The sequence below is a fragment of the Cynocephalus volans genome, chromosome 4 (genome assembly GCF_027409185.1).
Source record: "Cynocephalus volans isolate mCynVol1 chromosome 4, mCynVol1.pri, whole genome shotgun sequence".
In the NCBI taxonomy this organism is placed as follows: domain Eukaryota; kingdom Metazoa; phylum Chordata; class Mammalia; order Dermoptera; family Cynocephalidae; genus Cynocephalus; species Cynocephalus volans.
Genome location: NC_084463.1, coordinates 133826593 through 133958095, shown reverse-complemented (window position 1 = coordinate 133958095; position 131503 = coordinate 133826593). Strand labels below are relative to the sequence as shown.

At 42.1% G+C, this 131503-nt stretch overlaps 1 protein-coding gene across 2 annotated transcripts; it reads left to right on the top strand.

Annotated features, from left to right (window-relative positions):
* The first annotated feature begins 60819 nt into the window (after positions 1-60819).
* SLC1A2 (solute carrier family 1 member 2) lies at positions 60820-131053 on the top strand. 2 transcript variants are annotated; one of them, XM_063093258.1, is made up of 12 exons: positions 60820-60873; positions 82001-82022; positions 83300-83439; positions 85283-85435; positions 87245-87495; positions 92073-92241; positions 96607-96733; positions 104293-104526; positions 109375-109569; positions 115194-115328; positions 127595-127826; positions 130982-131053. In XM_063093258.1, exons 3-12 carry the CDS (start codon positions 83310-83312, stop codon positions 131051-131053), a joined length of 1698 nt encoding a protein of 565 aa, XP_062949328.1. In that variant the 5' UTR covers positions 60820-60873; positions 82001-82022; positions 83300-83309. The 2 variants fall into 2 exon arrangements, with proteins under 2 accessions (XP_062949328.1, XP_062949327.1); XM_063093257.1 differs by lacking the exons at positions 60820-60873; positions 82001-82022 and adding an exon at positions 82361-82377.
* The last annotated feature ends 450 nt before the right edge of the window (positions 131054-131503 follow it).

Here is a 131503-nt window from a genome sequence, read left to right as displayed (position 1 = left end):
GAATATAACTATCAGCCAAATAAAGAGGTATGAAGGATTTACTATCCACTGTCAAAGAAATGATTTTTCACAAAAATTTTAACTTTTTGTCTTCTGGACTAGTGGTTCTATTCCCATAACAAAAAACATGTCATTTCAGGTTGAGTGTCCCCTAACCGGAATGCTTGGGACCAGAGTGTTTTGGATTTCAGATTTTGAAATATTTGAAGAATACTTACAAGTTGAGGATTCATACTCCAAAGATCTGAAAACTGAGATGCTCCAATGAACATTTCCTTTGAGCGTCATGTTGTCGCTCAAAAAATTTTGGATTTTGGAGTGTTTTGGATTTTGGATGCTCAACCTGTATTAACAACAAAAACTGAAACCTCAAATATTACAGAATGGCATAAAGTAAAGTAAAGAAGTAAAGGACTGTCTCCCACCCCAATTTTGTTCCCCAGAAATATTCATTTCTTTTGTCTACCCTTTGAGACATTTTTCTATGTACATGTAAACATCCTATTCTTAATATGCAAGTTGGATTGTCCTTTATAGACTATTGTACAGCTTGCTTTTCACTAATTACTTCTAGATAAGTAAGCATGTATATATTTATATATATAACATATACACACACATATATAACACACATATATACACACATGCACACACATTATTTATGCAAAAAATATATACCATATAAAAATATATATTTTAATATCTGATAATTGTTCACCATATGATTATATAATAATTGATATAACCAGTCATTGATTGACAGACACTTATCTGGTTATCTTCAAGTCTCTGTTATTATAACAATGCTAGGTGGAATATGAATTGAAGGAGAGGATGAGGCAGGAGTACTGGGACCAGTTAGGAGATGGCAGCACTAATGTAGGTGGGAGATAATGGCCTGAATCAGGGCGTAGGGTTGAATCTGAGTCACCAGATTCCAAGGATATGCAGAAGGATGCGGTGACCAAGTGCATGTCGGGTGAGCAGGAGTGGCAAGAGGCGGGTGGGAATAGGAAAGCAGATACGGGGGGAGCAGGATTGCATTTTGGTTTATTTGTCTTAGTTTTGGGATGGGTGTGATATGCTAAGGGAAAGTCTTGATCAGTGAAGGTGAGGTCTAGAATACTCTTTGTGGAATATGCGGACGAAGGAAAGAATTGGAACCAGAGGGTGCTTTGTTGCTTGCTTTGGAGGTTCCTGCAGGGGAGGGCAGGGCAGCTCTGTGAGTTGCCAAAGCTTCCTGCAGTCTTCCTATTTGACTGATCCCACAGTGAAGAAAAGGACAGCTCAGAATGGAGAGGGAGGAAAAGTTCAGCTGCACAGATTGCCAGATTCGTGCAGTTCACCTTGGCGATCCACAGAGTGGCAGATGGGGCAGCTGGCTCATCCTGACTTCTACAGCCTCATTAGTCAGCAAGATAGAGTTGGATACATTTCGGTAGTGGTTGCTATTATTATTATTATTATTATTATTATTATTATTATTATTATTAAGATTCACCTTCCACAGCCTTTCTAAGTCTCCCGAGCTGGAATTCTTCTCTTTCTTCCCCTTAACCCATCATTTGTGCTCTTGTGTATCTTGTGAAACTTCCTCAGACTCAGTCTTACTCCCAATCTCCTACTGAGCTCTGCATTCTCTGTGGATCACTTCCTGGGCATTTACGCACCAAGGGTATCCTGATAACTACCAAATGTATATTTTTATCTCACACCTTTTTTCCAAGATCCATATTAATACATTCTACCACCTAATTGACATCTTCATTTTTGCAAGGCATAGATGTCTGGAAATTACCATGGTACAGTGGAACGCTTGATATTTTTTTCCTGCACACTTGTATTAGTCTGTTTCTATTGCTTATAACAAAATAGCTGGAACTAGATATTTTGTAGGAAAATGAAATTTATTGCTTACAGTTTCAGAAGCTGGGAAGTCCAAAATCCAGGGAATACATCTGATAAGGGTCTTCTTGGTGGTGGCCTTACAGCAATGCAGGAGTCTCACATGGCAGAAAGTGGTGGAGCAGAGAGAGACTCTCATGTGCTTTCCTTTTAAAGTCCTCAGAACCACGCCCCTGACCACCATTTTTAATTCATTCACTATGGCATCATCCTACAGTCTAATCACCTCTTCAAGGCCCCACCTTTCAATTACCATAATAGGATTTCCCACCCTGAACAGTTACAGTGGGGATTAAGTTTCTAATATACGGATTTTGGGGGACACAATTCAATCAATGCACAGCAACACTCATGCTTACTCCCTCCCAAGCTTCTGCCATCTCAGTAAATGGCGCTACCATTCATCTAGATATTCAAAGTCAGAAATGTAGGTATCATTCCCAGCCTTTTCTCTTCCATCAGCCTCAACCTATATGCTTGCTCAGTTCTAAGTAAAAAAAGTATCTTAAGCAAGCCACAGCCATGACATTAGCCCAGATGACAACTGCCTTAGCTCTTCTGGAAGCTGCATGGCTTCTTAACTTTTAGTTCCTCAAATACCCCCATGGTCTTGCCCACCTTAGGTCTCATTTCCTTTTCCTGGACCACTTTCTACCCTCCACCTACTGCCATTCCTCAGATGCCTGGTGCCCTCTTATCCTAGAGCATCCTTTCATTTTCAGCTTAAATGCCATTTCCTAGAGAGGACTTCTCTCCTTGCTCTACCTAAAATAGATCCCTTTCTTAGTCCTACCTCATTCCCCTTGTTTGCTTCCTTCATCTGTCCATTACAACTTTTAAATATTTTGTTTATTTATCCTCGTGTTTGTATCTCCCCCTCTCACTGGAATGTAATTACTTTGAGGATTAGTCCATCATTGTATCCTCCTAGATCCTAATATCGTGCATTCAGTAGGCATTCATTGAGAGGTTACTCATGCATGTCAGCTTGGGGAAGCAGGGAAGGCTTATCAAAAGAGGTGATATTTGCACAGGGCCTCTTCCAGGGAATCTGTCCCCATTACATGTTGTTCAGACCTCTCTTATGGCACTTCATTACAGTAGAGTGTGCTAAGTGTTTTCTTGTCTGTCTGCTCACTTTCCTGGTATCTCTCTGAGGATCAGGACTACACTGATTTCTTTCTGCTCCAACTTATTACCACAATGAATGTTAGTGTAATTGAATTGTCTCCTTGGAAGAGAGACATGCAAGGGCATAGAGAGGACAGATGGGGACAGGTGTAGGGGAGCAGCAGGGCCACAGCTGAGAAAATACGTCATTTTGCTTGTTGGGACATGGTCATCTTTGGAGGGTTCTGGTGGTCAGTTGAAAATCCTTACCCACCGGTCAATAGCCAGCCTTTTGATTGCTATGGGTTAATACGGTTCAAGTAGGTTAGAAAGATAATTAGTTGGTCAGCAGCTCATCTTGTGAAGCCAAAAACATATTTGTCATAGTTAATCATGTCCTCATTCTGCTGTCCGGGAAAGATTACAAACTCCTCAATCTGCAGTTCTTTTAAAATGCAGTCAAGTTCAATTAAATGAGTGTATTTGAACCCACACCCCATCTTTCCCAAGACCACCTGCCTCCTCTCAGAATCATGTCTATCTGTTCCTTTTCCTTGCTTGTTGCATATAACAAAAAATGAATTTGATATTCTGATACAAAGAAGGGATTTCTTAAGTCAGAGATGATTTTTGAATATCTTTTTTTTTTTTTTTTTTTTTTTTTTGGCGACTGGCCGGTATGGGGATCTGAACCCGTGACCTTGATGTTACGAGGCCAGAGATGATTTTTAAATTAAATCAGTGATAAAAGCCAGGGCATGACAGTTGAATTGCTCATAAAGCTGACTTAGAAAAAAGAATACCAGAAGCTGACAACATAGTTGTTAAATTGATGCTTTTAACTATTAAAGAGACTCTAAAAGTATTTAATAATTCCCAATCGACTTCCCTTACTCTCGCTTTCTGTGGGTCTAGAAATAATGTCTTTAATTGATATGTGTATTTTCTGGTAACTTAAATAAAAATGTTAGGTACTTGTATATTTCCTAAAGTGGAGTTTTCTGGGGATCAGACATTCTTCTTGTGTCATGGTGGGATAAGGTAATAAACACTACTTCTGGCATCTTCTTTCTTGACTCTCTCAGCCCACAGGTCAAGTCCTGTGACTGAAGGAAGGGCTGGTTTATGAAAACCCCTTCCTGAGCCTTAGGGGAAAGTCTTCAGTTGAAACCACTTTCATCATCCTATGGCAAATGCTGGATTCCTCCTAGATTCAGAGCCTGGACAATCAAACTGTCACGTTTGAAGCAGAAGTAGAATCAAAGCAGGGATGCTATGTCTTCTAGTCACCTTGATATAGAAGTCATTGCTAGTTGCAAGAACCAAGGATTTACAGATTTTTAAAAAACTTTGCTTTCTCTCACCCTCTGAAGACTCAGTGGGTTTCAAGGCGTTGAAACTCCAGATCTCAACACAATTCACACATGATTGTTCAGCAATTAGAAAGTCCAAACCAGTTTTTCCAGAAGGGGGCATGGTGGAGTCATATGTTGGCCAGCTGCTGGGCAATGGTGATTTTCCTGCTGCTCTGAACCAAGAGCCAGAGGGCAAATTACCCCTTTCCCAGGCCAGTACCAGCTGTTGCCTTGGTTTTTAAGAAAGGAAGCCTTGCCACCTTGATTATTTACATTCCAAGTGACCTGGAGTTGTTAAATCAACCAGGGGACCAGAGCTCTCTGGAGGCCAAGGCTACACCTGGGATTCCTGGGCCAAGGTTGAGAGAGAGTTGACGGCAATCGCCATTTACCACCCTGGTCCTGGGTCAGCTTCCTCGACCTCGTCCTCCTGGCTTCTCCTGGGAGGCATCAGCAGGGTTTGAACAAGATTTGCTGGTTCCAGAGTGCAGGTATGTCCAACCTGGTTTTGTTGGGGCTATTGACAGACTTTGCAAAATGAAGGGGGCAACCATGGGATAGAAGGGAGGCCTTTAAAGCAGGAGAGAAAGACACTTGAGGGATTGAAAAGAACATTCTGAAGGGGTTGGAAAGGCCCCAGAATAAACAATGCAAGAATGGAAATATGAAAACAGATATTCCTTCTTTCAAAATGACTAGCCAGCCACCCTAGAAGTCTAGCTGGTATATCAACCCAATTGGCAACAGAATTAAAAAAGGCATGAAAATGCTGTGTTTTTGTTAAAGGACACACTCTTTTAGGAGGTGGCCAAAGAGGACTCAGGGACTGAACCATGTGTCCATATGTTTGTCTAAGGAGGATTTTCTCTTCACCTTTGAGCTAAGTTGCTGAGGAAAGCCAGCAGGCTGAAGATGTTTTCATGTTTTCAGGGAAAGGGAAAATCATGATTCTGTCCAGCTATGACTTTAGTATCTAGTTAGAGAGCATTTTAAATTAACCTTTGAACCTTTCGTGTCAGGATCATGGAACATTTGTTGAATAAATAAATGAAACCAGTCAAGGAGATTGCTGGATGAGTTCCTTACCAAGAGAACTTCTGATTTCTACTTCAAGACTTAGATTATATTTGGGCATAAACGTAGCAACACAAGGAAGCATGTGCTGGCCTGTATGAAATATTGTTAATGGTGACAGTGAACACGACAAAGATGATGGATGACGTTGAGAATATCTACCTTCTTGCAGCACAGTAAAACTTTCCCATGATGAGATACTTTACATAGAACAGCTTCTGGGGGCCAATGTTGCACAGCAATTAAAAAGATGTGTTTTATATTACGAAATAACCAAGGGAAAATTCCTGTTCCATCATTCACTAGCTGTGTGACTTCAGCGAATTTAGTTAACCTCTCTGAGACTCAGTTTCTTTATGTGTTTAATAGGGACAGTATCACTCACCTAATAGGGTTCTGGGGAGGATTAAGGTAGGATGTGTGAAACACTCAGCATAGTGCCTGGGACATGGAAGATACCCCATAATGGTGACGGTCATTGTTATTCTTGGAATAGCATTACTACGTAACTTTTAGCCTGCTGAACTTAGGTGATTCATCAGTCTCTAACTTTGTAAACTAGGTTCTAATAGTTGCTGCACAGCCGCAGGTATGTTTGCTAAATTCTTTCCCATGGAGCCACAGGTGATAAGATTAGAAAGTAGATCCTGGACTTCTTTGATCATGTGAGTGGTATATGAGCATTAGTGAAGGTTTGTTTGATGATTTTTTTTCTTATGTGCTTTTAACCCTTGAATTGTTTTTACTTCTGACTCCAAATGCATGGTGTCTTTTCTGACACCAGCTGGGTGTCCTATAAGTCAATTCAATCCTGACACGATCTACCTGGAGTTAGCATCAGATCCCACAGGTGAGTGGCTCAGTTCCACAAGACTCAGCCCACTTCAGATGCCAGTCACAAGCCTTAGGTTGTCACTGGTACTTCTGACTGATGGGTTTTAAATTCAGGAGGTTCCCACAACCCCCTCCTCATGTATGATGATTCTCTAGAACAGCCCACAGAACTCAGGGAAACACTTTACTTGTGTTTACAACTCAGGAATGGCCAAGTGGAAGAGATGCACAGGGCAAGGTATGGAGGAAGGGAGGGAAGTGTGCCACACTGCCAGCACCTCAGGGTGTTCCCCAAGCTGGAAGCTCCTCAAACCCCATCATTTAGGGGTTTTTATTGTTTGTTTTGTTTTTTTTAATGGAGATTTCATTATGTAGGCATGATTCATTAAATCATTGGCCATGAATGATCAACTCAATCTTTAGCTCCTCTCCCCTCCCTGGAGGTTGTGGGATGAGGCTTAAAGTTCCAGCACTTGGTCTTTCTGGTGACCGACCACCATCCTGAAGCTATCTAAGAGCCCCCTGCCACCAGTCATCTCATTAGCATACCAAAGACACTCTTATCACTGTTGGCAGAGATTCCAAGGGTTTTAGGAGCTGTGTGCCAGGAACCAGTGACAAAGATCAAATATTTGTTTTTTATTATATCACAGCTCTATAATATCAGGGTCGCTCCAAGCAAAGAGTGCCCTACTCCTCATTCATTCATTCATTCATTCATTCAGAAACTGTGTAAAAATGGGACTGATTGTTTCAGGAGATGTTGGGTACAGTGAAGGGAGTAGAAGTATTCAAGTCTAGGTCAGGTGGCCTCTAGCCAGGGGCACCACAAACCTTGGAAGGAGGTGGTGGGCTGGATGACTTTTGTTTCCTTTAACACTGAGTGTCTATGATTTCCTCCTGTCAAGTTACCCCCATCAACCCCAGCAATTGGTGGGTTCAAGATTTCCAACGCCTTAAAGCATCTCAAGGTGCATGTGATTAGTAATCCCGTTGCAGATGGCCAACATGAGTTTGAGTAATTGAGAAACATGTGACAGAATGTTTCAATTACCAGGTGAGCAGGTATATGGATAAAAGGAACCTATGTGTGGTTGGAAAAAGAAGGCTTGTATGACCCAAATAGAACATAAAAATTAGTATGCAGCTAGCCACTAAAAGATTTCTACATGATTATTTTTCAGGGAAATCAAGTAGTTAGAAAGACTTCTGTTTGCTGTTGTTTTTAGTATTATCTTTCTGCCAAATTTTCATGGGGTTCTGATTTTTCAGGGATGTACCTATATAACATGTGGCAGGAATAAGCCTTACTAAGGCAACATTCTGTAGGGGTGGAGAGTTTACCCATAAAAAATTTATTAATTATACATGAAATCCATACTAACTAGACACAAACAAGATAAAAAAAAAAACTAAAACATAACACTTATTATCTCACTAACCAGCAATAAATATCTTTAACATTGGTATATTTTACTTCAGATGAAAATTTGCATTGTAAATTTTGAGCATAACTCACCTAATTTTTTGACTTGGCAATGTGTTATAAACATATGTTAACAAGTGAATCTATAAACTTGTTTAATGGCTATGTTTAGTGTCCGTTTTTGTGGATGGACCATGACCTTTAAAGCCAATGTTCTGTTGTGGGATAGTTAGCTTGTTTCTAATTTTTCACTATTATAAGCATCTTTTATATCTATCTATCTATCTATCTATCTATCTATCTATCTATCTATCTATCTATCTATCTATCTATCTATCTATCTATCTATATAAAAGCTGGAAGCTTATATTTATCATTTTGATACATACTGCCCAATTATGCAGTGTCTGAGTGGGCAGGAGATTCTCAAATACAGTTGCCTTTGAAGTTCCCCTCACTGCAGTGGCTATGAACTGTTGTTGTAATAGAACGGCTCTGGATTTACCTTTGAATTCCTCATCACGTAGCAAAAACTTGAGCCGGGCTTAGGCTAAGCAATGTCTTTCTCTGGTACTTGGCAAATTGTTTTTTCCTATGCTGGATCTTCATATTTCACATGTCCTCCCTGACGTCCCCATCAGTCTGTACTGAAATGGTCACATCCCTTTGTATCGGGACTTTACAAGTTGTCGAACATTCCCTGATTTCTTTATCTGTAACTGCTCAGAGTTCACACTATTTCTAAAGGTTTGCTCTTCTCTACTGGGTGCTTTCTGTAAAAAAGTGACTACTCAGGGCTGGTTTCTTCCTTTTGGCCCTGTTTTTTCGCTGCAGATGGAGAGAGCTGAATATCCCCTCTATGCTGAGTGGGAGTAGATTATCTAACAAGCCACGTGCCGCTGGGAAAGGCATCCTCTGCAGCGCAGGCACCATCCCTGCTGGGTTTGCTTCTCCCATTAGAAATCCTACGTCTGATCTCAAGACCCAGTCCTGCCCTCTGTTCCCTCCGAAGCCACCTGTCTACCTCCTGTTGTGGTCATCTAGATTTTATGCCTCAATTCTATGGTGGTGACATCTACTTAACAAAGTGAGACGGAGAATTCAGGAAATCTTCTGGATAAAACGGGGAAAATCATCCAGTTTGGCTTAATTATCTGGGTAGGTCAAACTCAAAGTTTGGGACCAAGTTATTAAAAGTACTCACTTTAGTTTCCCATGTAACTTAGGAGGTGTTTGCAGGGGGCCATGTTAAAGACCAACACTTGACTTCCTTAGGGATAAAGGGGGACTAAACTGGGAGGATGGCAAGATGGGGAACAAGGGGCAGAGGAGCAGTAAGGACGTTCTAAAGGCGAACATGGGTGGGGCTGCTCTTTCCAGCTGGGGGAGCAGATTGCAAGCCAGACATTTTTATTTTGGAAGTAACGTGTAGGCTGATGCAAATAAACTCCCTCAGATGAAGTGTCTCCTGGAATCGGATCATCACCATACGGCAGGCAGGTTATGCGGTGTCTTTCCTTCGCGTCCAGGAGGCTGCTGAATGGACTCTCTTCTGAAATCCCGCTTATTCTCAGTGTGCTTCACAGAGCCAGAGAGCTGAGCAAATAAAGTGGAGGCTAAGCCTTCTGCTGCTTAGGGCAAGACGCTGCCTTTTTAGTGCTCTTAAGATTAGGTAACTCACATCACCTCTCCGACACAGTCAGGCAGTGGCAGTGCTCTCTATTTCCAGATAAACTGTGGACCCGAAGTATCTATGAGTAGCCTTTACTGAGAACAATGCAGTGTTGCTGTAAGCTTAATATCCCTTGAAATGGACCACGGCCTGTGGGTAGCACTTCAAGTGTGGGCTGTGTTCCTGGGTCAAACTCAGACCGCATTTTTGTTCTATCCCCTTCAACCACGAGAGTGGCCAGTACGTGTGAAAGTTGCAAGTGAATGCTAAGCAAGTTTATATGTCGTGTTAGGGATAATGTGGTTTTCTACTTGTCATCAGGGACTCAAAATTTTCCAGAACATTTGGCCCAGCCCCCTCATTATTTTCAGGCTCCCCGTCAAAGTTGAATTGAGAGGACTGGGTTTTAGCCTTACTTTTGCCGTTGCCTGCTGGACTGGAAATCCTTCCTTATTATCTCACAATATGCTCTGTGAGTTTTAAAGACTGGGAGAAAGAAAGAAAATGAGATTTCCACGTGTTTTAGACATTTGGGCTGCTGTCACAAAATTCCATAAACCGGGTGGCTTATAATAACAGACATTTATTTCTCATGGTTCTTGAGGCTGGGAAGTCTAAGATCAAGGTGCAGGCAGATGTGGCGTCTGGTGAGGGCCCACTTTCTCAAAGACGGTGCCTTCTTGCTGTGTCCTCACATGGTGGAAGGGGCCCACGAGCAGCCTTAGGCATCTTTTGTAAGCACAGTAATCCCATTTATGAGGGCTCTACCTTCATGACCTAATCACCTCCCAAAGACCCACCTCCTAATCCCATCCCACTGGGGGTTAGAATTTCAACATATGAATTTGGGAGAGGGGGGACAGAAACATTTAGACCATAGCCCCCCATCTAAGGCCAAAAACTCTGGCTCAGACATATTCTGAGCTTTTCTCTTCCTGCTCAGTATATAAGCTTTGTTTAATAAAACAAATTTTATTGTATAAATTATTAAGGGTTATATAATAAAAATTCCATTTTAAGGTTTTCGTTTTCTTTTTAACATGTGAAACGATTAGGTCTGTAAACTTTTTTATGTGAATGCAGGCTACTTTTTTGAAAAAAAAATGTATAAAAGTTTTAAAGAAAAATAATGACACAGTCTTACAGAAAAATTTAAAATCCTGTTGGAGAAACAAGGCACAAACATATGCAAATGAAATTTCAGCACGTGAGTCCCAGATAATGTTTTCTACCCACCCAGTGTGTAAGCTTTAGGCGACAGACATGCTGCCTGCTTTACCTGCATTCTTGCTTGACCTTGACGTCCCCTTCCCAGATGCTGGCTGTACTGGGGTCTCTGGGACCGTTGTTTCCCTGCTCCCTCTGGCAGTCTTGGTGGAGGGGTGAGGTGGGGAGAGCCTACTTGCCCTTTGCTCTCCTGTCCTTTAACTCCCCAGAGCCTCACACATACAAGGAGGTTGTCGATGGACAGACTTTATTGAAGATTAAAAAAAAAAAAAGACAACCATAAAAATTGCTATTCTCAGAGTTTAAGAGAAAAAAATTCCAAACTTTTGACAAAAGGTCTCCTGAGAGATTCACTAGTTCTTGGTGGCAGGCTTGAGGTCTGTCCTCCTCAGAGAAGGTTCTCTTTGTTCAGTCCTCCTCAGGGGACACCCCCATTCCTGCCAGAGGGGACCGATGTTACCCTTGGATCCCTTCCCGCTCCCTGCTTGGTGTTGGGGTTGTGGGACAGCACATGATTGCTCACTGTGGGCTGTTCTTGAGGTCAGAGCTGATCACTATGGACAGGACAGTGGGAGCACCAGTGGGGAGGAAGGACTGTCTCTCTGGCCCCTGTGAGAGCTCACTTCTTTGGTCTCTGGGATCCTTTGAGTAACTATTGGACACGATCCATGCTTACCACGCAGGGCACACAGACTCCTGAGGACAGCCAGTGGTCATCAGGGCAGGGCACCCTCCATCCCTATAAGGAGAGGAATGCTTTAAACCTGTAGCTATAGCCTTTCCGTCTGCCAAAGAGAGAAAATTTGGCTTTGTTGTGCATAACCTTTTGCTCATCTTCCAGCTTCCCTATCGTGCCCGGTGGCTTCACTGTGCAGCACTGAGACTCAGTACTGTGCTGGTCCAAGCCCTGGGGCCATCTGGCCCTGACCACTCATACTAACTAGGTCAGATCTACAGATCTGAGTTTACCTGGAGTTCCATCCCATGCTTGGCTGGTGGGAGAGTGGCCTCGCAGCAGATAAGGAGGAACTGAAAGCGGGGCAGTGAGAGAACTCTCCAGGAAAAAAGAGAAGGGATCAGCCCACCTAGCCTGTTCTGGCTTTTTCTGCTGGGTCACCCTGTCATTTTCTAAAGGCCAAAGTTTATACTCCTTTGATTGAAGTTAGGGATTTTTTTCCATTAGGAGGTTAAATTAGCTATTTGCACTTTCATGTAGTTGAAGAACTTTCACTCCAGCAGGCTTGGGCTGCTGAATCTGCACATCCACTATATGGACAGCAACACCATGGACGCCCAGAGCAATGGGGCAGTTCCTGTGATGCCCGAGCAGCAGCCTGAGACCCTCCACAGCAGCAGCCTCTGGAGACCCTCCACACCTGGCTGAAGGCACGTTGGGGGACAGAGTCTGGATCTCAGGACTTCGCTCCAACATCATGAGCAAACCAAGACCCCATGGCTGCCTGTAGCTGGGGGGTGGGAAGGAGGAGTTATTGGAAAAAGTTAGACCCTGGGGTTAGGGTTGGGGTTTGTTCAGGGGCTCAGGCAGGAGGTGATAGAAAGGGAGTGAGCTTGAAAATTGCTGAGAGAGGAAGCGCTCAACTGAACAAAGCAGGCGTCTTCATTTAGGAATGGTCTGGAGAATGAAGAGTCGCAGGGCCGTGGCACCTCTCCATTCCCATGAGAAAAAAGAAGAGGGAATGTGTGAAGGAAACACATCATGATAAAAGGGAGTCTCTATTTTCTCCCACCCTTTAAAACCAGAACATGTTAGGTGAACAACCCTATATAATGTCTTTTTGATATTCATGCCCTGTTTTAAGATGCTTGTTTTATTCATATTTATTACTATTTTCATCATTTTTTTTCCCCCCTGGGGAGACACAGATCACAAAGGGAATGTTTCAAGCTGGGAGGAAGAGTAGTTGGTGATGTTCTTTCACATTTGTGAAATGTCCTTTCACATTTTTTTCTGAATACCTCTTGCTGGTTGCCAAATCCTAATTTGATTAAAGCCCTAGCAATAACAGCATTTTTGGAATTATTTTACCATCTCCGCATAGGATAATATGGCAGCAGAAAGAACTGAAGGGTGGACTGTCAGAGCCATTTAATGGGGGATGCGGATGCTGTTGTTGGTCATTTGCAACCACCTGGCTTTGAAGTGACCAGGGAAGGGACTCCTTTATTAGCTTTTGGGGGAGATCAGGGGCTAGCTGGCCTCTGTCTTCCACATGTCCTTTCAGCTTTAGAAATCAGGGAAGTCTCTCGGAATATCACACCAACCAGCTCAAGTTGTGATAAGATGCCATTCATTTAACAGATGCATACAGAGTGGCTTGCCCTCTGCTAGGTGTTAGGAACAGCTCTTTGGGAAAACAGACAGAGCCACATGGAGCCTGGAAGCCTGGTGCCCAAGGTGATAATGCATTTTGGTCTTCTGCTAACTGCTATCCTCATGCTTTGACCAAAACCTTAGTACAGGACAGCTGGCACTAAGAAGGAGCACGGAGATGTTTGAATCTAGGGCCAGCTACTTACTGGATGAGATATTTGGCTTCTTGGAGTTTCAGGTTTTTCATCTATCCCTACGGTCAAGTAGGGATAATAGCATCTACCTTTCAGGGTTGTAATGATGGTCATCTGTCATTAGACCAATGCTGGAACACGTAGGTGCTCGAAAAAAGGTGGCTGTTTTAAAACATCTTGCCACTCAAGCACAGTTGGGCTTAGATCCCTCTGGAACACCTAAAATTGAGCCTTCAAGAAGTATGAAACATTCAAAATGTATTAAAGCTACATCTATTCATCTCTCTTCCAAGCACACACATATACCTTTACGCTGCTGAATCTTCCAGAAAGGGAGGTCCTAGGGATGCCAAGACTGGATGGGAGCTGTGAGAGACTTGGGGCATTCCCGCCAGCTGGCTTTCCCAAGACCTCCACTGCCACTGAGAAAAAGAGTGTGGGAACCCTGGGAGCCTCTATTTAGCAGCCAAAGGGTAGGCCTTGGGAGCTCCAGTTCTCTCAGATGTCTGGTCTGGCAAGAAGAAGTATGAATAAGAAACTCAATAAGCACTTAACTGCTGTTTGGCCCTGGGAATTCCTAATAGTCTGTGTGGGGATTGCCCAACAGGGCTCCTTTCCCTAAGTGGCAAAGAGAAGGGATTCCTCCGCCTACTCCTGGTGACTTCCATTGCCCTCCTGGTGACACCGGGGGGCGCTGCAACCCCAGTTTTGCTCAAAGACAGCTGGATGCCCTCCCAGTCTAACTGAGCTCTAAAAAATCCCAGTTTTCCTTTGTGTTTGCATGATTTCACATTTCTCTAGGTCTTCCTATGTGGAAATCAGTGGAAGGTTGGCAATGCACTTAAAAAACAAAACAGAGAATGTTCATGGCTTCTTCAACAAGGAAATAAAAATTATGCAAGCAATACATTTTTCATTGTACAAAAATTTAAAAGTAGGTATAAGCAAAAAAAATTCTATATATCCTGTGAGAATAGTGTTCAATACACACACACACACACACACACACACACACACACATTTGGAATAAGCCATTTAGGAGTGATTTTTATTTATTTACCAAGATAAGGTATCACTCTGCGAACTATTTTGTTATTTGCTTTTTCACTTAAAAATAGACTTAGTAAACATTTTCAGTCTTTCCCATGCTTATTATTGTTTTTTTTTTTTTCCAATTTGACTTTGATTTCCAGGACTATAAAATCTGGGGTTTGAAACCCTAAAATATAAGTGTTGAAAATGAATGACAAGGCATTTACATTAGAAAAATTCCTAACTGAAGTGAGGGGAGACTTAAAGTGCTCACATTCCAGTCACTTCAAGAGCAGACCTGAGCATTATTTATTTGCACAGCAGGTAAAAGGCAAGTAACTTTTCCTAAAACTAAAAGAGCAGTAAAAACCTGTCACTTCTGGGAGGAGAGGACTTTTCCCCAAACCTGTCCCCATTTCCTTCTGGGCTATTGACAGTCAGGTGGATTGGTTGGTCCAGGAACAAAGGTAGAATTTAGCTATATCTACATAGGTAGGGTTTTTTGGGGGTAGAAATGATAGCACAGATTTTGTTGTCAGGCTGGCAAGTGTTCAAGTCCCAGTTCTGTTACTCACAGCCCAGCTGGGTGATCTCAGGCAAATTACTTAATCTCTCAGAACCTCATTTGTAAAATGTGGTGATAAAATGAACAATAATTTATTTGTATGTTCTCAAATGGCTACAAGAGAGGAGCTCAAGTGCTCTCATCACAAAGAAATGATAAAGTTTTGTAGGGATGAATATGCTAATTACGTTGATTTGATCATCACACATTGTCTACATGTATTGAAATATAACTCTGTACCTCATAAGTATGTGCAATCAATATATCAATTAAAAATAAATTAAAAACATCTCCGTTTGCAGGACTGTCATCAGTATCAATTCAGTAACACATAGATATGACTTAGTACAATGACTGACAGGTAATAAGCACCCAGTGCTCTATTAGGGATCAGCAAGCTTTTTCTACAAAGAGCCTGATAGTGAATATGTGGGCCCTACAGTCTCTGTCGCAACTATTCAGCTCTGCCATTGCAGCAGGAAGGCAGCCCTAGACAATACATAAGTGATAAGCATGGCAGTGTTGCAGTATAGTTTTAATTGCAAAAACAGAGGGCAGGCTATATTTGACCCTTCCTTGACTCGTAGTTGGCTGACCCTGCTCTAGATTAGCATGTTCCGGTAGAAATATCACAGGAGCCACATTTAATTTTCTTATAGCCACATTAACAAAGAAAGAGAAACAGTTAAAATGAGTTTTAAGCATAGATTTTATTTGCCTTGATATATCCAAACTATTATTGCATCAACATGTAATCAATATATGAAAGATCATTAATGAGACATAATGAGACATTTTGGAAATAGAGGTAGTGATTACATAGCATTGTGAATGTAATTTCACCTTATTTTGGGATATTATTTTCAAAATCTGCTGTGTATTTTAAGCTACAGCACATCTCATTTTGCACTAGACATTTCGAGAGCTCAGCAACTAAGGGATAGCACAGCTTTACATAGTGCTTCTCACACTGCAGGTCATACCATTTAGTGGGTCAAGAAGTCAATGTTGCTAGAAAAAAAATCGAATTTTAAAACTGTAGTGGAGGAGAATAGACACTATCAGAGTACATTGCATGAAGAAAGGATATGGGTTGTTTCCTGCAGTTTTGTGGGTGCATGCATGTGTATGTGCATGTGTGTGTGTGGGCTTGCATGTGTGTGTGCTTGTACACATATTGGTTGCAGTCAAACATGTCTGAAGTTCACTGTTTTGTGTACTAAAGTCAAGTGGGTTTTGTTTGTTTTGTTTTTTAAATCAGGCTGACTGAGGTGTTCAGCTTCCTACTCATGCAGGTGGTGCAGGTGCAGGTGCCAAAGCGCTCTGTCAACACAATGAATGTCTGAAACCAGCCAAACCAGTTACTAAATGTCATTCTGACCAATACATATAAAAATTCCAAACTTTAAACTTCATTATCTCTATATTTAGTTTTAAGAATCCTGATTTTATAAATAGCAAAATGAAAACTGGAGAGGTAAAATGCTTAATCAAAACCCCAAAAACCTCAGAAGCAGTTTGGGGGTGACAATGAGGAACTCCACGAACTCAGTCTTGAGAACAGCTGCTTCTCCACCTGCTGGGACTCTATCTGTGCATGTGACTGGGGGATTGGGTCAATGCACCCAGTGATTTACATGTCACGAGTCATTTTTGCTTGGAAGATCTGAACGTACGAAACAAAAGTTGAAGAGGTATCGCTTCAAAGCATTTTATTCTCTTACTGATTCTTTCATTGATTCTCTCACAAATATTTCTGAGCATCCAAAATTGTATCATGTGTTGGGGAAAAAAGGTGAAGAAGGTACAGGTTTTATGCTCAAACAGTTCACAATCCAGGGGTGGAGTTATCTTTCTGTAAAAACATGTCTGAGATAATTCAGAGTGAAGTAGAGAAGAGCTTGTTGTGTCTGGCTTTAGTTTCATAAAAGATGAAAATGTAAAATTGATACCCCCCTCCCCTTTAGCAATGTGATGAAAGACATTTTAAATAAATTTATGGCTCTTTTCTTTTTCAGCACAAATTATTTAAGACTAATTTTCTTGAAGTAAATTCTGGGTAAACTCCACCCCCCTAATTGGATTCCATTTTCTTCCTTTTCCACAAGGTTGATATAGAGAGAGAACGCAGTGTTTGGTTATGTTCAGGATGACAAAGAAATTTTGGAAATTAGAGGTAGTGATTACATAGCATTGTGAATGTAATTAATTCTACACAATTGCATGTTTAAAATGATTAAAATGGAAATTCTTAGGTATGTTTTATCACAATAAAAAAATTTTTTTAACTAAATAATTAATTAAAAAAAAGAACACAGTGTTTGGATTCAGGCAGACTTGGGAATAGCTCCTGCCTCCCTCACCTCAGGACGGTGAGGCTCAGGCCATGTTCCCCAAGACTCAGCTCTCTCATCTATAAAATGGGGGTGATAATGCTGACCTCATAAGATTGTAGCAAAGATTAGTTGGGAGAACACATGTTAAGAAAGAAAAGTTCAAATGGGGAAAATGTTTTTATATATGAATTTTTGATATGAATAAGTTTTCATAATTTTTCATAACAACGTGCCTAATTGAGTCTAGAAATGATGTATGTTTTTCATTTCCTCCTCCTTCCAGAAGGGTGCAGTCTGAAGCCGAGCAAGACATTTTGTTTCCCCGATTTTCATGTCCTGATGTTTAATGACTTACAGACTGCATTTTTAAGACATCTTTTCTCCACCCACTCGCATCTCTCTCTCACACATGTATGGTTTCTGTCAGGAATTCAACATTCACAAAAATGGCCCAGGCACATTTTTTTTTTTTAAAGCACAAATAGGCCTTTCAGTTGCTACCATGGCAGCCAAACATTCTCCTGTCAATTATCCAGAAGTGAATTACTAATGAGCTTTGTCCAGGACACAGTCAGTAAACACCCTCATTGTTCTCAAGGGGAAGGTAACCGTGGCTTTTCTAGCAAGAGAGGCCACAGTGCGGGGAAGCGGGGGACGTTCTTATCCCTTCATCCAGTGTGGGAAAGCCCTGATTGTGCCAGCCATTCACACTGGATGCTGCTCCGTGGCCAGGGACCCTGTTTTCCTGGCATTTTGGAGTTGGGTAAAAGGCTGGGACCTTAGCTGAGTCACTTTTCCAGAAGCAAAGATGTTTAACCTGACATTTTCTTTTTTTCGCAGAAAGATTTGACCCATTCCTGTTTAGATAATCTCTCACAAATTAAGGCAGCTGTCTCCAGCGATTGGTTGGCAAGGAACAAATTCATATGCTAATTCCACAAGAGAATGGGGGAAGTAACCTGAAAATGAGAAAGTCAGAAGGGATATTTTTGCAACTTACTGAGATATTAATTCCTGCCTTGCATTTTTATTTAAAAATAAAAAGCACTGCAGGTTAGTCATGGATAAGCTTCTCAGACAACCTAATTTTAAGGCAATTTATTAACCTTTCTCAGCCTCAGTTTCCACGTATATAAAATGGGTTTAGTAACAGTACCATTTGTTAGGGGTGATTGTGCGGTTAAATGCATAGAAAGCATATGGCAAAGTGCCTGCACATGGTAAGCCCCGCAGTAAGTTAGCTATTGCTATTAGAATGATTTATCCCTAGACCATTTATCAATATTTCTCTAACATCAAATCTCCTGAAATCTGTTATGATATTCAAAATATGACCTTTTAAAGCTGATTTTTTTTCATTTTCAAATATAGAAATGCTTTCTTTCAAAAGAAAATGCTTAAAATTGCCATCAAGCAGTAACATATTGATGTCTTTTCTTCAACACTTTTCTTAGTGTCGCGTTTTGGTTTATGCTGGCATCCTGCAGCAGGGTCTGAAGGTGTCAATGTCTGAAGGTATCTGGAAATTATATGTGTTTTAAAAGACACAGTAAAATAGTGAGGGATGACAGAAGAGAAGATGAGCTTAGGAATCTAGGGATTCTATTGAAAAGACAAACCTGCTGGTATGAAAGAAATATAGCAGGGAACATGGTTAAGGCACAGAGAAAACGTGTGTCATTATTTATAAAGCCTCGTTATGCTCCTTGCTTTCTGTGTCCTCTGTCTAAATTCTTCTACCTCTGATGAAACAAATTCCACCCAGAACTCCAACCAGAGAAACTGTAGGCTCAAGGAAAAAAAAAATCAGTGTATAAGATTGGTTAGAAGATGCTAAGGAGATAGGGTGACAGTAGCTAAAAATTTTGTATTGTATATCTCAAGATAGCCAGAAAAGAGGATCTTGAATGTTATAACCACAAAGAAATAATCAATGTTTAGGTGATAGATATGCTGACTATTCTGATTAGATCGTTGTACAATATATGCACGTGTATAATGATATTTATAATATATGATATTTACAATGTATACATTATACAATGTATACATTTGTATAATGACATTTGAAACAACAAATTGTACCCATAAACATGTACAAAGCAAAAAATAAAGTTAAAAAATAAAGAAGATGCTAAAGAGCATCTGGGGAACCACAGAGAAATAAAACCAGGCTCTGTGTCTTTGAAGGAACACACCTTGGGCAAAGATCAAGTCAGGAGAGCAGATTCCTGGCCTGGCTCATTGTGGAACTGGTTTTCTGAGATAACTTACAGGTTCCAAACAGTGTATCTGTAAGGTGTTCTGAAAAGACCATTTTACTGTCACCTATGCCCCTCTGTGGGGCTTTCTGCCTGGGGAAAATGGGAAGCAAAGTACTGCAAAACCTGTAGTCTTTAGAAACAGACAGACTAGCTGTGTGATCTTGGAGAAATTGCTTAACCTCGCTGAGCCTCACTCTGCTCATCTGAAAAAAGGGAGATAATGTTTTCCTTGCAAGGTTGTGATGAGGACGAAATGAGAAACCATCTGAGATGTGCTTGTCATAGATTCTCCACACCTGTTATCTCCCTTGTGTATACTGAAAAAACTGTCTGTTGCTCTAATTCATAAAGAGGAGGGGAGAGCAGGGATGGTTTGAGCTGAGCAATTTGCTGACATTTTCCCCACCCAGATGTTTATTGTTCTTGCTGTCTCCACTTCAAGCTCCTGTTCAGTTTTTGCTGGCTTTTCTAAGTTGCAATGTACAAAGGAGTGAGGGGAGAGCTCTCATTTTTGGATATTTCCATCAAACTCTCTCGCTGATTCATTCTGGGGCCTCTAGAAATTATATTCCCCAGATATAGTATGATCTTGTCAGTCATTCAGCATGTGGATACATTTTCATCATCATACATCTTTTGTTTATTTTTGTATAAACCATGTATTTCTGGGAAATTTAACCAAGTGCCTCTCTACAAGTGGTGCCATATTTAGGCAGATGGTTACCTGCTGAGTATTCATATGTACATATTGGGTAAACCATACTGCACTAAAACTCTGAGACCGTGGGCTTCCCAGCCTTTGCACCTCACTCTAAACTTTCTAGGCTTCAGAGAGATTGATGATTTGGTTTCTAAAATCCTTTTAAATTCTGCAAATTCTATGACTCAGAGTTTCTATGTAATTGTCCACTAGAACAAGCATATAAGTGGCTAAACTTCTATTATGATACCTTCCCCTAAAGCCGGTGAACCTTATGAAAATTTGGAAATGTGGACACTGATGAATATGCCACAAAGGATAGGCAACTTCAGCAAATGTGTAGCCTTCAGTAATGAATCAGTATTTTCTAATCCACTGGGCCTCAAGCTGAAACTGCCTGAGATTCACTTAGGATTCTTGGATCTAACATGTACTTCTCATTTTGAATTATGGGCATGTGCTGTACAGATGGTCTCTGAGTTGGTCCTCCTTATTGATAAAGAGGAAGGTCATATTCATTTTCCTGTATATTACTTTTCTAAGACTCATGGGATTCAAAGGATGAGATCAGATCTCAGACAATCCAGAAGCAGCCCACATGGATAACAGTCATCTCTATATTCCACCTGGAATCTGAGGTCATCCAAAGTTTGGCAAATGAATGTTTTTTATACATTTTCAGTTAAAATATTTATAGTATGCTATCATTAAAAAAATTATTTGCAGCTCTGACTTTGTTGGTTAATCACCCAACCACAAGTCCAAACTGCATTTGACAGGAGAGCTGCTATTATCGTTTCTTGTTTTTGGATTCTATGAGCTATCTGCGCTTAGCAATACTATATTCTCCTCTTTAATTTGCACTAGTGTGAGTGTGTTTCTCTTTCAAGCAACCAAAAAAGTCCTGACTGGAACAGAGGAAATGGCAAGCCACTGCTAAACTTCGTTGAGTTGTGGCAATACAGTTTCTCAGCTGTCTCCCATATCCTGTTAACCATCAGGGTTCTAATGCCATTAGAACAACTTCAGAAGTGTCTGAAGAATGATCTAAATCATTCACCTTCTACCTTCGGCACTAGGAAGCCCAATAGACAGGGTCTGGAGGGAGATGTAATGCAATGTATGTACTGAATGAGATGGTACCCTGCTAGCCACTCCTCAAAACACCAGCATTGCCCTCCAGAATCCACCAGGTACCATTTGACAGATATTGATCAAGCACCTACTGAAAGTCAGGCCCTTTGATAGGTGCTGGATGTATAGAGATGAGTAAGATAGGGTACTAGCTCTTGCATGGTTTGTGCCATAATGGTAGCAACAACTCATACAGAACTTATTCTATGCCAAGCATTGTTTTAAATGCTTTACATGTTAGTTCATGAGATCTTCAGAAGAACTCCTTGAGGTAGGTTCTATTATTATCATACCTGACAGGGAAACCAAGACTCAGAGAAGCTGGGTAACTTGCCCAGTTACATAGCTAGTGAGTAGCAGAGATAGAATCCAAACCCAGGCAGCTGACTCCAGAGTCTGGGCTCCTATCTCGGCATATTGTGCTTGTTCTTTCTTTTTCTCTGATAACCCTAGTAACATCTTCATTTCCTTAAGTCTTAGAGCATTCTCTTGGGCTTATTTATTTCATAACAACCATTGTAAAAATAATGCTGCTCAAAGCAAAACAAATGACAAAAAAAATTTCAACCAAAAAAAGGCACAAGGCAACAAAATAAAACAAAACAAAATTCCCATAACCCCACTACTAGTATCATTTTGGTTTATGTCCTTTTAAATCTGTGTGTTTGTTGTTTGTGTTAAAACCATAACATCATGTTTTGAAGCCTGCTTTTTTCACTTAGATTTATGTTAGATTTCTTTCCACTATATTCTTCCTTGACATAACTTTTAATGACTCAATCAGTTTGCACGTTTTTAAATCACAGTTACACCAAACAATTGACTTAACTAATCCCTTATTGTTGGACTTCTAATTTAGGTTACTTCTAATGTTTAATTATTGTAAACAATGCTATCATGAACATCTTCGTATATACAGTTTTTCCATGTATATCTGATAATTTCCTTAGGTGGTTGTAGGCTTTTAACTTTCATGGCATCCAGGTGGGAAAGGAGAATAAGATTTCAGAATCAGGTTCGATAAGAACCATTTAAGTTCCTTTCACTCCCGGGGAGCTAGAAACAGTAATACCTGAAGTGTCTGAAGAATGATCTAAATCGTTCACCTTCTACCTATAGGAAGAATGTTAAAACTTATGATTTGTCCTTTTGGAAATATTGGCTGTCTTCTTCCTGAGAAATGGATGCATGACATCCCATCAAGGGCTAGCTAAACCAAGATTGAACTGGTCTGGTTGCTTCTTCTGACCCATCTTGAAGAATCACCCTATGGAATGATGGAGAATCAAACCCGAAAGGGTCAGAAAGACACAAAGTAGGTCTGTGTCTCCAGGAACTCTGTGGTGGTGAAAATATTGAGAAATTGACAAGGGCAAAAGGGAGAGCCAAGTGTGAAATAAATGGCAAGCCAAGTCCGTGAAGCCGTGGGTGATTCAGTGGAGGGAGAGCACGCCTGATGGTTGAACACAGACTTTGTAGGTACATGGGGCTGAGTTTGAAGCCCGACTCTGCTTCTTAGTTGCTGTGTTATCTTATGCAAATGGTTCATTCTTCCTGAGCCTCAGAATCTTCATCTGTAGAATGGGCATGTTATAATACCCACTTTGTAAGGTGGTTGTGAGAAATTTAACTAAATCGTGTAGGTAAAAATATAATTTGTTGGCTGCATTGTGCGGGGCATTATATTATTATAATTTCATCAGCATTTTCTTTGTCATCATCTTCTTCACTCAGTGGAAGGGAGAGATTATTACTCATACACAAATGCAGAGCATGAAAATCATCAGGGAAGTTTTGCTTCTCTGGGAAACACAACAAATTAAAAGATGCAATAAGACATCCATGAGAAAGAAATGATACACTTCATTTTCCTGAGGTACAAAGTACTATCGGCTTGCAATTCTCCCCCTGCTTTCTGAGACAGTTTGAGGGGCTGGTATCCTTTGAAACAGCAGGGTGGGACAGGCTTATGGCTTGTACTTTAATGCCCCTCTGGTATTTTTAAAACTTGACATTTTTTTTTTTTTCTCGTGGTCGGCACTCAGCCAGTGAGTGAACCTGCCAGTCCTATATAGGATGCGAACCCGCGGCGGGAGCGTCGCTGCGCTCTCAGCGCCGCACTCTCCGAGTGCGCCACGGGCTCGGCCCAAAACGTGACATTTAGAGATAGCTCTTGCCATGGTCAGAATGTTTGTCTCTTCCAAAGCTCATGTGGAAGCTCGGTTCCCAATGTGGCAGTCTTGAAAGGTAAGGCCTTTAAGAGGTGATTGGATTGTGCGGACTGTGACCTCATGAATTGATTAATCCATTCATGGAGTAACGGATTAAAGGTTTAATGGGTTACCATGGATGTGGACTGGTGGCTTTCTAAGGAGAACAAATAAGCAGTTTAAGAGCACTCTTGCTCAGCCCTTGTTATGGGATACCCTGCCATGGGACTATATGGGGTCCCCACCAGATGTGCCCTCTAGACCTTGGACTTCCCAGCCTCCAAAACTGTGAGAAATAAGCCTCTTTTCTTTTACATTATCCAGTTTAGCTATTCTCTTAGTGACAGAGAATGGACAAATACACTCTGTATCAAGATTTTTGGGGTGTCCTTGGTGGAACCTCAACTCAAAGGGAAAGAAGGGGGAACTTTATTGGCTAAGGAAACCGGGATGTCTAGGGATTTGGCGGGCTTCACATACAGCAGGACTGAGGGCTGAAATGCTGTCACTGAGACTCTGCTTCTCTCCCCATGTCTTGGCTGGGCTTTCTTCTGGGTTGTGTTCATTTCAGGCAGTGATGGCTTCTGGCAGCTCAAGCCTCACACCATGCTCTTAGTTAGTGATCCCAGCAGTAAAAAGTGCTTCTTTTCTGATGCTTTCAGAAAGAGGCCAGGGAAGAGTCTTACTGGCTGGGCCTTAGTCACAAGCATTTTTGGTCAGACCACTGTAGGAAAGTGTTGCTCCAGCTCGCCAGATCTAGATCATTGTATTTACTTCTATGGAGCAGATGGAAAAAGTGGTTCCCCAAAGAGATGCTAGGAAGACAAAAAGACAAGGAAAGAAGGAAAGAAGGAAGAAAGGGAGGAAAATATAGATGGTTGCTACAAGCTCCTAAAACTTACACCTGAGCTCTGTAATACTTCATTCCAATTTAGTTTGCCAAGGTTTTTTTTATTCTCTTTTTTCTACCTCCACTACCATGCATGTGTGATTTTTAAGTCAAGTGGTGTTTTCTATCACCTGAAGCTGCAGCAGTTGCTGTGAATCCTGCTTCTTTAAGCTCAGGGTGTCATTAGTAGCATCACAGTCACCATGTGCAGCTTAACTTCTCCCTACAGATTCTAAAAATACCCAGAGGCACTCAAAACAAACAACGAGACTCTGCGTGTGTGGGTGCTGGCACCCCCGCCTCTCAATTGCCTTAGCGCTATCACTGTAGAGAGAGCCATCAACGCACACAGCTCTTCAACTTATTTATTTTACTTTTATTTTTGGCTCACCTATACCTCTGTTTATTCAAAAGAGAAGGGGGTTATGGGTGCAACAGAATTGTCTGGAAGTAAGGGAAAGAGGGAAACAGTAAACTTGCTCGCACGGTCTTTTTGCGGCTCACTATAGACCTGAACTAAGATGTATCAAGAGATCAGACCAGTCCAGGGAGCAGCACAGATTAGCTGGGATTTAAAATAAAACTCTTTAACAAGAGATCACCTAGAATAACTTTCATGTATGTATCCATGAAGAGGCCCAAGGACCACATTCGGAGAAGGTTAGTGCTCTCAATGACCAGGACTACTACCTGGATTGTTTTTCAAAGGCAAAGCAAAAACCAAGCCCTTTTCCGTGGAATCCTTAGGTGGAATTGATCTATCCAGGGAATCAGGGTCTTCTTATTTCAAAGCGTTGTTCCATCTTATGGGACTGAGGAGCTGAGGGTATTGGTACCACATTCTCTGTATTTACAGTTTGGGAACCTGCTTTGTGTTGGTTGTATTATCAAGCCAGTGAGCTCTTGGGGTTTTCGAAAGCTGTCCAAGGGATTAAATGATAAAATCAGACAGGTAATGAAAATATGTGAGTCATAACACATCTGATCTTTCATAGATTGCCTGAAGAATCAGATGTCTGCTTAACACTATAACGAACCTGACCCAGAGTAAGCATGCAAGTCCCATCGTTAGCTGTTGGTGGTTAAATGGGATCTATTAGGTGTTGCTAGTAATGACCATAGAAAGGAGAGAAAAAGAAAAAAAAAGGCCATAGCTTCTTACCAGCTCGGTGGATGTCTGGACTACATGGAACATTTATTTTAGCTGCTGGGAATTGCCACATGCTTAATAGATTGTCCAGAAGTTGTTCTCAGAGCAACCTTTCAGTTGGCTGGTTTCTGCCAGTATGCTGGGATTTACATTAAAAAGTTAAGCCTTGAAGGATAAGCACGAGTGAGTTCTTGGGACAGAATGTACTTAGCATTGTTTCCATCCATACGTGAGTGGAGGAAGTGCGTGTACCCTGGACATATGATTCTCATTGGAAAATGCGATCAAATGTCTCTCTCTCTGGACTGGTTCTCATGGAAAGTCCTTGGCATGTTCTCAAGCCTCAAGAAAAGGCTTCTAAGCTCCCAGATTGTTAGGTGGTCTCTCCCAGGGAACATGTCAGAGACAGGGGCGTCTTGCTCTTCGTGGGTGGGAGTTTGTTCATCCAGATTTCATGTCTGCCTCTTTCTTTTTTTTTAATCTGCATTGCTTATTGAAATTGTATTGCCTGAATGTGGCAAAGGATTTGGAATAGTTCTGTGAATCAAGGCAACCTAATATTAATATTAGTAATAACAACAGCAGCAGCAGCAACAAGATCTAGCATTTGCGTAGCACTTCCTATGTGCCTGTTACCATGTGTCACAAATTTTAATGCGTATAATCCATGGACACTTGGGTTTCAGATTTACCCATCCATCTTCCCTTCCCCTTCCATGAGCTAAAATTAGTCAGATTGGCTATGCACCTGTTCCAAGATGCCCAGGTAATTGCCAACTTGAACTGCATTCTTGTAGACTTGACTTTTAATAGAGTTTTATTGAAGAGAACCATATATTTGTTTGGAGACACCCTTGTCTTTCACGAAAGAGTGTCTTTCACTCTTGTTGATTTTGTGAGGAGCAAGTTCGAAGCACAAGACTCATCAATCTAATGGAGAGATTCAGTTACAGGCCAAGACCCATTTTGTACCCCTGCCCTTCCTGCTTCTAACACATTAAAAGGTTTTTGAAAATTTTATTTATTTATTTTTATTTAAAATATTTTAACATTTTCTTGTACATATTTGTGGGGTGTAGTATGTTGTTTCAGTACATGCATATACTGCACAGTGATTCACTTAGGGTAGACCGCATAGTTTAATTTTATGCTAGGTAATTGTTAGTTTTCATGAAAAAGAAGGGCAATGGACTTTTAGGGCTGCTCAAAAGACACATATTGCTGTTGTGAATGGAAAAGGTGAGGTGTTTCAGAGATGAAGATTTTAACAAATCAACCAAGGTTTGTGACAGGTTTAAACTGCTACAGGTCAGCCAGAATCAATGTTCATTTTTGGACTTTCCTCTGCCTTTGGTGAAAGATGTATAACATGCAGTCGTGAACTGCTCTGATACTGCTCTCTTCCTAGGAGGCAGGGTCCCCAGTGTCTTGTGTATCATCGTCCAAAGAATGTTTCAGAATAATCAGTCCCTAAAGTAATATTTTGCAAAGGCATCAGACCACTTTGACTTGAGTCTGGGTTTTAGGACGTGGAGGTTCTGCCTTTTCCTAAATTTGCATATTGCTTTTCCTTTTCAGAATTTGAAACTCTAAACTGCAGAAGGTCTTCTGGGATGGGAGGCAGTAATGTCGCTGATTATATTTCCAAGTATAAAAACCCACCAACTGGACTTGGATTTATGGGAGCTTGTCTGGCTATGTGAGGCTTGATTCTTCTGGCTGAAACTACCTAAGGGACCTTCCAAGTTCCTTTACAATTCTGGTTCCATTTACCCTGTGCAAGTATTTTTAATTTAGCAATAACCATTTACGGAAATGTATTGTGAATATGTATTTCTTAAAGAAAAGCTCACACATTGGAATGAAGGAAAGGGGTGTTTGCAATTTCTAGACATTAGAATGTATAGGTATCTAAAATAAGTGATTTAGGCCAAAAGCAAAACAAAACAATCAAAACAAAGAAAAACAGATGAACAAACAAATGAAAATTATTATGTTTGTTTAGAATCTGAGTTATATGGAACTGATGAACACAACAGGCAAAATAACCTGGACAGTGGCCAAATCAGCATGAACACACCTATTCAGGCATGTCTTTGAGGGTTATTTTTCAGGGGTTGTTGAGAGGTTTGTTTATTGATTCCTGCCTGATGATTTTTTTTTCACCTTGTAAATCTTTCTTAGAGAGAGAATGAATGGAGATGTCACAGGCATTAGCCATCAGGAACACGTGGACTTAAATTCTGGCAGGGCCACTTAGCTACCTGGTGTTAGACAAATTACTTAACCTTTCTGAGCCTCAGTTACCTCATTTGAAAGTGGGCTTGATCCTTATTCCCCTTCTGTAACCAGTCAATGGAATGATGGAGGTAGAGCGTTTGCTGCATAGTGTGTGCCCTGTGACGTTCATCTGGGTCACTCTGCATTCCACTCTCTGAGTTCAGGACAAACCAGGTGATGATTTGACACAGATGGCCAGTCCAAAATTGGTTGAAATGAGTTGAAAAAAAAAAAAAAGATGCCTACAGTCTCGCGAGACACATGGTTTCCATGCTATATCCCAGCTCTACTGCTGACTAGCTGTGTGACCTTGGGAAGTTGCTTAATCCCTCTGATCTTCAATTTGTTAATCTGTGAAATGGGAATAATAATAATGGCTCCTTCCTCCTAAGGCTGCATGAATATTAAATGAGCTAATGCAAACAGAGGAGTGTTTCACTTCAGTGCCTGGCACATAGAAAGTGGACTGATGCCTTTGTTTTTCCTTTATCCCTCTGGCTACCAGCCGTCTTGACACCCCTGAAGACACTTGGGTCTCCCTGGCTTGTTCATTCCTCATTGTATGTAGCACCTGCTGCACTTCTGGAAGCTCGCTTCTGCCTGTAAAGTGATCCTCCAACCTCTAAATAATCCAGGCCTTTCCTAGCAGCAGCCATCAATGTGTAGAGGCCGAGTAGATTTGTTGGATAGTGACCTTGAGGATGTGAGTCAAAGAGAGGGAGAGATGACAGGGTCACATCTGGAAGCATGTGGAAGTCATATGTTCTTCCGAAGCAGATCCAGGTTTCTAAGCATAAGCACTGCCAGCTTTTTAAAAAATTACTATTCTCGTTTTATAACTAATTTAGTGTTAAATCATGATGGGCACTTATTCACATACATAGGTGCAAATGATGTAATTTGATTAAGGGTACAAGATAAATATATTCGTTTATCAACTGAGAATGACAGTGACTTTGACCCTTTTGTTATTTGAACCGTCATGTGTCACTTAATGACAGGGTTACCTTCTGAGAAATGTGTTGTTAGGCGATTTTACTGTTGTGTGGACATCACAGAGTGCACTTACACAAACCTAGATGGTGTCACTGACTACACACCCAGGCTGTACGGAATAGCCATTATAATCTTATAGGACCACTGTCATCTGTAGTCCTTCTTTGACCAAAACGTCATTATGCGGTGCACAACTGTATTTTTTGCTTTTATAACGCTTTTAAAAAATAAATTTTAACATAATTTTAGACTTACAGAAGAATTGTAAAAACAATACAGAGAGTACCCATATTCTCCTAATCCAGCTTCCTAGGGTAACATCATACATAACTATAGACCATTGATGAAAACTAAGATAATTAACTGCTACTAATTCTACTAACTTGGAACTTATTTGGATTTCACCAGTTTTTCCACTACTGTCCTCTCTCTGTATGAGGATCCAATTCAGGGCCCTACATTGCATTTAGTGGTCATATCTCCATAGTCTCCTCCAGTCTGTCATAGTTCCTCAGTCTTTCCAGGATCTTTTCTTGACCTTGACACTTTCAAAGATGAATGATCAGTTATTTTGTGGAATGCCCCTTAGTTTGGGGTTATCTGATATTTCCTCCCTTTCTAGCTTTTTAGTTGACTGCACTACATACACTTTACTGCTCAGACCAAGATTCTACTGAAAATGGAAGTTACTAGGTCTAATAAATTATCCACATATTTCTGAGACTAACCTGGCTGGACATTATAGGTACTGGAAATTAGGGGTAGGTACTCTGGAACCAGATAGCCTGGGTTTCATTCCTGGCTCTGTGACTTACCTGCTGTGTGTCCTTGACCTCTCTGTGCCTTAATGTCTTGGCCTACAAAATGGGGATAATAATAGAATCAACTTCTCAGGGTTGTGGTGAAGATTAAGTGAGAGTATGAAGCACATAGAACAGTGCCTCACATGCAGTCATCACCCAGTACGTCTTAGCTGTCACCGGGGCTGCAACCTCCTCCCCAGGCCCCCCCTACCAGTCCAGGCCCAGTGATATGCTTGAAGCCACTTCTCAGGTCTGCAGGTATGGGTGTGGTTCTGACCAGAGTGATGACTTTGCAGCAAAGCCCTGAGATTTTTGGGCATGGTTCTCATGCCCCAACTGGAATAGCTGCTTCAAGTGGGAGCCCAAACCTTGGATACTGGTATCACACAGATGTCTGTCCCCAGGGCCTCTGTGTTGTGCTCAGCTCACTAGCCACCCCATCCTGCAACCTGCACCAGCAGCCCTGGGATCTGCTCAGAAATCATTCCAGCTCCCCCTTTTCTACTCTGCTTCTCCATCCCCCTTGGTCTACCTTTTGGGGGGCTCTTACCTGGGTCGCCTCACCTTGTTTCTCCAAATTGATATGAAGCAGTGAAATATACACATATATATCCAGCTTCTCCAGAAAGACTGACTCTGTTTGCTTCCTAGCCCTATCATTTAAAAATTACTAAAATCTCTGTGCTTCAGTTCATTTGTATCTAAAAGAGGCTAACAATAGTAATACTTACTATAGTTAAATTTATTAAGGCTTTATTCTCTACAAGGCACCACTTTAAATGTTACCACTAATATTTTATTTAATTCTCATTACAACTGTATGACATAACTACTAACATGATCCTGTTTTACAGACGAGGAAACTGAGAAACAGAGAGTGTAAGTAACTTGCCCAAGATCACACAGCTAAGACATGGAGAAGTCAGGATTCATATTCCACCTGGCTTTGGAGCCCGTGTTCTTATGTGCCACGTGTAAGTGTGAAATAAGATAATCTATATAGAGCACTTAGCAAAGTACCTGGCTCAGAGTTAATACCTTAAACCTCAGCTAGTACTGATCCCATGATCTGATTTCTGTTTCTTCTGGCTCCTGGTTTATATGACTGGGATGCTGTTTCTAGTGTTTGTTGATCATTGAGCCGGTGCTCTGTGCCATGCAAGTTCCCAGACAAGTATATCCCCTGCCCGCACTGCACCAGTCCTACAACAACACCCCCTCCTCCTGGATACCCAGCATGTCACCTTGATCCAGCTCAGCCTGCAGTCCTCTACCTGTTTCAGATCTGCTCTGTTCCAGAGGTCCTCACCGTTTCTACTCAGTTTCACCTTGCACCTTGACCTCGGGCTCTGCTTCTCTAGCCCTTGTCTCTGTTCTGTTCCCCTCACCCACAGGCTGGCTGCACCTTCTCCCTGGGCCAGCTGCTTCCCAGCCCCTTACTTAGTCCCTGGGACCAGCTCTGTGTAGTTCCTCGTGACTGGTGTCCCTGCTGGGTTTGCCCAACTCATGAGGGGGCCCAGCCCTGTTATGAAACAGCAGCACTTGGCTGTGGGCCTTGAGCACTGAAAGAAGGTACTCAAAGGAAAAGGGAGTATGAAAGGACAGCTGCAGGAGGGACAGTGAGCAGGAGGCAGTCAACATCTCAGACACAACATTTTGTTCGCTGGTCCCAGGATGCCCTTTCCTCTTTCTGTGGCTGGAGGCCACCATGTTCTGCCAGACTCTGTCAAGTCGCTGTCTTTGAGAGGAGGCTTTCTCAATGCCCCAGACATGGCCCAGGCCCTGTTTTAGTGGGTCTTAGTGCTTCTGGAATTTGGACCCCTGGGTTGTAAAGAGGTGTGAATCTCTGACTATACTGGTTTAGTGGGCAGAGTCGAGATGCTCCAGCCACACTGCCTGGGCTCCCAACCCAAACTACCATACACTAAATATGCTCAGGCAAGTTACTGAAATCCTCTGTGTCTTGGTTTCTTCATCTGTTAAATGGAGATCCTGAAGGGTATCAACCTAACAAAGTTTTTTTAAGGATTAAGTGAGTTAATACAAGTGAAGGGCTTAGAATGGCACCTAGCACACTGAGAACTCCAGAAAGGTTATTGATTACAATTATTACTATAACCGAGAATTTCTTGAGGCCACCTACATACAGTCTCATATACTCATATTTAGGGCTGCTTCTGGGCAAGGTACTTCCTGGTTATTGAGATTAAGTTTGCAATAAGAACCTGAGAATTTGAGAATAAATATCTTGAATAAATTGTATGGACTGTGCACTTGGGAGATACTAAAAGTAGAAAAGTTAGTAATCTATCTCAGGGAGTTTTAATGTGGGCTCCACGTTAGATCCCAGAGCCACTGCAGCAGGAGAGAGGGGACTAATACACATGGCGAAACCCTAAGAGAACAGGGAAGAAGGAGGTTATTAGTGAGGTGTATGAGGTACTGATGAAAGCTCTGTAAAAAACGAGGAGAATCTGGATCTAGCTGAAAATGAGTGGAAGATGCATCCTATCCTAAAAGAGAGCAGAGAGCAGGAATGTCTGCTATTTACAGCAAGTGATACTGGGTTTTGATTGATAGGAGTATGTACAACTTCCTCTTAGAATCGATTTATTGAAGTACAAAGGATCGGTCAGCATTAAACATTGTTAAGGAAATAATAGTAGGAGTGGTATTCAGATATGGCAAAAATAGCAAAGGCCGGATGTGCATGACTCAAGCATGAGAAATGTGTGAAAGTCTGTAAGTAGTTTTCAGCACGTGGTTCAGACTCAGCAAATGTCAAGGACAGAGGGAAGCGAGCGTGCAATCTCTCTTCTGACCTGCTAATGGGAGAAAAGAAGTGAGCTGTTTATAAACTGGATGAAACAGTCGTTCTCCTGAAATTTGTGGTATGAACTTAGCTTGTTCTGAAGGCTGGTGAATAAAGCTGGTGTTTGAGAAAATGAAGTTCACTTTGATCTTCATTGAACCATAGAAGCTGAGGGTTGGTGATGGAACTTAGACCTCAGAGTCAGATCCTGGGGCTCCAGAGGGGGAAGGGATTTCCCCAAGGTCACCTAGGCTGAGGGCAACTACAGTGTGACTAATGCTTTCATCTATTTTGGGGCCACACTTCTCATCTTCAGTCTCTTTTCCCCAATAGCCACCAGGCCTGAAATGGCCTGTAGTAAAAACTCAGGCAGCTCAGGGTCAGATCTACCAGTCTGTAGGTGCTCACCAATTCCCCAGCACTGCACACGGCACCAGGAGTTAAAGGGAAGTTCCACAAAGGGAAGAAAGTAAATAATCATCTCCAAACTCAAGAATTTGCCAGGATTATGCTGTTTGATTTTGCCCTCAGATGAATATCATTTGAGAGGTAGGTAGCCCAGGCCGTCTATAACAGAGTCAGTTAGGAAGGGCCTGCTAAGAATGAGAAGCTCTGTATTAGTCAGCTTTCACCAGGTTATGCCTGAGTAACAACCATGCCCAAATTTCAGTGGCTTCCAACAACATAAGTTTATTTCTTGTATCTGTTACATGTTGGTTATAGGCCAACAGCTGATATTCCCTATATCTCCTTCATCTGGACCCAGGCTGAAGAAGCAACCCCCACCTGGGTCATGCCTCTCTTCTAGCAGAGGGAGAAAGAGCAATGACAGAACCATGAGAAGGTTCTTCATGCACTTGCTTGGAAGTGATGTAGGTTATTTCTATTCCATGTTGGTCTGGGTTCCAAGGCACAGATTCTAGAACAAGCATTTCTGCTCACATAGTTTATTTGAGAGGCACAGGAAACACCAGTAGGGAAGTGGAGAAGAGAGCCAGGAAATGGAAGACAGCCTGTAAAGGGTGGTTTATCAGCTAGCTACCACTAACTCCATGGGGAAGTTCTGCAAAACAGGGCAAGTCTCATGCCTGGGAGTTATCCTTTTGAGGAATAAGGGGGATGGTATACACAACCAAACCTGCCAGTCATTGGTAGAAGGCTACCCCTGAGGGATTTTAATTCTCTAGCACTTCCGGCCTGTGTGGACTCAGACAAAGTAGACATCTATCTCTGAGAAAGCCCTCAGCCAAAGAGACAGATGCTAGTAGTTGCATGGGGCTGGAGTGTGGTTAGCCTGGTGAGAAGGTGGGATGTGGGCAGGTCTTCTGAGACATGCTCATGTTTCATTGGCCAAGGAAGTCACGTGGCAAAACATGTCTTCAGGAATGGAGAGTGTTATCCTCCCACAGAAGAGCAAGAAATATTCAAGAACCAAAACACAATTTGGAACAGGTCATGAGCCCTGATGCACCAAGTGCAGTAAACTCTTTAGTCAACAAGCTAGGTGATGCTTAACTGAGAGCTACCATATAGACCAGGGTGTCTTGACCTTGGCAGTATTGACATTTTGGGATGGGTAACTCTTTGCCATGGAGGGGCTGTCCTGTGCATTGCAGGATGTTTAGCAGCATCCCTGGCCTCCACCCACTAGATGCCTATAGCTTCCCTCCTCCCCACTTCCTAGTTGTGAGAACCAAAAATGTCTCCAGACATTGCCAAGTGACAAAATCGCCCCTGCAGAGAACCACTAATATAGACCATAAATGCATTGCTAATTCCCAAGAAATTGAAATAAATTGTAGGTGCCTGGATAGAGGAGGTCACAGCCTAATGGGAGAGACACACAGACATGTAAACTATAGTGGCAAGTTGCCCTGGGTTGCAATGAGTTGGAATGTGTAAAGGAAACAGAAATAGTTCAGGAGCAGGAAGCATCAGTTCTGCCAAGGGCTGGAGATAGTCAGGGAAGGCTTTACGGAGGCAAAGACAGCTGAGCAAGGTTTTGAAGGATGAAGAGGAGTTTTCCAGGTGAGTGATACCACACATAGAAGTTAAATATAATCTTTGATGATTGTGGAGACTTGGGAATGCTGTACTAACCGATGTTGAAAATGTGGACCTCAGAGCCCTTTCAGATCCAGAAAGGCTGATTGCAGGGCTGTAACTAAACCAGCTTTACCACGTGACCGAGCATGTGTAAGGACAAATGCCAAGGGCTTTGGGGGGTCTTAGAGGAGTTGCCCAGATAGCACAGATATAGCCCAGCTTCAGTGGGACCAGAAATGCCCTTGCTCTATTATTTTAGCCAAAGGATAAGGCCAGTTTATGCTGTGGCCGCCTTGGTATCATTTTCTGACCCATCTCCTTTTTTATCTGTCCCATGGTGTTGTGCAAAGAAAACTGAATGTGGTTTCACCATTGAGTATTTCTTTGACTAAGTTTCTTTACCTGTTAAACAGAGACCATGAAGTTCTCTCTCTTGCCAGCTTCACAGTCTTGCTCTAACCAGACAGTGAGATTATTTAGCATTGGCTGTGCATTCAGATGGACCTGGTTCCAGCCCTGTTCTGCCATCTACCAGGGGTGGACTTCTCTGATTCTTCATTTTCTCATCTGTAAAATGGGTATAATACCCATCTCATGGGGTTATCTTAAGGACTGAATTGTGCAAAGTCTATAAGCCCTCAGCCCTATACCTGGCACACACAGTAAGAGAGGAATAAATGATAGTTAATTGTTACCATAAAAATTATGGAATAGGTTGAGTGTGCATAATGACAGCTAACTTGTACTGAGTATATGTGATGTTCCAGGCCCTGCCATAGAGGACTGTATGTATTTTCCGAAGACTACAATAGGTATTATGATTATCTCCATTTTACATGTGAAGAAACAGAAGGCACAAACAATCTGATTGCTCACCTATGGCTTCTGAGTGGTACTCGAACTCCAGCAGACTATCCAAGCAAGTAATCACTTTGCTGGATTGTTTAGTTCAAAGGTAATTTTACCAAATTATTAGAGCAAGGGTAGCTACTAAGAAGCAAATGACTGAAGCCCTTAATATAGTTACAGAATATTAGTAAGAAGATGGGTGAGCAGAGATGTATTTTTAACCACAGTATCTGAACTGGCTTCTCAGGGTGAGTCTACTTGGGTAAAGGATGAATCACCCGAAACTGACCCCTTCCAGCAATGTCCGTGAGGGACAGGGGAACTTTCAGTCGCTTAGCTCTTCCCCAGCCCCTACCCCTGGGCTCTTGCATTTGCTTGCCAGCCTCCTGGACACTACCTCCAGAACAGCAGGGCGTTTCCTCCCCCCTTGTGGTGGGGAGCACATATGGTGTTTTAAGTGTCAGAAGGAGCAGATTCTGTTCCAAGACCTGCCTTTACATCCAGCCTCTGTACACAGAGTGGTGGCGATGGAAAACAGAGTGGGTTCCCCATGTTTGAGGGCTGCCCTCCTTTTGCTCATGACTCTGCCACTTGCTAAGCTGTCATCTTTGATGGCCTCTTCTTGCTAGGAACAGAAAACACAACTCAGGGTGGGTGTGGGCCTGGCCTGCCTTGTGCACTTCTGTGTCCCTGGCCCATCATAGGGGCTTGAATGAGAACAAACCAGTGGATGAAAGGTATGAATGCCCCTCCTGTTCCAGCACCCCCTACTGAGTACCAAGCACTACATCTGGATATGATTTTCCCCTTCTTGGGCTCAGGTCCTGGCTGCAGTCCTTGTCAGCCACATCACCAGGTGGAAGTTACTTTCTATGCCTCAGCAGTAAGGTGGAGGTGATAACACAGTAGTTCCGTGCAGAGGGCTGCTGGAAAAATTCAGCATAAAGCACCCGGCAGAGAGAAGATGCTCTAAGTGTTAGTCCTTCTTCTGTTGGCCATTCTGAGATAGTCAGCTCTGTTGGAGATGTCCCAGGGAGAACTTGCATCCTAGAATTCCACAGCTTGGAGGGATCCTGAAGCATTCTCTGGTTCAGCATCCCAAATGACGTTTGCAACCCTCTGCTGAGCTCCCTATTTTACAGGTTACAAAAACCTTTGGCACCCCAGAAGAGGAGACATCTGTGGTGGCTTTGCTGTTACCAGCTATGTCCCCTGCTCCAGGCTGTGCCCCCTTCCTTGCTCACAGCTGGGAGCAGCCTGCTGTCTGCCTCCTACTCAGACATCCACAGTCTGGAGCAACACCAGAACTGTCTTCTGGGATGGAATATTAATGCTGCTCAGTCTGTGCCTGACGAATTGATTAACTGGTTGTTTTCTCTGCATGACACTCCAAAGATGGTTTTACTTTCCATGTCTCACCCGCACCCGCCCCTTGCCTTCTCCACTTTCCAGCCTTTCTCACATATTCATGCCTCATGCCTCCCCTTCTCTAGAGAGACAGTAAACTCTCCAATGAGAGGCAGGGTGTGCAATGGTAATGCGCACAGGCTCAGGAGTCCTACTTTGAGGGTTGGCCATTGATCTGCTGTGTGAACTTGGGCAAGTTACTCAGTCTCTCTGTGCCTTCTCCTTGTCTACAAATGGGAATAATATTAATTAGTGCTTACCTCATAAGGTTGTTGAAGCAAGTCAAATACATGTGAAGCACTTAGACTGTGCCTGGCACATAGTCAGTCTTCAGTGAAAGTTAGCTAGTATCATACCACACCATGATAAATGTCAATCAAAGAGGAGGTAGCAGCTGCAACTAGAACTTGAAGGTAGTCAAGCTGCCAAGGTATGAGACCTGGAAATGCAGTTTGCTGTGGATTTGCCATGGATTTCAGTGGCAGTTCTCAATAGCAAATTGTTCAGAGGACTTTAAGGGCTCATAAAGGAAATGGTTATTGTGCCTAAGAAGCATTTATGGAATGAATAAATAAATGATAATGATAATCATAACCGTTTTTATGTGTTGCATGCTGTGTTCTAGGCACTTTCACATATATTGGCTGACTTAATTTTTACAACAATCCTATGACTCATTATTATTATTATCACATCTCTTTTTATAAAGGAGGTATTTGAGGTTCAGAGTTGTTAGGTCATTTGCCCAAGGTCACGCAGATCATGAGTGGTAGAAGTAGGATTGAAATCTCAGGTGGAGCTCCAAAATATGTCCACTGCATGCTACAGTACCCCTCATTTTGTCATATTTGTCTATGGATGCAATTAAGAACCAACTAAGATACAGTCCTTTCCCAGATGCAATATCTCCTGTGAAAGTTCAGATTGGGATTGAAATGACCCACCATGGGGACAGAGACAGCTTGTGAAAGAGCTACTTACGTCTAGTGTATCAAGACCTCAGGCTGTGGAGATTGTGCAAAGGCCCCATTGTGGGAGAGCTCTACATCAGGTTACCTGCAAAACGTCTTGGACACCTGCTGTCTGGCATGGGTGATATTCAGATCTGCCCTGACCTCTCTCTCCCCACCATCACCTATCCTGGTTGAGAACTGAGGCTCCATTCTCTATGCTACACTTCGATCTGATTAATAATTCTACAAGGCAGCCTGAGTCCTACCAATCTTCTGACAAAACCCTTTAATTATTTTTCCCTGACACAAGAATAAATCCAGCTGTGTAGCATAGGCTCAGGGCCCTCCATGTTTTCACCCTAACCACCCCTCTCTTCTAAAGGATTGCCACAATTTGGGGTTTTTGATGCCTGACAAGAGCTAGGGGAAGCAGAGAGGAGGGAAGAGTGATAAGAGGAAGCTGGAGAGGCTGGCCAGCCTGGACTTAGAGGCCCTCGTATGCCATGTGAAGGAGCCTAGTCTTGATATATAGAGATCATTGCTTCAGAGGATGTTCCTTGAATCACTAAATCTATAATAAGTATATAGTTCTTATGTAAGAAAAATAAAACAAACAAAAAGTAAAACATGTTCTGGGTTCCAGCACCCTTGGGTATGGCTTGCTTAAATACAGTTGAATATGTTTCTTTACTGCAGAACTTCTCAGAGACTTTGATACACTGGTGTGCACTAAGAGCCTGTAAGCGTAAACAACTCTTTTCAATTTTATCTGACCCCTGAGCACTTGGGGGAATTTGTGTTCAGAGGACACCTCAGAAGTGGTGCTGTTATCCATATGTGCCATTGAAGGTGACATGGGGACTGGTGCTCAAACCTACCTCAAAACAAGTTGATCTTTCATTTTACAATTAATTAGAAAACAAAACAGAGGTCCTTCAACAAAATCCACAAACAAATTAAGCTATAAAACATCCAGAATTTAAGCACAGAGAAAGGGTCAGAATCTGGAACACCTCTGGGCCTTAAAAGGTGCTGGTTTCTTTCATACACACTGGGAATTAGAAGTTAAACATGAAGTACTTGGAGGGTCAGGGTTAAGCGTCAAAGAGCAAGGCTTCCAGGAGCGAAATGGTTAATGATCGTGATGGATGGAAAGATGCAATTAGAGAAGTGAAGGTAAGTGGCAAGGAACGATCATCTGGTGACAGAGTCACCAGCTCAGGAGCTTACCAGCGAGTTGCTGGTATAGCCGAGTGGAAAGTCACAAAACCTGGGAAGGAGACAGCCATGGTCTTGCTTAAGGAGAGGAAAGGGACATCAGAGGCCAAAGACGATCCTGATGAGGTCTTTGACTCCCATAATTACTCAGCACGCAAACAACAAACTCTTAGCGACCTTTGCTCTGGAGCCAAATGACAGCAATAAATAGTAGTTTGTGACATCTTTGACATCAAAACACTGGCTAGATAAACTTTAAGGCACGTGACAGGTTTTTTCTTCCGCAGTATGGAAGGACTGTAATGGAAGACAGAGCTCACTCCAGGGATACGTGTCCAGTGTGTTTCTAGAGCTGAGAGAATGGTCAGGTCAGAAATCCTGGGTGGGATGGGGGTGGGTTGAGAGGGGTGATGAGAAGAAAGGAATCACTTTGCATTCCTGGAGAAAGAGAAGAAATATAAACGTGGAAAAAAAGGTTATCATAAAATACTCATGAGAGCCTATTTTGGTATTTGGCAAAGACACTTGTTTTTCCCAGGGGCTAAAGTAATGTGAGCTTCCTCCTGTGAATCAGATCTTCCTTAGAAACACAGAAGCTTGGAAAAAGGAGTAAAATGTTGGGAAGCAAAATCTGTTTATCAAGAACAATTGGCTTCTGAAACGTGTTACGATAGTGAATAAAATGCTATAGGCCCCTGCCCCCCAATGCCTCACAATGAGCCAGGCTTCTCAATGGGTATGCATTGAATGAAACAATGAATGAATCAGTGATATTCTATCTTTCCACATAGAATTTTCCTCCTTTAAATGACTGCTTAAAAAACATATTAGTAAGATGGTTAGTGGTGAGTTGGAAAAGATGTGTCTTTTACCAAAATCAGCATCCATGATTGCATCTTGCAGAACTTAAGCACCCAGAAGTGTGTGACTCCATCTTTCAGGAGCACGACCTCTGCTTTGAACCACGGGTTCCTTCTAGAGGTTCTAATGTTAGTGTCTTCAGCAATCACTACTGAAGAAATTGGTCCAGGTAAAAATTCATGAATTCCAGCTCTGCCATTTTCCTGTTGTGTGATAACTCTATTTCCACTTGCAAGTGCAGGGTAAAGCTAATGACGTTACTGAGATTTTATTGTCAAGCAGTTAACCCTGCTGCAAAAGCTCTTGGGTCCAAAGTTTCGAAAGCAAAAGTGCAAGTGATGGTGCATTGCTGCTTGTTCTTGGCGTGCTGGGAAAACCAGCAGGCTTGGTTTTGACGGTGAAAAGGTATTTTCTAATGCTACTAAATCCTTAAGGTATTTGGTCCAATGTTATACTCTGGGACCCTGTTAAGTATTTTTCTCCCTTCTTGCAACAGAGTATGGATGTTACAAAGACCACCAGCTCCCCCTTGCTATTTATGCCTTCAAATTACTCTTCTTCCAGAATTGGAAAGAAAATGGCCAATACTCATTCAGTCCTTCAAAACATGTCTATTGTGTTCACTCAATTCTGGGTGCAGTTTTAGGGTTTACCAGAATTGGGACAGTGTTCAATACTTTATCCTTTTATGTCTTAGTTTCTGTTTTCAGAAGTCCAAGAAGATAATAATAAAAAAGAAAATAATGCAACAAAGTAGAAACTGCTGGTAGCAATATCTCAGGAAACAAGAAAGAATGGATAAGGTGTGGAAAATTTGGGGTTCTGAACGAGGGCTTTCCATATTTACTTGGCATTGTGATGATACCAAGTTGTGAAAAACCTAATAATTTTCCTTTTTTTTGCAATAATGGAAATAACTTTTCTGTTCACATTTTGGCTTGTTTCTCCTGTTTTAAATTGATCCAATTTCATTTGTTTATAGTTTTATTTTTTAAAAGGCCCTCAATATTTTAATGATCAAAGTTCCCTATGCTTATTGCAGAGAATTATTAAAACATGTAAAAGTATAAAGGAAAAAATCAACTGCAATTCCTTCAATCAGAGATAATCACTGTTAAAATGTTGTCGTATCTCCTTCTAGCCATTATATATGACAATGCCATATATATTTGTGATCACGTGATATACCCTTAGTTTTAGATCTATATTTTAGGCTGCCTCCCTGCTCCTATTTTTTTAAGAAATGGAACTTAAACCATTTTACATAGAAGTTTTACTCTACATTTTCTTCTAGTCTTGGTCATTGTTCTCAGGGCCACTCTCATATTGGGTAGTAACGTGTAGGACCTGCCTTATGCCCAGTTTTATGGACAGGCAACAGGTTGCCATATGGGAATATTGATAAGAAATTAGATCTTTTAATGGCTCTGTTATATCTCACTATTGCTGTGGTGTCATTTGCTTAACGTTTTGCAGTGACTGAACTGGGTTATTTCCAGTTTTCTTGTTTTATAAATAGTGCTACAAAGGACCATTTTTGTCTGTATTGCATTCATTTTTCTTAGTGATTATTCTATGTACCATATTCCCAAAATGGGGTTACCAGGCCCATGAACATAAAGGGGTTTATAATACTAGTTACCCATTTCGAGGAAGACTAAATCCAATTAATGCTGTTACCCACGATGTCCAAATGTATTTGTTTGAACAAGGCCCCACTCCTGCCTGATTTCAATCATTAGAATTGCTGCCTTAATAGGGATCTAAAATTAAGTTAAGTGGGTTTGAATTTACTTTTTAAAACTCTCACCTTTTTATAACAAGAGAAACAAGGCTTGCAATAAAAATGTGCAAATTAAATGAACAAGAAGTTAATTATTGCCTGAGTAAACAATATTTAAAAAATATAAAATGTGTTATTGGAAAATTAGTTTCTACATTGTTGTGTAATAAAATTAACATAGTGACTTTGGGTTTGGGAATAGTTTTGAAAGAACAAGGGTTGCTTAGATTCTCATTTTCCTTCATTTTTCTTTATCTTCTTCCCAAATTGTCAGAAATTTTACATCTCTCAATACCATTCACCTACTTGCTCTAAATATTTCAAGACAAGCCTCAGCAAGAGGAAACTGATATTCTAGACCCTCAGAAATAACTTTCTTTCAAGTGACTGAGAAGGGCCCTTGAATTTTGTTGCTTCGGAGAGAAAAGATACATTATTTTCTTGACAAAACATAGCTGTCCGGGCATGCACCCCTCTCTGTCCACATGCCAACCAAGGATATTCTGCACAGAGTTCCAGGCGAGCACTGGGAGTTGCCTTGAGTCCTAGCAGATGCACTGCCATAGTGCTTGGCCAGAGACGCACAAGAACGTTGGCGAATTTTCTCCAACTAAGCCTTCCTACGCTCTGGGTACACCAGTGCGATGAAAGATCTTATCCCCATAAATTTTATAGAACAAAGCAAAACATGCTCATAGTATCACTGTTAAAAATCAGTTTGTGATATTGTGTGGGTTGATTATAGGTTTGTGAAGATGAATTTGGAAAAAAAATAATGTAACCCCCCCAGTCTAGGTGTAGCTGACGTCATTCAGTCTGTTCAGGCCCTCCCAAAGTCTGGCTAAGGTCAAGGCTCTGGAATCTTTAGAGTCATTTAGCTGGATATCTTACAACCTGCCCAGAGGCCAAACCAACTGTTGTGAGCAGTTGGTCACACACCATGTGTTTCAACTAAAGAGAAAAACCAACCCTGTAGTGGGTAGTGTTGCTATCCATCCCTTGCCTCTTTACCTATGAGAAAGCCAAGGCCCACAGCTACCCAACTTGTCAAGGAGACAATCAGCTAAGGTGTCAAGTCTGGATGTGCAACTGGCCCTACTCATCCCAGCCTGGTGTGTTGACCACTCCTGCTGTTTTGCAGCACACGTGCATTGAAACAAGGTGGTCAGCTGGCAGGACCATGGGCTTCTTTCCCAGTGAGCCTCCCTGTGCCCCCAAGTGCTCATCACCTGAAATGATGCTAGTTATGGGAGAAACAGAAAAAGGGACTATAGGGGATGATTGGAGTAAGGATTCAGGAGGAGGGAAATAAGGGTCAGGAGGAGGGAGATCAGGTCCCTATGATGCTGAGGTTCTAAACGTGAGCCTCCTATGGTCGGTCTTATCCACAGACCCTCCGGCCATCAGTCTTCTGTCATCCTGAGGGATGCTTTAAGCCTTTCTACTGACAGGGTAGAAAAGCAGAAACTCACGTTGGCCAGAGGAGCTGCCACAGGGAGGAATTCTTCGAAGCCTTGTGTTTTATCTTTGGAAGTCAGGCAAATTTTAACATCATGACCCATCATCCATTTATTTTTATTTCTGTGTGAACATTTAACTACTATGTTTCTCTAATTCTAATATGTAATCATTTATAAGAGTTTCCATTGATTTTATGATAGCATTCTTTAAGGGAAAAAACTACATTAATTATAAGACACATTCCATTTTCAAAAATGTTGAAATATGGGGAAAATGTATACTTCAGAATGGAGGAAATCCAGTGAAATTGCCGTTCTCGGGAGATGTGTCATGTGTCTGGCGGGGCTGATCCTGTATCCTGGTATGTATTCGTGTGCACGTGGGGCAGACACGCACCTCAGTAGGTAATGCACAGTGTTAGGCATGTTGTTGGATGGTGGGGGTGGGGGGCTATTGGGGGGTGAGAAGTGAAGAATTGCTCAGAGCTCATTCTGGGTCCTTCTGCCTCCTGTGATATCTGCTAGGGTAGGTTTCTCGACCTTGACACCGTTGGCATTTGGGGTCAGATAATTCTTTGTTGTGGGGGATGATTACTAGCATCCCTGGCCACTACCCACCGGTAGCACCCCTTCTCCCAGTGTGACAACCAAAAATGTCTGTAGACATCACAAAATTGCCCCTGGCTGAGAACCACTGTGTTGGGGCAAAAGAGAAACATCTGAAAAAATGGTCCAATACAGACCCTTTGGCCTTAAGATTTTCTTTTTATTCCAGAAGGTCTCTTGTCCTAGTGTGCCACCAGTAGGATACCTTTGTCATCTTGTGACAGACTTGTGCTTTGGCTCTCTGTCTGCAAAATGGTCAGACCCAAGGGTTTCTAAGGACGCTGCTTGATGTGAAGTTGTTCTCAATAGTTGATAGCATTATGGCATCTTAGAGAACATTAATAATAACCAGTAGCACCATTCAAACATGGCTGTCTGTTGCAGTCTTCCTTCCTTAAAGTTTAAAATGTATAATAACATTGCACTAAATGCTGTGGTTGTGTTATTTATTTATTTAACATCCTTTCAAGCAAGGCGTTGGCTTGTAACTGAAACAGGAGTAAGAAGAAGTCACTAGGAGCCAGGAGAGCAAAAGGGACAAATAATATTTAACATACAGTGAATTAAATATCAACCAGGTCCAGAGATGGTAGAAAGATAACAAGACTCTCTTCTCTTCTGAAGGTCTAGCTCATGTCCATCCTTGCTGTTGGTGACATCTGCCAAGGATTATTGAAAGAAACTTTTGATCATCTGAGGTGGGAATCAATCATTTGTCTTCTAGCTCTATATCAGAGATTCACATTTATTCATGAAGCTAAAAAAATGATTGAAATTCCTATTGTGCTCTTGACTGGTGATTTAGCAGTAAGGAAAGAAGGTCTAATTTTGCCCTTCTGGAGGGTACAGTCTCATGGGGACAGTGGACACTAATCAATCACAGAGACAAATAGGAAAGTTAGTCCTGTTCAATTAGGTCAGGGAGGCTTCTAGGAGGGAGTGTTTGCTCCAAGATGGGAAGGATGAACAGGAGTCTGCTAGCAGAGGGGTGGGCATTGCATCTGTGCATCTGTGTGAACGGCTTGCATAGTGGCAACCTCAAGATCAAAGAAACGAGGAAAGGAGAAAGTCACTGCTGCCTCATCTGTCTCTGTCAAAAGGTTCTTAAACAGCTGAATTTATTCCATTCTAAATCGCCCTTGGTTGTAAGCTGCACTTGAAATTTAATAACTGTTTTTTTTTGAGGAAAAAGAGAAAAATCATCATGGATGTATATATTAGGTACACTATGCATCCCACTTTCAAGGTATCAACATTCAAGTGTCAGTCTCGAAATTTCACAAATCTTCCGGCTTGGCATAGGATCCTATTGTCCTTTATGATTTAAGCAAAATCAAGTTGTCACGCCATCTCACTTTCAGAAGCCACTGAGCATCTCTTCCTGCATTTCCCGGCATTCCTGGGAGCTTGTCTTTCTCCAAGGCACCTCCTGCTCTGAGTCCTGTTCTGCTGGATTCTTGCTCTCCACTCTGTCTCCTTCTGCACAGGCTGCTTTCTACACTCCTTTACCTCCCTGGAAACCTTTTGGATTCCCCACTCCCTAAAGCTCCGTGGCCTCAAGACTGCAGATGTGGCAGACATTACTGAAGGTCTGAGCAGCAAGGAAGCAGGGTTGGCTTACACTGCAGAACAAAATAGCAAATGTAGTGCAATTGGACCTTTGGTATCTCTGTTCCTAGGGAAAGACACTGTAGGAACATGGTTAAACACAAAGTTTCTGAAGTCAGGCTGAGATTTTCAAAACCCAGTTCTGCCACTGACTATATCACTTTGGGCAGGTACCTTTACTTTTTGGTGCCTCAGTTCCTTCACCTGTCAAATAGTAGGGGATAATAGTAGTACCTACCTCACAGGATCGTTGCCAGTATTGAGTAAAGTGCTTACCTATAGTAAGTGCTTTATAAATGTTAACTATCATCAACATTATTATTATCGCTTTTATTATCATTGTTGTTATTATTGAAGGACCCTTGTCCACTGCTACCAGCTGGGATAGTTTTCATTGGCCATCTCTGCTATCCAAGCACTTGCCTCCCCGCCGTGTTGACAGGACCTCTTGCTCCTGCTCCAGCCCATTAACCCTTCTCTCCAGCTCACTCATCCCCAGTCCCCTGAGTTCCCATTTATTCCTCATGCAGTGCAGTTAAGCCATGCACGCGCTCACTCCTGACTACCTCAGCCTGATCCTTTCAGTGAGATGTGTCCATTAAGATGCTTTACAAAACGAGGGCAGCCCTTTCTCTCCCCTGCACTGCAGCACAGTTCTAGATGGTAGGGGGGAGAGTATTATGGAGCTGCGGCCTGGCTGGTTCCCCAGGAGGCAGCACTGGAATGGCTTCTGGAAAGATGGGCTTGGCCCTGGGATGGGATAAAAATGCCTTCTCCCCATGACCTCTGAGGCTCGGCCAAGGCAGGGGTGGATAAAGAGCTAACCTGCCCCGCCTTCCAGCCAAAAATAGTGCTGACTGCGTCACAGAGCTTTCGGTGGTAATTAACCTTCCCTCTGCAGAAGGCTGGGGCCAGAGAGGGGCCATGGCCGTGCTAAGGTAGTTCACTCTCGACACTGACGTTCTTCCCTCGGCATCAGAAGCAGGCTTGTGAGTCGTGCTAGGCGGAGGTGACATGCATAAGCAGGGCACTGTGTGTGGGCAGCAGGAAGAGCGAACATGTGCCAACCAGGTTACTTGTAGATTAAGCAGTTCTTTGTCTTTACTCTGAATAATATGGACTCTTCTTTTGGTCACTCGGCTTATTTTAGCAACTTTTTTGTTTCTGATTATAAAGATGGATTCATGTTTGTTGCAGAAAGTTTGAAATATAAAGGAAAGAATCAATAAGGAAACAAAAATCACCCACCATCCTGCCATTCACAAAAAGACCCTGGGTACCTTTTGTGCCCTCTCTTTTTGCTTGATGCAATCTACAATTTTTATAAAATTGTGATGGTGGTATATATGCAGCTTCCCATCTTGCCTTCTAAATGGAAACCCAGTGTACTCCCAGTGATATTGTACCTCATGGGGTACATTGTTAAATACTACTTGAAAGCCAGACTGTTTTTAGTTTATAAACTTCCTTAGGGCCAGGGCCTAGTCGGGTGGAATGGCTGGGAGAACACACTCCATGTAGGTAGGAAAATGCTCTGGTGTGGAGTGTTCTCCAGATTCCACAGTCCTGGGAGAAACTGGTGAGCTCTGGGGGAGCAGAGATGTGCTGGTCATTCCTGCAGGTGGAGAACGGAAGCTCCCCCAGCCTCCCTGGGGAAAGCCTCATGCAGAAGGTAGAGCGCGGCTTGTGAGTTAAGCATTCCTGCTTTCAATTCTGTCTCTGCTGCTAACTGGTTGCCTGATCTTGATTAACCCACCTAACCCTCGAAACCTCAGTTTTCTCATCTATAAAATGGGACCAATGATATTTATTTTATTAGGTTATTGAAGGATAGTACCTGACTTGGAGTAAATACTCAATAAATGTTAGCTATCGTTGGTATATTGTTACTATTAATCTCTCAAATGGAGACTGGGTCACCTGATCGATTGGATGAAGATAGTGGGTAGATGGTTCACTCTTAAAAATAATCTCTAAAAGGAAGTAAAAATGTCGGTGGGTTTTAGTATGTTCTCTCAGAGAGGAAATGGGATGAAGGTTTAGGGTGGTCAGAAGAATGGAATCTTAAGACTCCTTCCATTACATCTTCCAGGCCATAAGCTTAGGGTACTTCAATGCCTGGTAGGAGGTGACTCGCCCCAAGGTCTGGAACCAGACCAGAGAGAGGCTCCAATCTCAGCCCAGGCATCTTCCCAATCAGGCTTGACAGGGCAACTAGGAAGATCTGAATAAATCACCAAAAGGTTTTCTGCTTCATCCAAGTTTTTTAGAGTCCTAAACCGAAAAGCTGGGATAAAATGTTGTCTATATGTGTATTTCTGGAAGGATCCCCAGGTGCCTGGGGTTCAGGTCTGGCTCAAGTCTCAAGTGGTCAGTGAGATCTGGGACTGAATCCTAGCTCTGCATTTCACTAGCTATTAGACCTTGGGCAAGTTTCACTACCTCAGCCTCTCTTTACCTTCTCACTTAATGCAGGGTAAACATTTGTACCTTTTGGGTTGTTGTTAGGATTAAAAGAGATAAAGTCTATGACATGCCTAGCATCATGCTTGATTCAATACAGATGCTCAATAAATGTTGACACCGTCTTCCATCCCCCATATACCACAGGATAAAACAAGGCAGGATAAGAGAGTCTCTGGGTTTCTTCATCTGTAAATAAGTAACTGGTACCAGAAGAATTAAAAGCAGAAGCTCACTCAGGCTCTAGGGTTTAGGAGAGTCCCTCTTGTCATTTGGTTATCAGTCTGCACTTCCTAAAAACCAGTAGTGGGCCTCTCGTATTTCCTGGTACATCTTAGCAGATGGCCATTGAATGTAAACTCTGTGCCCGGCCCTATACTGGGTCTTTTGCATGGATGATCTCATTCAGTGCTTTCATTTCGTGGAGGAGAAAAACTGAGGCTCAGAGACATTAGGAAATTCACCCAGAGTTTCTCAGCTGTTGAGTGGTGGAGCTGGGATTTGTATCCAGGTCTCTCTGCCTCTAGAGCCCATGTTCACACCTAACACAGATATATGGGTCTCTGACTATACAGGACTTCTGCTCCCTGCTGGAAAAGATAAGTACAAAACAGACTAGAATGGCCTTTTCAATTGCTAAATTGTAGGCCCCCTGAACCCAAAGACTATGTTGCCCCCTCCAGCCCCTCCCAGGCATGCAATGAAAAGGAAACTGTGGGGGCACATACTAAGCACCCAGGCCAAGCAGGCTTCCTTTAAAATGCCGGTGTCCTATGAGGAGTAAGCACATGGTTCCTTTTAACCCGAGTTCATTAGATGCTTGTCTTTGATATGGGAGAGACCAGGACCTTCTCATTTCCCGGGGTGGCTGCCTGGAGTGAAGGGTGCTGGAAACTGGGAGGGAGCTCTTCTCTCTATTTCCTCAGCAAGGGAAGAGAGTAAAAGGCAAAGGAAGGGGAGCTGATGGGGGAAGACAGCTCTGAAGGTTTCATAGGAAGAAACCATCGGAATTACTGGTGTCTGGCTGTGTCATTTGCTGGACAAGGTATGGGGTGTGTAGGTCACATAGAGAATGATTACCTCTAAGGGTTCATAGAAAATTGCTACTCAATCTGTCATTTCCTTTTATTTATTCTTCCCAGTGGTCTGTTGGTCTCTGAGTGTCTTTGCACCCTTGATTCTTTCATGATTTTGGCTTTTAATCAGGCCCGGGTTTTTACCTTTATTTTCATCTGTGTAGCCCATACCTGAATTCGGGCCTTGTGACTCACTGCCTGGGCTCCTGCTGCACCCCCCGATTCATGTCCCTGCTTCCACTCACTCCTTGCTGCTCCACACTCACCTGCCACCTGTGTTCTGCCTGGTTCTGAAACTTTGCCTTTCCCGCCCTGCCTCGGAGCCTTTCCTCTCTATTTCCTCCACCTGCTGTATCCTCTCCCCTTTCCTCTCCCTACAGAACGTCTGCCTATGGTCCTCCAAACTTCTCCTGTGGGAATCTGTTCCAAACTATTCCGTCCATCTCCCTGTCCTTTAATTCCAGCAGCACTGACATGCGCCTGCCTTGGTTCCTTGGCAATTAGTCATGTGCTTCCTCCTATCCCTTGTGTTAGTCTGGTCCTGTTGCTTATAATAGAATACCTATAACTGGGTAATTCATAAAGGCTAAAATTTACTTCTTACTGTTTTCAGAAATCCAAAGTCCAGGGAACACATCTGGTGAGGACCTTCTTCTGGTTGGTGACTCTCTGCAGTGACACATGGTAACCCATTGCCAGAGAAAATGGCACAAAAAGAGAGAGCTAACCTTCTCACTCAGTCTTCTTATAAAGCCAGCATAACCATGCCCATTACTCCATGAATGGGTCAATCCATTCACAAGGGCACAGTCCTCACAATCTAATCACCTCTTAAAGACCTCACCTTACAATGACCATAATTGGATTTCCCACCCTCTTAGTACTGCTACAATAGGGGTCAAGCTCCCATGGGTTGTCCCCTTGTCCAGCCCTGGCTTCCTGCCTGCAGAGGTCTTCTGTGACCACATGGTTTTCTTCCATACTGGGTCCGAGTGGTATGGCCTAAGTGGGGCACCTGAGCATGTGCGCTGCCCCTGCTGTCTGCTTTGCAGGATCGTTTCCAGCCTAGCCTATGAGTCTCAGCTTCACTGTCACTTCACTGAGAAAGTCATTCCTGACTTCTTTATCATTTCAGAAGAGAAAAAGTGCTCCAGGCCGAGGTTCTCATTAGCTTACGCTTTCAGTCACTCAATAAATAGTTACTCCCACGAACGTATGAAGCCCTAGTGAAGACAATGTGAACCTGCCCTCAAGGAGCCTGAATCTGGTCACATTTCTGTCGTTAGTTGCCTTTTTTTATATATATCATATCTCTGCCACTAGACCAAACCCTTGGTGGTCAAGGGCTGGGTCCCACTGTATCCCCTCAGTCTTGTGCACATATGCATGCTCTACACATCCTGAGTTGACTGAAAAGTGGCTTCTTTCCCTGTCTGCTTAGGTGCTGGCTCTATTGAGTATGTGGTCCTCAGGGAAGATCATTAAGGGTTGGAGGGCTGGCAGGAGAAAGACCAGCCCACAGAAGCTGAGGATGGAGACATCCCTGCTGTATGGGATCTCTCAGAACAGCAGGAGCTGGGAAGGAAATGGATGGCTCAAATGGAAAACAGTCGTGGCTAAGATGCATGGAGAATGTGGGTCTGGGTTTGAATTCCAGCTCCTCTGCTTACTAACTGTGAGAGCTTGGGCAAATTAATTTCTCTGTGCCTTGGAGTTCCCATCTGCAAAATGGGTCTTAAAATAATGTCAAGCCTATAGAGCAGTTGGGATGTTTAAATGAGTAAATGAGTTTAAATGTGTATAGAACTTTTAGAATAATCCTTGGTACAAACATTGGCTATTACTTCGATTTTCCTAGCAATCGGATTTACTGGTAATTTTCACTTTCATTTTTATATCTTTCTGTAGGCAAAATGCATATTATTTATGTAATCTGAAAAAGATAGGTAAACAATAAAATTAGATCTTTTTTTTTTTTTAAGAGACAAGGAAAGAGTCTGATGGATAAGGGGGTTGTAGCTAACCTGGCCAGCCTCTGCTGCTTGCCCAGCATGGGCATTTCATGGTGCACTTGGTGCAGGGAGGAAACCTTCAGCTCCCCTCTCCCTGGCCTTCCCCCATTACTGGTCCCCTGCCAGTCCCAACAGTCAGGCTGCTCACAGCAGGGGTTCCCACCTTCCTGGATGTGTCATGATTGGAGCCCAGCAAGCCTGGCAAGGAGAACAGGGAATGAAATCAGCCAGCAGTCCCACCGCAGAGAAGATGTGATCATCAGACCGTTCAGTAGCAGGCAGCAGCCCCAGTTTCCTCAGGACTCGGCAGAAAGTTCTGAGAGCTGGAGGGTGCTTAGCAGAACCAAGAGAAAGGAGGGAGAGCAACACTGGGTTTGCAAAAGCAGGAGCAAGGTCCACACATTTTATGAAGTGTTTTATGATGACGCTGTAATTGGATCCCTGGTATTTAGCAAGAGTTATTAGGTGTGAAGGTCTTACCACCGAGAGTCCTATGGCCTCGTGTGTGATACTGGCATAAGAAACAGACTAAGCGTCACGGAGTGGGCTGCTTGGATTCGGCACACTGCTTAACTCAGCTTATTTATTGTTTTTAAAATGATTATTATTAATTTTTTACTCTTGGGGCATTCAAAACTCAACTTAGAGACAAACCAAAAATACATGTTGGTTACTTGTTGTCTGTTCGAGAGAGCTGCTAAGCCTAATTGAATGGTCTGATTCTCTTACTACCAGATTCTGGAGGCTAGAAGAGCCTCGAGGTCCCTTCCAACTCAGAGTGTAATGGAATTGGATCCAATCAGGGTGCTCAGGACCCCAGAGCCCTTCTCATTACAGAGGGGGACAGTGAGCAGGCCCACATAGTGCTCTCCCTTGCCCTCAGGTTAATTTCTCAGTCCCTCAAGCTGAGGTTTCAGGAAGGGCCTCCCATTCTTTTGCAAATGCAGAACCAGCAGATTGTCCGAAGAAGGGGTTTAGCCTCCTTTCTGTCTTTCTTTCATGCCGTGAGGGATGGCAGTCGGGACTCAACCTTATGGAGCCACGGTGCCAGGTCAGAAGCAACAAATGGTTGGAGTAGAAATGAGAGGATCTTAACCAGGGGCCATGGGTGAAGGTCTTCAGGGGTCTGAAAGTATAAAGAAAATTTGTCTGTATGTGCATTTTCAGGGGGAGAGTCCCTTAACTCCATGAAGCATGCACTCCCGGCATTTGGCCTATGCACATAATATTGAGGAGATCCTCCTTGCTGTTCCTAGAATTTGCCAAGCTTGCTTCTGCCTCAGGGATCTTGCACTGGCTGTTCCTTCTCTCAGAATACTTTTCCCCAAGATCCTAATGGTCACCTTTACTTTCTTCAAGTCACTGATTAAATGTCACCTCCTGACCACCTTATACTCATAGTAAATATCCCCATCAGTCTCCATCCCACTCAGCATTACATTGCTTCATTGTTCTTTACTGTACTTATTCCCGTATGATGTTCATTGTTTATTTTTTTATCTCCCTCCTGTAGTACGTAAGCCTCTATTTGTGTTCACTGCTGTATCTGTAGCATGTCGAACAGTGTCAGGGTCAGAGTAGAGGCCCAGTAAATATCTGTTGAATGGATAAATGAAAGAACAGATGAATAACTTTGATACTTGGGTCTCAGATGTAAAAATAATTTTTTTAATGATGGAAAAAGAGGATGTCAGAACTCAGTGGGGCCACTTCTCAGCCATGGCATCCGCTGTGAAATGATCACCTGAGCACTGCAATAGATGTTTAGGCAGAGACCCTCGAGGGATTTCACAATGCTCAAGCAGCTATCATTAATTTCATTAATCCTTTGAATACACCAGATCCGTGTGTGTGTGTGTGTGTGTGTGTGTGTGTGTGTGTGTGTGTGTATGCATGCAAAAATGGAGGGGCCATGTCCTGGTGTGCAGATATTATTATTATTATAATGGGTTATCCCCATTTGAAGATGGGATACTGACACTACTGACACATCAATGTGGTTTTTGTACCTTGTCTGAAGCCTCACAATGTATCAGAGCAGGACTGATAGAAATCCCACTTGCAAACTCCAGTCCCACTCTAGAATCATCATTATTCCTTTCTGGGAAAGATGTTTTAGGGGTTGAACATAAGTGACCAGGACCAGCTTGAGATTAGTATATTCTGATGCATGAACTTCAGTGTGAATAGGGTGTAACTGCCTGTTACTGAATAAGAAGGTGAGATTAAGGCTAGGAAAAGAGATTCTGCATTTTCCTTTAATTTTAAAGGAGACAATAAAAAGTACCACACTAAAAATGCTGTGCTTTGTTTTGAACCAGAGGGAAAAATATACCACACTCTACTGAGAGGTACCTTCCCTCTAAGAGAAATAAACCCTGGTCTCTTCCAGACAGACTGTTTGCTTAGATTCTCAAGCATAAGTCTTAGAATCATTTTGGGCAGAAAGTTATCTTTTGTGAATATTTGCATCAGGTGAGCTTGGAGGTAAATTCATCACACAGAGCTTATGATATCCATGGGAACTTCCTTTGTAAATAAAAGCTTCTTAGACTCATCTTTTAAGAAGTGAATATGTTCTTGCATTAAAAAAGAATAGTGTCTTCTTCCAAACATTTTAGTTGGCTGATGGACCACTTCTCAGAAGAAGTTTTAATTATACATCCTGATACATAAACATAGCATTGTTTTAAAAGTAATAACCTACAAAAAGATATAAAAAACCTCCTTTACACACCTGCCTCCAAAACTTTCATTTCCAGAGGTAACCCCTGCAAACAATTTTTTGCTTCTCCTTCCAGAATTTCTTTCCATGCATTATAAATGTACATGTGTATATACAATTTTCAACATATACTTAATATATATACATCTTGGACATTTTTCCATGTCAGTTCATATAGCAATAGATCATTCTTTTTAATGGGTATATAGTCTTTCATTTCATCAAATGCATGAGAATTTATTCAGCTATCCCCCCATTGATGAAATTTAGGTTACTTCTCAGTTTTACAAACAATTCTCCAAATATACACATTTCTGTAGGATAGATAGTAAGAAAAATATTTGGGGGTGGGGGTCAGAGGGTACTGCATACTTTAAATTTTGATTTAGTTTGGAAACTACCGAAGTCCCTCTGACCAATATCAATTTAGACGCCTATGTTAAACTTCCCATGGCCTTGTCAGTCAGATGTTATCAACTTTTTTAAAAAAATGTTATTTCAATTTGATATGCAAAAGCTGTTCTTTTCGCTGATTTCTAAGCTGGTTAAAAATCTTTTTGCTTGCGATTCTCCCTTTGTGGGTTTTTAACATTACTTCAAATATTTTCATTAATAGGACTATTTCAGAAATGCCACTCCTCCAGGGCAGATATACAGTAGTTAAAATATAGTTTCATTTATTGGTATTGGTAGTTAATAGATAATTTCATACTTGTTGGTAAAGGATGTGCCCCTACCCCAAGTCTCAATTCCCTTGATCCCCCTGCAACAACCCCTCTCCAACCACTCCATGCCTAGGACTTCCTAGGAGATGATAATTAAGAGGTTAGTACACAGTGCTTCAGGAGGCCTTCAAGACCCTACTCCAGTGCAGTCCCAGCCTCCTCCTGATCATTCAGTGCCCTGATGTACCATTTAAAAAATATTTGGACGATCCACCCTCCTGCTCTCAACAAAATGTAGCCAGCTTGCATTTTATGTGACAACAATTTCTAGCCTCTGAGAGATTCACAGTCTGCTGGTTTGCTTCTTGATCTGGTCACTGCTTTGTTTGTCAGTTTCCCAGGATTATGCTTACATAATTTCCTTTGACCTTAGCCTCCACACCATAATCCGAGAGAGCACATTGGGGGAATAAGATGACTCTTATGTAACTTGTTACGTAAGAGTCCAGAGATGCGGAGGCTTGCTTGAGTGTCTGTCGAGTTTTCCACGTTTGCAAATCCATTTTGACAGAGTTTTATGTTGTCTCTTTCAGCCAATGAATTCTTTAAAAAGCATGTCCTTACTTTGGAGATGGCCAAAGGGAAGGGGGAAGAAAAGACAGTACTTACTGCTAGGGCAGACCCCAGACATGTTACAGGTCCCAAGTAACGTGTTTGCCTGGCATGAGCTGAGTCCCATTGCTTCCCCTCTCTGCTCAGGAAAATGACACACGAGCAGAAAGCTCATGCCAGTGTGAGTGTCTGCAAGAGCTGATACTACAGAGCTCCAAGGAAAAAGCTCAGCTGGAAAGCCAAGGAAATGAGGTCTGGTCATTTAATTTTAAGGGTTATGAGAGATGAAACCAAGAGGGGTTTGTCATTAAATATATTTTTGGTAATTTCCTCCTATTTTTCATGCTGACATTGAAAAAGTAATAAACACACATGGGAAAGCACTCAAACAGTGCTGAAACATAAGCAATATCCAGTGAGTCACCTCTCATGTGAGATGCCCATTGACTCTGATCTCCCCAGAGGCCACCACTATTAACAGTGTCCTATGATCCTTCCAGAAACATTATTTGTAGTCTTTGTATATACAATTATAAGTGTGTATATTTGTGTTTAACTATCTTCTACGTGTCTAATCTAATCATCTATCCTTCTTTCCATCCAGTTTATGTTGAACTCTGGTGGTTGAAAATCATTTGAAAATGCTTGACTTTATTCTCTTGTCTTGGTTTGGTGTGTGGAGACCAATTCACCCCTGAGAAAGGGTTTTGTGAGTCCCCAGGATGACTGTCTGAGACCCAGTCCTCAATATAGTTTTCCAGTGGGTGAAGGTATAACACTGAGCCACACATCAACCAAAGACCGCCCTGAGAGATTTTGCTTCCATATCCTGCACTATATTTCTCTTCCTGGAGTCTGTCCTTCTCTTCAAAGCATAGTATACGATGATGCCCTGTAGGATGGATGGTTTCAGTTAGGTGTGATTTCATGCTATCCATGTGTAACACTCCATTTCTGATGCTTATAACAAGATACCTGGCACTGGGTAATTCATAAATAAATAAAATTTATTTCTTACAGTTCCAGAGTCGAGGAAGTCCAAAGTTCAGGGAACACTTCTGGTAAGAACCTTTTCCTGGTGGTGACTCTACAGTGATGCAGGATGTCACGTGGCAGATAGCTGAGCAAAAGAGAGAGTAACCTCCTCTCTTGTTCTCTTTTTAAAGCCATCAGAATCACATCATTGCTCCATGAATGGATCGATCTATTCATGAGGATACAGTCCTCACAATCTAATCACCTCTTCAAGGCCCCACCCTTCAATTACAGTAATAGGATTCTTAACATTGTTACACCTTCTTATCATTGTTACAGTGGGGATTTTCTTTTCTTCTTTTTATTTTTATTTTTTGCAAATTTTAATTTATCAATATATAATGTGGTTGATTTTCATGACCCTTTACTAATTACTCCTTTTCCTCCCTCCCTCTCTCCCCTCCCCACCCATCAACATCATATTTGTTCACTTGTCTTAACAAATTCAAGGAATTGTGATTGTTGTGTCTTCTCCCCACCCCTGTTTGTTTGTATGTTTATTTATTTATTTTTATTAGCTCCCACAAATAAGTGAGAACATGTGGTATTTCTCTTTCTGTGCCTGACTTGTTTCACTCAACATAATTTTCTCTAAGTCCATCATGTTGCTGCAAATGGTGGTAGTTCATTTCTTTTATAGCAGAGTAGAATTCCAGTGTATAGACATACCACATTTTCCTTATCTACTCATTTGATAATGGGCATTTAGGCTGGTTCCAACTGTTGTCTATTGTAAACAGTGCTGCAATAAACATTGGAGTACAGGTATCCCTTCGACATTATGATTTCCATTCCTTGGGGTATATACCCAGCAGTGGAATAGCTGGGTCATACAGTAGATCTATTTGTAATTGTTTGAGGAAACTCCATACCATTTTCTATAAAGGCTGCACTATTTTGCAGTCCCACCAACAGTGTAGGTGGATTCCTTTTTCTCCACATCCTCGCCAGCATTTGTCATTCTCAGTCTTTTGGATATTAGCCATCCTAACTGGAGTAAGATGGTATCTCAGAGTGGTTTTGATTTGCATTTCCCAAATGCTGAGCGATGTTGAGAATTTTTTCATGTGTCTGTTGGCCATTCATATATCTTCCTTTGAGAAATACCTATTCAGTTCCTTTGTCCATTTTTTATTTGTTTCCTTGTTCCTTTGCTGTTAAGTTGTTTGAGTTCCTTGTATATTCCAGGTATTAATCCTTTGTCAGATGTATATTTTGCAAATATTTTCTCCCATTCAGTTGGTGGTCTTTTCACTCTGTTAATTGTTTCTTTTACTGTGCAGAAGCTTTTTAGTTTGATATACACATTTGTTTATTTTTCCTTTGGTTGCCTGCTCTTTGGGGGACATATTCATAAAGTCTATGCCCACTCCTACTTCCTGGAGTGTTTCCCCTATGTTTTCTTTAAGGAGTTTTATTGTTTCAGGATGTATATTTAATTCTTTAATCCACTTTGAGTAGATTTTGGTATATGGTGAGAGATACGGGTCTAGTTTCATTTTCCTACATATGAATGTCCAGTTTTTCCAGAACCATTTGCTGAAGAGGCAGTCTCTTCCCCTGTGTATAGTGTTGGTGACTTTGTTGAAGATCAGGTGGTTGTAGGTGTGTGGGTTGATTTCTGGATTCTCTATTCTATTCCACTGGTTCGTTTGTCTGTTTCTATGCCAGTACCATGCTTTTCTGGTTACTATAGCTTTGGAATATAAAGTCAGGTAGTTTTATGCCTCCAGCTTTATTTTTTTTTTGCTCAGGATTGCTTTGGCTATTTGTGGTCTTTTGTTATTCCATATGGATATTAGGATTGTTTTTTTTCCATTTCAGAGAAAAATGTCATTGGAATTTTGATAGGGACTGCATTGAATCTGTATATCACTTTGGGTAATATGGACATTTTCACAATGTTAAATTCTTCCAATCCAAGAGCATGGGATATCTTTCCATCTTCTTGTGTCCTCTTTAATGTCTCTCAACAGTGGTTTATAGTTCTCATCATGGAGATTTTTCACATCCTTGGTTAAATTTATTCCTATGTATTTTATTTTTTTTGGTGACTATTGTATATGGTCTAGCTTTCTTGGTTTCTTTTTCTGCTAGTTCATTGTTAGAGAGTATAGAAATGCTACTGATTTTTGTGTGTTGATTTTGTATCCTGTAACTTTGCTGAGATCATCTATTAATTCTCAGAGTTTTTTTGTAGAGTCTTTAGGCTGTTCTATATATAGGATCATGTCATCTGCAAACAAGGACAGTATGACTTCATCTTTTCCAATCTGGATGTCCTTTATTTCTTTCTTTTCCCTGATTGCTCTGGCTAGTACTTCCAATACTATGTTGAATAGGAGCAGTGAGAATGGGCATTGTTGTCTTGTTCCTGTTCTTAAGGGAAAAGCTTTCAATTTTTCCCCATTCGGGATGATATTGGCAGTGAGTTTGTCATATATGGCTTTAATTGTGTTGAGATACTTTCCTTCTATACCCAATTTATAGAGAGTCTTAATCATGAATGAATGTTGAATTTTGTCAAATGCTTTTTCAGTGTCTATAGAGATAATCATATGGTTTTTGTCTTTGATTTTATTGATGTGGTGTATCATATTTACTGATTTGCATATATTGAACCAACCTGCATCCCTAGGATGAATCCCACTTGATCATGGTGTATAGTTTTATGTATGTGTTGCTGTTCTATTAGCTAGTATTTTATTGAGGATTTTTGCATCTCTATTTATCAAAGATATTGGCCTGTAGTTTTCGTTTTTTGTTGTGTCTTTGTCTGGTTTTGGTATCAGGGTGATGTTTGCCTCAGAACGAGTTTGGGAGAATAGCCTCTGTTTCAGTTTTTTGGAATAGTTTGTAGTTTGGTATTAGTTCTTCTTTAAAGGTTTGTTTGAATTCTGCAGTGAAGTCATCCGATCCTGGGCTTTTCTTTGTTGGGAAGGAGACTGCTGATAACAGCTTCAATCTCTTTGATTGCTATTGGTCTGTTCAGATTTTTTACATCTTCTTGGCTCAGTCTTGGTAGTTTGAATGTGTCTAAAAATTTATCCATTTCCTCCAGATTTTCAAATCTGTTGGTATATAGTTGTTTATAGTAGTCTCTAATGTTTCCTTGTATTTCTGAGGTAGTGGTTGTTATATCATCTTTTTCATTTCTAATTTTTGTTATTTGTGTCTTCTCTCTTCTTTTTTTAGTTAGCCATGCTAATGGTTTGTCAATTTTACTTATCTATTCAAAAAAATGACTTTTTGTTTCATTGATCTTCTGTATCATTTTTGGGGTTTCTATTTCATTTAGTTCTGCTCTGATCTTAATGATTTCTTTCCATCTACTAACTTTGGTTTTGAATTGTCCTTGTTTTTCTAGGTCTCTAAGGTGAAGTTTTCATTTGTTTACTTGCCATCTTTCCATTCTTCTGAAGTAAGCATTTAATGCACTAAATTTCCCCCTTAGTACTGCTTTTGCAGTATCCCACAGGTTTTGGTATGATGCGTCATTATTTTCATTAGTTTCAAGAAATTTTTTGACTTCCTTTTTAATTTCTTCTTGGACCCATATGTCATTAAGTAGAATGTTGTTTAATTTCCATGTATTGGTATAGTTTCCAGAATTTCATTTGTTATTGATTTCTAGTTTTAATCCATTGTGATCTGAAAAAACACATGGAATCATTCCAATTTTTTTGAATTTGTTGAGATTTGTGACCTAACGTGGTTTTTCCTGGAGGATGTTCCATGTGCTGATGAGAAGAATGAATATTCTGAGTTTGTTGGATGAAATGTCCTGTAAATATCTGCCAAGTCCAATTGGTCTAACGTGTTGTTTTGATCTTGTGTTTCTCTATTGATGTTTTGCCTAGATGATCTGTCCAATGTTGAGACTGGGGTGTTCAGGTCCCCAACTATTATGGTGTTAGTGTCCATCTCTTTCTTTAGGTCTAATAATGTTTGCTTTATAAATCTGGATGCTGTGATGTTGGGTGCATATATATTTATGATTGTTATGTCTTCTTGATGGATAGATCCTTTTATCATTATATAGTGGCCTTGTTTATCTTTTTTTATGGTTTTTGGTTTAAAGCCTATTTTATCTGATATAAGAATAACTGCTACAGCTCGTTTTTCATTTCTGTTTGCTTGGTATACCTTTTTCCATCCTTTCACTCTTAGTCTTTGTGTGTCTTTACAGGTGAGGTGGGTCTCTTGAAGGCAGCATGTTGTTGGGTCCATCTTTTTAATCCAGTCAGCCAGTCTATGTCTTTTGAGTGGGGAATTCAATTCTTTTACATAGAGTTATTATTGAAAGGTGGTGATTTATTCCTGGCATTTTATTGATTTTTGTTTGGATGTTTTAAATATCTTCTGTTCCTTTTTTTCTGATTTACTGTTTGTCTTCTGTGTTTTGGTTGGTTTCTTGAGATGGTAGATAAACTTTTTCTTTCTCTTTATCATTAGCATTTTTATTTTACTAGTGGGTTTTGTTCTTTCTTGAGTATTCATGGCAGTGATGGCTGTTTTTCAGGTACCAGACCCACCATCTTATTTTCACATTGAGAGTGCGTGATTACATATGCTGCTTGCAGGATGACTGAATACCCCAGCAGAAGGAGCTCAGCTTTCTCTCCAGAAAAAGTTTTTCTCAGTTAAATGGTGAGAATGAAGGGCTAAAATATGGCTATGACATCACTTTTTATTATAACTTTCCCCAAATTACTGTATGAGCAGCCAGTACTCTACTGGGCCTTATCATTAGACAGTCACAAGTAGAAAACAGGATGGTCCCCAAAGAACCATCCTCTAGAGAGCAGTGATATGGTTTAGACAGCTCCTTCTTCAAAGATAGAAAACAACCTGTTGGTTCTGTTCACAATCCAAATCAGATCTTCTGGAGAGCTCTAGATGCTGGTCTCTTCACCCTATAGAGTTCAATCAGTCCTAGTCTCTGCCACACCCTAGCTATGTGACTTTGAGTAGGTGAGTCCTAGTGGGGAAAATAATGATGTCTATTTCAAAGGGTTGTTTTATTTTAATTCCAAACGGCAGGTTAACTTAATCTGACTTAAGTGAACAAGACAACGTATTGGCTTATTAACTGAAGAGTCTAGAGGTAACTTCAGGCATAGCTGGATCCAGAGGCTAAAATCTTATCATCAGGGCTCATTATCTCTTCATGTGTCTCTACCTTTAAACACAGGTAGGTCGTTTCCATGTAGACTCCTGTCAGCTCTAGACTTGCATCCTAGCAGGTCAGAAACTTCAGCAAAAAAGAGCTACTCCTTTGCACAATTTCTAGTTAAAGTCTTAGGACTAAATCTCACTGGACCAGCTTGGTCCTCATGCCCACCCCTGAATTTTTGTGGTTATGGGGATAGAATGTTCTGATTCATCAGGCCTGATAGGGGCAGTGAGTCAGCTCCAACCACACCACAGAGACAGGAGTTGAGGGAGAGAAGTGCCCTACGGGGAATTTAAGAGGCTAGAACCAAAAGAGTAGTAAGCAGACAGTAGGTAGGCAAAAGCAATAGGCTTGCAATGTGGAGTCTAAATGGGGAGGGGGGCAGCAAATTTTGTCTTAAAAAGCCAGATAACATACTTTAGGGTTTGCTCTTGGAGTACAAAGGAAGCCATAGACAATAGGTAAACAATAGGCTTGGCTGTGTTCTAAAAAATCTTTGTTTACAAAAAGCTGTAGTTTGCTAACCCATGGTCTATGCAGAGCAAAGAATCTTCTTCTCCCACATATTCTAAAGACCTCAACAAATAAGATCTGGCACATACATAGTACTTAAATGCTGGTATTATTATTATTATTATTATTATTGTTATTATTATTATAATAAATAAGGATAATAATGATAACATATATGGTAATTATAAGAACACTAATTGGATAATGAGATATAATGAATTATGAGTCAAATGTCAGCAATATATTCTAGCATTGTTTCTACACCGTTGGTGGAACTTTCATTCCACATCCTCATAGAGCTAGAAGGCACTGCAGAGGTATCCAATTCAAATACCACATTTTGTAGATGAATCTCAGACTCAGATGAGGGATGGCACATGTACAGATTCACACAGCAAGCTAGGGTAGTTTTGGAATTTGTAACTGTTTTCTCTGGTCCTTCTGTAGACTCGAGGGACTGTACCTTATAGGCATATGGTACACCTAGTACATTTGAGAACACAGATGTAGTCAGATAAATGTTCATTGATTTTCCGATCCAAAGTGGGTAGTGTGGTGACAGTATTGATAAGATTCTTGGCATGTTCTTGAGCCAGTGGAAAGACTTGATTTGAGACCAGCATGTATTACATGACTCATGAGAACTCTGTGCAGCTGAGATGACTCAAATGTCTGTTTTACATGAAGATTACCAAACACCTCTCACCACGTTTGAAAACAAGGAATAAAATGAGTAGTTACTCACTGCCTTACTGACCACCCTCTTTGCCACTCCTTCTATTGGATTGGTGTGCTGGCAGCCATCTAAAGAGCTAGTCTTCAGTTTGGCTGCATGCTGGTAAGAGGATTCCCTTCAACTGCCCCATCAACATGGATTGAGAGAGTCCTGTGGGCACATTTTTCTACATCAGTATAGACCCATTCACCAAATTCTTTATGACTCTGGCAAAATCCTCCCTGGATTTTGGTTAACCAGCAGCTCTGTAGTGATCCAGGAGATGAATATTTTAGAACCACAACTCTTTACCTTTTCTTTTTTTCGTTTTCCAAATTTATTGCCAGCTGTCATCATTCAGGGACATTTACATAAATCAATGCAAAGAAAGATTTTCATGAATTAGAAACAAGCCATAGCATCTTCTGGTCCCAAGTACTACGGAAACCATGGTAAACAGAATGGAAAACTTGGGACTTGATTTACTGCTCCTCTAAGCCAAGGATCAGCAAACTTTTTCTGTAAAGGTCTGGATAGTAAATATTTTCAGGTTCTTAGGCCATAATTTGCTGGCCCCTGCTGTAAGTGCTAGCAAGTTTTAAGTCCAAAGGATGGAGTATTTGAATTAGCTGCCCAGTTACTTGGTTATAATCTTAAAAAACTTGGGCTTTGGAGTTGAACAGTGTAGGTTTAGCTCTGTGATTCTGCTGCTTACTGAATATCTTAGTCCGTTTAGTGTTGCTAGGACAGAATAGCTAACACTGGATATTTTATAAAGAAAAGAAGTTTATTTGGTTCATGATTCTGGTGTCTGGAAAGTCCAAGACTGGGCAGCTGCATCTGGCAAGGGCCTCAGTCTTCTTTCATTCATGATGGGAAATGGAAGGGGAGTGGGCATGTGCAAAGAGATCACATGACAAGACAGGAAGCAAAAAAAGAGAGAAAAACCGAAGAAGCCAGACTCTTTTTAACACCCTTTTCTCTTAAGAACTAATCCTTTCCTACGAGAACAAGAAATCACTCACTGCAGTGGGAGGGCTTTAATGTACTCATGAGGGATGCCTGCCTGTGACCCAGACACGTCCTGCTAGGCCCCACCTCCCAACACCACCACATTGGGGATCAAATTTTAACATGAGTTTTGGTGAGGACAAACCACATCCAAAGCACTAGGGGGTTTTAGGCACATAAGTTCTCTTAGTTCCTTGTCTATGAAATGGGGATAACATTACTGTACCCCCACCCCACCTGCCCATAGAGTTGTTGTGAGGATCAAGCAAAGGAAATCACTTATCCCAGAGCTGGTATGCTCTGTAAGCAATGATAGTATAATCAGTACTGTTAATGATAACCAAGCCCATTGGGTGAAAGCAACCATCCAAGAGTATATAACTAATTTATTGACCTATTTGGGTCACCTTCAAAGGTATCTAAGTGCAGAGCATCAAGATGCCTTTTTCAGCATCTCCTCTGGAGAAAGTCTGAAGAGACTGGCTTGGATTTTGCTTTGCTCTGTTGCTAGGATCCTGGTACTAACTCACAGCAGACTGTCTTCCTTTATCCAAAAAATGAAGTCTCACATCATTCAGAGGAAAATCTCAAATTAAAAATCCTTTCCTGAACACTTTCTTCAGCTGTAGAGTTAAGCTAAATGGTATACCTGGGGCTCAGGTCATCAGCACAGTCTGAGAACCAGTAGTGAGGAGTGATTACAGGTCAGATGAGCGCTGGGGCCTTGGCTGATCGGTTCCCAGTGACTTCATACTGCTGGCCTTGCTTGTGCAACTGCTGTTGCTATGGATGATGTTTGAAATAATTTGGCCTGAAGCTGCTTATATGCCCAACATCCTGCGGGAATGTAGCTTTCAGTAAGTTTATTTATTTATTTACTTTTAAGATAACCAGTAAGGGGATCTCAACCCTTGGCTTGGTGTTGTCAGCACCACGCTCAGCCAGTGAGCAAATCGGCCACCCCTATATAGAATCCGAATCCGGGGCCTTGGTGTTATCAATACTGCACTCTCCTGAGTGAGCCACAGGCCGGCCCTAGCTTTCAGTAAGTTTAATGGGTATTTGTGAAGAATTAGAAGCTGTGAGGATGAGCTGGGTGTGTTGGTGAGACTGGAGAATGAGGAGTTTGCTCAAGAGTGGCAAAATAAAACAATACAAAACTATCCCTGCCCTTCTACACACATACACCATACACCTCCCCCAAACACACACAAACTACCTGGGTCAATTCAAGGTCAGGTCTGTGATGCAGTAACTAAAGGAACATCTAAAAATGTTATTCTCATCTTAACATTTCAGGCTTTTGCAGCGGCCATATTGTCACTTCTCATATTGTACAGTCTGTCTGTCCTGAGAAATGCTGCAAATACTGGTCTCCAGCCAAACACTACAAGCTGTCAGTCCAAATCACGAAATCTGTACATCCCACTCCCCATTCTAGATGTGTAAAGAACAGACTGAAGTCATATCTCAGCATTTTAGCACGTACTGAGTCATTACTATGGAACGTTCTAATATTGGGGCCATTGATAATAAGGAAACATGCAGAGAAGATGATGAAATCTACTCCATCCCCTGTTATCTGCTAGTCAGTCATTGATTATTCTTCATACACTACCTCTGCTTGGTCTCAAGGTGAGATCCCAGGTTACGTGCTTTTGTTTTCACACTTGTCCCCCAGGAACCTTTGCTTGAAGTCGTAAATTATGTGATGTCTTTAGAAACAACAAAATGACTCACTCTGTTAAACCACTTCATACCTACTTTGTAGGCTGTTGAATAAATATTCATTCTTCATTTGGGGATTTTATTTAAGTGTACAGAGAAAGCTCCCATCTGTACAATGATGGAACTAAATGGGACAGAGGCTGCTAACTTTACAGGAGCTGGGCTGGTCTGTCCATAAAATTTGCAGACAGTTTACTTTCCTCCCAACAATTCTTTCAGAAAAAATAGCCATTGAAGCATAATGACAAATGGCAATTGACACTTGGAATTGCTGTCAGAGAGACAACAGGGACTGGTGGGGACTGTGGCAGACTGGAAAATCCATGCTTGTCTAAAGGATAGTCACATCTCAGTTCTAGCTGATTGTTGCCACTCAGAAATCCATGTTCCAGGATAGCTAGATTTTCTAGTACTTTAAGAGAAAGATGAAACCTGGATTTTGATGCAAAATCTATCAGCTTTTAAATGTTCTTAAATAATTCGAATTTAAAAACAACAACAACAAGAAACATCCCATGCTACCCTTGAGTTTATAAGCACGCACATAAATTGAATGAGAGAATTGGGTGGGGGGAAGAAATTAAGGGGGAAAATGGTAGTGTGGACTAACACTCCCCAAATTGTAGCATTGATTTATGAGACTCTCCAAAATGAAGAAATCTTGCCTATTTTATTCAAGTTTTATCATTTTCCTTAGACTCTGCTTTCTGAGGCAGGAAAGCGTACAGATACCCTTAGTACCTTTCCATAACAAGGTTGAGACAGAGAACATTGATGTTTGGTTAAGAACAACTTAAATGATTAATGACTTGCTGGAATTTATCACTGTAAATTAAAAGTATTTAGAATTAATTTCCAACTTTTTATCATTAACATTGTCTAAGTTACTGCTTATTAGGTTTAGCAACCAAGAAAATGAATCCTTACCTAAAAAGGGTGAATAAATTCTGTGACTTCTCTTCTTTATTTTTGGTATAACAAAACAGGAAAAGGTTGTATTTTCTTAGCAGCTGAGAAAGAGACCTGTTTGGGGAGTGAGTACTTGATCAATTGTGTGCAGATGAGGGACAAGATCCACTCTGGGAAGCATGCTTGAGGAATAACAGCTGGGCAGCTGTTGGACAATCCTTCAGGTTTTTGTTTAGCTCAATGGTCACAGGAAGTTAAGGGTGAGAAATGAATAAAAGAGGAGAGACATTCTGGAGAGTATGAGGAAGAAGGACAAAGATGATTAAAATAAAATTTTATTGCATGTTTTCTGGGTGGTGTGCCATGTAAACCTCTTCCCTTTCTCCCCATAAAGTAAAATAGATTGTGGAGCTGGATCTGTTCTCAAATAAGGGACAATGGCCTGAGTGTGTGCTGAATGTGGTCTTGGACCAAACAGGAAGACAGTGAGTGGAGGAAGAAGGCAAGATTGCCTATGACAAAAAAAAAAAGCTTACCACTTCTTTGTCAAGCCCTAGGGTGTATTTGAGTCCAGAGATCTCATTTCAAGGAGTACCATAGATTTTAGCCAACCCTGCTATGAGTCAAATGTGTCCCCCAAAAGTTCACATATTGGAAACTTGACCCCCATTATAACAGTGTTAAGAGGATGGGAAATCCAATTATGGTATTTGAAAGGTGAGGCCTTTAAGAGGTGATTAGATTGTGAGGACTGTGCCCTTGTGAATGGATTGATCTATTCATGATGTAATGAGCATGGTTCTGATGGCTTTAGAAGGAGAGAGAGTGGGCAGGTTAGTTGTCTTGTTCAGCCAGTTTTCACCATGTTATACTCTGAATTGCTGTAGAGAGTTCTCAAAAAGAAGGCCCTCACCAGATGTGTTCCCTGGACCATGGACTTCCAGCCTCCAAACCATAAGATATAAATTTTGTTCTTTCATAAATTACCTAGTTTCAGGTATTCTGTTATAAGCCATAGAAACAGACTAATACAAACCCCTATTACTGTATTTGTCCTAGCATTTAATTCAATCTACCAGTTTTTACTGATCACCTGTTAGGTGCCTGGCATCGTGCATGGCATTATATAGAGGATTCAAGGAAAGGGCATGATCCTTACTTTCATGTTATGATTTAAGAGCCAAACAGATCAGTCACTGACTCAGGAAGAAACCACGCTCAGCAGTAAAATTAAGATTTTACCAGTTGAGCAAGAATAAGCCTTTCTTCCAAGGCACTTGGGAGGAAGGACCTTCACCACAGTTGCTAAGGAGTCAAGTGGTGGTGTGACCCAATGGCCCATGTAGCACACCGTTACCACTTCCAGGGCTGCTGAGGCAATGTGGTGCTGTTGCAAGGACTTCAGGAAGTGCATAAAACGTCAAGTCATGACCACTTGTAATTAGAAGCCCTCGTGGCTTTTGGCAAGGTCACTAGACGTTAGTTGGAGCTTCTGGTTAAGGAATTTCCAGCTTAAGGAGTTTTATACACCGTTTCCTTGTGCTTTCTTTAGGCTCCTATCAAAAGCCAAATCTATAGAAGGAACCTGTTACCCAGTGCTCAAGCTGAGAAGGTTTCTGCCCCTCACTGCACCTCTCAGATCCTGTAGATTTAGATCCCCTAGAACTTCCACATCATTAGTCCCCCAACAAATTTCCATCAAACACCTAAGATGTACTGGGTCCTTCCTTCATGGGGTCTACAGTCTAGTGGGGATGTCACTGAGACAGTAAGCAAGCCATATGAATATGATGAATGGTGTAATGCAGCATCTCAGAGGCCTGAAAGGTACGTTGGAGGCTCAGGAAAAGATTATTCAAAGGAACAACATCAAAGAGTTAATTAAGATTTCAGGTTCTAATGAGAGAACTAATACAATCCCCTAACACCATGAACTGCATCTGTCCAGGAAGAAGGGAGGGAAGTGGATAATGAAAGAGGGTGTATTCCACTTGTGGACTACACCACATCAGCACAGAGCACTGTGAATCAAACTGTCTCAATAAGTGACAGGTGTGAGAATGCAGATTCTTCTCTTAAGAAGCAATTCTCCTGGTGAGAAGAGGACTGCTCAGTTTATCCGTCGTAAAATTAGCATATCAAACTAGTTGAGAAGTGATTGGGCAGTCAGGAAGCGGAGTTGACTGGTGGAGTCGGCAGGGACTGAATATTTAGTTGACTGATCAATAGCCACAAATTTAGTTCCTCATTAGAAGGAGCCAAAGAAAAAAAGGCACAAGTCCTCTGGGAAGTGTTGAAAAGCTTCCTTGGGAGATAGAAGTCATTTAGAGACATCATGTTGCCCAGCCTTTTAAACAAGTTATTGGCTAAGGAGAAAAAGATGTTGCTTTAGTCTGCATTTATGTAGGGCCTCCCTCAAAGCAGGAAGAAGTGAGGAAGTGTGATGCTGGAAATTTCTGCCTATGTCTCAGTAAGGGAGGCTGAGAAGCCAGAATTTGGCTGAGTGTACTGCCTGGGAACAGATTTCTAGAAGGAGCAGAGGAGTGGGTATTGATAGGAAATGCTTGGTGTCTACCACCTTGCCTCCAAGATTTATGGTAAAAATCAAATAACATAATGTAGAAAATACTTAGCACAAGGTCTGGTACCACATCAGTTTCCTATTGTTGCTGTAACAAATAACCACAAATCGAGAGGCTTAAAACAAGACAACTTTATTGCCTTATTATTCTGGAGGTCAGAATGCTGACATGGGTCTCCCTGGGTTAAAAGTAAGGAGTCAGCAGGGCCGTGTTCCTTTCTGGGGGCTCTAAGGAAGAATCTGTTTCCTTGCCTTTGCAAGCTTCTGGAAGCTTCCCACATTCCTTGGCTCATGCCCCTTCCTCTGTCTTTAAAGCCAGCACCATTGGGCTGAATCTTTCTCATGCTGCTGTCTCTCTAGTTCTCTCTCTCCTGCTCTCAAGCCTTCCACTTATAAGAACTCTTGTGGTTACACTGGTCCATGTGGGTAATCCAGGATCTTCTCCTGATCTTAAGGTCAGCTGATTAGCAACGTTAATTGCACCTGCAACCTTAAATCCCCTTTGCCATGTAACCCAACATGGTCACAGGTTCTGGGCATTAGGACATGGACATTTGTGGGGAGGAGAAAATTATTCTGCCTCCCTATAATGCTAGAAAATTATTCTAACCTTATTCTACTGTTACATAATTTTAAAAAAGTCAATGAATACTTCCTCTTCATTCCCAGTACTCCTTAGTGACTTCTTTCTCCAGCATGACGTTACCTATTGCCCTTCATTTTTTCAGATGCAGGGCTGAAGCCCGAGCTCTGGTAGATTCTGATGTGCTAGAGGGCAAGGGCGAGAAAGCCTGCCCTTGGCTGGCTCAGGGGAGCAGAGATGCTCCCTCTCCTGGAGGGTCGTGTGCAGGTCTAGGATGCCCGTTGTAAGGGTATGTAAGGGATCTGGGGTGCTCTAACCAGGATGGTGAAGAACTTAGGGAAGAGAAAACCTTGGGCAGAGAGGGGAGCTGCTTTCATATGCCTGAAAGGCTGGTGGAGAAGGGATTAGGCTTCACTTACTATGTGTTGTGATAAGAGCGTGCACCTGGTTCCAGTCCCAGCTCAGACACTCACCAGTTGCCCAACTTTGGGCCAGTGCCTTCACCTCTCTGACCTCCAGTTTTTTCATGTATGAAGAAAGAATCATAACAGTATCCACCTTGTGAGAGTGTTGTGAGGAGCTGATGAGATAATGTGTGGAAAGTATCCAGTACATTGTCTGATGGTACTGTTATTAAGTGGCCCCATGGGGTGGAAAAATAGCCAGTGAATAAAAGCTACAGGGAAACAGATTTTGGCTCACCGTAAAGGAAGAACTTTCTAATAGCCAAAGCTGTCTGACAGCAAGATGGTTGGACATGTGAGCTGATAAGCTCCCATCCGCTGCCACTCTTCAGGCATGAACCAGACAGCAGCACATGGACTGGCTGCAATGAAGTCACCAAGGTGCTTCTTAAACAGCCCACAGGTCTAAGCCCCACCCAGACATGCTGAATTGGTATATTCAGGGATGGGACTTGAAGATCCATTTTTTGTTTTGTTTGTTTGTTTAACAGACTTTTTAAAAGAGTAGTTTTATGTTCATAGCAAAATTGAGTGGAAAGCACAGAAAGTTCCCAGGTACCCCCAGCCCCAATGCAGGCATAACCCCCCACTCCCACTATCAATGTCCCCCGTGAGAGTGGTACATTTATCACAATTGATGAACTTATGCTGACACCTTACTATCATTCAGAGTCCATAGTTTACAGTAGGGTTTGCTCTTGGTATTGTACATCCTGTGGGTTTGGACAAAAAAAGAGACATGTATTCACCATTCTAGTACCACACAGAGTATTTTCACTATCCTAAAAAATCCTGTGTGCTGTCTATTCCTCCCCTCCCACCTCCCCCCAACTACAGTCACCACTGGCCTTTTTACTGTCTCCATAGTTTTGCCTTTCCAGAATGTCAAATAGTTGGAATCATACAGTATGCAACCTTTTCAGATTGGTTTCTTCCACTAAGTAATACGCGTTTATTTTTCCTCCAATTTTTTTTTTTTTTTTTTTGGTGGCTTGATAACTCATCTCTTTTTAGCGCCGAATAACATTCCATTGTCTAGATGTAGCACAGTTTATCTATCCATTCACCTACTGAAGAAAGGACATCTTGGTTGCTTTCATGTTTTGGCAATTATGAATAAATCTTCTATAAACATCCATGTACAGTTTTTTTGTGGGGGGAGGCATACATTTTGGAGATCTGTATTTTTAATAAGTGATCCAGAGATAGATTTGGGGCATTGGACCATGTAATCATTTGTTCAGAGGTTGAGGGGGACAGGAAACCTCTTCAGTCCTGGAATTCTAGGATTCCATGAGTGTTATGTGTAGCTCTCGGATCAGGCTCTGCTTTGGACTAGGTGTTAGCTTTCTTCACTCTGGACTTTTCCACTGTCAAAGCAAATTCACTCTTTTGGCCAAATGTTCAGCATCAATGTCTATTACTAGCACAAAATTTCCCAATATAAGGAGCAAGTTTTCTCAGGCCGCAGAGAGAGTAGGCTGACCGGTTCTTCCAAGTTCAGAATTGGCAGGGTTCAATTCTGACTCCACTATCTGCTAACTTAGTGACATGAGGCAAATAATTCAACCATTTGATGCTTCAGTTTCCCTTTCAGTAAAGATTTTTAATAATAGTACCTAACTCATGATGTCATTGTGAGAATTAAATAGGTTCCTACATATAAATCACTTAGAAAAGTACCTGGTACCAAGTAAGTTTTGAATAAACGTTAGCTGCTGTCATCATCGTTTTTATCCTAATTACCAATTACCAGACATTTGAATCTCTCTGAAGGGAGGAGTCCTTCCTGGTGCAGGTCCAGAGTGGGAGTGAACCCTCATGGTTATGTCACAGCAGCATGTGTTGGCTGAGTCAGTGGGAGTGGGATGATTCCCGTGTGCTCTGGTCGCCTGAGGGGAGGCGTAGGTTGATTGGATGCCACTTTCCCACGATGGTCCATCTGAGGCCATGGGGCCAGGAGCGTGGACTGTCTATGGCAGACAACCAGTCTGTGGCTGCCCAGAGCTCACTTTGCCTTTCCCCCCACCTAACAGCATGCCCCCCCCTCTCTTTCCTCTCCAGCTGCTAGGAATGCATGTCCCTTAAGTCACTAGTGCCTCAGCATAGATGGAAGTCTTCTGTCCATCGCTCTGCAAACACCCCTAGAAAGGGTGTGCCCAAAGAACCCTGGACTCAGAGGCATGGGACAGCACAAGTTTATCTCAGCTGCAGAACCACCTGATCCACATCCCAGCTCTGCTGCTTCTAAGCTTTGTGAGCTTGGGCAAGTTTTAGATCTCCTGGAGCCCTAGTTTCTCCACTTCTAAGAGAATAATTCTTTCCCTCTCAGGGATGTCATGAAGGCGAAAGAAGTTAAAGGACTCAAACGTGCTTTCTGAACTATGCAAATGTTGAGTTATTGTTAACTTATTTGTTGATTAGTTAAACTGATGAAATGTTGGTTATTATTTATAATTTACATGATGAACATGAGGAGAAGAGCCTGTGGGGGTTCCTCCTACGGAAGAAAAGCAAGATAATCTGTGAGTTCTTTGCTGTATATGCGCTTGGAAGTGTAGAAGGAAAAGACCACAGACCTCTTTTTTGGCCACTGAGGTCATTCTTTTGTAACCAGGACTACTCTAAAGCCCCACTTTTTTTGTTTCATCTGAGAGAGACATTTACGTGTTCTTCAAGTATAAGGTGTTCTTTGGGCAAAATTAGTACCTGTTCTTCTGCTGGCAAACCCGCCAATATGGAATCAGCCATTTGGGGTCCAAAGATAGATACATCACATATATTTACTTTTAACACTGTAATTTAGTTTGCCTGCCTATTTTTAAACTTTTTTCTCAAGTATAGCACTCATATAAAAAGCACACAAATCTTATGTGTGAACAGTTTGATCAGTTTTCACAAATTGAACACACATGTGAAACTAGCATCTGGATTAGAAAGAAAAAGAAAATCACTAGCATTCCAGAAGCCTTGTTGAGGCCTCAGAGTTTTAAACACAGTTGACTTCAGGACTGACCCTGCAGTAGGCAAAGTTTATCAGGTATTTTGACCTCTCTGTTTTTTTTTTTTTTTTTTTTTTGGTTTTGTTTTGTTTTGTTTTTGCATCTGAATGTGGTTCTGGCCAAGATCCATTGCAAGGGGTTCCCCAGAAAGTCCTATTTTCAGGGAGGGATTGAGAATCTTCTTCACACTGGGGTGTTTGTGAATGAGTTGTTTTCTCCATGGGTTTCTGGCTTAAATCTGGGTTCCCTGTTGGGATGCAAAGGGACAGATATGTCAAGGAGGAATTTCTGGCCTCTGGAAGCTAGAAACAGTGACTTTGAAGGCCCCTGGGGAAACTTTGACGAAGCCCTTAAGCATCATCTCCCAAAATCGTAGTGTGGCATTCGGAATGCCGACCATGGGAAATCTCACCATTTGCATGGTCCTGATGGCCACTTGCCATCTTGCTTGGGACTGATATTGCATGGTGTGGTTGGCTGCTCAGTCTAGAAAGGAAAGACAAGATATAAAGACAGACTGCTCTACTTGAGGAAGGGAGAAGAGTTCACTGAAAAAAAGCAACTCTAAGGTGTGAGCAAAATACCCAGAAAGTCACAGTTACTGTATGCCTCCTCCAGTTTCTGTCTGGTGCATGAAGGCGCTGCAGTTGATTAAGCCACTTCTTAGTCAGTACTCTAGCCATTCCCCTGTCTGGGAGACTGACTGGGAAGGCTCAGCTTGGGAAGCTCCAGGGGCCAGAAGAAGAACCTCCCAGGCCCAAGGGCCAAATCTGGAGCTGTGTTACCCAAGAGTGCTCCTCAAAGTCAGAATTCCATTGACTCCTGGAAAGGGGTGAGTGCTCACACTCTCTGGTAGATGGGCCATATTTTGGAAAGTCCAGATTTAGAGATGTTAATCCTTGGCAGTTGTGTCCTAAGAGATCCTTTAGGACCAGAGCATCGTCCTGTGTCCTTATCAGTTTCCCCCAAAGGCCTTGTTGGCTGAGCCTAGACTGGTTCATGCCTCCATCTTCCCCCAACGGTGCTGGGAGCTCTGTGGCTGCCATGCCTTGGGCAGGAAAGCTGGGTCAAAGCCACCAGCAGAGAAGAGCCAGCCATGCTGTGGTGCTGACCAGCCCTTCCTGCTACCCACTGGCATTTCCAATGCAGGTGTTCCCTGTTTCTTGCAAGATGGGAGTTCCCCACTTTATACCATTTCTGATCTTCCTGCTCTTGTTTCTCTCCTCAGACTTCTTAGGCTTCCAGATCACTACCCCCTTGAATGAAGTGTCACACAGAACCTGTGACTAGAACATAATTTCTATCTAATTGTTCATTCATTCATTCAACATGCAATAATTGAGCATCTACTATATGCCAGGAACCATGCTAGATGTCGGGGAGACAGAGTCAAATAAGATAGTCTTGCACTCAGAGGTTACGTTCCAGTTGGGGAAACAGGTAAGTAAACTGTGAGAAATGCCTTGGGAGCACAGGTGAGATGGTAAACTGCAGAGGAAGCATCTAAAAAGCACACTGGGAAGTCAACAAAGGCTTCCTGAGGGAAGTCTTGCTGAGTTGTTTTGAAGGAGGCGTAGAAGTTAATATAAGCAGGCTAGGTTAGACGGTAGGGTGGGGAGGACATTGCAGCCAGAAGAGAGAGTTTGCTTTAAGGCCAGATTGCCTTATTTTTTAAAATTTTATTTAATTTTATTTTTTTAAATTTTATTTTGTCGATATACATTGTAGCTGATTATTGCTCCCCATCACCAAAACCTCCCTCCCTTCTCCCTCCCCCCCTCCCCCCCAACAATGTCCTTTCTGTTTGCTTGTTGTATCAACTTCAAATAATTGTGGTTGTTATATCTTCTCCCCCCCCCCCCCCCGGTTTGTGTGTGTGTGTGTGTGTATGTGTGTGTGTGAATTTATATATTAATTTTTAGCTCCCTCCAATAAGTGAGAACATGTGGTATTTCTCTTTCTGTGCCTGACTTGTTTCACTTAATATAATTCTCTCAAGGTCCATCCATGTTGTTGCAAATGGCAGTATTTCATTCGTTTTTATAGCTGAGTAGTATTCCATTGTGTAGATGTACCACATTTTCCGTATCCACTCATCTGATGATGGGCATTTGGGCTGGTTCCAACTCTTGGCTATTGTAAAGAGTGCTGCGATGAACATTGGGGAACAGGTATACCTTCGACTTGATGATTTCCATTCCTCTGGGTATATTCCCAACAGTGGGATGGCTGGGTCGTATGGTAGATCTATTTGCAATTGTTTAAGGAACCTCCATACCATTTTCCATAGAGGCTGCACCATTTTGCAGTCCCACCAACAATGTATGAGAGTTCCTTTTTCTCCGCAGCCTCGCCAGCATTTATCGTTCATAGTCTTTTGGATTTTAGCCATCCTAACTGGGGTTAGATGGTATCTCAATGTATGAGAGTTCCTTTTTCTCCGCAGCCTCGCCAGCATTTATCGTTCATAGTCTTTTGGATTTTAGCCATCCTAACTGGGGTTAGATGGTATCTCAATGTGGTTTTGATTTGCATTTCCCGGATGCTGAGTGATGTTGAGCATTTTTTCATATGTCTGTTGGCCATTTGGATATCTTCCTTAGAGAAATGCCTACTTAGCTCTTTTGCCCATTTTTTAATTGGGTTGCTTGTTTTCTTCTTGTAAAGTTGTTTGAGTTCCTTATATATTCTGGATATTAATCCTTTGTTGGATGTATATTTTGCAAATATTTTCTCCCACTCTGTTGGTTGTCTTTTAACTCTTTTAATTGTTTCTTTTGCTGTGCAGAAGCTTTTTAGTTTGATATAATCCCATTTGTTTATTTTTCCTTTGGTTGCCCGTGCTTTTGGGGTCGTATTCATGAAGTCTGTGCCCAGTCCTATTTCCTGAAGTGTTTCTCCTATGTTTTCTTTAAGAAGTTTTATTGTCTCAGGGTGTATATTTAAATCCTTAATCCATTTTGAGTTGACTTATTCAGACATTTATATGGAACAATAAAAGACCACGAATAGCCAAAGCAATGCTCAGCAAAAAAAATAAAGCTGGAGGCATAACACTACCTGACTTTAAGCTATACTACAAAGCTATAATAACCAAAACAGTATGGTACTGGCATAAAAACAGACACACTGACCAATGGAATAGAATAGAGAATCCAGAAATCAACCCACACACTTACTGCCATCTGATCTTTGACAAAGGCACCAAGCCTATTCTCTGGGGAAGGGACTGCCAATTCAGCAAGTGGTGCTGGGATAACTGGATATCGATATGCAGATTGCCTTATTCATCTGGAAATGGGGCCAAGTTCTCTGTGACTTGAAACCCAAGTGCACACTGCATGAGTCCCCCCTAGAGTGTTGGAGTTGTGTGAAGTTCTCAAATGTATTTTTACGTTGTTCCATGAACCAGAGGCAGATTACAATTACTTCAGAACTGATGTGCCCTTGGGGACTGGGCTGGCCAGCGTGTTCCTGGGCCAGGGCATAATCTTTATTTTTAGAAGAGGTTCCCAGTTTGGGATGATCAAACACCCCACCCCAGTTTCTCACTAGGCCCTGGAGGCTCACTATTCCTGTCCACTCTTTGGGGTGGTACACCTTTCTGGAAATGGGCAAATCTGTTTAGTTAAGCCTGGCTTATGTCTCGACCCTGGAGGGGATTTCACAGAAGTCCAGAGGTTTTATACTTAAAGTCATGCTCGAATATTCTTTGAGAAGTTGTTTAGTCATTCACCATCAGGGGGATGATAGCACTGGGAACTTCCCAGGACCCCACCCACGCTGGCTCCTCTGAGATTTTCTCTTTGTAAAAAGCACAAGTACCAATTTATTGCCAATGAGGTTTACTAAAACTCAACTGTAAGCAAACCGCCTTAATGGTTATTTTGCACCATTTTAGACACTGAAGACAAAGAAAGGAAACTAAAATTGAGTATCTACTGTACAACAAATACTCTGTTGGTGCTTTCATAATTATTATCTCATTGGAGCTCTCTAACGACCCAGGGAGTTGGGTGATATTGTCCAAGAGATTAGCTGTCTTGTCCCAGCCACAGCTGTAAAAGGAAATCTTAACCAAGAATCTGATGGCCATGTAATAATGTAATTACATTCCAGTGAGTTACCTTCTGGAGTCTGCTAATTAGTAGAGCTGTTGTTTTAACTTCTGTTTCTGGGCAAAATGCGTGCTATTTTTATTCATCCTTTCAGAATTTTGTCTTCTACTCCTTCTTTGCTGTTGTGTGAAGATACCTGTGTTAGTCTGTTTTTGTTGCTTATAACAAAATATCTGAAACTGAGTAATTTATAAGGAAACAATATTTATTGCTTACAGTTTTGGAGGCTGAGAAGTCCAAAGTCCAAGGATCACATCTGATTAGAGCCTTGTTGGTGGTGACAGTGACACAGGGGTCTCCCATGACAGAATGGTGGAGCAGAGAGAGAGAACTAACCTCCTCATTCACTCTCCTCTTAAAGCCACCAGAACCACTCCCATTATTTCAAGAATGGATCAATCCATTCAAGAGGGTACAGTCCTCATAATTTAATCACCTCTTCAAGGCCCTGCCTTTCAATTACCATAATAGGATTTCCCACCCTCAATAGTTATAGTGGGGATTAAGTTTTGGTGGGGGGGGGGGCATTCAATCCAAGGCAGTACCCAAAGGCCCAGCTGGCTCTATACTTACATTCGTGTCATTAGCTGGTTTAGGCCCCTTGACCTGGGAAAAGATATGGAAAGAAGACTCGTTACTCTCAATTTCTCATCTTGAATGCTTCTGTGCATGGCACCTCACCAATTCCACAGGGGTTGACCGTGACTCATAGAGGAGGTCTCTCAGTGATTTAGTGGTAAGTTTGGCAATTGGCTGGCCCCAATGCCAAGTCATCTGTTTAACTATGTTCCCATCGCATTGACCTACCCATCTTAGAAATCTAGACTCAGAATTGATCAAGGGTGGATGGGGATTAAGAAGATGCCCACATCTAAACTGTGTCCTGAATTTGATCCCAACCCAGCTTTAATGGCATTAGAAAAACATGCTTTTGTAGCAGAGATAGGAGAGGTAAAAAAAACAGTTGTTGTTATGGTCATTGTTGGTTTGTCCCTTCTCTCTAAGTCACCCTTCTGAATTTTCCTGTGAGGGCCATGATGCGGCTACTGGGCTGTCCCCTCTCGGTCTATGAAAAGATTTGTCTCACAGTAAACTCTAAGCTTATCTAGTCCTGGGTAACTAAAATGGAAGCCATATCTCTGGAACTGAGTGATATTAATGTTTTTTTCCCCATCTGGAGAATTAGATGATCACAGAATTTTAGAACATAAAGAATTTCCAATCCAACCCTCTTATGTTATTACAGATTAAGAGACTAGGACCTAAAAATTAAAAATGGGCCAAAGTTTGGCCCACCAGGTCCGATCCTGTCACTGTTTGGGATCCTGTAAACGGTATTCTTTAGCCAGACCCTCAGGTGTTCAGGAAGACGCTATAGAAAAGACATATCGTTTGTGAAGCCTGGAGTGGCTAACTGGAAGGACCTTTCCAGAAAGTGTTTTTGTTATCTAACAAATGGACACAGTGGCCAAAAATGAACAGAAGAAGGGATTGAAAGGGACTTTGGAGGTTGTGACTCTCTAAGTTTCTTTCACGGGATCAGTGAGGACACGGTAGCTGTCAGAGAGAAACTGACTTCTTGGTCAATCAGCATCCTTGACATGGTTAAGCCAGCCAGGTCTTATGGGATCTAGCAAGGGTGGAGGGACTTTCACGCTGCTGGAAATTCCAGGCTGTCTTAGAGTTCCAGGCCCTTTGACCGCAAGGGTGGCATTCTTTAGGGAACTGGGGAAATCCTGGATGGGAGACAATCATGGCTGTAATCACTACCTTATAGTGCTCAGTACTCTGAGCTAACACCACTGGCATTTCCGGCATTCTTATTCAAACATACCAGTCATCTCAGGGGAAAGCCCCTTCAAAAAGTAGTATTTTTGATCTTGAGGGTCTGCCCTTAGTATCTCCCATTAGGGCAATTTCTGGATGTCTTTGTGTCCCCTGTTCCTCCCCAGGTCCTGAAGCGTGGGAGGTTAGACTTGGGCAACAGAGGGATGGATGGGTGATGCCCATTGCAGACCTCACATCCTCCAGGAAAGGCATACCAGGTGCCTTAGGCTCCCTGGGGGAGTGTTCTGTTGCCACCTCATTACATCAGTGAGGGAGGAAAAAGAATTTGGTGCCAGATAAGGTGACACTGAAGTGTGCAGTGGGAAATCTGAATCCAACATGGCATCTTATGAGCCTATTATTAGAGGCTCTTGGCAGAGTGAGGGAAATCGAATGCTAATGAAAAGCAGGTTCTGAGAATAGTTTAAGACTTAGCATCAGCCTCATTACACGTTCCTTTTGAGTCACAGAGGATGATTCGCATGATAAGCTGAGCTTGCCATTGAAATAGGTCTCATGTGGATTTGTGTGAGAAAGAACAGGGCAGCGATTGCACAATTAACAGCTGTTTAAATAATTCAGTGGAGAGGCTAAGGATGAAGGAAATTATAGGCTCATTGTTAAAGTTTTTAATTATGCCCACAGCTGTCCCAGCACATGGCCTTACTTTGCTGGGCAGTGGAGGCTGTTTGAGAGATCTAGCTGAGTTGGCTTAGTGAAACCTTCAGCACTGGAGAACTACATTGCTGAGTCCCCCATCCAGGAAGCTCTCAAGCAGAAGCAGAAGGGGTCAACAGTGTTGGAGAGCATTAGGCTCCTAGGATTTGTTGTACTCTAGCTCCTCCTGGGCTTTCAAATTCTTTCCTGCTTTGTTCTGTTGGCACAGACATAGGATGCAGGAAGGGAGTATTAAATAAGGGAATATGCACACACTTGAAATGACTTATTGCGTTTGTCCAGTGGACTTACCTAGATCAGGTCTTGCCCTTTCTGCTCATTGATGCAAACCCAGTCTGTTGTGACCTCTAGCCTTCTGCCTGTGTCCAACTCACCCTTCCCTGTGAACCATTTCTCTTGCTGGGGGCTGGGATGGTCACTGAAACTCCGTCATGTTCATGATGGAAATAAGGCCGAGCATCACTTATCTGACATTCATTTGAATCAGTGCCCATGTAAAAACCAACACATGGACACAGGGGATTGCATCTGGTGGGGGCTCTAGGGTGGCTGTACAGATTTCCAAATTGTGTATATTCCATTTATTTGCTAAGTACTACACAAATTGCATAACTAATTTAAGGAGACCCCTCATTTCCCCCAGGTTTCTGTTCAAATGTTCCCTTTTCACAGAAGCCTTCCCTGGCCACATGATACAAAATCACATGGCCTCCCCACACACTGCTGTCCATCTCCTATACTCTCTTCCTAGCCATATCACCACTTGAAATATATGTATCCACTTATTTGTTCTCCCACTAAGGTGTGCACTCCATGAGAGCAAAGGCTTTGTCTTTTTTGTTTATTGCAATATCTTTAGCCCCTGGAACAGCATGGGGCCTGTAATATGTGCCCAATAGAGATTTGCAAAATACATGCAGGAAATGTAAGAGGCTTGCTGATGTAGTATGCTATGCTTTCAGACTATCTGCAGAAGGGCCTCATTCCCAGGAGAAAGCAAGGTGCCCTTTAGAGCTGCTTTTCAATTCTTAGTTTCTTTTAGCAAACATGTATTGAACACTCAAAGCTAGGTGTTAAAGATCATAGTCCTGCTCTCCTAGAGCTCGTGGATGGGTGGAGGATGTAGAAATTTAGATTAAATCCATCCTTTAAGATCCAAGATCCTCCTGGGAGTTCTTTTTGAACATCCTTTTCTCTTCCCCAAACCTGGGTTAGGCATTGTTCTTGCAATTCCCCATAGCGTCCTGTGCAGAGCTTTATCATGGCCCACACACAGAGCAGACAATTACAGCACAACGTACGTTCAGTTTCCCTCTTTAGTAAAGACTCCTTAAGAGTAAATCGTACCTTACTCACTACTGAGCATAGTGTCTGACGTGTATAGAGACAATAAATGTGAGTCATCCCTGTTATTGCTGCTATTACCATATGCATTCAGTAACCAGCATTTATATGGCTGTGTGTGTGAACTCATTTAAAAAAAGTTACATTTGTTCTTCTGAAGGCATATAGACTTAGAAGCGGCTCTATATTATACTACATAATATTCTATAATGCTACATTCCATAATATTCTCCATTTCATGCTTTCTTTATGTTCTGAGAGATGCAGTGATTAGTTAGACAGGTATAGAACTTTAACAAAGGGCTTGTGAGGGACTCTCTGTGTCTCCAGACACAAGCTCAGGCCCTGATTTACTTTAAAAATTGTTCTCTATATGAAAACATCAGGAATGCTTACGAGTCTGTAGCATCTGTTTAATTCCAAGAGGGCAAGTCCCAGGAATTCTCTCAGTAAATACTTGTGGGTTCATGATATTTCAATGCTGCCACTTTGATGTGGCTGTTTTGACTCAGGGCTTCAAGGACATTTTGTCACAACCTAAAAAAAAATCATTAAACATGCAGCAATTTTGCACAACTAAGAAATGTGTGCAACAGGCATTCAGCCACATCTCTGGGCTGGATGTGTAGGTTAATCTAATATTTGTGTGTTTTCCCTTTGACATGGCTGTTTTGATGCCTGACACTTTCATTATGTCATGTGAGTCTTGATAGAATGTTTGCTATAAATACTGACTGGACGCTGGTTTCTCTTCAGATCGTATAGATCTTTCGCCTTTTTTAAATACTGACTGGTCTCACTTGAATACCACCATGTGAATGATTCTAATTTCAATGGCAGGAGGGATTGAAATGAAGCAGAAGGCAAGGAGATGAACAATCTCAAAGGGATCGTAGAGTTTTGCCAAGGGCTGGCTGAGGGAACATATTCACCATTTCTAGCACATTGTATCTCCATTCTTTTCACCATTTCCTGGTGTAGAGCTTCAAATTACTGGCTGGAGAAATGTTTAAACATGCAAACAGATCCCGATGCAAACATAGAAATATGGTCTATTCATGCTAAAAAGATTGTTTTGATCATTTTCCCCTGTTGTGTTGTAAAAAGAACTTTCCTGTTTCACTTGGCGGGGGAGGAGGTGGTGTTTGCTCCTCACTGATCAGAAAGGCCCTTGTCCGTGTGCCGTGAGCACTCATGACCTGTTTTCTTCTGTAGACTGTCTGAGTGATCACTAGCACTCACACAGGAAGTCAGTGGTTGCCCTGAAAATGAGCTAGATGAGTGGAAAACTAGGTCATTGAGGGAAGACCAAGAATTTTGTATTTTGATTAATATTTTCTTCTTGAGTATTCTACCAGACCATGCGATATTATTCCCAGCTTTAAAGCATTTTGGTGGCAGATATAGTGAGCAGCCTGTGATGAGGAAGTAAGTCACTGTGTTAGTTGTCCCTGGTCTTGACTGAGACTGAAAACTGAGTTCTTGGTGTCTTGTTGGAATGGCGGTACAACTGGTAGACCCCTGGGTAGGTCCTCTCACTAGGTGACTTTTGTTGGGACCATACCCTGAATGGAAGTACAACTGGGTAGGTGCCCAACTGGGTGGCAGTGCAACGTGTCATCCTCATCATGAAGTTGACGAGTGTTACGTGTCTCTTCTTCATGTTCCCCAGAGGAAGGAACTCCCCATGTCAGGTACTGTGCCGGCATACTTCTGTTTGACTTTCAGAGGTAGATATCCGCTCTTCTTTCTACACACCATACATCTAGTGAGTGATGGAGTCAGGATATGAAGCCAAAGTTCTCAGATTCTAGAAGCCACACTATTCTCATTATAGCTAGTGATTCTAAACCACTGGTCTGCAGGTTGGTGTCGGTTCCAAAAGAAGCTTTCTCCAGTCTGTGGTGAGAATATCTGGGTAAAAGTAACACTTCTATATCTTGGAAGGCATGGTCATCTATTCAGAGACAGTAGCCTGTCTTTCTAGGTGTTAAACACACTTTTTTCTTTTATCAAATGATGATGATTGTACATGGCAGCTACAAAAATGTCCTAAGTTGTAAAAGTAAAAAAATAGCCTCCTATGTCAATTCCCAAGCTTAAAATTAGAATCTTATTGCCCTGGGAAACAACAAAGCTGGGAAAAGAGCAAGATACCCAACACCCCAGCAAGGATTCCACTGGACAGACTCCCAAGGTGGCTTAGGTTCACCTGGGATTTACCTGGAAAAGGCTTGGGCTGCACCCACAGATGAAGGTTCCTGGAGCCACATGTCTTTGACGCAGTAGTATTGGCTCTTGGGAAGCTTAGCAGAGTCCTGATAATGCAAGTGACCTTTTAAAAACCACAGTGGATTGAATTTAAAAAACTGAACAAACCATCTTTTCCCAAAGGGATATAAAACTTGGATTATCAGCATTTGTGACCTGTATGTTTCCAGGATGGGGAAAACTTGAGCTTGGAGGCGTTTACATTTTGGCATAACTCAGGCTGTGATTCTCTCGAAAAAATCACCTTTTTGCTGTTGTTATGAGAATGAAAGAGCTCAGTTTTCAGTGCCAGACGTATCTTGATTTGTATCTCCTTTTTTTTTTTTTTTTAGCCTTACAACCCCAGGCAAGGCTTATATTATTCTCTGTAAAATGGATCAGGGATACTTCCCTCCCAGAGTTCCCATCTAGGCAACTCTTGGGGAAACTCTACCACCTCTTGTGGTGTTCTTTTCCTTTACTATGAGGATCCACGATATGGGGGATAAAAGCATGTGGCACGTAGGCATTCAGTACATCCTGCTGTCGTGCTGGTAGGTGAGCTGGAATTCAGGATACCCTGAATCACTCTCTTTTTTATTTTCCTGCTAATGGTACCAGATTCCAGCTGTGCCTGGAGAACTTGCTACTACCTGAGCCCCTGAAACTGTGTAGGAGAGGTGTCCAGTATCTCTACTCACTGCCTCCACTTCTGTTTTAGTGCCAACAATATGCCCAAGCAGGTGGAAGTGCGGATGCACGACAGTCACCTCACCTCGGAGGAGCCGAAGCACCGGCATCTGGGCCTGCGCTTGTGTGAAAAGCTGGGGAGTAATCTGCTGCTCACGCTGACAGTGTTAGGTAGGTGCCTGACACCGGCCTGTCCCCAAGCCTTCTTCTCTGGGACTCTCCTGGCTCTGGCTTCTGGCAGCCACATGTGCTCGTGTAAGACCTGTTACCCAGGCATTGCTGCCTCATGAGAGAATCTTCCCTGACACCTGTGTTAGCCATTTGTTCTCCTCCTTTGGATTCTAGTTGTTCTCAAATTTTATGCATATCAATTTCCTGTGAGTTTTTAGCATGCAGATTTCCAGGCCATACTGATGGAGGCTTTGCTTTGGGCTGTCTGAAATGAGGCCTTGGAATCTGCATCTTAGCACACCTTCATGATGACTCCAAAGCAGGTAGTCAGTGAACCACACTTAGAGAAATACCTGCATCAAGATAAAGGACCAGAAAACCCCACTAAAAAGATTCCCAAGGTGTGAGTTTCTCCAGACATGTCATTAACTTGGACTAATTGAGCACATTAGCAAGTTAGGTCAGTGTGGACAAGGCTCGCCCCAATGCCTCGACCTGCTCCACCTTCCTCTCACACATCTTCCACCCCTGCGTCAGACCTCATCCAGGCTACAGCTGTTCTTGGACTGTTGATAAAACCTCTGTCTTAGGTTTTCCACCAGGGTTTATAGAAAACAGGGCAAGTTGCAGGCTCTTGTATCTATAAGCACACTGTTTCCTTTGTCAATCCCTCTCTTGTTCTTCAGCTCTCACTTAGGCTACACAGAGAGGGAAGAAACAACTTATCTTCCTCACCACCACCACCCTGTCTACCTGCACACACCTGCATACACACCCTCCATTCCATAGCCTCTCCTTTGAGTCAGTCATCTTGGATGTCAGTGGACCAGCGTCAGGACTGGGAGCGTGCCTCAGCTCAGTTCACTTAATAACAGGAAACCACAGGCATGGTCAGGTTTTCTGAGGGCTACCCTCCGTGTAAGCAGATCTCATTCATCATAGGACTTGAAGAAGTTGGACAGTATGATTTTCACCTGTAGAAGAAAAAAAAATCAGGCTTTTGGCAACATTACTCCCTCCACATTCCTGGAATTATCACCATAGCCCACATACCTTGGAACCCCCTCCCTCCCTTACAGCCAGTGGCCCCATGATCTAACTTGTGGTTTCCTCAAGGGTCAATTATGTTGGCCACTGTTTGCAGAGATCTAAAATTTTTCTTATGGGATCTTTGAATCTGTAAAGTGAAAGGTTCCTGCCAACATCTCTGCCTAAATTCTTTCCTCCCAAATTATATATTTTTAGAGCCCCTCGTTGAGCTCCCATTGGATTTGCAATCTAAAGACTACGTTAAAGGACGTAGAAGTCAAGGACAAACCTTGAGAGTGAGCCATAGGGAAATTACTGAAAGCCAAAGAAAATAGATGGGAAGAAAAAAGAAGAATCCCACTAGTTTGGCCAATCAATTATTTCTTTTATCTGCCCTCCAGTTAAAAAAGGAAGACACACATTAAACACAATGCCATGTGGCCAGGCCCGGGCTGGGAGAAGAAGCAATATCTGGCACTGTGGGGTATTTCTACTGACAATCTCTGACTCTGCAAGTAAACAACACCCTCAGAGAAGCTGGAGTCAGGTCGCATGTCCTACTTCCCATACATACATCCTTGAGAAAGCTCCCCTAAACTCTCCTGGTGCTGCCTTTAGAATAGGGGGAGTTGCAGATAGGTCTCTTGCTAGTCAGCCAAATCAGCTTCCCTGGTGTAATGTCATTTTTGTTGAATGTTATTCATCATCTAATAATACAGAAGCATGAGAAAGATCAATGTCACTGAAGTAAGTCTCTAGACATATTCATTTGACAAGGGCAGAAAATAAATCTAGGTTTTGCCCTTCCTTGTAGGTGTCATCCTGGGGGCACTGTGTGGAGGGCTCCTTCGCTTGGCGTCTCCAATCCACCCGGACGTGGTTATGCTAATAGCCTTCCCAGGGGATATACTCATGAGAATGCTGAAAATGCTCATCCTCCCTCTAATCATCTCCAGTTTAATCACAGGTAAGTCGACCATCCCTGGTGCTTAGCTAATGTGGGTCAAACTCCTGCTCTGGCTTTTGGACTGACCATAGAAACTCCATTTGGTTGAGTGAGGTAATGTAATTGTCTGAGTCATTTTATTTCAAGCCTTGGTTTTCCTGTCTCTAACATGCAAATAATTAACCCTGAAAAAAAAAATGCTTGCCATCTATTGGTCAGTCCATCTGTCTCTCTAACAACAAAAGATGAAGAGGAAACACAGCGACAGGTAAATGTATACTTTACAACTTTCTAAATTGTATTTTGCTCCGAAATTAGTAAAGGTAATAAATGGAAAAGGAAACTGTCTTTACTATTGAATTGGACATGGAGGGAAATGGGCATTAAAAATAAATGAAATGCTAGATATGAGAGCCCTCTGAGTTTTTTTTTTTTTTTTAGAACAAAGTTACCCTTAATGTGTGGCATCATGCTCACTTAATTTTGGCTAAAAGAATTAATTATTTTGTTTGAAACATTTTTTTTTCCTTCTCCATGGACTTATGCTGGTAGTTTCCTTACCAAATAATATTGCTCAAACGGGGTATAAATTGGCATCATTTAGACAGTATGCTCTGAGTTTAAAAGCAGGAAGCTGGGTTTTGGTCTGTATTTTGGGTGCCAACAAGCTAGGTGACCTTGAGAAGTTTCCCTCTGGACTATCTCATGAAGGAAGAGATTCAGATCTACGTCAACTTGTTCTACAGTCTCATAGATGGTTGACCAGTCAGCCCAGCTCCTGGAAACACTGGGACTCAGGATTGGGCACCCAAGGGCTAAGTGGGGTCTAATCATTCAGCCATAGATTCAATGAAACTATGCAAAACTTCAATGCTCCTCTCCTAGCCGGATAAAATGTTCTTCGTGCCTGTTTAACAGATCATACGTTGGCCAACCTGGTAAGAAAACTGAACCTCCATCGGCTGGAATTAGACTTTAGGTTGTAAAGAGAAGTAGGTCATACGAGGATCAGCTTTACCCAGAGTGTTCACAACAAAGGCTTCCTTCCCTATGGTGAAGAGGACTTGTCCCCAGAAAGGGGTTTCATCTCTCTGCAACAGCAGAAACTGAAACCAGGAAGTGGGCAACTTGAAGAAACAAGTGGAAAAAACCCCAATGGAGGCTGGAGTTTTTGTGACTTGCTTGGAATTTCCTCTAACCTCTCGCGGTATAGACGAAGCACCCACCACTGGCGGGTGCTTTACACACGTGTCCTCTCATGTCCGTGCGAGGCTTGGGAGATGCGGATCTTCATCATCCTTCACCTTGAAGGAATGAGGGGGCTGTGCCGAGTCACTGTTGTCAGACTCTGCATTTCAGTTACTAGTGATGCATTCAAAAGACATGGTGAGCGGGACATAGGCTTTCAGCTTTTTATTTTCCCAAGTGAGGACATCAAAAATAAATAAGTAAACAAATAAAAAAACGTGCATGACCAGCACCATCACTTTATAAAAGAAACGATACCTTAAGACCATAAAAAGTGAAAAGGACATTATCTCAGAATTGAAAATGGAATAAAATCAACTTTATTTTAACTCACTATTGCAGACTGGCAAAAAAGTTGTCACTGACTGTAAACCCTGAACCAGATAATCTCCAACTCTCCCTAGTTCTCTAGAATCTTGAAAATGTCATTGGAAGATGAAATTGTACACTGTGGGATTGACCACATATGCAGTAGTAGGAGGTTTAGTTAGTTGTTAATGCATTTGAATAATATGTATGCAGAGATGGGTCATTAACAAAAACATGATAGAATTAATCCCTCTGGATTTCTTTTCAATCCAGGGTTGTCTGGCCTGGATGCTAAAGCCAGTGGCCGCCTAGGCACAAGAGCCATGGTGTATTACATGTCCACAACCATCATTGCTGCTGTGCTGGGAGTCATCCTGGTCCTGGCCATCCACCCAGGGAATCCCAAACTCAAGAAGCAGCTGGGGCCTGGGAAGAAGACTGATGAGGTGTCCAGCCTGGATGCCTTCTTGGACCTCATTCGAAATCTCTTCCCTGAAAACCTCGTGCAAGCTTGTTTTCAACAGGTAACCTGGTGTTCTCTCCCCTGCTTATTGTCTTTTTGCTCTGAGATCTTCCTTCTCCTTTTTTTTTCTTTTGTCTCTTTCTTTCCTTTTTGTTCCTGTCTTTGAGTCGTCTGCAGCCACACTTTTATCTGCTTTGCCCACAACCGTCTTGAGGACCCAGTGGTTCTCAATCTTGGTGTGATAGCAAAATCATGTGTGGTGCTTTTGAAAAATACAAATGCCCTATAGAATGAGAATCTCCCATGTAGATGTGGGTATTTTTTAAACTGAGGAAGTAATACACGAGGTTTGAGAAAAGTTTAAATAGTACAGAAACACATAAATAAAAAATAGAAGCCTGACCCCCCTACCCTAGAGCTATTTGTGCTAAAAATTTTGTGTCCTCCCATATATTCTCTTTGCCACATATGCATGTGTATGGGTGCATAATCTTTAAAGAAATTCAGCCCAAGCCACACTGCATTGTACATACCATGTTGCACCTTGTTTTTCATTTAGCAGTATTTTAGAGTTTTCTCTCTCTTTCTCTCTCTCTGTCAATTTTACTCTCCTTTTTCATGATTGCATAGTATTTCTAAAAGATAAATTCCTAGAAGTGAAATTGTCCTGACAAAGAGTTTTATATTTTGAATTTGCTGAATGATGCAAAATGGCCCTACAAAAGTTTGTAGCAAGGTGTTCTCCTACCGACTGCGTATAGGTATATATAATTTTTGAAACTTGTGAGTTTTAGAAAAAGATGATTCTGCTGAGTGGAACCACTGAATTAGCTGCCTGGGCATCACTCAATAGCCTGTTGTCTAACCCCAAGACCAGCTTAGGTTAAAACACACCTCAGTTCCCACTAGCTCAGGTAGGAAGTAAGCTATAACCAAGAATTCTCCTTCCAACATTTCCAGGGAATCACAGAAGAATGAAATTGGGAAACTGGGAGCTTAGAGGAAAAGTCTATATTTCTAGCTGCCCTTGATATGCAGTGGCCAACCACTGCTGAGCCCAGATTACTTTGGGTTGGGATCAGTTCTCTAATTTCAAATGCCATTTTGGTGGCACTCATAGCATGGACCCATATTGAGGGAAACCATTCCAGGCAGAGGCAGTTGGATGGGGGGGCAAATAGAAGTAGGCTGGAGAAAGGGGTGCTTACTGAAGCTCCCTCTGGATAATGTGCTTGGCTCTCAGCCAGCCTGCTTAGAAAGATGAATTGCTTGCTTTAGGTGACAGACACAATTGGGTGCCAAGTCTATTCTTAACATTTTGGAAAGAGTGCTCTAGAACTATAGCTGCCGGAAGCTGAATTAGTAGAAGACTGGGGGTAGGACAGCATGGGAGAGGCTGGGAAGGACAGATCTGGGCTCCTTCTGTGCCTGGTCATGGCATCGGTCCAAGCAAGAAGGAGACACCCTGCATCTCAGTCAGGAAGGCAGGACCAGGAAGCAGGCAGGTGCTCACAGCTGTTGCTCTGCTCTTGGAGTGAGTTTTTGCATTGTTGTCCATGCTCATGTTTGGTGACCTCTCTGGTTGATGGGCAATCTTTGCATATAGCTGCCCATGGCAAGGGGCCGTGTCTGCGATGCTGGAATAGAAAATTGAGCCATCCCTTGTCCCACCCGAGCCTTGACCCTACCCCTCCACTGGCAAAATTCATGGGAGAACTGAGCCTTAGTCCCCCAGCTTAGCCCAGGGTCACATTTGCTTCGGGTTAGGACAATCCAAGGAATAATAGTGTAGAATCCTTTACTTCAGGGTGAGGGTATGTGCAGTTTCCATAGCCTGATGAGGAGGGCCTCAAAGAAGACTTGAAGGAGGTCACTCTTCTCAGACTGACACGGCAGCACCAGAGAGGAAGGGTACATGAGAGGTGCCTTCTGTGACCTTAAGTACGGCTGGAGTGATTTCGAATAGCCCCTCTTGAATGGAGAGGGGCTTCATGACCAGACTTAGAAACAGATGTGGAGAGGAAGGTGAGCTGTCCCCAGAGCGGAGGCTGCCCACCCAAGCTGGCAGGACCTGCTTTGCCCAAGTCGGGCCCCCGTGTCTTTGAGAGCAGGGAGGTCTCCTGAGAGCTGTTAGGGCTGACTCTGAGTCAAAGTGAGGTTTCCAAGAGAGTAACCAGCTGTAAGGTGTGACCTGACCACATTAGGTCAAACCGAGCAGTAGAGACCACAGCGGGGCTCTTTTCTTCCAGAGGATTCAGTGATCCGGGTGTGTTCGTTTGGCCAACACCGTGCACGCGACTGGCTGCCAGGCTCTCTGCTTTGCACAAGGATGCTGCAGGGAATGAGGCAGGCGAGGTCCTGCCCCAGGGAGCTTACTCACCCTCAAGAGGAGGGAGATAAGCCAAAATGAACATCACGTGGACACGTGAGAGATGTAAAAACGTAGATAGGTGTGCTCTCTATAGGCAGGATGACGGGCTAGGGAAGAGCTAGAGGAGGTGTTTGCACTGAGACGGTGGGAGGCCAGAAGGAGCTGGGCCTGAGAAAACTGGGGGAGGAGATTTCTAAGCAGAGGCACAGACCTGCAGAGGACGAGTAGTATTTAGTACTTTTAAACCAGGTTCAGAGCAGAGGAGGTGGCCCGTGTGAGGCCACCGTGTGGGGAATGAGTGGAGGGAGGCGAAACCTGGCTCAGGCGGGACCTGGAAGGCCAGGGTTAGATTTGGGTTCTTATTCTAAGAGGGTTTTAGGAAGGGAGATGATTGTTTCCTATTTTTAAAAAAACCATCTGGCAGCTATGGATATAGTTAGAGCTACATGTAGCCATTCTTGCTTGCGGATTGCAGGTGTACAAGATGAAGCGTGGATACGTCAGTAAGGAGGCTTTTGCAAGTTTTAAGGAGAGAGATGATGGTGGCCTGGACATGGGTAGACTCGAGCTGCCACCCAGATGGTGTTGTCCAACCCAAACAGGTTCTGTGAATCAAGAACTCATGCAGACAATTAGGCCTGTGGTTCAGTGTTCCTATCTTCTCAGCTTCAACTTAAGCTGCTGGCCTGCGCTATTTGGAAACTGGACTTTGGAGTTAAGCATACTTCATTTTGAAGCTAGCTTCACGAGCTATCTAGCAGTCTGTCCTTGGGTTAGTTACTTAGGCCTGTGAGCCTTAAGGGGCTACTGTAGACATAAGAGGTAATACATATAAAACCTGTAGCACCTGGCCTCCTATCGGATCCTGGCAGCCACCATTTATTTAGGTCCATGACCATTATTCTGTTTAACCCAAGTTTTGGCTTCTTTAACATTCTCAGGATGGGTCTACAGTTGATTTTGATCCCCTTTTCTTTCCTGGGAGTATGACTCTGATGTTCACAGGAGCTTTTCTTCTGCTCACTTCTGCATTCTCTCTTTATGCCAGTGTTGCCTACACCAAGGGGCCAGTGAGCTGCCCATCCCCGCCTTGCACAGCCAGCCTTGGGCCTCCACTCTCCTGGCACAGGTGCATGCGGCTGGGCTGGAATACAGCACGCTGCCTCACCTCAGAGAATGCTGGCCTCCCTTCTCTCTGATTTCGGAGTGTTGGTCAGTTGAGCATTGCTTACTGTTGGGTCTAGCTGCAGTATGATTGGGTCCAAATAGTTTAACAAACTACATAGACAGTGGAAAGAACTCAGTGGTGGTCAGGCCATCTGAGTTAAACTGTCAGCTCTGCCAGTGACTATGACGTCTGACAAGTCACTTGACTTCTCTGTGCATCCTCTTCCACATCTATTCATGGTTCAGCCATCTGTTACCTACTACCTGCCGGCACTGACATTCTAGGGTTCCGCATGAGTTCTATTTTAATGCCCTTGGAGGTGGTGTTTTTTTAGGCTCAGATGTGGATTTGCATGGCACTCTGCACGCAGTGTGCCTGGCACCTTTAAAAATAGAGCCACTGCCACGGATGTCGAGGAATAGTGTGAGAGGTTCCCTGGGAACCATCTGCACAGAGATGCTTGGGGAACATGGAGCAAGGCTTGGCATCACGGCCCAGTAAAAGCGGATGTCTTCCCACCATACATTTGGATCTGAAATAGGAGCAAATGCTCTTTCCATGGTGGCTGCTGGCAGCTGGCCCACCTGGTGCCCAGAAGGAGATTCCCAGCAGGGCCTGGCTCTGGAAGGAGCCCAAACTGAGAGTTGGCCTATGATGACACTGCCCGGCAGGAACCAGGCAGGGAGGGCCACCTAACTGGGTCTCTCAGTTGTGAAGAGCAACCGAGTTAGATGTTTGATGTTGTCCCTGAGGTACAGAGCTCCAATCATGGGAATGAAAGAAAAAGACTCCATCAGCCATTTTAAAATTTGTGTCCCATTATTGGACCGCACTGCTTGCAGTATGTTTACAAATTAATTTTATCAGCTCTGTCATTATCTTGTGATTAAGACAATTGTATCCCATTGCATGTGTGTAATAAAATGTCATTTTGTTAAAACATAAACAAAATATTGCCCAATTCCCATAACCTTGTTTTGGCATTTCTTAATTATTTTTAACATATTGGGAGGCTTAAAATATATGAGTGGTCAGGTTTTTATCGACCTTTTAGACCAAACTCAATCTTTATGCTTTTTTTTTTTTTTCACTTCATTAGATTCAAACAGTGACAAAGAAAGTCCTGGTGGCCCCTCAGTCAGAAGAGGAGGACAATACCACCAATGCTGTCATCTCCCTGTTGAACGAGACTGTGACCGAGGCACCTGAGGAGACTAAGATGGTGATCAAAAAGGGCCTGGAGTTCAAGGACGGGATGAATGTCTTAGGTGGGCACCATGGTCCGGTTCGTCTCCCCGGGGAGGTGTCTGCTTCCCTGACAAAGGCCAGCCTCCCCGTCCCAGCTCGTCAGTGTCCCTCACTCCCTTCTCAGAAAACCAATACCTCTCTTGTCCTCTAGGTGGAGCAGGAGGCTCTCTCTGGGGAGTGTTTGAGGGTCACTGACACTGAGGGGCTGTGAGGGGACATGGGAAAAGAGGAAGGGGCTAACATTTGCTGGGCACATTCCCCAACTCTCTGCGTGGTGTTGGCAAGTCACTTTCTGTGACTCTCTGTTTTATTAGGTGGCATGTCCATTTCCTTCATTTCTGAAGCATTTTTCTGAACTGCCCCTGTGTCCCAGTACTGTGCCAGCTGTGGAGGGTGTGCCACACCAGCTGTCACAGTCTGTAGACAAATGCAATGCCACCAGTATTGGAAAGTTGGAGTTGATGCCCAAGGGCTTTACAGAGTGTCTTGTTTAACTTTCTGGGATTCCAGTGGTCTCTTTCCCCTAGGCTGCTGCCTTCTTAGCTGCCATCCAGAGGTTCTTTGGCACCGCAGTTTGACAGACCTGGGTTTGGATCCTGTATGCACCATGAACTGGTTATCTGGGCAAGTTTCTCCAGTTCTCTGAGCCTTGTTTGTAAAAGCGAGATGGGATTGGCACCTATTCTGTATATCATTGTGAGGATTAAATGAGATTGTGTATATAGAGCACAATACACATGCCCTTTGTTCTATTCATAAGCACTACAGTCATTATTAAAAGTGGGTGGGGAGCTGAGGAGCTCAATAAGAAGATACTCCCACAGGGGACAGAGATTTCCCATCACGTGAGTGGCTCCAGTTTGTCCAATTTTCTCCCCACTCACCTTGTGGGTCTTTTCCCTCCATAACCCCATTCATCATTTGAATGGTGTTCCCAAGACAAGAAATAGAGACATTTGGCCAAACACTTGAAGAAATGGAGAATGTGGATGGAGGAAGTATCTTGATCTACACAAGCAAGATTTCTAAGGGTTCGGGTGGCAGCTGTTTAGAAATGGATAAGTTCAATGGTCCTTTCCCTTTGTCATCTGGGAGACCAAATGCCCTTGTCTCCTTACTTGGGTTACGAGATAAAATACAGGATATCCAGTTAAATTTGAATTTTAGATAAGTAACAAATAATTTTTTAGTGAAAATATGTCCCAAATACATATGTTGCACTGCATGGGACATGCTAATACTAAAAAGACATATATTTGTTATTTATCTGAAGTTCAAAATGCAATTTTTGTCTGCTTGCTCTGAATTTGGTAACCCTACTCCTTACCTGTCCAGAATGGTAGAGAGATAGAGGTAGAGGGAGCAGGATTTCCCAGTCATTGAGAAGCTGAAGTGGATCTTTTTTGTTCGGCTTGGCAGGGAGCAGATTGGGTAAGTGAGAGTGAGCAAGTAGATAAACTGCTAGGTTGCCAGGCAATGGAGATCAATAAACATTGTGACAATCAGTGGGAGGTGAGAGGTGGAAGGTGGAAGGGGGGAGGAGTAAGTGGGAGAGTTGCTCTGAGAAGGAGGTTTGTTTGGTGTTTGTAAAGATCCTCTGAACAGCTTTTCTCTCCCACTGCCCAGATATCTGTGACCCTTTCAGGATTTTCCCAACTTGCCCCAGTCCTTTCTGGTAGGTCGTAACTAAAGACTCAACCCTCTTTGTCAAAGTGCCCCCCAGTCTCCTACACTCTCTGGAGAAGGTCGAGGCCATGAGTAATGAGGCGAAGGCTTTGGAGTTAATCATTCGAAGACTTTCCTTGTTGTTTCCAGAGTCTTGGTGGATTCTGGGAAGTCACATGACCTTTGGCCTTACTGGGGAGTTTCAACACAACTCACTACTCTCTCAACCCTAATGACCAAGTCTAAGAGGGCTTTGTTCAAATGAAACACCCCCCTTCCAGTGAGTGATTTCAATTAGGCAATGTTTACAGAGCTAAATATGGGTTTCCAACCAAGTGCAGTTCAAGGCTCTGGAAAGCCAAGGGAAGTTAGACTGTTGAGAAACTTCCCATTTACAAATTGTGGCTGAAAGAAGGTTCTTTCCATGATATTCCAAGGGTGGAGATGGTGGCTTTTTTGTTGTTGTTGTTCTGTCTTTCCATTTTTTGGCTTTAGAAAGTCCCAAGGATTAAGCACTGTAATAAATGAAGATACAACCTTGGCTCTGGCCTCCCACTTCTTTAAGGACCCATTTCTCTCCTAAGAAACCTCTCAGAACCAACTCTGCAATCCACCCTAATCCAACAGCTTCAATCAACTTCAGTTAGTCCTTTAAAAATCTATCTCCTGATTTCATAGGTATGACCAATTTCTGCTGACCCTGAGGGGAGGTTTTTTATTCCAGTTCTTTGGAATCTTGAGACCCTGCATTTTCTTTTAAGATTTCCAAATGGAATTAACCATATAATGCTAGCTATTCTTAGCCAGAATATTCACAGATTATTTCTCACCAAACACCTAGCAAACTCCTGTCGATGGACTTAAGAAAAGGGCTTAGGAATAGCCTAAAATCGATTTTATACATTATAGCAGAACTAGACCACTCTCTCCTAGATCTAATCTTCACTAAGCCTTTCTCTTTCCTGGGCCAGTAACTCATTTGTGAAGTCATTTGTCAAGCTTTCTGGCCAAAAAGTAAAAGGCTAGATATTAAACACCAAGTATTAACAATTCCAAGTGCAAGCGCTGGATTCTATTTGCTGGAGAAAGGATCCAGCAAAGGGTAGTTCAACAATCTGTGTGTTTGCTATGGATTGCTATATGCTTGGTATGGAGACGTTAGTGGTCTTGGTGACTAAGGGAAAGGGTAAAATCAGAGGTTCAAAGAGAAAGAATTCCCCTGTAAGAGAATCAAATGATAATACTATAATTTACCTGGCCATTACTCTAGGCATAAGGACACAACAGTATATGATAGGGAGGGACTGGAAATTAAGCCAGCCAAACTGGAACAGGGTAAGTGTGGGGAAGAGGGGGAAGGGAGAGGGAAGAGAAGATGGTTCATACTTGGGGTTAGAGGAAAAAGTCAAGTGGACAAGCAAAGTCCTGTACCCAACGGTACAGCAACGTTGATTTATATAGTTCATTCATGTAGAATTAGGGCCCCAAGACTGACAATGACAGTTCAGGGATTGGGAGCACACGGTGATTGGCAATCAGCAATCCAGACAGCCCCCAGGCAGTACTGGGGGTGTTTGTTGGCCACACAGTGTGCCCAGTCCCTGGGTAGGAAGGTGGAAAGGACTAACTGCAGTGGAGGGGAGAGAGTCTTCTGGGAAGAGAAAAGCCAGGTTTAGCCATGGAGGAATCAAAGCACATGGCGAGTTCCCAGGACCTCAGACACAGGGGATGAGGCAAAAGCCAACACAGAAATAAGACCAAAGGTTGGGTATTGGAGTTGTTCCAGGACCTAGTGCAAATTGACGCTGACATTATAAGAACAGGGACCAAGCTCCTCAAATCCTTCCTGCCTGGCGCTAGGATTGGCCCTAGAGACTGGTATGGGGCTGAACTTACCTAAAAGTTGAAGATATCAAATAAATGGAGAGGAGGATTGAGGGGCTAGGAACTAGCAAAATCTGACAGTGAAATCTATGTTCTGAATTTATGATCCTGAGAAAAGTAAATTAAAAAAGAAAGCATTCTAACCATTTTGACCATGAAAACAATTATGACAAATTAATAAATAATAGGTTAAACTCAAACAAACTGGGTCAATTGAGGTTTCCCAACTTGTTTCGATTTCTTACTGCTTTCCATTGGAAACATTCCTCCTTCTCACGTTAGGTGTATAGCAATAAAGAAATAATTTTATGTTTAAGATTTTCCTAGATTGAAACATACCAGCCATGCATTAATTTGGAATAACACCAAAACAATCTAGACATAACCTTGGCAAAGACTTTATTGGCTAATTGGTCTAGGACATTCCAATATTGGCTCAAAGTTTGCAAGATAATCCCCAAGTTCCAACAAGCCTTTCCTCATGCAACTATGCAATACTGGAATCTGCTTACACATGATTTTGCGTGATTTTATAAGTGAGGGGAGAGAGAAGAGTGCACCTTTTAGTTTGAAATAAAAATGAATTTACTTTCTTCAAGGAACTGACACTGTTTACGGTTTAACTTGCTCGTGTAACAAATGTGAAGGAACGCCATAATTTTCCAAGGGAAAGATACTTTCAGTGTGAAATATAATGCTTTTGTCTTTTAATGCCTAGTCTGTAGGGTGACCTGCAGTGAGTATGTGGCTCCCTACGTCGGGAATGGTAAGGAACAGGGGAGAAGAAACACATGCTTTATAATGCATTGTTCTGTGTCATGTGATTGACCCAACAGGTCTGATAGGGTTTTTCATTGCTTTTGGCATCGCCATGGGGAAAATGGGAGAGCAGGCCAAGCTGATGGTGGAGTTCTTCAACATTTTGAATGAAATTGTAATGAAGTTAGTGATCATGATCATGTGGTAAGTGCCCTTGTTCTTACTTCTTCCTAGAGGGGGTATGAGAAGGCCATGGGGTCGCCAGAGGAGACTGGAGCCCTCCCAGTGGGACAGAGTGAGAGTGCACTGATCCAATGGCTCTCCAGACAGGCTTTGAGAAAGCCTTTTTTGGAGTTTCGCCTGGAACAGGGGTCAGCAAATGATGGTCTTAGACTCAGTTGGATCCACCATCTGTTTTGTATGGCCTGTGGGTTAAGGATGGGCTTTATGTCTCAGCCTCTGGTTTTACATAAGAGAAAATTGTGGTCCAGAGACACTGAATCTTGGTTCTTTTAACATTGTTATGATCATTATTATAATAAAATCTATCATTTATTGATTTCCTTTTACCTGTCAAGAGCCTAGGTTGGTGCTTAATTAAATGTAATCCTAGCAACCCTGTATAGATAGTATTATTATTCCCATTTTACAGAAAAGTCAACTGAGGCTCACTGAGGTGTTTTAAGTCATATAAGACCATATAGCTAGGGAGAGGAAGAGCAGGTATCAAAATCCTTGAGGCATCAGTGGTGGGTTTTTTTGTTTGAATTGTCTAAGCATTCTTGTCTCCACCTTATTTCATGTGTGTTAATAGTTAGTGGTTTTGAACTTGAGGGTAGCCCAGGACAACATGAATGTCCACTCCTTCATCAAGGAAGCTGTGTCACCTTCAGTCATTGGAACCTTCCAGTGTCCCATATCTGTCAGATAGAAACCGTTTTACACGCGTTCGTTTCAGACCTCTAGGATGGTCCTGTAAGTCTGCCTAGAAAAAAGTAAAATTACTGTTAGACCAAGCCACATATGTGTCCTATTTTCCACAGGGACTCTGGGTTAAGTATTTCCTGTCTCTTCACATTACTGTCCTGTCCGCCTTCTTCCCCAGTCTTTCTCTGATTCTTTCCCACTTTTCTGTAGGTGTCTTCCATTGAAATTCTAGATTGTTTTTTGCTTTTTCCTTTCCTTGCCTTTCACCCCACCACACAAGGACCAAAAATTGTTCTTGACTTATTTCTTATCTCTACAGAACCAAACATAGTGATGTGTCTGTAGTCCATTCCTGCTAGACTTCAGGAATAAGTGGGAAACGAAGGACTCTCAGGTTTGGGATCAAGAAGATGTTTCTCACAGTTTCATGAAGCATATTTAATAGACCTGTCTTATTTGGATCATTGCTTCATTGTACTTTTAAAACACAGAAAAGATGCTAGTAAAGTGATATGTTCTCTTTTATTATTATACTGAATCTCTAGCTTCCCAGAAATGCTAGATTTCTGAATATTTCTTTTGTATGAAGATTTAAGGTAACATGGAGATGCTGTAAAAAGCATTTTTAAAAGTCCTTCAGATCCATCTGAGCCTGCTTAGAGTTTGATAAATGATACTACATAAGGCAGAATCAGCCTCTGGCTTGAGCATTAAGATTTGCCCATGTTTCCTAGAATTTCTAGCACAGCATGCATCTTTACTCTAAATATGCAGCCCATATTTCTGTAACCTGATGCCAACAACGTGGGCAATATATGCAAATTCCTTCCTGCGTCCATATGCACTGTCATTTCCACTGAGTCCTTGCAGGAAAGATAATCTTCTAGGAAATTATATGAGTCATTGGGATGAAGTGTGCCTCCCTTCTCCTCAGGGATGGAGGATGGTATGGATCAAGATGCTTCTCATTCATTGGAACCAAAACTCCTAAAGATTTAGCATCACATCCCTGGAGATGATGAGCTGTTGTGAGGCAGGAATGATTCCCGAGAGCTGTCCAGCTGCCTCATCTAGGCAAACAGTCAGGAAGTGTTACATGGTGTGAAATGCCAATGCCACACATTTCTTTCACTCTTTAGCCACTTCAGCAGCATCAGCCTTTGCTAACGAGGTGTGCGAGAAGGTTCTGGGTAAAACAGCCAACCACTCTTTGATGCCTCAAAGCTTAAATAATCAGAGTTCTTTTGTTCTTCTCTATGTGGTAGTAAGAATAGTAATAATATCAAAATATGACATAGAGCAGACTATAAAAATGATAGTTATTATTATTAAATTATAACTTAGAGTTATTAAATTCTTGCTATATGCTAAGTGCTATTGCAATTAACTGTACATGAATTAAACCATTATTATTGAGGAAGTTATTATTGTTATTAAATCATAACTAAGATTTTCGAAGTTCCTGTTATATGCTTAATAGTATTCTAATTGCTTTATATGCATTAATTCATTTATTTCTTATAATAGTACTTAACAAAAATAGGTACTTTGGTTAGCCTGTTTTCCAGATGAGAAAACTAAGCACAGGGGTTGTTGACTTGCCCAGTGTTGTGCAGCTGGACAGAAGTGGTACCTGACTCAATTTCTTTCTGACTTCAGATTGGATTGAATCCAGGATTCTCCTATTACAAGTGACGTGACTTTAAGCAAGTCAGACACACTCTAAGCACCAATATCCTGATATGTAAAATGATGACTGTAAAATCCATGTCATAGGATTGCTGTAAGAATTAAGTAAGATTGTGACCAACAGTCATGGAGCATTTCCTATGTGCCAGGAACTAAGAACTTTACATAAATTAGTATTATTATAATAATTTTTTATTACCATTACTATCAATTCAATACATATCCTCTATATCTCTGCTGTGTTCATAAATTCTCTAAGAAGGCTGAAAAACCCTTAATTTTGGTGTGATTTTCATATCCTCTTTCTTTAATATATTTTTTTTTAAATCTGAAAAACTTAAACAGAAAGTAAAACTTTTCATAATCTTCCACTACAAAAACATAGTGAGAAATAAAATCTCTGCCTACCCTTCCAATTTTCCCTCCCAGTTAATTCCCCACTATTCATCCACATTGTTAAAGAAAAGACTACTTAGTGACACTTGTTAAAACACAGTAAGGCAGACTTTATTCAGGACCATCTTGATAGATATAGGGACCACAGCAATGTAATTTTGCATTGGGGGAGAGACTGGGCTCCACTCCTAATACAGCACCAGCAAGTGGGAATTTATAGCCACAGGGTAGGGTGGGAGTCAATGAATGGAAAATTACTGAGCAGTAACATCAGGGATAAGGGGGTTCTGGCTAATCTGACTAACAGGATTCTTGCTGAAGATAGATCAGAGTGATCAGACATCACCTGGGAGGTTGGGGAGGATGAAGAACCTGATCAGATATCAGGGTGATCAGATATTGAGGGTGGGGGTTCTTGCTAAATTGACATAGCTGGATTCTTTACTACAATTCCACTTTATAAGGAAGTGGACAGATGGGCCTAGGAAAAGGTTCAGGAGCCTGACTGAAGTTTAGTTCTGTTCTATGTCAACCCATTCATCCCTTCATTCAATAAATATTCTATTCTATGCTGGTAATGATTTCTGGCACTGGTGATATCATGGTGCATAAGACAGAGAAAGGTTCCTGCCTTCATGGAGCTTACGTTCTAGTCAAAGGAGAGAGATAAAAACAAAAGGAAGCAAATAAGAATTCAGACAGTTATAAGTGCTACAAAGAAAATAAAATAGCGACATGGGACAGACAGGGGGTGTGGAAGTGAGGGGTGAGCTCTCTCTGGAGGGAGCAGGTGGGGCTGTCTGGGAAGGTGACTTCTGATGAAGACCTGAACAGTTAGAGGCAGGAAGCTTGGTGAGGAGCTGAAGGGAGAATATTCCAGGGGAGGAAACTGAAGCAAAAGGCTCTGGAGTATCAGAATGGAGGTCTGCAGTGGCTGGGGTGGGTTGGTTGGTGAGAGGGGATGGAAGGCAGTGATCGGGGTTTTGTTTACTTGCAAAAGGAAGTCCCTGGAGGCTGTAAGAACTGATTTTCACTCTATCCAGGTGAAAAGTTCTAATCCATACATGGTATCACCCAACAAAAACCACTCTTTCATAGCCAGATAGGTAGCCACAGATCCCTAAATGGACTGGGAAAAATGGAGATTTGTATTACTCCCTGAGCCAGGGTACAGATAGCACTTTGAGGCAACTCTTAGGGTGTGTATTTAACTCTTTATTGACAGGTTCTTCCAATTCTTAGTTCTCTTGGGATCCATCCCAAACTGGCTAACTGGTGTTGCTATTGGAAACGTGTGAAACAGAATCAGAGTGGCTTTACAATGAGACTCAGACAGCCCCTTAGCTCACCTCCAGTCCAAGTGTCTGTCCTACCATCTGTCCCGGGCCTAAGTTCTTGAATTAATTACTGCGATTGGTTAAGACCTCAAAGGTCGTGCATGAATTAGAGCTAAAGTAAATGGTTTCCAAAGGCTAACCAAATAACATCCACATTTCCTGTTGCAGAGATTTTTGTTCCTTGAAATATTGGTTTCTAAGCACATGGGGATTACCTGGGGATCTTGTTTAAAATATAAAATGCCCTAAGGCCAGCTCCAGGAAATTCTGACTCCATAGGTATGTGATGAGACCAGGGAATCCACATTGTTAACAGTCAGCCCTGGTGATTCTGACAGAGGCAGTTGGTGAATACACAGAGACGCTGATTGAGTTCTGGGTAGGTTAAGTGCTGGGATGAGTTTGTGTTTGTGGAGTAGAGAGCAGTCCTGGGCCGCTGACAAGGGCTGAGGCTCAAGGGGGGTGGAGTCTAGAATGGATGATAATGGCAGTAAGAAAAAGACTCAGACAAGCCAGTGCTGGATGAATCGGTGCCCTTGAAAACAGTGCACAGAGCTGAGAATGCAGCCAGTCTCAGGGCAGCACAGCAGCCCTTCCCTCTCCCCAGCTCTACAGTCACGACCTTCTAATTTAGAAACCGGTCCAACAATTACTGGACATCGTTTGGCTTCAAAACTTTTAGCAGAGTGCTCAGCCTGTTTATGCACTTTGGTTTGTGACTTGGTTTGCGTCATCTCAGAAGCTTGGAGTGGTGACCCGGGCATTTGTCGGGCCCTAGGCGTTTGTTCTTTCTTTTCCATGGAATGCCATTTGCAATGAAATGTTTCATTGATATGGAAACTTAGGAACTCAGAAGCCCCAGATTCTGAGTGGAGGCTTAAGTTACTTGTTTTAAAAATAGGTGCAGGGAACTAATGGCCCTAAAAGACATGCTAGATTCTTTTCCTAATTAATGCTCATACTAGTCCTGGGGATCATGGTGCTTGGGTTAACAAAGGCTCCTGCTTGCCATATTTATTAACCCTAACACTTCACCTTCTGGCCTTAGATTAACTCTCTCCATTTACAGTGAGAGCTATATTTCCCAACTGGGTGAGTGTTCCAGAGGTAAACCATTGCCTCTCTCTAGTCTCTTTGGCTCTGGTTCACATGCATTCTCTAGAGTGACTCAATGGCTGGTCTTCCTTGGCAAAGAGCTTTGACAACATTTTCTCACCATTCTACAAATTGCTTGTCCCAGAAGAGAAGGAAAATTGAATGGCACCCAAAACAGCTTGTATTTGTGTTTTTCTGGACATCTTTAAAGTGTGATTGGTGCTTGGGAAAGAATTGATCTCTTGGTTTATGAAGATAAATGCTTTTGGGCATTATAGGAAGGTGCATTCTGCTCTGTTATTTATAATCTCAGTGAACATAGCTCTGGCCCCTAAAACTCCTCCACTAATTTATGAGATATTGTGACTATGGGTACATTAGGAGAATGTAAAATGAAGGGAAAGCCTAGGGTTTAATGACATGACAGCAGTTGAGTTGGACTCCCTAATGTCCAAGGAGGTGGTCTTCAAACATGAGCAGCATGCACCCCAGGGAAAGGAGAAGTAGAAGCTTCAGGCTAGATGCTTATCAGGGAAGAGAGTAGCTATGCTAATGTCTTAATTAATTAGTGTCAGTCACAAATCAGTTCTTTCAGGATAAGGTTTCTCTTGAGAGAATATTTTGTTCATAAAAACATCTGCAATTGGGTAGCCTGTGAGATGTTCTAGAGAGCCTCACTAACTCAGACTTAACTCATTAAGCATGGGGGATGTGAGGACATGGGTATATGTCTGAAAATAGAACCTACAAGGGATTCCTTTGTCAGAAGTCAGAGAACTAATGGTACTGATGGGGATGGGGAGGGATATTTAGCCATCCAAACATATGCATGTTCAAAAATTTAATCCTCACAGCAACCTCATGAGATTGAAATTAGCCTCTTTAAGCCTTGACATTCATGTCTGTCAAATGGGAATGAGTTACTAACCAAGGTCATTATACCTGGTAACTGGCTGGACAGGCTCCATGTCTTATGTAAATTGTACATGTGACTCTCATCTACTCTTTACATTTTTTCTTTAACCTAAGAAAAGAATTGCTCCAGGCACAATTAGAAACAAAACAAAACAAGTCTGTTTTGGTGTTTCTCTGCCTTCTCTGACTCCCCTACCCCTGCTGGCAGATTTATCTGGGAACTTTATTTTCCCTATAGTCTTTCTCTCAAATATGTTCATAATTTTTAATATTTTTATTTCGGTCAGAAACTGGCACAGCCGAACAAATTTATGCCCCAGCAATACCACATTGGACAATAAAAAAAGGATATTGCCAAACAGCAAAGAATATACTTAAGATGAGAGAGAAAATGGTTAGCTTTCCCACGAGTGAGGACAAAAATAGTTTCCAAGCTTTCTATGAAGTTATAATAAGTTAAAAATGTAAAATAAGTTTATGTAGGATAACTTGGTATATGTAAGTTGTCTGCTTATCTGCATGGGCTGTGATTATTTACTAAGGGAAGTGGTTTGATTTGGTAGAAAAAAATCCCCCAGGCGTGGAGTTTCACAGACCTGAGATTGTTCTTTTCTTACTTCCTGGTTTTGTGGTCTCGGGCTGATGATTTAACTTTTCCCTACCTCAGTTTCCTCATTTGTCCAACAGGAATAATGATCCCTAGATTTTAGAGTTGTGGTCAGAATTAAGTGAAGCGAGAGTTGGAGCTCTAGCCCTTGAAACATAGTGAACGGATGGCCAGCGTTATTGTTGGAGTAAGTGTGGAAAAATGCTTTCAGACCTAGAAGTAAGAAAATCGCTTTTCTCTAAATACGCTCTTAGGCTTGGATGGTTTTCTTGTCGTAGCAGGTCTCTCCACATCCCCATCTCGCTCTCATTTTAATATATTTCCTATCTTCCAAGGCAAAACAATGCAAATTTACAAACCTCAGTTCATAGCTTTCCAAAAAGCTCAAAAGTTATCCCCAAATTTCTAGTAAGGAACTAAAGAACACAGAAATCAAACAAGACTTCCAGAGACACAATCCGTCTCTCTCAACTTTTAACTTGGTGGTTACCTAAAAGATGGTAAAGTATATGCCTCTTTTATTCGTCACACTCACCTTAGCAACAAAGTTTGCCTTTGGACTTTTCATCAGAGCAGATGCCACCAGATCCATAAAGCAGATTTCAGTTAAGGCAGTCAGTCCAAAGTAAAAAATAACAACTATTGAATCTCATGACCCTTTCTCAGCAAAACTTTTTTGTACAGAAAAGCGAAGGGTTTTCCTCAGGGTATAGTACATACTAGGGCTCAGATTTAAGTTCTGAATGCCACAACGATCTCTTCAATGTTTTTATTTATTTTGTGTGTGTGTTTTTCAGGTACTCTCCCCTGGGTATCGCCTGCTTAATTTGTGGGAAGATCATCGCCATCAAGGACTTAGAAGTGGTTGCTAGGCAACTGGGGATGTACATGATAACCGTGATCGTGGGCCTCATCATTCATGGGGGCATCTTTCTCCCCTTGATTTACTTTCTAGTGACCAGGAAAAACCCTTTCTCATTTTTTGCTGGCATTTTTCAAGCTTGGATCACTGCCCTGGGTACCGCTTCCAGGTAGAAAATACAAGAAATCACCTTTCTCCCTGCCACTCCTCTGCCTTCTTTGCCACTTTCTATTTCTCAAAACCCTCCCCTCACAAAAGTTCAGCAAGAACACTTTTCACATATTATTAAAATCTTTTCGAAAAGGTGAATGCTTTGATTTTTTGGCTCCTTCTAGGAACTTCTAGGCTTTTTGATGAACATTTTTACTGGTATGGAACTGTATTGGAATATGATCTCTTATTAAATTTTCCAAATGAATGCATGCTATTAATTTGTATACCTAACTTGCCACGTGTAGCATTGGTTTAGTTTTAAATGTTTTCCAAAAGGGTATAACAAGATGTTATTCAATTAGAAATATACTCACCTGTGATTTGGAAAAAGCTAACACAAAATATCCCTCTATTGAGATTTTGGCAAGTAACTTTTCAAAAGTAGGAAAACCAGCTTTCACAGGGTAAATGGTATGTTAGGTGAGATTTTTCAAACATACGGAAGTCAGCCAAGTCTTTGACCTTCACATAAACCTTTAACAGACCATTCTGCCCCAGCTTGATTTTAAGAAAATTAAATTGACTTGACTTGACATTGACTGAGAGTCAGTTTCTCCTTCATTAACGTGTTCCAGTGCCTAGAAAGCCAATGAGGACCTTAGAGATATTCAGAGAAAAATAATCTTTTGAATGTCATCTTGCAAAAATGAAACAAGAAACAAATAAAAAGAAATACATTAAAAAAGCCTGACAATTTAAAACCTCAAAGATTAAAAGAGTTTCATTCTCTCAGACTGCAATAGTTGTTTTTATTTCTGCATGTGTGTCCTTGGGTCACAAACTAAGACTGAGATCATAAAACAGTGGCAGGAAAGCCAGGAAACTCTGAAACTCACAGGTTAAGGCCAAGTCCTATTGCAGAGCCCGTGAACCAGCATGCTGGTGACGTGGCCACTCTGTGGCACAGTGTGGCTGCTGGTCCAAGGCTGTTGAGGTTTTCCTTACAGATCTGACAGACCAATAGTGGTGACCACTTGGGAAGCCAAATTATATTTCCATCTTGCCAATCGGTAAGAATCTGGCACTAGGAGAATAGAGGGTTTCAGAAAGAGCTGTAATATATACAGTCTTGGGGATCCAGATTCTGTATCCAATTTCCCAAGATGAAGGGAAATACTTCAAAATTTTCTTTTTCCTTCTTGGTCCTACAAAATTTCCTATGGCTAAGTATCTCCATCCATAAAGATCTTCATTTGGAAAAGAAAAGTAAATTTTTTTTTTTTCAAAAATAAAAGCAACTTTGTTTAATTTTATTTTTGTTTTCTGGTTATGAGTGTGGTATTTGCTCACGGTGAAAAAGTTTAGACAGTGGATAAAATTTTGATGAAGAACATGAGCTTCATCAGTTAGTTATTCTATCCCCTAGTGGTAATTGGTATTAACATTTTGGTTAATCTTTACAGTTATGTATCTTTTCAGTTTTGACTATGTATACAAGGGTACTTCAAAAAGTTTGTGGAAAAATTCAATTAAAAGTTAATTCATATATTTCCACAAACTTTTTGCAGACCCCTTGTATGTATGAGTATTGCCTTATAAACTGCTATTTTTTACGGGTTCACATATTATAAAAGTTATATCTATTACTATAGACTTTACTACTATTTTTTAAACTGCATAATAATACGCTACATGTTCTATAATACAAACCCCACTTCACCCCACCCCACTCCCAGTGATGCACGTTTAAGACATTCTATTAAACAGTGCTGGGACAAACATCCTTATAAATACATTTCTGCAAGGTTATCTAATAATCCCCTCAGGATAAATTTCTAGAAGTGGGATTTCTGAGTCAGATGGCATGCACATGGATGGTTTGAAAACATGTCACTGGATTGCTGTTCAGGAAAATACATTATTTTATGTTCCCACCAACTGGGTTTGAGAGTGCACCTTTCCCCACCTACTCACCAGCTTGGGTATTATCAGTTGCTTTAATGCTTTCCAATCTTATCGGTGAAAGATGGTCTCACTGAATGTGCAGATCTTTGATTACTAGTGAGGGGAAACATCTTTTTCTATTCTTATTGGACAACCTTCCCGTCCTCTTTCTCCTGCCTCGTGAATTGCTCTTGAGCTTGCTCATTTTCCTGGTGGGGTTTTCCTCCTTTCCTGATTGGTTTTCAAGCTCTCTTTATATATAAGAATATTAACTCGTGTCACATTTTGCAAATAATGCCCCTCCCTACTTGACATTTGTCTTAAAATTTCTAGGTACTTTTAGCTTCTAGGAGTTTTTAGTTTGTATTTTGTCAAAGCAGTCAATATTTTTATTTAGTATTTAGAATTCAGATTTTGCTCTGGAACATCTTCTTCTCCCCAAGTTATAAACTATTACTTTGTGTTTTGTCCCAATACCTTTATGGTTTTTGAGCTTTAAACTATTTCAAAACTTTTTTTTTTTTCTTTTGAATGACTCAACTGTTATCTCAGTAGCTTTATAAGACAAGGAGAATCTCAAAGGAATTTGGATGGCCCAAATTCATATTTGAATAAAAGACAAAAGCTTGGGTTATTTGACCAAGTTGACCAATTTCTTCCCCTTACCCTGTATTTTATTTTTTTTTAAATGTGGTTTCAATCTTTGGCTAAAATGTGGCTTATGCCTGTATGTGGAATTTCTGTTTTTAAAAAGCCAAGTGGCAGGAGTCACGTACCAAGAATTAATTCAGGGTTTCTTTGCCATGATGGCCACAAGAAAAAAAAAATGACCAAGCCCAGGGACAGTCCTTTCCCCCTCCTGGGACCTTACACCAAAGGGGAATGTTGAGTGTGGCTGACCAGCTTTTGTCATGGGTACAGAGGCTGGTGTCAAGGAGGACAGATGGGGAGAGGGGGGTGACCTGGGACAGACCTGACCGCATCCCTCTGACTTCAGTGCACGCAGTTAAAACTAATCTGGAAAAAAAATAGAAGAATCTCAAGTATTTGACAGTTACTATTAGCAACATTTGAAGACTGTCATATGGCCAGGAGACAGGAGCCAAAAAAACAGCGTCAGAATGTCAGCCTGTCAACACAGGAAAGCATTACAATTTTCAAGTCTCAGTTTGAATTGATTGGTTATAGGTGGATTTTTAAGACACAAGTATGGCCTGTCCGGTAGAGAAATAGAGAATATTTTCAAGGCTTACCAATCATTTTTCCCAATCTGTTTAATTATCTAAAATCCTTTGATGACATTTTGGAAAAATGAATGCAATAATAAAAATGAATATATCCCAGTGATTAATGTATCAAAAGTGTCCTTGGATTCATACAGTTGAGAATCCTGGGTTCCAGCCACAGGGGGCAGCCATTGCAGTCGTGGTGACCTGGCAATCCTTTGAAAGGGCTCCAGAAAAGGGCAGGGATGGGTGAGGACGGTAAAGGAACACTGACTTCTCATTAAGACAGCTGGGGCAGCAAGCCAGGTATGACAACATCTCCTACATGTGAAGGAGGCCAGACCCCAAATTTTTGTGCTGGGTTTATAAGGCTTTAGTAATGAGATGCCCCCAAACATTCATTTCTTCTCCCTACCTGAGACCAAGGAGGAGGCATGAGACAGACCCCTGACCTGAAATCACAAAGAATGTTCCAGTGAGATGAATCTGACTCTCCTGCTTGTTCTAGGAGCTTGTGGGTCAGTGATTTGGTAAGGTGCAAATGTGGGCATTTCTAATTTCAGAACTTCTGGTTCCTTGGTTCTGAGTAGGCCCTGGAATGTGCATTTCATTTAGCTTGGCTGAAGTTGAATGTCTTCTCCCACTCTCAGAGAAATGAAGACCTCTGCAGGGGTGTACATTCAGCCTGGTCATTAGTTCTGACCAGCAGGAGGAGGAAACGATGACCAAAGCTGTAAGTGCAAAAGAGAAAACACCTCCAAATGCTGTCCACATTGGAGATTTTCCAATTCACTTCTGCTAAGGTCTGAACAAAAAAGAAAAAAAAGAAAAAAAAAAAAAAGAAAATCAAGAGATGGACCACAAAGCACTCCCGTGGCAGTTTGAGTGTTCTGCATTGCTTTCTACATGACTTAAGCAATGAAGCAAATCCACCCACTCTCTCATGCACCTTTATCCATATGGAAATAATATTCTGGCCTTCAGCAACACTTATCCTTACAGGTCTCCTATTTTAGAAGACATATGAATATGTCAGGAGTTCTGGCCTTTCAGGCTGGGTCTTATGGTCATTAATCCCCAACCCACGCCTGGGAGGAGTGGGGATGAAGTCACTCCATATTGTGTCTTTCATTAGCTACAGAGCACATGCTTTTCTGCCCCACCTTGTTTGAGAGACTGTAGACTTGGCTGATGACCATATATTAGGTAGTTGGACTATCTGTGAGTTTCCCCATTGAACTGCTCAAAGCTCAGGTTTGTGCTGAAGTGTGTTTGACATGTTTTTCCAGCATTCTCAAAATTAACAGACTCAGCTCAGGGAAATTCCCAGGAGCTGGACATAATCTATGTAGTCATTTTGTTGTAAACAGCATTTCTAGCATGAAATTATGGGTCATTCAAAAATTCCTCATTCCATTTCACTGTTGATGGCTGATTCTTTTTTCTGACACAATTTTGTTTGAAGCTTAATTAATATGGGCAATCAAGTGTGCTTCAATATTTTATCCAAGATGGGAACTGCAACCAAAGGAAAAAGAGAACTTGAAGTTTTTGAGTAGATCTCAAAAACTAGAACCAACAAAAATATTTTGCTGCCCATTAGCAATGGCATTCCAGTTTGTGCTTTGTCCTGCTTCTCTAAAGTGGACATAGCCCTGACTCTCTCTCTTTTTCTCTCTTTCTCTATTCCTTAGTGCTGGAACTTTGCCTGTCACCTTCCGTTGCCTGGAAGAAAATCTGGGGATTGATAAGCGTGTGACCAGATTTGTCCTCCCAGTTGGAGCAACCATTAACATGGATGGTACGGCCCTTTACGAAGCAGTGGCCGCCATCTTTATAGCCCAAATGAATGGCGTTGTTCTGGATGGAGGTCAGATTGTGACTGTCAGGTGAGTGAAGTGGGTGGGGTGAAGCAGTGAAATGACTTCTTACCCTGCCCTCCTTTACACTAACTCCATTTGACAGGGGCAACTTGAATTTCAGTTCTCCAAGTGGAAGAATGACAGAGGAAATAACAGAGAAGAGGAATTATTGACAGGTTCAAAGAGAAAAGATTGTACAGGAAAGAAGCTTCGTATGATTATCTTCTGTTTGTATGGCACATGTCAACTCATTTCGGAAACTGGACGTTGTTTATCTATAACAATCACATCATATAGGCAGGGCAGTTATCTATGCTCATTTAATAGATGAGGAAACTCAGGCTCCAAGAGAAATAGTAGTTTGTCCAAGGCCCCACCACTGTTAATGAGCTGGCAGAGCTGTAACTGGGGCTGACATCAGCTGACTCTGGATCCAATTTTTTTCATTAAAATATGCTCCCTTCGATATTCCAGGGAGTGATGGCAGAAATGATGAAATGTTAGAAGAAAGATTCTTCAATCTGACATATAACATTTCATTACAAATAAACAGCACATGTTTTTGTTTTTACAAAAGCTATTTTTACCATATGTGTTCATTATTAAAACAAAATCAGAAAATGTACTTTCCCAGAGGTTATTAAAAACACATTCCTTCTCCATAAACTTAAAGATCATACCTACTGGCCGGGCCAACCCTTCAGCTTCTTGTTTATAGGTAAAGTCATTGCAAACATCAGTCTTTAAAGCATTCACTGTTGTCCTGACATTGTGGCATGAAATAAAACTCTTTACAGTCATAATTTTAACATCATCATTCCCACTCCAGGTAGGAGCCTCAATTAAGCAGAGCCAATTTCTGGCTTCAATTAAAGTAAAAAAAAAAAAAAAAAAAAAAAAAAAAAAAAAAAAAAAGCCAGCTATATGGTCTTATTCATGTCATATCCCTACTCCCAGTGTCTCAATTTCCTCATCTTTTAATGAGGAAGGTACTCAGAATTAGGAGCTGTAAATTTGTAGTTCATGGGTTGAATCCAGCTCAGAGTGTTGCTTTGTTTACCTTGCAGTATGTCACAAAAAAATTGGAAGTTTGGTATCTTGTAAGACAGGTGCCCTTCAGTTCACCACAGTCTCCCCTGCTCCCTATTACTTATATCTGGTCTGCCCTATCTGCCATCTCTGCTTGGCCCTTGAAGACATTTGAGTCTGTGAGCCTTAGAATCTGTGGTTTGTGAGTTCCTTTTCCGCTCCTAGATTCTATGAGATCAGTAAACACAGGGGGTAGGTGATTTACATTCTTTGTAACAAATGCACTTGAAGTAGAAAGAGAGTTCCAAAAATTCGAACAACCAAGGCCCAGGTAGTTCGTTTTGGTAGGTAAATTAGGTAGGCACTGAAGTACGCTTTTAACCTCTATAAGGAGAATAACTCTGCTCTTTTGGTCCCTCTGAGATGGCAGACTCTTCACATACATTGCCTCAAACTTTCCCAACAACCCTGAAGAAAAGGGGCAGTCATCAGCCCTGTTTTACAGAGGAGGAAAGTGAGGCTCAGAGAAATTATGTGACAAACCTGGGTCTCATGGCTTTGGGAGCCAGAGGCACAAATCAAGTCTCTATTCCACAGTCAACTTCTTTTAACTACATGTCATCTCGGCTTCCTGACTGTGACTCAGAGGAAGAGGTTAGAATAGTGTTTTAATGTTTTTTCCCATTGGGCTTTAAGAAGAGGCGACATCCTAAGGGTTCAGGTTAAGGCACTAGCCTCTTTCCCCCAGGTAATGCTGTCAACCACTGTATTAGAAATTCTGGTGTCTGCTTGGCCCTCGGTATTCAACAGTTTGTTCTCTGGGAGGCCTATAGTGCTCTAGGGACCATTTGAGGAGACTTATCCTAAGAGGAAAGACTCATTTGAGTCTGATTTCTCTACATGCTAAGATTCTTAAAAAGTCCAAACTCAAAGACTGAGCAGTGTCTGTAGAAATGCTGGAAATTACCACTAGTCATGTTCTTGATGTGTCTTAGGGGCTGATATTGCAGTGGAATGACCGCTTCAGAGCCTGTGCTTGATTTATTTAGCTCTCAAATATTTCACCAGCTAAGGGACATTTTTGTTGAAACACAGATTTCTCTTCTCTCCTTATAACCATTCCAAGAGATTTAATGAACATCCCATATGCATCTGAGTTCAGTCCAACTACTAAGTCAGCAAATTAAAAAAGAAAATCTCACCACGTCTAACACATAAACACACACACACACACTGCAAAAGCATCAAATAACCACATTTATTTAATCAGTTAGAATGTATCATCTGAAAAATTTCCTAGAGGCTCTCTTGGCAAATAGTTTCATCTAGTAGATAAGGAAACTGAAACTCAGAGAATAGGTTACACACAGCTATCTAGAGGAAGACCTAAAATTTAGGTTTCCAAATGCTGAGGTATACTTCCACTTATTGAGGATTTTAACTTGTTATCCTAGAAACAGCCATAAAAAGTAGGTATTGTGTTCTGTATTTTATAGATGGAGAGAATGAAGCACAGTAAAGATGAAGTAACTTGCCCAAGACCACAGTGTTTATAAGAGGTAGAAATGGGATTTGAACCCAGGTCACCTAACTCTGGGTACTTTTAGCCATTACACACACTGCCTCCACTATACTATAGGGTTGTTTATATTAATTTTTATATATAATATAATCCTTACAACCACCCTATGAAGTATGTGCTATAGGATAGCCTCAGTTTTCTCATCTGTATGTGGGGACAATAACTACACATTCTGGGCTGGTTGAGAGCATTGTGCCTGGTAACTAGTATAGTTACTATTATTGATGTTCAATATAATACAACAATACTCCTAGAAGATTAGAGAAAAATATGACAGTGACATGGTGAGTACCATGATGTTACTGATGATTGCAAATAGGCTTCAGATCAGAGTATCAAGCCTTCTAAATCATGTCCTAATAGACATCATGCGAGACTGCCAAACTCCCTTGCTTTGAAACTCAGAGATGAACAGAGCTTATTAATGAAGCCCTTTTCCAAGCAAAGACGGCCTTTATGGCAACTTCCCGTCAAGTTCACACTATTAGATGGGAACTTAGAGATGGGAGAATGGACCAGTGATTGAGTGATTTGGATTGTGCTTGAATTATTTAAATTTACTTACACAAAGTTTATTTTATACGAACAGTGATACTACTGAGAATTTTCAAAAGATAAGGTGGCCATATACATTTCATTCTCTGCCCCCTGGGCAAGTTCAGCCAAATCCTCCTTAACTGTAGACACCAACAAGGACTGCCTTTGGGAGACCTACCATGGTGTATATGTTGTTCATGGCCTGCAATTTAGTTAGAGAAAAACTGCCAAGTCCAGCTTCATGCTGTACTTCTAAGTAAGTTTCTCATTCTATCCTTTCCCTGCATGCAGGAGAACAGTGACCAGGAATTCTCAGCATATTTGTTCATTCATAGAGTTTTCAGTGTGGGGAGGCATTAGGGACATCAAGAGCCAGCCTGGCATTGTACTGGAATCAAGCAGATGAGTGTTCAGATCCCAGCAGACCATGTTCGAGCCATGCACCCTAAGCTTCTCCACCCATCCGGTCGTAATGAGAGCAGGTATTACTGTATATGTGGCTTGCAAGGTTACTGTGAGGTTCTGCTCTGATCATTTGTATAGTACCTCACACAGCCTCTAGGAAACAGCCCTGGAGAAGTGAGCCAAGAGAGTGGAAGGTCAGGCAAAGCAGAGGAGAAAAGAGATAGAGGGGAAATCACTGCACAAAGAGCCGTTTCAGGGCTTAGAATTCCATAGTCTTCCCAGGGGAGGGTAAAGGTTTTATTGGGGTGGAGGAATAGAGGGGGATTCAACTTCCAGGAAGAATTTTCTTTATAGGATTTTTGTCTCACACAACCAAAAGCTAACAAGATAACATGGCCACAGTGCAAAGGGGTCATGTAAGAGTGACTCATAACAGAAGCAACCTATGCTGTAAATAAAATGGTCAAAACCAAGTTCTCTGGACTTGGGAAGTTCCCCTTTCCTGGTGTTCTGGAAGTCTTGGGGAAATGGCTGAGAATTCCTACCTTCCAGCTCTTGGGTCTTTAGGGAAATTTTCATTGCAAAGCAGCCTGGCCCTGTACAGATTTCCCCATAAAAATAACAATTCACATTTACTGGGGGTTGCAATGAGCCCGGCCTCTTCTAAGTTCTTTTCACTATATGAGTGAAATACCTTTTTATAGATGAAGAAATCAAGGCACAAAGAGGTTAGGTTGGCCGAAGTCATATGGTCAGTAAGTGGCAGAGCTGGGATTTGAAACCAGGTCATTCAACTCAAGAACTTTCACTGATAGCCGCTCATACTCTACCTCCTGCGATCCCCATGAATTCAAGGAAGACAGAGTTCTCTAAGCCCTGACCCCAGTTCCACACTGGTGGGTAGGGCAAGACCACAGAAGGATTCTGTAGATCATTCCCAGCAAAGGTATCTATGCCATGACATATGAGTTAGCTCTGGGAAAGATGGCAACATGGAAAAAACAGCTCAAACCACAGAATTTCCAGGGGCCTTCATTTCCTCAAAGGAAAAATTAGGTAAATTCAGGTTTCTCCTAACCGTAAGACCCCAGGATTCTGTGCTTGATCACACTGATGGCCTGAACTTGAACATCTTTGAGAGGCTGGCTCTAGGTTTGGAGACTGAGCGCCTGCTCTAGAAACCCTAGAATTTTATAATCACAAAGAAAGCAGTCCCCATGTCTTTTCAGCACCCACAAAAGTAAGTTGGGAATCGATATTTTCAGAAGCATTTTTCCATTTAGAAATGACAGCTTGTATAAGGGGCATCCAGAAAAGAGAGAAAAAAGCCACTGCCCTTTGCTGGACCACAGAAACCCTCTGGTGTCTAGACAGAAGACTTGAGCCCTAGATTAACCCTCTCCCAGAGAGAAAGTTCAAAATGATGCTGGGTGTGCCCCTGGCATTGCTTAGTAAGAAAACGATGAGATGCTTCAGAAAGAAAGCCTCCCTTTATTTCGTTATCATTTCTCGGCACCCTCTTTCTGAATAATGTATTTTCCAGCCCATGGTGAAATGTCCAAGCAACTGAAGCTTAATGTCATTTGCAATATGTTGGTTTGCTCTGCGGATGTCCACTCAATTGGGTCTGAATATTTGCTATTCTGAGTTCTCATATTAACATTGGCAATGGCCTCTGCAGACTCTTGCCACATAGTCCAAAAGTCTGGTGCTCAGAGACACAAAGGCATAAGCAGAAATGGATGCAGTTGTGTTCCTGTGGGAGGATTAAGGGTGATTTGTTTTTCTTCCTTATATTTCCTTAGCTGCTTTTAGAGCCACACTTACCTTATTTGAGCCTTGTGATGCGTTAGGCCAATTGGATGTCACGATGGGAATTAGGCTCCAATTCATGAGTTTAGAAGCTTTCATCACAGCTGAGTAGACTCCAAATAGATTCTAATTCCCGGGTCTTGGTACTTTGGATTTCTGTATTCCTTGGAGGGGGGTCAGAGGGAGGCGGGATTTTATGGCTGCAGAATTAGAGCTTAAAATTGCCAGGGATGGTTTTTCCAAGACTGTTTCTCTTCCCATGACCTGGATTTCTCTGTTCTCACAGCCTCACAGCCACCCTGGCAAGTGTTGGCGCAGCCAGTATCCCCAGTGCTGGGCTGGTCACCATGCTCCTCATTCTGACGGCCGTGGGCCTGCCAACAGAGGACATCAGCCTGCTGGTGGCTGTGGACTGGCTGCTGTAAGTGCCTGTGGGGGCATGGAGGATGGGGTGATGCGCTGGGGATTGTGAGCACAGCTTCCCAGGGGAGGACAGGTGGCCAGGTGGCAGCCAAGATCTCAGCCAATCCCCCTGGCAATTCCCTCCCTCCTTCCCTCTAACATTTACTCAGTGCCTCCTTGGGAGCCAAAGAAGAAAAAGATGGAATCTCTGAGGGCCTCACAATCTAGTGGAGGAATCAGATAGATTCTAGTACAAAGTTAAAAGCCTAGTGATAAGGAACCAACTACTAATGGATGCAAAAAACTCAAAACATCATGTTGAGTGAACGAAACCAGACACAGAGGAGTGTGTACTGTATAATTCCACTTGTATAAAGCTCTAGGAAAGACAAGACATTAATGGCAATAGAAAGAGACTAGTGGTTGCCTGGGGATCGGGGTAGAGCATGGAAATTAACTGGAAAGGGGCAAAGGAAAGCGTTAGAAGTGATAGAAATATTCCATATACACAGGTATGCACAGGTATCCACATTTGTCAGAATTCATCAAGCCATGCACTCAACATGGGTACATTTTATTACAGGTAAATTTAAAAATAGCACACACATATGCTTAATGATAGAGAGATACACCCATCCCAGTCCAGGATGGAAGGGCAGAGTGGAGAATGTCAGGAAACAATGGGAATGATTACCAAATTTGAGAGCTCACCATGTGCCAGCTACTACCCTGACCACTTTACATCTTCTTAGAACTATCCTGAAAGTTTGGTTGTTACTCCCATTTTATAAATGAGAAAACAGGTTTAGAGAGGTGAAGTGTCTTGGGAATGGACAGAGATTTGACCCTAGGTCTGTCTGGTCTGGAGCCTGCTGCATTCTTGTTCATGGCCATTTTCAAGCTTCTAAAGGCAGTGATAACTGAGCTGTCAGCTGAGCATAACTGATGGGTAGATGTTACCCAGGTACACATAGGTGGAGGGGGAACAGGACGACATTCCAGTCAAGGCCAGTCTGCCCAAAGGCACTGAGGCTACAAACAGTGCAGAGACCTATGAGTAGTCTATTATTGTGGGAGTGGTGAGAGTTGAGGCCAGATAGATAGGCTCAAAGGCCATGCACCATAGCTTAAATTTGACCATGGATGTGCAGCCCAGCTAGCTTCCCCAGGGAAGGACATTTTCCTAGTGTAGAAGACTCACTGCCCATTTGCAAAGGTGAGCTAATCTAGCCAGATTGTCCCCAATGTGGCAGTTGGAATGGATTCTCTCTAAGGGCCCATCTGGGCTCTGATGTTCTGTGAGATGTGCATTGATGCCTCCTGTCCAGTCTTGGAGTTAAATGATCGGGCCTTGGGAGGCAGTACCATGGGCTTCAGTGTCAGAGATGCAGAGTGATAAGTGCTGGCATAGAGGTCCAAGGCCAAAGTGCCCACACTTATTTTTCAAACTGCCTCAGATGTCAGTGGCGATTTTTCTGACAATTATTGATATAGATTTTAAGAGCCAGAAGCCGCATGTTAGGACTTAGTTTTTCCCTCCTCACCTTTGCCCTCCCAAAGAGAGAAAAATGCACATGGCTGAAGGAAAGAAGAACATCTGGGAAGACTAGAAGGAACCTGGTCTCCCCATAAAATGTGCTGCTATTGCTGCAGCTGGTGGGGGTCAGGTTGGAAATAGGAAGTGGCTCCCTGGACATAATCTGTTCAACTCGGGAGGACTTCAAAGAAGGTCATGGATCTTCCTGACTGGCTTTTTAATCACTGGAGGAATGCTCTGGAAATGCCTCTAGTGAGAAGGTGAAGAGCAAACAGAACAATGTCATGTCTGTCCCTGCCACTCTCTCTGGTGGTGGCGGGTGGGGTCCTTTCCTGCTAGCTTGGTTGTTCTCTGTGCCTGTGTTGGCCCCAAGGGGCAGACTTTCTCATGACGAGGGTGCATGAGTGGGAAGGACTGGCAGAGAATGTGATGAAGGAGACGAGGAGTGGAGTGGGGTGTGGACGGGGAGGAGGGCAAAGGGGAGGTGAGGACATTGGCAGTGGTTTGGGATGGAGCACGTAGTAGGAGCTCAGTAAATGTGTGCTAACCTCGACCCCACAGTTGCTATGTGATAAGCAGGACCTTTCCGCACAAGAAGAAGGACAAAGGACACCATTCATATTCCGTGGGCTTCACCTGTGACTTGTGGCTTACATATCCGTTGCCTCTCAGCCTCTCACACCTTCTCACCTTAGGTTGTCATTGAGGGTCACTTGCCTGCTGTGACTACATGACTTGTTTCTTCTCGGGCTTGTTTCTGAGGCCCAGAATCCACCACAGAGAGTCATCTTTTTAAAAATTATTGTTGAGGCTGCCCCCATTATAATGCAAATGCCCTTGAGTGGGTACTGCAAGGTCTACCCTGTTTTCATTGAATACTTAAAGAACCCTATGGTGTATTTCATAGATGAGGAAACTGGGAATCAGAAGAGTCAAGTCTCTTGCTGAGGCACAGAAGAGCTTGTGTGCCCAGGTCAGGGCCCTTCACCCTGTCCCACACAGCCTCCTAATTTGTGCCAAGCAGTTCTAACAGTAAAGGAGAGGAGCAGAGAGGTCCGGAGTCAAAAAATTTGAAAAAGATCTGCTGGGGTCACCCAAGCACTATGCTTTGAATGTTTGTCCTGCTCCAAACTCATGTTGAAATTTAAGTGTCATTGCAACAGCACTAAGAGGTGGGACTTTTAAGAGGTGATTGGCCATGAAAGCTCCACCCTCAGGGGTAGGACTGGTGCTGTTATAAGAGGACAAGTTCATCCCCCTCTTGCTCTCTCTTTGTCCTTTGCCTTCTGCCATGTGATGATGCTGCATGAAGGCCCTCACCAGATACCGGTGCCTTGGTCTTGGACCTCCCAGCCTCCAGAACTGTGAGAAAACAAATTTATGTGCTTTATAAATGACCCAGTCTCAGGTATTTTGTTATAGCAGCACAAATGGACTAAGACACCACTGGCTCTACAAACTTGCACTAACCGAAGAATTTTTTGTTTGACATGTTTTGTTTTGTTTTTTTTCTCCCCTCCCAGGATTAAAACAAAACAAGTAGTCTAAATGGGGACAAATGGGTTATGATCAAGACCTCAACCACCCTTAGAATTCAAATCCTCCAGCCCAAGTAGGTCTGCCATTGTGGGCCCTGGTCTTCCTGGTAGTCATTTGCTTTCAAGCCTGTTGGACAAGAGTCACTTTATGAAACATTCAAGACCCTGCGTACTTCTGACCTAAATGTTAGCAAATGGCATAGGAAGGCCGGGTCTTCCCAGATCACCTCATGCAGGAGCTCACATGCTCACACTTGCACGAAAAAGCAGGGTATCCTAACTGTAAGACTGAAATGTGCCAGCAGGAGGGAGTTGGCTGAACAAAAACAATGATGATAGATTCGGATTAACTATATTGATGAAATCGCATAAGAGAAAACTCCATCCTAAGCTGGAGCTGGAAGGAAGGAAGCAAACAAAGAGCTCTTCTCTAGTTCTGGTCAGATGGAGGTAAGCTGTGTGGTCAACGGAAAGAAAGGCCAGGAGACAGGGCCCTGGGTCCAAGTTCTGCACTTACTATCTATAGGACTTAGGGCAAGTTCCTCACTCTGGGCCTCAGCTATATCATGTGTATGATGGGAACTATAACTTATCAGCTTGAATGCAGCAGGAGTTTAGATCCAATGCCTTTGAGTGCCCTTCTGGTTTTATGACCTAGAGGAGGATTCTGATGGTGATGGATGTTTGTGTACAAATAAGCATGAGCATTCCTTTTAAAAATGAAAGAAAAAGGAAGGGTAGAGGACCCTGGGAAAATGTGCATAGGGGTCTGTAGCTAGGTCAGATCTGTTTCGAATTAGTAGTGGTGCTGCATTCTTTCTCGCTAGCAAGAGGAGTTCTGGAAACAAGCTCTTGGTCGTGAGCTCCATGGTGGCTGGGTGCTCATTAGTGTGTAGGCGGAGGGGTTGGAGGGGTGACTTGAGGTAGGGGTTCAGGAGAGGCTGGCCATTCCCTTGAAAAGTAGTCTATGGAGGAAAAGCAGAGAAAAAGAAAAGGGAGGAATTTTTTTCCTCTCTAGGCAAGGTTTGTAAGCTTTCATAACTCAAGCAATTTTTCAATTTAAAATCAAACAAAGCCTTCAGTGACATTTAATGTGTCACGGTGTTTGCCAGCTGCTGGAGACCAGCCAGTCTCATTACTGCCTGCTAAGCCCTGGATGTTTTTCAGCAGGCAGGCTTAGCTGCTCTGTAAATGTCGTGGTGAAAACCTAGCTTCTGGAGTCCTCGAGCACTGGATGGGCAGGACTAGTTAAAACCAGAAGCCCTTTGTGTCAGGAACCCTTAGCAGATATTTACGAGACTTCGCTGACAACCCTCTCTCTCTGAAGGAGGCAGGATGGAGTGAAAACTGAGCACCAGTACCAGGGAGAGGTATAATGGAGTCTGGCCATAGGTAGGAAAGAGAAAGCCAAAACACAGTGAAACCTGCATGAACCTGTGTCCCACTTCTCGTATAAGACTCCACTAGCGAGATCTTCTCTGGGCTCACGTGTGCTAATTGGGGGATCTAGTTGAGATGGCACTTACAAGGAGGACCTTCAAGAGCTTCCATCCTGCCCGAGGGACTCGGAAGCTCCTCCACTTTCATTCCTCTCTGGAGGGAATAGAGCAATGGTTCTTAAACTTGGGCACGCACCAAAATCTCCTGGAGATTTGGGAGTTCTGTATGGGGCCCAAGAACTGGCATTTCTAACAAGTTCTCAGGTGGCTGATCATGCAGTCTCAGGACCTCACGTCCAGAAGCAACGGTGTGGAGACAGGGAAGGGAGCAGGAATACCTGGATGTGAGTATATGAGCATCTCTGCTCTTTTGCAGTAACTGTTGATAGTTTCTGCATCCATTCAACAAAAATAGATTGAAAGGATGCAGGATGCTAATAGCTCATACTTGGTGAGTGCCACTTAAGTGTTAGACATGGTTCTCAGCACTTTACATGAATTTTGTGTGAAAGTCACAGCAAATTATGAGGCAGCTAATAGTATTATCCCCATTTTACGGTTGAGGAAACTAAGGTTTAGAGAGAAGTAACTTATCCCAGTTTAGCAGGTATTAAGTGACTGAACTGGGATTCAAACCCAGACTACCTGGATGTTCCTTGGGTGTTTCTGGCCTGCCAATCTGGGTTCTTTTTCCCTTAAGACAAATTCATGCATACACACACACACACACACACACACACACACACACACTCTCACACAAACACACACACACGCACACACTCACACAAACACAAACACACTCACACTCACACAAACACACACTCACACAAACACACACACACACGCACACACTCACACAAACACAAACACACACTCACACTCACACAAACACACACTCACACAAACACACACACACATGCACATCTGACAACCCCCATGCCATATTGGGTGGAAAAGAAAATCAACTCCTACCTCCACCATATCTCTGAAGATTTCAGGGGCTTATGTTTATCTTGGTCTTTTGCTTTGATTTGTCCTTTCCACTGAATTCTCCACTTTTCTAAATCCTACCTTATCTCTAGGCTATGTCAACCTCACTGGGGAATATGACCCCTTTTCCAGTAAGTCCTTCCCTCCCCCTCCAACGTGTCCCTGACTCAAGGCAGTGTCATTGCAGATCAAGGGCATGGGTGGGGCTGTATAGCTCTGCACAGCAAAATCAGGTTTTAATATATCAAAAAAGAAATGGGTGCTCCTGGAAAGGGAAGGCAGCAGAACGCAGGAGCATAATACAATGAAAGAGAAAAAGACTCCCTACACCTACACTGAGTCTCATGTTGTGCCTCTGAAGTAATCAGTTAATAATTTCAGGTAGCACAGAAAATAAAAAATTAATATTAGACATCTCCTTTCCTTTAAAAAAAAAAATCTTCTAGTGTTCCCCACCCCTGGGAGTCTTTCCCTGCCTTGCTGGGTCTCCTGGCTCTCCATGACTTTGGGTCTTCCCCAGCTCTCTGGACAGCCTCTCATTTTTGTCTGCAAAGCAATTTGGGCTCTTCTGTCTCCCTCCTCCACCTTCTAGATCATTCCCTGCATCCTAACTTTTTATGACCAAAATATCCAGCCAGACGTCTTGCTAAACAAAACCAATTCTGTCTCTCTAAAACTGATCTGCTCCCAACTCTTAAACTAACAGCCCACCCCCTCCCTGCCTCCTTCATATACCCACCTCCCCACTCTCCCCCACCTGGCCTGTGCCATAGGTAAATAAAACACGGTTTCAGCCCTCAAAGATCACATAGTCTGGTAATGGGGACAGATGTGATCAAAAGATCCCAACAGAGTGTGCTAGATACAAAAAGAGGAGTTTAAGATTTGTATGAGATTTGATAGGGGAATAAAAAACTGATCCAATCCACTTTTCACTTGGACAAATAATAGTAATATGATGAGCAGCTAAGGGTTTAGCACTAACTTGGTGCTATGTAAGCCTTTTATATACAAAGAGTTTGGTAGAGGACCTGTCAGATCACAAGTACTCAGTACGTGTTAGCAGTTGTCTTCCCAACACTCTTGGAGCTGGGTATTAGTTTCCATATTTTACAAGTAAGAAAGCTGAGCCAGAATGGCTAAGTAACTCTCCCTTCTGGAGCCAGGACTGCAGTCCAGGCTGGAATCCAAAGTTCACACTCTTAACCAGTGCTTAGGTGGGTTTTCTTTCCTTCCCTAACCTATGTGCCTTGAGCCCTCAGATGCCCAGAGGTATGCCAGCCTCCCTCAGGTCTGGGGCCTCAACTGACCTCTCTGCCGCATTGTGCCCTAAAGACAGTCCCTCAGCACCCTGCATTCTGAGAGGCACATACTATGGTTTGTTTCTATTATTATTAAGTTGAACCATATGAAATTGACTCTAATTCACATTTTTAGACTTATAGAAATGGCAATTACATATGGTTCAACCCAATATGAGGAACCAAATGAATTGTGGGTGACCTAGCTTCCTTGGATTTGTTCTTCTGTGAGAATCAGTACCTTCAGACAATGTCACATCTTCCTGCCAGAGGACTGAGACCAAGAGATGGAAAAGAGACAGAGCACCTTGGTGAATGCGTTTCTTCCGGTGAACCAGACTCGGTGATTCAGAGTAAAACAATTCAGCCAAGCTCCTCTCTCATGTTTGGTTCCTGGGGGCCCCAGAAGAATAGTTGTGTCATCTGTAGTGAATCAACTAAATGCAAGATTTCACTTTTATCTCTGTCTGCTTCTTGCAGTCTTGACACACAGCATCCAGACCCAAAGATAATATCAAGCACTCTATTTAAAAACATTTTTTTAACCACGTATCCTAAAAGCTGCTGAGGTCAACACAAAAGACAGAGTTTTCTGACTGGTCAGGGCTGATTGTGAGAGAAAATGAAAGTATCTGCCTGTGGAGAAACTTTCCACACATGAACCATAAATTCCCATATCCTGCTTTTGTCCAGAGCTGGACTTCCCCAGAGTTGGTCTGACATTCCCCTGGTGTCCTCAAGGTTGCTCTGCTTTGCAGTGTTTCCAGAAAGGGGGATACACACAGAGCAGCCATGATCTGCCTCCTGCCTGGGCCTCCTGGGAATTTTCCTGGGATGCTTTGTGGTAGAGGAACCTGGCGTGACATTTTAGTTTAATCCAAATTAACATGTTGCTATTTAACAGATCTCTATCTGCCTGCCACGTCACTTAGAAATCTTCTTCAAAAACTTGTTCTTTCCTCCTTCTCTTCTGTGGTGATGAAATAGTCCCTCTGCCAAAGGATATGGCCTTTACCTCCACTCTGGAGCTCATCCTTTCTGATCTCCCGAGGGACATGGCTCCATCAATTATTCCTTTTTCTCTTTATCTGCAGTTTCTTCTTCTCCACTGGTCCTTATCATTATGATTTTAAAATGTTCAAATATTCTACCTCTTAAAACAAAGCAAAACAAATACTCTCTCTCCCACCCCAACCAGTCATGCCCCTTCCATATGGGGGCATTATGCACTGGCTGCCCAAACCGGAAGGCTGAGAGAAATCCTTGCATCTTCTCTCTCTTTTATTCTCTATAGCCAATCCGTCTTTCTCCATCCCACTGTGTCCTCACTAACTAGATATCACTCTTTCAGTCCTTTCCTTTTTCTGTCCACTCTCCATAATGGAATGAGTGTGATCTTTCCCCTCAATGGCTCCCCTGTACACTTGGGGTAGAGTCCTAACTTCTGATCTTGACCGATAAGGCCATACGTGATTTGGTCACTTCTTACTTCCTGTCTCTCTCACTGTACTCATTAGCCATCCTGACTTCTTCTAAGTGCTCCTACCTTTTAGGTTTTATGCATATTATTTTTCTCCTCTCTCTAGCTCATTTTCATGGATTTATCTTTAGGGCCCAACTCAAGAGACTTCTATTTGAACCCAGGTGCGATTAAGTGTCCCACCTACATAACCCCGTGGCACCCAGTATTTATTCCCAAGGGGACATTTATATCACTCTAGTGGGAGACACAGACAAATAAAGAGAGTGTAGGTTCCTAGAGAAAAGGAGGGTGGGAAGGGTCTTGCCTTATTCTTTGCTGCCTGGGCACTGGGAATAGTGCCCCGTACACACTAAGATGCTCATTAAACATTTGCTGAATGAATGAATTTACTAACACAGAATTCAGCCAGTTTTAGAGTTGATGTTTTCTTCTCTCTACTTACATATCAAGAGATGTAAGAAAAAGTATGTTTTCATGCTTATGTACTCCTGCAACCTATTATGGGTACTTAAGGCATGGTGGATGTTTCTCTCATTTCATTTAGCCCTCCTAACCTCCTGTGAAGTTGGGATTAGCTTCATTCCCCATTGCACGTTCAGGCAAGAAGTGATTTGCTCAAGTGAGAGTCAGAAAACCTGGGTTAGGGTTCTAGCCCTAGGTCCAGGCCCTTTCCATCTTGATTTTGGCATCGAACATCAGCCTACTCTGATTCTTTGCAACTCTTTTCCGTTCATTCCTGTCCTGATGGCTGTTTCCATTGTCCAGGGTTCCTTTTCAAATTCAAGGTGATCTGACAACATGGAAGAGATACGGCATTGAAAAAATGTGGGGAAAGCTCACCAGAAGTCCTATTCCAAAAACTTGGCTCAGTGGCTGCTTCAAGAGAGTAAGGATTTGATGTTACAGAAAGTCAAGGGTTGAAGAAACAGGAGTCTGTGAACTTATGTCACCAACTTGAATGGAAACGGTTTCGTTAAACTGGAAAAGTAATTACCTCTTGAGCATAGTATATTGTGCTTTTATCCACATGATGGGGAATGAGTGAGGTTATCCCCAAAGGGAGAAGGAGCCAGCACATAATGAGTATCAACTATGGGTTAGGAATTGGCTTTATCTTCCCCAAATCTGATAAAATAGATATTTGGCTACATGAGAAAAATTCTAGTTGAGCAAGTGTCTTAGTCCCTTCAGACTGCTATAAAAAATTCCGTAGACTGGTTGGCTTGTAAACAACATAAATTTATTTCTCACAGTTCTGGATGCTGGGAAGTTCGTGGCACTGGCAGATTCTGTGTATGGTGGGGGCCCACTCCCTGGTGCGCACACAGCCATATTCTTGCTCCAACCTCATAAATGAAGAGGGGAAGGTTTCTATTGGACCTCTTTTATAAGGGCACTATTTCAATTCTTGAGGGCTCTACCCTCATGACCGAGTCATCTCCCGAAGTCCCCACCTTTAATACCATCACTGCCTGGGTGAGAATTTTAACATGAATTTTGGGGGTTTTCAAACATCAGACCATAGCCACAAGTCACCCAGATCACACAGTTAATAGTGACTGAGCTAGATTCAAAATCAGCGCTGTCTGGTTCCAAGATACTTTGCATCATGTGGCAGAGAGTGGATTCTGGAATCACACTGCCTGTGTTCAAATTTGGCTCTATGAGTTTACTGGGATGTGGACTTTGGAAAGCCACTTAATCTTTCTAGACCTCAGTTGTTTTCATCTATTGAATATGGATAACAGTACTTCTTATTGAGTTGTGGTATGGATTAAATAAGGTAATATCTGCACAATATTTTTCTATACATAGTAAGTGTGACATAAATGTTAGCTACCATCATCATCCTCATCACCACCACAACCACCACTGTCACCTTTGGTCTCTCTCTTTGCCAAAAAGGCAGACTTTTCTGGGCCACGAGATAAATGGGTACTTAGAGCATTGCTCTTGAAGACTTTAGCATTCTTTGGAATTTAATAATTGGTCAAGGATACTGGATACATGACTCAGGACACATGCCAGGAGCGATGAATAGTATAGTTGAATAGCTCCAAAGTAGACCACAACTGTAAGACCAACAAATAACTCACCTAGTTAGTTCAGAGTGTTGCCATAGAAATTGCCCAATAAACAGCATCAGAGTTTTCAGGAGGAGATAGCAGCTTACCCAGGCATGTGTGGAAATTCCACATAGGAGCTGTCAAAAATATATTTGAATTGATTTGGTAAAGCTTATAGTGATATTAAAAGTATGCATTATATATTAAATAACCTTTTTTTTGAGTTCTTAATAAATGTCTGAAGCTGTGCTAAACACTTTGTAGTGTTATTTAATCTTTGCAAGTACTCTTATGTATTGGACATTTTTATTATTTCCATTTTGTAGATGAGGCAACTAAGGCTCACATATGTTACGTATGATCAGAGTTGTCCAATAGGTAAGGGAAAATTTGTCATTTGAATCCAGTTCAGGTTGCCTCTAGAGTCCATGCACGTATGCCTAAGCTCCTATCATGCACATATGCCTTCTCATGCCCTTGTACTTCAAGTGCATGATTGTGCGGATGGCCTAAGACCCAGTCTTCATTCATGTACAGACTCTACCACCCTGAGGCAGATTCTCCAGAGTGGAAGAGGTGCAAGAGCATTCTCAGATGGAGAGATGCCCTGAGAGTTAAAGTCCAGCGCTGATTGTTTTCCCCCCATAGGCAGCATCTCTCTGGTTGAAATTGGAAGGACAAGGCTTACAGCTTGCAGACAGCTGGCCTTGCAAGGGAGCCAGGCCAGACCTCTCCTAGTGCAGCTTCATTATTATTATTCTCAATGAGAAATAGATTTGATCACAGCAGCTAGAATTTATTTTAGGCCTTTGTTCCAAGAACAAATGGAGGTTTCCTGGAACTAATCATAGTGCTCTTATGTTATTTGAATTGAATGTGAAAGTATCCTGGACTAAGAATATTTCAGCAGCATCTTTACCTAAACTCTCTCTATTATTTATTTACTTTTTTTGTGGCTGTTTTACAGCATCCTTCTATTTAGGACTTTGAATATCTAGTAAACGTGACCAAAAGGATTCTTCACACTGATTTGGCTTGAACTTATGGATGAGAGGACACAACTTACTCTTAACTTAATTAACTTTCCTGGCACTGATCTTCTAAGAGAGAAGGACAGTTATCAAACCATCATGTTTTTTTGTAGTCAGAACATGCAACACAAGATTTCAGGAAGGATTTTCTTAATACTTCCTGGTTCCAGAAACACTGTGGAAGATTCAGTTTTTTTTAAGTTAATAGACAGAGCAAGATAAAGTATTTTGGTTTTTTCCAGGACACATAGTCCAACACATATTGGTTAATGAGAAAATTGTGGCTGGGTTTTTTATCCAACAGCTACCTCAGGGTGGGGGAGGGAGAAGAGAGGCAGAGGGGCACTGGAGTGCAGGGGAAAGGCAGAGTTCATTTACATCCTTGCAAAAAGGTGAGTTTTCTATTATGGGAGAGTTCACAGGTGGTTAGTCTTTCCAGTAGAGCTAATAAATAAGTGGAAGTAATTCGAAGTCTTCAAAGACCAGTTTAAATCAGGGGAAATTACTGGACACAGCTAAGTGTGTCTGGAGCCTGGGTACTGATCCTGAGATTTGAACACATTATTTCTCCCTAATTCTTTCTTTTCTTCTTCTCCTACTTGTCCTTTGCTATTATTCACTGCGTGCTTACCACTCATCGGACATTTTGCTAAGTGCTATATGTACATTATCTCATTTAATTTTCACAGAAGCTGTGAGAGAAGTATGATTGTTATCACCAGTTGACAAACAAAGGAATCAAGGCTCATCAAGGATAAGTAACTTTCCGCAGATCAACAGAGAGAAAAAATAGAGCCAGAACTCAACCTCAGGACTCTTATCTCTGGTACTAGACCTTGACCTCTCAGCCACCACCTCATACTGCTTCCTCACTACACTTTCTCTGTTCTGTGTCCCCAGGGACAGGATGAGAACTTCAGTCAATGTCGTGGGTGATTCTTTTGGGGCTGGGATTGTCTATCACCTCTCCAAATCTGAGCTGGATACCATCGACTCCCAGCACCGAGTGCATGAAGATATTGAAATGACCAAGACTCAATCCATTTATGATGACATGAAGAACCATAGGGAAAGCAACTCTAATCAATGTGTCTATGCTGCACACAACTCTGTCATAGTAGATGAGTGCAAGGTACCTTTCCCATTCATGGATATCGAGACCTGTATATAGTAGTGCATGCTCGATTTCTTAAAAAACAAACACAGAGCCCTGCATGTATTATTGTCACATCTATTTTTCTAAAGAATCATGTAACCTAAGCTTCTATCAGTCCCAGATCATTTAACTCTGTGTCTAACATGGCGGCAAACCAACAGGTCTAACAGTGAAAGAGCCTATCAGTTGTTTGTTTAGTCTATGTGATATGAAACAACCGTTCTGATTTCTCCTTCCATCCCACTCCACTAATTTGATCAGTTTTCTTGAATATTTTGCCCAAGAATTTGTGGTTGCTAGTTATTCTATTCCTCAAATGAAATACCAAGAGAAATACCCAACATCATTTGATTTATATAGCATGCGTATTCCTCCTTGCTGTATATCATGTACTGGTCAAAAATGTGCCCACGTAACTTTGTACAGCTATCTTTCTCTTCATTATTTTTGTGGGAAGGGTGAGTTTTGATCTGGAAATCACTGTGATCCAACAATAGGGAAGCAATTTCAAGTAAAGAATAACTATCCTTCAGAACAGTTATCCAGAGATGTCTTTTTAAAAACACTCCATCTCAAACACTGCTTGGCAGTGCCATCTTTCCTTCAGCGTGGATGTTCTGGGCTTTCCTCCAAACTGTTGGGTGCTAAGTCTTCAATCTTGATGGGCTCTGTCTATCCTTCATTGTAATTAACTTAGCATTGTCAAAGAGTGTCATGACCAGAGTGAGGCAAACTTGGAGAAACCCTGGCAGGTGCGCAGTCAACTCTGGGGATGGTTTGCTAAAATGATTCCACATGGCAGCTGGGGACAATCTGAACCCAACTCAGATCTCTGGTACCCTTTTGACTCCTGTTTATAATGTTACATTTAATCATTAATTTATTCCCATGTTACTTTTAGCTCATTCTAAATACACACCATGGCTTCTGCCAGGCAACTAGGGGTGACACAGAAGCAATTCTCTTTACTAGACTGCAACATTGGTCCAGAATTCTAGTGAAATAGCCACAGTTTTTTGCTTGTCCCCTCTACATCAGGTACATGTCTGTCATGTAGTAGATTCTTAATAAATATTTGTTGAATGTATCCTTTAACATCTTGATTCCATACTACATTTCAGAGAACCTTTTTGCTGGACAGTTCCATAGAGATAGTTCCTCAGTCTCTCTATATAACAGACTACCCAACCAACCACCTGTAGATACATTGGTTGCTTAATTAGCATTTAGATCTTCAGTGATCAAACTAAGCAGGTCATGAAGATGATGAAAATGGCCCTATTGGTTTAATAGCTATTTTAGCTATTTGCATTTTTAATGACGTAATTGATTTTAGCTCAGGGAAGGCTAGTTGGTCCTCACTGTTTGCTAAGTGAGGAAAATTGACTTTTCTCATGTTAGCTCAGTTAACTGTGTTGACACTGATGTAGAAAGGAGGCAACCAGAACTATGGAGATGGATTTACACCCTTTCTCAGACTATCTGGTTGCATTTGAACTTCTTTCTGGCCAGTTCTCAGTCTTTATTTCTCATTCTTTTAAAACTCAGAAAGGAGGTGTCAATATTTACTGCCAATGCCCCCACTTCTGACCTTTCCATTACCCAGGTGGTTGGAGAAGAGAGGGGTGAAATGGGTTGGGACTGGCGTCTCAGCTTTCTTTAGCCCAGCTAGGAAAGGAAATGCCAAAACACTTCTGTCCCAGCTACTTTTGAAACATAGGCCCTAGTATTTACGAACAAAAAGCAAAAAAACACCTGTCCCAAGTGCTGTCTGATTCTTCCAAAGATACCTCATTGTGATTGATAATTTTGTGTGGCTATTGATCTGATTCATCACTGAGAGCCAAACAGGCACATCAAGGTCACAATGAAGAGGCAGCTTTCTCCAGGAAGACAGTCTGTCCTTGGCAGTCTTTCTTGACAGTTCACTGAAGGGGAAACAAATTTGCTACAGCTCTGGTCAAAACTTTAACCAATTTAAGCATTGTTCAGTCATGTTGGTCTCTTTGTTTTCAAACTCTTGCCTGGTAATAGTATTGCGATAGCTTTTTAATTTTAATTAACTAATAATTTTTTGATTTTAGTTAATTAACTGCATGTGGAGCAGTCATTGCTAATTGCATGGTCTTTCTAAAAACTGGGGTGCTAACAGGCATTGGAGAAATGAACAGTTTTAATCTTCATTTGCTTGGGTCGTGAAGAGCACGTGGTTCTCTGTTTGTAGCATATTGTGTGCTCATTATGCATGCATTTCACTTCCATTTGGGTAAGAAGAAGTTCAGATTTCTTTCAAACATTGCTGCATTTGTCATGTCTCCATATCCTAATGCTTCCATAAATCCAGTCTCTCCATTATGTGGAATATCAGTCGTGGGTTTAAGTTTGCACATGGCGTTGAGGACAGACAAACAGAAGGTAAGCTAGGAAAATGACTTAGAAGTGGAGGGAAGAACCTCCCATTCTGCATAAAGGTTCAGTTCACTTTGAGCCAGGGAAGCATAACATAAATGGTCTGGTAACTATATTTGACTATTAAATATCTGCATTGAAATAATTTTGATATACCTTTATACCTTGTCACTTATCTCAGGCTTTTAATCCCTCTGTCTTTTCTTTTTAATTTTTAAAGCTAGCATAGCTTATTTGGTAGAGCCAAACCATCATAATTTCTGATTTTAAATTTGAACATGCATGAAATCTACCTGGTCTCATTGCAACTGAACTTTTCACATGCATGTGTAAAACTAGCTGCCTAGTTCTGGATATTTTTTCTCTGTGGTTGTATGGAGTAGCACATGGCACTATATTTTAAGGACTATGTTATTGTGTGATGGATCTGTGGGTAGTTAGGCACCCACTACCCTAAAAGCATAGTAGAAGTTATCCCCCAAAATTACAAAGCATCTGTAGTCCCTCAGTACCCTCAAGGCAAATACGGATTTTTTGAATTCACAAATAACTGTTGAAAACCAAGACAGGTTCAAAGTCAATTTGGAAGGAACTCCACTTAAAATTAATATTTCGGTTGTGTAATGTAACCCTGGATCTGGTGCTTCTCCACATAAGCCATGGGGTTTGTTTTTTTCTGGTTTGTGGCCTGTAAGCTGGATGTTGATGATAATTATTTTCAGGTAACTCTGGCAGCCAACGGAAAGTCAGCCGACTGCAGTGTTGAGGAAGAGCCTTGGAAACATGAAAAATAAGGATGTGACTCTCAGCAAATTCTTGAATAAAGTCCCCAGCGTATCTTATGGTAAAAGATGACATAAACAAGCTTTCTTTAAAAAGGAAAAAAAAATGCATATATTTCTATGTTTACTTAATCTGTTAGCTGAGGCTTAGAGGAGCTGTCGTGAGTCAGTGATGACAGGCACAGTGCTGTGTCTTTGCCAAATAACGCTTCATAACCATCTAATTTTCTCACTTGCATTGTTTGAATGGATGCTGCTGGACGAATCAGTTTGAATTGAAGACACCTTCTTGCCAGCTTCCCTTTTCTCTCAAGACGCAGAAACGTGGATGCTCTTTTCCCAGGGGACATGACTAAAGCATGGTAGTCTCCAGGGACTTGGGATAATGAGCAGACACACCACGTGTTATTCCTTAAAGTGTTCTTCATGTCTTGCTGTGTGATGAACAAGAGATTCTGTTAG

What these genes read in the sequence shown, in the direction of transcription:
- SLC1A2 (XM_063093257.1), top strand. An exon ending in GGACGGGATGAATGTCTTAG is followed by an intron (nt 92,242 to 96,606) that starts GTGGGCACCATG and finishes TTGACCCAACAG; the next exon opens with GTCTGATAGGGTTTTTCATT. An exon ending in GTGGCTGTGGACTGGCTGCT is followed by an intron (nt 115,329 to 127,594) that starts GTAAGTGCCTGT and finishes CTGTGTCCCCAG; the next exon opens with GGACAGGATGAGAACTTCAG.